Genomic DNA, 144179 nt, shown 5'->3' with positions numbered 1-144179 from the left:
AAGTTATATGTCTTGTACAGTAACTTTAGAAACAAATGTTTGATAGGTCACTGTGCTCAGTTTTTCACAATTCGGCAAAATGTAGCTACATATTAACAATTTTCATACTCTCACATGATCGTAATTTGGTGTGCTTTTCAGCAGGCACCATTGACCTGGCAAGAGTGGATTCATTCAAGGTGGCTTAGACTAATAAATCCAAAAAGTTCACCGATGTGATATATATATATATATATATATATATATATATATATATATATATATATATATATATATATATATATATACCCCAATACTTGTTTGTATCTTCTCAGAGGGGTAAAGTGCTCGATGCAGGGATGCAGAGCAATATTGCAATAAATATAAGAGCACATCAACTATGTTTGGTACCTATTACTCGAGTTTCACGCATACACGCGATCGTCAGTAGGTAGATTTTATTGTATGGAATTTGCTTCAGGTGCTTACATATAAGTATTAGGTTGGGTCAAACCATATTGGTGTGGTATGTTGGGTTGGATTGAAATTTGAGAAGTAAACTTTGTCTTCGTGTCAGCACTTTGAGATCAACTCCGGAACGCTTGTTTAAAAGGTTGGACTTATCTGCACTGATAATGAATAGCTTTTCTGTAAGACAAAGGTTGCAATTCTTAGACACATTCAAGTAACTACTTGCTTTTGGCAGGATTGACCATGATATATTAAATGGTTTGTCCTTAGATTTCAAGTGACAGACATACTTTGATAATTCTGTGCTGTTTGCCTTGCTTCGGAAAGATTGGACATAATTTGCAAAGCGTGTTTTAAATGTGTTGTCGGTTAGACCGATGTAGTAGATGTAGCTTCATTGGCATGCTTGTAACAGTAACTTTATAGATTATAGATTTAGACTGGCAAGCTCCCTGGAGTGGGCAATTGGTCTTGATACGACATTTACAGCCGTCAGTGAGATTTTTATCATTGCGCTGGGAAACCCGTTTGCTGTGTTATTTCATAATACTGTCCATGTTCTGCATGCACCTGTAGCTTAATTTGACTGTATTCCTGTATAGAACTTTGTGTAATTTAAAATCCTTCGGGAAATGTTTCTCAAGGAGACAGAGGAATTCCTCCGTCTTCTTGAGAAGCATTTCCTGAAGGATATGAAATCACACAGCAAATGGGTTACCTATATATATATATATATATATATATATATATATATATATATATATATATATATATATATATATATATATATATATATATATATAATATATATATATATATTAGATTTTCTGTGCATTACCAGATGTCAAGAACTGCTGTTCATGAATTGATTTCAATCACTAATATCAAAGAAAGAACAGCAGCGAATGAATGGAAATCTTCAGTAGTTAATAGGACCAACATGTTATTAAGTGTTAATGAACCCATGCTTTGCTCACTTAGAGTCCGTTTTGCTCATTTGTGGGTAAAGCTTAACTTATTAAAGGGCCAATTTTTCATTATTTGGATTCTGTATTTTAACGATAGAAAAGCCGAGACTTCAGTTTATCAACATAGCATACACATGTCTAACATAGACATCAAAACAGGTCAAATATCATTCAAGGTAAATAAAGTGTCAATATAAGAATCTTACTTTGGACTTATTTGCACATACATTATGATGAATATGGCATTGTGATGTACCTTTACCATCATGGTGGACCTTTCCAAAGGAAAATGGGATTGAAAAGGTTCAGAGATTACGAGACATTGTAGTTGATATTAGGGAGCCTTCAGTAATTACGGGGGTGGGGGGTTGGGCCGGGGGAATTTTGCGAACACCTGTACCGTAAATTGTAACCCTCCCCCCTATCCTCCTGTCTAAAATGTGACCCTCCCCCTTATCCGACATTCTAAAACTTGACCCTCCCCCAACCACTGCGGTATTCTCCCCGGGAATAACTAAAACAGTCTCAGCTAATTTACATAACAATTGGTTCAATAGTTATGTTAGTGACAAATTACAGAGGGGAGGGTGGGTGTTTTTGGAGGGACAGTCGCAATTTATCACGCAAGAATTGTTGAAGAGATATGGTATTTCATACAGTTTAGGGAGGGTCACCATATTTTGTGCAACTATAAGAAGGCAAGATGTAGCTGATTTAGTGCTTCATCCAAAAATATCAAATCATAATACATGGAGTCTATCAGGCAAATTATTGACAATTTACCCCCCAAAAACATGTTATATCTGTATTTTATGTATGTTTGATAATGTATTTAAATGTACTTTGCTTAAATAGGGAAGTAAAATAAACATTTGTGTATAAGAAATTGATTTCTGACTTTCATCTAAAAAGTTGGTTCAATATCCATGGTGTTTATGATGAAATTATGAATAGAGTTTTCCAATACAAAAATAGGTAAATCTTTGCATTTGTGTACTCTTGATTATTGATATTAATTTTCTTGATTAGACTAGAGTGGTTACAAGTCTATGGTTGTGTAAGACATTTGATTTTGGAATTTCACCAAAATGTCATTCAATGCACTATGCATTTGGGTCTATGATGAAACTATGAATAAATTTTTTTCAGTACAAAATTAGATAAATCTGTGCATTTATGTATGCTTGATTATTCACATTATTGTTCTTGATAAGACTAGAGTGGTTACAAGTTTATGGTTGTGCAAGAAATTTGATTTTGGAATTTCACCAAAATGTCGATTCACTTTGCATTGGGGTCTATGATGAAACTATGAATAATTTTTTTTCAGTACAAAATTAGATAAATCTGTGCATTTATGTATGCTTGATTATTCACATTATTGTTCTTGATAAGACTAGAGTGGTTACAAGTCTATGGTTGTGCAAGAAATTTGATTTTGGAATTTCACCAAAATGTCAATTTACTATGCATTGGGGTCTATAAGTGTGTGCGTATTTTGTTGGTAATTTCCTATTCAGGAAATATTACACGGACAATCAAAGTTTTGGCCATAATATCAGCTTCTGTCAAAAGTGACCCTCCCCCAAGCTAGGTTTATAAAATGTGACCCTCCCCCTTGAACTGTTTTCTAAAAAGTGACCCTCCCCCCATTTCCCCCGGCCCACCCCACGCTGTAATTACTGAAGGCTCCCTTACAGAACAAAATAAGGGAGAAGTTGTGTTGTCATAAATTACAGCCCCTCTCTTAAAAGAACTAAGTTTAACTCTGCGTTTGATGATAATTTAGGTATACATGTTTATTTTCAGCGACTTGTGTCACGTGGGAGATTTTACAGTCATAAATGAGGAATAAATGAGGAATATATCGGGGGAACCTCGCCCATTTGGTAAAGCTCTCTCGCTTGGCTCACACTCCAAACAGTGACGGCGCTCTCCCGCCGAGAGCGCCGCCACTGTTTTGAGTGAGCTCTTGGCGTGGGCTAAGACTGAGGAGTAGACTGGAAGATCCATCGCTTGAGGGCGCTAATCTACGCTCGAGGAGAAAGAAATCTGTAAAGAAATCTGGCAGAAATGTATTTCTTTCTTTGTCAGAAAACACAACTTTGATGATAATATCAATATCAAAAGATTAGCAATTGCAGGAATCGAAAATGATAATAATGCAACATCTGACATTATTTACTGTATTACTTCCTTTGTAAAATATACAGTTTGGAATATTCGAAATTCGGTTACTCTTGATGGGATTAAAGTTTCCCTTCAATCCTATGTCATGCAATTGAAATGTCATCTCTCCTCATGGATGAATACATTGTATTTCACTTATAAGATGATGAACAAAACTGAGGATTTTATCACAAAGTTTTCAAGCCTTGTAAGACTTGAAGGAGAAGAATGCATCCTGAATGCATTCATATGATGATCTTTTTAATTAAGCCTGCCAGCTAATTATTTGTTTGGTTTTTTTTTTCAAACAAGACGCATTGTAATTTTAATGCATTCACAGTTATGTAGATTTGTTTTATTTGTGACTATGTTGAAATAAATTTATCTTTTTCAAAAAAAAAAAAAAAAAAAAAAAAAAAAAAAAAAAAAAAAAAAGCGTAGAGAGCGTCCCTCCGCGACGGATCTTTCAGTCTAAGTGACAAGGAAACCACATGGATTGTGCTGGCGTCCGATAGATTGACACCAACATGGAATTTATGGTGTAAACTTAAAATGTTAGAATTTAATGAAATAAGCCAGCTCAAGCACTTACGTTTTAAGTATGTTAGCTACTGCCTAGATGAAAATAGGCTCGTTAACAAATAGCGCGTGGAGGAGGGGAGTCCCTTGCAATTGTCTGGTCTTGCATGGTCTTCAGGTCGTTAGGAGATTTCTTCCAACGTCGATTCCTTCCCTTTCTCCTCCTCTCAAACTTTTTATCCTCATTTTCTCCTATTGCTAATACCTACACGTTTGCGCCAGTCATGTTACAAATACTTAATTGGAGTGGGTCAGATTGGTTTATTACCTGCATGGGGAAATCTTATTTGTGTGAATTAGAGTTTCTGGCGTAAATTTTGATGTGCCAACGGCCCCTATCCAATATCAGATCGATGTCATAACATGGGCGTTCCTCAACTGATGGAGCGACCTCACTCCATGGAAGAAGTAAGTGCTCGAGTAACCAGTTAAAAATAATCAATAAAAGTATACATGTTGGGGCAAGAAGTCTAAATTTACGTCAAATACAGTCTAGGATGCAAAGATGCAGATGTCTTGGAATCGTCTTATGAATGGACTGATGCTAGCCTTTCAGGTCTTGCCTGTACTGAATTTATAAAAACAATAAAAATCGTCTTCCCTAGTTGTTTTTGTGAAGACAGTATGACATTAGTAGTTGTGCTTTAAAGAATACCTTATTAGTTGTTTGCAAAAAAAAAAATAAATAAATAAATAAAAAAATAAAAAAGATTAATGTCTTCAAAAGCGAACTCACAGAGAGTGTCGAATTTAAGCAAAAAGATACACAATTGAAGATTCAATAGTGTGATGAACGGAATCTCTATGAACGCTGACATGCTGATGATATGCCGAGAGCAATCTGCATTTTTGAAGGCAGTCGAATTGTAAAGATGGTGTCGTCTATGACTATTTGGGTGCACGCCATTCCAAGCGCACAAAGGATCGAAATAGACCAGAATCGACCTCTATAGAGTCGATTGGCTTCATAGCCATGTATTTCACTCTATTCGCGGCAATTGCAACATGTTATAAGTGTGAATTAGAATTTCGTGCTTGACTTTTTGATATGGAACTTCAGATTTATATCTTAACACATTCAATCCTCTGAAACCGTCATTAAATATTTGTACTAGCTTCCAAGGTATAGAATATAAGTTATTCTATTTTGATTTTCCTTGTTAAATTTTTAATGACAGGTTATTATTAAGGAAACTACACTTCCAGTAGTATTAACGAAGTAGATCACACACTTACACAACCCATGAACAGGAGCGAAGAAAAATGGGCTCGTTTTGTTTGGTTCTAATTACACCTCATGAGAAACCATCAAGAGCTAGTTTCATGAATTGTAACTTATAATCTGATATATACACGTTTTCTCTTATCATTGAAACCATAAAGCACAATAATGACAAAATCTGCATTTTGTTAATCGTTATTTTACCCATTAAACACCTTTATTTGAAAACCTGTCACAGAAGGAAAATATTGCATAGATAACAACGAAAATATCTTATTTTTCTCTTTCTAACATATGGATGACTGTATCAATGTATTATCAAAGATTAATGCATTTGCTTTTTTATACTGAGTTTTCATAGATGAAAAAAACAAAGGATCAGTTTTTGTCGTGCTTTGTATATAGACTGCAGACTTCATAATGATGAGTATGCTTTACAACACAGAGTAGTCTTTCGATTTGCAAAAATACAGATAACTCTACTATATCCCTGATATATTAAAGTTACGCGCCCAAAAGGCTCGCTGAAAAGTGTAACTGAATGATGCAGTTCGTGGATGGTAAGATGCTTTGCAAAAATAGATTTTCACTTTGCAAACATCAAGATATCCCTGATAAATATATCTGACTCATTAATCTAATATGCCCGAAGGGCGCACTGAAAAGTGTAACTGAATGATGCAATCTGTGGCTGATAAGATGGTTTAAAAAACAGGCTGTACATTTGCAAGCATCTAGATATTTCTGATATACATCTCTGATATAGTGAAGTTACGCGCCCAAAGGGCGCGCTCCAACCTACAACTGAATGATTCAATGCCTGGCTGGTATGATGCGTTTTGTGCAATTATTAGCTCGTGTCTTAATTAAAAAAACAAACACTGGACTCCCTCTTTAGTATTTCAAAAACATGCCGACCTCCCATCACCAAAGTGAAAAACAGGGTGACCCCCATGGATCCACCCCCAAGGCTGAAGAAACTGACCAGTCCCTTAATCATTAATGTTTCCGCTTGCTTCGCGATGTTTCTACTGCCGTTTTCACGTCTTGGGCAAGCAGATGATTGTATTCTGGCAATCACCGGCACGATGCAATAGATAATAACAGATTTCTTTGTCGTAAGAAGTAAAGTTCTGTGAACAAAACCAGTGGCAGATGTTTCCTAGATTATTGCTACATTCAGTATACCAATCATATCGACCGTCAATCGAGACTGTCTGACTTCTTAGTATTGTCAGTATAGCTGTGTGGCTTTAATCTTGACACGGACTGAATAACGAGTACTGATAGACTATACAGTAACAACTTCTGAGGGCTCTTTTCCATAAAGAACTCGTAAATGAAACCGTAGAATGATACTGACATTGACCTACTGGTGTGAGATGGTCTGATTAAGCATGATATCCACATGTCCAGGTGATGATATAATGACTTTACATTTTAAATGTCTGCAAATAACGACTGTAAATAAGTATATGTTGACGAATACAGGCTAACAAGAGACAATGTGAGGCAATATGTAACGTTTATATACAAGAGATAAACGGTACGACTTCTCGCTACCCATTCCCAGATAGTGAACTATAACAGTGTTTCATCATATTTCACGCCGACCTATTAGAAAAGAATTTACCTCTGTTTTCAAAGATGCCTGTGAATGTATTTGTACTCCAGGCCAGAAAACCTTTACGTGAACATTTTTATGAAAGAAATTTCACAATTAGAGGTCGGCATCAAATTAATTCCCCCATTGATAAAATTGAAGTCGTATTTGTTGTAATTGTCTCGAGATCTAGAACTTATGTACCATTTCTCAATTAATTTTAAAAATGTTAAATCATAGAGAGTGAAGAGAACAATACTTAACTACTCAAAATGGAAAAATAATATGTGTGTATACATAGAGAGAGTAATATTTTCAAAAGTCTATAACATTTAAAAATGTAATTCTAGATCGAAATTTCCCCTTTTTTGAAAACCTTTGCAGCTGCCAAAATCGTTCGCAAAATTTCAAGAGCATGTTTGTTTCTTTCAGGGTCATCTTGTTCCTCGGGTGCTCTGGTATCCACGTTTGCAATTGTGAAAATGTTAGCCTTGTCAATGCCGCTGTCATTTGCCAATATCTCCCGTTCTTTCTCGATGGCTACATGGCGATCCTGGTCTCCCTCTATCTCGTCGATATGTGTGATGATTGCGAACACAGGTATACCCGTTCCTATAGGGATCAAAAAGGGCAAGACATAAAACAGAATTCTTCTTCATTTTCTTCTAGGGAGCAGAATCGAACTTTTGCGACAATTTTTATCTATGAAACTGTAAATCATTCTCTTTTGAAATCATGAATAAAAGTATGTAAGCCCCCTCCCCCCCCAAAAAAAAATGTTTCTGGTCCTTGACATTCAGCAAAAGTGATGCGGCGATGCAGTTTTCTTTTTTTTCTTTTTCCCCCTTTCTTTCTTTTATTCCTGACAATGCTGGTTCGGCACCATTGATGCAACAGTTATTGTCTTTTATCACTGGCTGCATGATACTTCCGTTTTAGCATTTTTGGACATGCAAACATGGATATCAAGGATAGCTATACGTAATGAGTATGTAACCCCCCCCCCAAAAAAAAAAGCCATCACGCGCAGGTTCTGAAATAAAGCGCGCGATGACAAGAAACGATCTATTTTTTGGCCTAACCATGGTGCATGTTTTTCGTATTAGAGAAACAAATTACCTCAATTTTACAGACACTTAAAAGAATGACTTTAGCTTGAAAATTAGCCTAAGTAATAAGCAGACCAGCAAGACATTGTAAAGATTTGAGCTTTCTGTCGGGCGCATTCTACCTTAAGGTAAATTTGCACGGTGACCCCCGATTTCTATTCTTGAATTTGAAAGAGAATGGCTGAAAGATTCCCTAAGGAAAGTTTGAGAAAAAGTTTAAGTCTTTCTCTTTCGAGGTGCATACTACCTTAATAAGGTTTCATTCAGGAACTCGTGCGAGCCGAAACGTGTTATAATCATATGAATAATCATTGTTCGCAAGAAAACCAATGTTTTTCTGTGCTATATACTACCTGCAATCTTATCGACTATCTTCGTCCGTCTGTCGCAAGCTTTCGGGGATATCTGGTTCAATTAAACCGGTGAACAGTTCGGAACAACTTTGTACTGGGGAATTTGAAAAGTGCCATTAACGCATGCATTCATTCTGGAACGAATAAAAATGATGGCGGGGTGGTCTGCGACGGAGGTAGCTGATGATAACTCAGGACTTTCTCGATTTTTCGGCGAGAAAATAGGAAAAGGTTTGTCACAAAACCCACGTTGACCGACCACATTCGGGTTACCTGTGTCGACGTCGGCAAAAACAGTCTGTTTCTCTTTGCCATCGACCCCGTGAAACAGATTGTTTAGGGCGACTCTCGGGCCCCCGGGCAACAAACGCATGCTGTTATACTCTAATAGCCTTGTTGATATACTATTGACTGACCGTGTTTTTTTGCTGCTTCATGGAGAGAATTTGGGATTCTTCCAGTGGTTGTCGAATATTTTTGGATGTAAACAATGGCAGAGATTTTGTCACTCTTTTTTATGCCAGACAAGAAACTTGGCGTAAGTTTTTTCTTCCATGTCCTCTTGTAGTTGATAGGATGATTTTCTGGTATCTCCCCAGTCAGGATCCGTTCGAATATCCTCTCCATTCTATCCGAGCCGTTTCTATCCAGGATGTCCTCTAACCCCAGCCCAGGTACGTCATAAATGGTAAAACTGCAGTTACCAGCCTCACCACTCTTGAAGACGTAGGGAGAGTACACTCGCGATGCTGTGTGCCCACTCGGATGACTTTGAACTACTTGGTATCCGCCATGGAAGGCCTTTAACGAAGAGAATGGCGTTCAGGTAATTGACAAGTTTTCCGTAACGTTTTAGTGGATGCATGAATAGTGCATGGCGTTTCAAATTTGAACGATCAAATTTCTCAGGCCATACCTGGACAGCGTGGTACAAAGGTGATACTGTCGAGATATTGATTCATTTTTTTCATGTTCATTTTCATAAATGTAAAGTCTCCTTCTAAACATACGACCGGTTGGTCAATAAGTGAATAATGTGAGAGATTAATTAGATAGCATCGCCAGTGGCTAGCTCACCTTAACAAATGTGTTTATTGTAGATGATTTTCCGTGTCCAGGTGGACCAAACAAGGCAATACTTTGGCCAATTATTTCCTTAATTACGTCATCTGTGTATGGTAAAAGATCACATAAAAGTTTCAATGTTCTGTGTATTGTAACACTTAACAGATAGAGGTTTGTTCAGAGGTAACCGAGCAGAAGATACGGACATGATGTCGATGCAGAATTTGATATCTCAATGAACAATTTTTCATTGAGCATCAGCCCTGTTCATTTTACTCTTCAGAGAACCAACATTTTCCCCAATGCTATGTTCGTTGGATGCACACAATCATATTAATTGAGCATAACGTGATCATGGTTAGTTGTCAATATTGTGCATCAATAAAACATAAGCTTATTGCGAAAAGCATGCCATCTCTTTTGACAATGGCATTGCACATTGAAGTATGGATGTATGATGAATGGTACGCGCACTCTTGCTATCCGGGCAGAGTACATTTGTAATCTAAAATAATGTAAAACAGTGCTTACAACGCCTTGGTTCATATGGATTCCCGACTGTCCAAAACAGTAGCATTCGCTTCAGTGCGCGCATACTCTCCATTCTGTTCCATCTCAATTCCGTGACATGTAATTTTTGACATTTGACATCAAAATAGGCCGAATGTAACAAAACTTGTTGTTGACGCTTTGCTCTATATATCAATATCACAGAATATACTTTTACAGAAATAAATAGAAGAAAGCCTGTTTTGCATGATTGCCCGGCAAAACTTGTTCAATCGTTTAGCATTGCTACGAGAAGATACACGGGTCAGTCACAATCAGGGTGCTCTAGACAGATTTCGACATGTTACACTCTAATATAAAAAAATGTTGAGCAAAATTTAATGAAACATTGTTCTTAATATGAAACAATCAGTAGAACCAAACAGGCCCCATCGAAAAAATGGAGGTTTTGTGATGATTTTGAGCTGAGTAGTGAAAAAAGTACCTTAAAAATGGGTCAAAATGGGCGTTACGCTGTTTCATCTGAAAAAGCACATTTTGTAAACTCACTTTTTGAAACTGTTAGATTATTTTTTCGATTATTCATAATATTTAAAGTATCACGTAGCATTTCTTCTTTCTTTTACAAGTTATTTCATCTTAATACATGGATTTGAATAGAAATGGCGTGATAGCAAATGAAATTGGTGTGTCGTTACGCTTTTTATATTTTGACAACAGCATTGATTTATCCCTCTATTATCACTTGTAAAACATTACCCTACAATGTTTCCTACAAAATCTATTTGATTGGAAGACCAACTGTGATTAGTTGGTACTAAATGTTTATAGGGTCAACGTAATGACTATGAATGACAAATCATGAAAGTTGCCCACATTTTTTGTCCCAAAATTTTGTAGTGTCCGTGACACCCTCATAACTTTTAGCCATATTCAGATAATAGAGATCTGATGTCATTAGCCAAAGTGGCCCTGTTTGCCTTCCTTATGTGTTATAAAAATATAATCCATTTACCACTTGTATTGTTTCAGCGTATCAAAAAGGAGCCAAATGTAGTGTCCGTGACAGCCGTAGTGTCCGTGACACCAAATCCATACATTACTTGTTACAGTGATTTAAGCTGGTAATCCTATTGTTTACCAGCTGAAGTTACATTTTTATAAGACAGTAACTTAGTTTTTGAGTGAGACATCAAATGAAATATATTAAACCAGTGAAAGATGTTTTTTCTACCTTTTAAGATTTTAATGTTAAAAAAACTGTCCAATGAAATAACGGTATAGGGTTTCAAAAAGGAACAGAAATAGTGTTATCAGTTATTCCCCTATATTACTTTAAGATAGAAATGTTATTTATAGTGAAATTAAGACATAACACTGAACAAACTAATTTACTTTCACATTAAACCACTTTCCATTTGCAACTGGCTTCATGTCACGGACACTACACCTAAGAAGTGGTTAACCATTTTTTACTGCATTTACATTTAAGTTAAATTCACCTGACATCTGAAGTAAACTTCATAGACCAGAATAAATCCCTTTAAAAAACAAAAGACAAAATGTGTTTTTGAATTATATAAGGGGGGGAGTGGTTGCAAATCTGACTATTTATGATGATGCTGCAGTAGTGTTAGCCCCAGTACAGATCTCTGTCAACAGTGATGCATACGAGGGGAGGGTTTATGTCCCTTCAAATTATTTTTCTGTTTTAACCCTTTGTTTGCACTATAAGGCTGTATTATTAGTGTTTGATGAAATTTCAATCGTGTGTTGGTTGTTAAGGGAAAGCTATGGTTAGACATAGTCGGATCTATCATGTGGTTTCTATTGAATGCTGTGATCCTGAAATCTGTTTGGAAACCCAGGTGTGTAGTTTCTCCTCAGTCGCAAAGTTCTGTCTTTCCTAAGTTGTTGTGTCAGATATGTTGTTGCTTTTGTTATACTTGTTGATGTTAATGTTTTCACGTGTTATTGGCTTCAAATAACGTCAATGTTTCTATATTTGTATCTTGTGTTGAGATTATTGTTAACGTTTTGTCTCTTTTAGTGGACTTTGTTTCGACAAGTGTGTCTTTTATGCTCTTGTTTCTTTTTGTGGGTTATTATTCAGACTTGCTTTCAAGTCTTTGGGCTATTAAACAACGAATTCTACCGCCAAATATATGGCTGTTTAATGGGCTTCAATGCATTGCTGGGGATTGCCATGATTGCATTTCATAAATTGACCAGATATAAACTGCATATGCTCACGTGTTTTACAATAGGTTAATTAATAGTAGTACGCTTCACAGAACAATGAGATATGTGTTATCACTATATGTAGCAGGCTTTTTTTAAACTTCACGCAGTACTCTCAGAGTTTAATCACCAATTACAAAACTTTATTTAATATGCAAATGAGCTGTCAATTAACTTGACACTACTCAATGCTTTATGGGACAATTAGATATCCATCAGATCAATATTTGTAGCACGTTTTATTTTATTTAATGCTGTAATTTTAGAGTAATGTCACTTATTACAAAGTTCATTAAATATGCAAATAAACCCTACATTAACTTGACACTGTTCAATGATTCATAGCACAATTAAATATTTATCAAATCAATATCTGTAGCACGTTTCACCAAATTTTAGTGCCGAAATTTCAGAGTTATAAACCTAATAACAAAGTTTATTAAATATGCAAATGAACCCTTAATTAACTTTATACTACTAAATGCTTTACAACACAGTAAGATATCTGTCGTATCAGTATGTGCAGCAGTTTTCATCACATTTGATGCAGTTATTTCGCAGTTATATGACTAATTATAAGATTTCATGGAATATGCAAATGAGCTAATTATTAGCTTGACACTTCTCAATGCTTCTCAGTACAATTGGATATTTATCAGATCCACATCTGTAGCAAGTTTCATCAAATTTAACGCTGTAATTTTGGAGTAATATCACTAATTACAAAGTTCATTAAATATGCAAATGAACCCTTAATTAACTTCACACAACTAAATGCTCTACACCACAATTAGATATCTGTCGGATCAGTATCTGCAACAGATTTCATCACATTTGGTGCAGTTATTTTGCAGTTATATCACTAATTAAAAAACTTCATAAAATATGCAAATGACCTATTTGTTAACTTGGCACTGCCAAATGCTTCTCAGTACAATTAGATATTTATCAAAACAATATCTATACACAATTTCACTGACTTGGGTGCCGTAATTTCAGAGTTATATACCTAAATACAAAGTTCATTAAATATGCAAATGAACCCTTGATTAATTTCACACTACTTAATGCTTTACACTACAGTTAGATATCAGTCGGATCAGTATCTGCAGCAGATTGCATCTTATTTGGTGAAGTTATATCGGAGTTATATGACTAATTACAAACCTTCATAAAATATGCAAATGAGTTATTTATTAACTTGACACTGCCTAATGCTTCTAAGTATAATTAGATATATATCAGACCAATATTTGTTGCAAGTATCATCACGTTTGGTGCAGGAGTTTCAGAGTAATGTCACTCATAATAAAAGTTCATTAAATATGCAAATGAGAAGATAATTGACATGACACTCACAGTATCATCATAATGTTCTTAGATTGTCATCTGTGAAAAGTTTCATGAAATTTTGTGCAGTATTTCTTGATATATGTCTACACTGTCATTACCGTCTCCATAGGGAAACCATTGTATGGAAAAAAACGATATTGCATAACTTCATTAATATGCAAGCCACACTAACCAAAATCTAATCAGTTCTTGCAAGTAGCACATGGTACCTGTGTACCAAATCTGACTTGAATTCGTTCAGGCGTTTTTGAGTTATCGTGTAAACAGACAGACAGACAGACAGACACACACACACACACACTACACACACACACACACACACGGACAGACAGACAGACATCGCTATGACAATAGCCCACGTGTTTACACACGTGAGCTAAAAATGGAAATCATCTCTGAATACCAAAATGTGATTCACTTTCGGAAAAGATTCAGAAATGACATTTTCATAATTTTTACTGGAACAAAAAACCAACTGGCAGAGTTCAGCCATAGAATAAACAAAATGCACCCAACATTTCCATTTACAGTTAAGAAATCACTAGAAAAAGTAACATTTCTCGATGTCAAAATTTTGAAGGGCCCAAGGCACAACCAAGAAAATATTTTGGATATTAAAACCCACACAAAACTAATTGGAACATTCCAATACCTGCACAGAGAATCATGTTACTCAAATCAAATTTTGAAGGACTAATTGAATTGAAATTCTCAGATAGTTCTGTACATCCAATAACCCAAACCGTTTCAAGGAGATAGTTGATTCTTTACAAGCAAATTAATTTACAGAGAATACACGGAAAAAGAAATAACTAGAATTACAACACAAATCAAACACAGGAATTGAAATCAACAAAAAGTACAAGAAAATTAAAGAAGGAACAAACAAATAATCTAATCTTCACAACAACATATAGGCCATACATTAAAACAAAAGACTTGAAAGAAAGTCTTGCAAAATATTGGGAGCAACGTGAAAAGGACGAGCCATTAAAAACCCTTTTCCCTGAACCCCAATAACAGCCTACAAAAGAAACAAAACAATTAAAATAAACATTTGTCAAAAGCAAAATTCACAAAAAACTTCAACACAAAAAAACGACGACAAGAACAAGCATATAAAAATCAAAATATCTGACACAACAACTTAGGAAAGACAGGACTTTGCAACTAAGGAGAAACCACACTCTTGGGTTTTGAAACATTGATTTCAGGATCACAGCATTCAAAAGACACCACATGCTAGATCCGACTATGGCTCGCCATAGCTTTCCATAAACAAACAACACACGACTTAAATTTTACCAAACACAAATAATACAACCTTATAATGCAAAGAAGGGGATAAAATAGAAAAATAACATTGCGGGACATATATCCTCCCTTTTTATACATCACTATTGACAAAGATCCATAATGGAGCCCACACTACTGCAGTACCACCATAAATAGTCAGATTTGCAACCTCTTTCCCCCTTATATATACACAATATATGCTGACCAAATACATAAAATACTCCAGTCACCTACAAATATCACTATGAGTGGCAAGAGAGTATTATATTACACTCTTCATGACTTCTGATATAGAGAATTCGTGTTTAATATTGTCTGTTAAAACTGATAAAGAAGTTGCCCCTTTAAGTATTCAAATGTGTAGTGTCCGTGACGCTACTGAAATAAAGATCACAATAATATGTTGGAAACCAAAAGTTCAGTAAATCATTTATTGTTCACTTTATAGTGATACCAGGACAGTTTTGCATTGTGTAGCATTTTCTACATACCAGTTATCATTGTCTTAATACCAGTTATCTCAAGATTTTTTGTATTCAGTGTTGTATTTCTGATAACATTTTCTGGTTATTGAAAAATAAAAGAACTGCAAATGTGTCTACAAGATGAAATTTTGACAAAAGTGAAACACTCTAGAGCAACCTGATTGTGACTGAGCCGACAGGTTTATTTATAACACGTGTAGGCCTACTTGCCCTTTGTCACCGGAGGAATGGCGAGTTCTATTGCAAATTCAAGAGTGTCGCAGCTCAGATCAGAAATCTTCTCTGGCGGTCTCAGTCGTCGATTCTCTGCGCCAAAAGTATCAAACTTTGTGTATATTAGTATTTCGCTGTTTGGTTTCCCCATAATGTACCGATCATGATCCGGTACATTGTATTTCCCAATGTTATGTCTCACTTCTTTTATTAGGTCCTGGACTGTATCTGTCGGTCCATACTCTGTCGGAACAGCATTTCTTGCTCCCCTGTGTTTAATGTAAATTGTATCGAAAGCTGAAAAAAATCAAATCTCATGTTTTATAACAAGTGAACAATGAGATACAGTAAATAAAGTATTCTTGCAACTTTACCAACCATTTCCTTGTGAATAATAGCTTATAATATTTCACTATTGAGATATGTAATTCATGTACAACATGGAACTTTTGGATAGCAAATATTGTCACGGCACTTCTTTATGCATCTAGAAATGTGTTGAAATGCTTGCTTGGTTACCATATGCGACAACCTGATATTCTTGCAACGAATACTCAGAAGCTGACCTCTCCCCATGCTGAACGTAGAACGCACCTCGGGGACAGATATTCGGACTCTCAAACTTTTACAATGCTCTTCTGATATACCACATGTGGCGGTTCATTTTAAAGCTCTTGGTGTAAGAAAACTTTTCACCGCCTTAGTTGTTCGAATTTCAATTTTTTTCTATTTTTCTGAATTTAAAATTTATTTTGAATTTAAAATGGGTTATTTGTTTCTCTAGTACTAAAATTTGCACAGTGACCCCCTTTTTTATTCTTGATTATGAAAGAGAATGGTTGAAAAATTCCTCAAGGAAAGTTTGAGCGAAAGTTTAGGTCTTTCACCTTCGATGCACAAACTGCCTTAAACCGGCAACTCTCGGTAGGGCCCTACCGAGAAAAATCGATAAAAATTGGCGTAATATGGTATCTTTGTGAACAAAAAGTAGCAAATTAAAACAGCTGGTTGAACACCTCCAAAAATAGAACGTGCACGCCACATAATGTAAACATTGACTGCACGGTGACTTTACGTATACTATTTTCACCCAATTTTACGGTTTACTTTCCATACGATACATCCACTCATTTCCCCCATAGGTTTGTCTTGAACATAGACTTTTTCGAAGTCTTACTGGAGCAGAGGTTCGGCGCGGCGTCGCCTCGGATTTGTACAAACCGTGATGACGTTGCCAGGCGATCGATCGACACTCCTTAGATCTCATGCGTCATGGTATTTATATGTTTCTCGTCCGAAAACGAAGCGTTTGTCATTGTATTCTGCGCGTTTTTGAATGATTCAACATAATGCATATCATGGCAGTGGCAATAGCTATCCGCATCTTTGTATACGGGTAAACGATGCAGAAATCCAACCAGTAGTTTTTCTGCCACGGTATTATCGGAGTTTTCCTCGGCTCAGTCAGTCATAGTGTACATCACTCTTGCAGGGAGTCTTGATTGCAGAGTCGTATTTGCCTTGATATAAATGAAGCACCGTTTTGTCCAAACGCCGTCCTAGAAATGCCGCATTTCAGGAAAGAACGGGAAAAAATCAAAACAGTTCTGAAAGAACAGCAAATTCGCCTACTAGATGTCCAAATTTATCGAGTGTGGTTATTTCAATGGATGACGTTGGACATTTACCACAATGCTCAACGGCCGAGTCGTCTACCAAATTTTGTAGAGCTTTTGTCTTACAAACAATCCTTTCCTTATTCGACCTTAGTTTAGCGAGGCAGGGCTGTGTCTCCATTATAAAACGTAGTTTTCCACAGTTCTTGGATGGTAGTTGTAGTTTCCTTTTCAAAATTTCGTTGTCTCATGAACTCGGCGCTGTCGCGGATTGGAGGGTACCGACGACTATTCCCCCGGCTTCGATTACAAGTTTTATGGTGACTGAAATGAAATGTGGTGTCGATTTGTTGTCTTATGATTATTTCAAAAAGCTTCTGAAAAACACTTATTTTAGAAATCCAACCTGTTAATATTTAATCACCTAAAATAAAATCAGAATAAAGTGATCGCATGATCTCTCGGAGTATTCATTTCAATGTTCATCCCTCCTTATAAAATGGTGAGTTCTAGTATTTCACTACTTTGAACGATCCCGCCAAAATCGAGTGCACTTGCACTTCTACACTCTCCACGCAGTCGCGATACTAGTTCATTACAAACGCGTGGCAGTCAGAGTCAGACTGCTAATCACACTATGTCAACTGGCTTTATGAAGATAGCGGTCACTGATGAGCACTAGAGGTAGCCTCGGGAATTTTCTTTGCCAGGAATGAATTGGAGCTAGCTGTGATGGGGATCGAGCATGGACATTTGAGTGCAACTTATGGGACTGATTGGTACCGTGACCTCTGCTGCCGCCTGCGCGACGTTTGTCAACTCGACGTCTGATCAGCATAAGTGACCCAGCAGTGACGACCGAATATGCCGAAGGCGATAGCAGGCGTCAAAAAAAATCCCGGTTTTGTCAGCACATTGGATTCCGGAGGCTACTTGTTTTGTGTTACATAGGCATGCACGGCTTTAGATCGGGAAAGAAAATGTATATCACTTTTGGAAACAGCTAAGCGTAAGCGATAGTTACGCATATCGCATTGCGATGATTGCGCTTTCAACAGTACGTTGACTCGAGGGTAAAACTTGAAATTTGAAAAGAAGACAGAAGATATACAGACAGTGTAGACAAAGTGAGAGATCATGCCAGAATTTGTGCTGGTACTTTTCCGTGGTCTCAACCCGAACATACCAGACGTACTTTATGTCGGGCATAAATGACAGTATTCTTGACCGCGGAGTGACGTCACTTTCACCTCACGCACGCGAGTGAGGTGAAATGGGATTTGACTATACAGGACAGTGAACAATGCAGAAATTATGTGACAAAGTACAGAACTTAGGGACGGACCATTAGATCTTGGGAGGGGGGGTGGTCAAAAACAGAAAAAAAAAATTTTCAGAGCAGAAAGTTAAGAAAAAAAAAAATCTTCAAACTAGTTTGCAAAATAAAAAATAAATAAATAAGAAGACAAAGGCGTAAAAAAAAAATCTGCAAAAGTCTTTAAAATTTTGAATTTTTTTTAGATTTTACCGACAGTAAGCAACTTTCTGTATTTTTAATACATCCTCCCGCACATTTTTAATTTTAATTTATACATTTAGAGTGACTGTATCCCTTATACTGGAAGTTGTGATTATCTTATCTTTTCAGGACTTTTGTATTCTGATCACTTGAAAATTATGAAATTATAGACCCTGTTTTCTACTTGTTTCCTGCGTACAAACCAAGCAGGTACACTAGGTAAAACATTGAAACTATGGTATGGTTGTCAAGACAGAAAGTTGTATTTGCCTTTTAAGATCAAGGTAAACAGATGCAGGCCACATCAGTTTCATTTTTTTCACAGCATTTTATTACAATGATGAATGCAAGAATGGGTGAACAAATAGAAACACGTCAATAATGATAAAACAACATATCAAGTCATTATGTATTATTTTGCTTTTAAAAAGGCATTTTCAATTCTTTTTTCTCAAAAAACAGTCTCAAATAACAACAGCAACACATGTTATAACATTCAACAATACACTACGTAGAATGCCATCTATCCAACAAATCCCAACACAAAAACACATAAAAGGGTTGAACTTTGAAAGTTTCGATAGCAAATACTGAATAAATCTGCATGGTTAATCGTTTTTGTGTAGCAAATTTCAAAGAAATTGGACAAGCCCTTTCAGAGAATACAGATTTTTTGACCATGAATGGCATAAATTGCCCAAAAAGACAAATATTGAAATTTCAACACATCTATACACATCCAATCAATTTGGACATGCTGCTACAGAGAAATAGATGTTTTGATCAAAAAAGGGCAACAATTGCTCTAAAAACACAAATATGCAAATTTCACTATATTATTTAGCTTATTTTAGCTTCTCAGCTTGTCAAAATCAATTGTAAATCATGAGATATGCATGATGTTTGGTGGGGTGAATGTAGGCATTTCACCATGCAGTAGTAAGGGAAGCCAGGAAACCAAAATAGTCAATTTTCAAAAGTGTACGAAGCTACTGAGGAGCAAGAAGACCATGTTTCAGAGGAAGATGTGTAATCCGAAAAAAATGCTCCCAAAGTGCCACCAAATAACACCATTTTAATCTCTATTTTTCAAAAGCTCCAACAGCAGCAGGGGGGACACCCCCCTCCTGACCACCCCCCGCAAAAATACTCCCCAAGTGCCACCAAATAACACCATTTTAATCTCTATTTTTCAAAAGCTCCAACAGCAGCAGGGGGACACCCCTCTCCTGACCTCTTCCCAGTGACCGCTTGCGTGGCCGCTTGTGGTGCTTGGCACCACATGTTTGCCCTCTTTATCTTCAGACAGCGACGAACGAAAAAAAAATTATAAATCTGAAAATTTACTCTGAAAAAAAAAATTTGCACAGCTAATCTCAATTGGAAAAAAAAAATTTCAGAAATTTACAATAGTAAAAAAAAAATTTTCACAATTTCATTGTGACCACCCCCCCTCCCAAGGTCTAATGGTCCATCCCTTAGTGTTTATCATTGACATAATGTTGAAACTTTGAATACTGTTGTAAATGTTGAAAAATCCACACTTCATATTTTGTTCTCACGGCAGTGTGACGCAAAAATCACGTAAAAATCCGCAAGTTCCCGGATGTCCGCGGTCAAGAATAGGCCTTCCTGTTTGTAAAATGTACGGCTCAGGTAGGCCAACATAAATGAAAACGGACCTTTTCAGGACCAACAAATTTTCCAGAAAGAGAACTACCTTATCAAATGTGTTTGCATGTATTTATTATACACAGTGTGTGTGCGTTTGTATCTTTCGGTACGCTCCGAGTATTTGGTGTTTTTTCCCCGCGTTGAACAATCAACGCTACGTACGTAAAAAGTAAACAACGTATCGCTAATGACTCATTCGCAATTTGCATATCATGTCAACCATGCAGATTCAAACTGAACATCGAACGTTATACCGGCGATATTACCGGCAAATATTTTATCCTTTTCCTGGTTCCAGACGTCATTTCAAATTTAATTTCGTCAGAAACCAAGTATATTGTGCTCCAAGTACTTATACACATATCCCTCAATTTCCAAGAAAAAAAGTAATCGGTAGATTTCTAAATTAACGGTTTTTATTGACGACGTCCAGAGCGTACCGAGTACGTTTGAATATCCCACCATTATGACCACTCTCGTAGGTTCTCGCGCTTTTATACGGGAGTTGGGGCTTTAAGTCTCCCAGTGTTCGGAAAGAAGCTTAAAGCGCAGTGGTCGTCGCGCTGCGCGTGCGTGATTTTTTTGTTGATAAACATAAATTTTTGTAAACATAAGTCTTCTCAACTTCAATAGGAGTGAGATTGGAGCAGTCCCCCACTTTGTTAAGGCCTTTGTAAGACTCAACATCATGCAATAGTAAAATATTAAGATCGGAAACGAACTTCAGTGGTGTATTTCTATCTATAAACTCGTGTAGAGCTACGAACATTGGGACACTACACTCAGCACATTATGTCGCTGAGTTTACAGCACGCAGACAGTGAACAAATGGGTTTGATCGCGCGCGGTCACGCTTGTTGTACACAATGCTATGTACAGTACAGTAAAAATACATAACTAAAATGATCAACATTGCCTATATATGTAGACCAGCAACAAGCACAATGCCTAACACAAAAATTACACTCAAGACCATGATCGGCAAGCCAGAGCAGGACACGTGAGATGTTGTTGGGAGACGAAGTCACCGTGTTGACGTACACGGATATAGAGAATCCGGTCCCACAACGTACCGGCCCGCTACGACTTGGCCCACAACCAACTGTTGATCACCATGTCTTACTTCTCCTAGTATTACGTGGTAAGAAATAGTAAAATGACAGGAAACAATAAACAAAACGAGCGGGTTTTCGCGGCATTTGGCAGGGAAATTGCACGGCTACACCGTGCATAGACGTATCGAGAGATCCTGTGCCCCGGTCCTGTGCACGGTCATGGCAGTGATCCAACCGCTAGCTGGTGTAGGCCTACCGGTGCTGGGCAAACTTTGTTGTTGTACCTCCTGATTGCCGGGTAGGTCTGAATCCTCTTTCAAGTGAGATAACCCCCACATAACAAGAAGACCTCTGAAAGGTCCTTCGCTTGACTTGATACCTGTTCTCGGAATTCTCGTTTGCACCCCCAAACGGGGTAAACTTTGTAGTTGAGTTGGATTCTCCACAGCCGAGTGTAGCGCGTCATATACCCGGTTTGACACGGACGTTCATAGTATCATACAGACCACGGAACGGAACAGATGCAGAGATGCTTCTTGCTGCAGCGGGCATTGCTCTGCGAGCTGTAGATTTCTGTAGTTTGGGTTGTTGTCTTTGTACTCCTGTCGGGCCTCTTGAAATGAAAGCTCTCGTCCTTGCTAGCGATGTCGAAAACTAGAGCCCGGTCGTTGATAGTCTGTTGGCGTATACATGCGTACGTCTAGCTCTATGGCTCGAGCGATAACAGTAGTCGAGCCCCATTCAACTGATTCAAGAAAATCATGAGCAAATGTGATCTCAATCCAGCGTGCAATCATTGTTCAATATTCAGCAGATATTTAACTTAGAGTAATTGACCTTTTATTGCGTGTTACATTTGGATAGTTGGTATGCTTGTGACAGATCAGCCGCCATTTTAACAAACGGCAATATCGCAAACATTACAATCAACCCGTAACATGTGCGGCGTTCTTGGATTTGTTTACAACAGAGGGGGACCCCCTCAGGAGGATGCGCAGCGCGACGACCACTGCGCTTTAAGGTTTGGTGCGCCCTTTATAGTGCGCAAGGTATTCTGCGCACTATAGAGGTCAGTCAACAGTCCGCGTCCGCGACGGCAGGGAAATTTGTTTCCAGAAAATCAATAATAAGGCGAAGTCAAGCTCAAAAAAAATTTTAAGAATTGAACAAGGTACATAATGAACTTTATGCCGTTCATGTTACGAATTCAATGGCGTACAGGTACTTTGTTTCTTGTCAGTGGCAGCACAACATCGTTTGTTACAGTTTGAGATTTACGTAGCCTACGTATGTTATGTATAAACATGAACAAATTTGATGCCAAATCTAAACTCCCACGAATAATATCGATTCCCAAATAATGTAAGTGAATTTATGAAGTTCTATATGCCTCGCAGCTGACCTGTTTCGTGTATTCAAGAAACATTATCATATACCTATGCCCTGTATTGTGTCTGTACTGAGTTCAGTGATATGATTTATCATGTTGATTTGCATGTCAATGAAGTGATACGCCTTGTTGATTTGCATATGAAAGGAATGATCAGCGCGTCTTTCTTTCCTTTAATTGAATATTTGCATATGAAAAAGTGATACGACCTGTTGATTTACATAACAAAGCCTGATACGGCCTGTTGATTTGCATACCGGACTACTTACATGGTGGTGCGCTAATCAAAACAAACCATGGTGCCCGTCTATGATTTTCACATTGACTACGATTTCGTGTCCGATCTCCAAAAGTGGCAGGGTTTGGAAGCATAGGGAAATGCGGGGTAACTAAATAAAACACATGTGTCGATATCGGATTAACCTGCTAGTAGTGCTACCAATTTGAACAAATTAAAGAGCAGAGCATCACAACGTACGGGGACTGACAGATCGATGACCGATCAGCTGTTCCGTCCGTGCTAAGCGTAGACGCGCAGACGACAAGCAAAAAGTGCTATCGGACATGTCGGAGAACCGGCATATTCAAAAGCACAACTTTCAAAAATATCATGTATTCATGGTAAATGCGTTATGAAATATAATACCAAACACAACACTTGCATGTACCGTACCGATTTGGAAGTAAAATGAACTTCATTTTACACAATTTTCATCAACTGAAATATTTTGTGATTTTCATGAGACACCGGTATAAGACGGTCACTATAACAACAACCTTGCCATTCCACCATGTCTGTCAGCGAAAACCTGCAGGAGCTTTTCAGTCTGTCAGATTTGTTAGCTGCGGAAGAAGTTTTTGACAATTTACCACCTCAACCCGAACAACAACATCAACGGTATGTAGAGTTTACTGAGAGTGACTGGGAGGAGTTCGTCAGTTTACAAAAAAGAAAAATACCGTGCGAAACACCAACACGGCTACCAAACAGTTTCAGCTATGGTTGAATGCTATGAGGCCAAACGAAACCCGCCGAATATGTGACATCCCTCCTGCTGAGCTTGACGACTATCTGGCAGCGTTTTTTTAGGGACTCGCCAGAAGGACGGCAGCGACTATGAGCCAGATACACTTACCAACTATCAAAGAGGTATCGATCGGTTTTTACAAGACAGCGGCTACGGGTTTTCCATCATACGCGACAAGTTGTTCGAGAAGTCGCGAAAATGCCTCGCAGCCAAAAGAGTAGAACTTAAAAAGCACGGAATGGGAAACAAACCAAACGCAACCGACAGACTGACTGAGGAAGAAGAAAAAATTCTCGTTGACAAGGAAGTTATCGGCCGAGCAACCCCTGAAGCTCTCTTCAATGCAGTGTGGACTAACAACACCAAAATGCTCGGTTTCCGCGGCGGGCAAGAAAATCGTCAACTGAAATGGGGTGATATAATGCTGAAGATAACCGCCGGCGGCCTAGAATATCTCGAATTCAACGAGCGGGAAACAAAAACGCGATGGGGGCAAGCAGGAAGTTCAACACGACCGTTTAACCCCAAGATATTTGCGACACCCAACGCCATGAACAGCTGCCCGGTCGAGACTTATCGTAAATTCGCTAGCCGTCGTCCTCCAGAAATGAACACTCCGGACAGTCCGTTTTATCTCAGTATCAATTACACCCCACGACTCATATTTGGTACAAGAAAAATCCAATGGGTCAAAACAAGTTGGCTAATGTTGTCAAAACGATGTGTAATAAAGCGGGAATCTCCGGGAAGAAAACTAATCACAGCATGCGGAAAACGGCCATAACAAATTTGCTCCACGCCGGGATTCGAGTTATATATTTGGTCCAATCTACGTACTCTGCGCCAGGTTTGCGCCAGGCGCATAGTCAAGAAAAGGCACTCTGCGCCAGGGTTTGCACCAGGCAGCTGCGCCACCCTTTGCACCATGCAGTCTGCGCCATGTTGAACTCTCGGGGTTCATCGGTACGGTCCTTTTGCGGCAGGCAATCTGCGCCATTTTTGCATGAAACTTGTACTCAGAGTTGTACAGAGAGTGTGTTACGTGTTACGTGAACCATTAATGTTGCCACGTCCACGTTCAAGTCTCCACCATACAAACGTCGTAGCAAGCGTCGTCGTCGTGATATACGATTCTCCGAGTTCTGACAACTCCCACGACTGTTGATCTTCCGAAACCAGATATTTCCAATTTCGTTCGTGCACGTATTCATGAGATTTCACACGCTGGACTCAAACATGTGACTGTTGTGTTTCATTGAAGTTGAATTTGAAATTGCCGTGCTTGTTTTTTTCTCGCCAGTTTATTGACTCTTCCAGATCAAATATCAATTTAAAAACATTTTATTCGTGATTTTGTTAAAATTGTCCATCCGATTTTAATTGAAATTTTAACAAAAGTTTTCCAATTGCATGCGTATGTGTAGGATATATCATTGTCAACAATGTCGCTCCCGATGTAGTAATTAATTCGTGAGCTGTTCAGCCTGAGTTTCGTAGTAAAGAAATTTTGAACTTACATCGATACAGTGTCTGTGTAGTGAATAAACCATCTAAGATGCTTCATTTTCTCTGTGAAGGAAACTTCGGTAGATATCCTACATGTTTGGTGACAGAGTTCAAGCGTTTCTCTGCTCAACCGTAAAATAATTGTCAATGAGCCAGCTGATTGATTACGTCAGACGCTAGTATATCAATCCGCCCTAGCGAGATGACGCAAACAAATGTAGTCCATCAAGAAAAACCACAGTTAAACGTATCATATTTTAATATACGAGATTTATTCATTCAATAACGTGGGCATAGGTATATGATAAAGAGGTTATCCCTCGATATCACCTCTTGGTGGGGTCGTATTGCTGCGAGTGCGGTTGTGGGCCGCATCACACGAGTCGAAGACGAGTGTGATGCGGCCCACAACCGCACTCGCAGCAATACAACCCCAACAAGAGGTGATATCGAGAGATAACCTCATATTATCCAATTCTAATCCATTTGAAAAAATGTAAAGATGTACCGCGAATACAACTACGACGTCGCGTGCTAGCTACAGTCAGTGGCCATGGCCCAGCCAAAATAAAAAAAAATATTGATTCATTGTTTGATCACTTCAGCGGTACCTAATATGATAACAGTGTATTTTGAATAAAGAGAGCTTTTTCTTACACATTATAGACTTGTCCAGTAGTTTAGTTTTCAAAATGAATAAAATTCCATTAATTCACCAATACACTGTGACTGATGGTATATCAGTCTTACAATGTTGTCTAGGAGTTTTTGAGTTCAAGATAGGAAAACACCCTCACTAATGCCCTATTTTATTTAATCATGTTTCCATTCAACGTATTAAAGCAAAGTGATACCGACATTTCATCATTATTCAGTCCAAATAATTTTACAGCAATCTCACAGCACTGATACAAAAAAAACATTGTATGCATGATTGTCACGGTAGAGTCACATTCAAAAGCTGAAGTAAACTTGATTTAAAGGCTTTATTAATGCAATTACTTGTTATGTCACATATTTTATCATTGTAAGTTGTCAAGAATTTCACAATTTTAGAGTATATCATGGAAATATTGCCATAAATTATGAAACATAATTCTCATCTTTGCCTCCCGGGGGCGCACTTCAACATCAAAGTCTCCCGGTTTTAGAACTTTTGGCTATATCTAAAGAATTAAGGTGGTGACCCCCACTTTTTTTTTTGGATATACTTTTTGGTCACTTATCTCTCGATTGAGGAAGTTTCATCAAAATCTATTGGCGGGAAATACTAAATTCTACCATGTCATTTCTTAATTATTCAGTCCATTGTTATCCTATGCATAAATATGAAAATCATGAATTTAATGATTGGATATCTCAAAAATTTTCATGGTGACACCCTAATTTTTGTAGACAATATTAATCTATATGGGGTTCTTGGTCCTTCCAGAAATTTTTATTGAAATCTATTGGTGAGAAATAAAAGGCACACCAAACCTTAAGCTTACCTGTGTCAAACTCAACTTGGCAATCACTAAAATCCATTAACATCTCATAGTGTTGCACTTTTCTTCCCCTTTCCATGTCTTCCAACGCGTACACATCTATGTCTGTTGCATTGCACTTACTTTTATCCAATCGAAATTCTTGCCGTTCAAGGATCATAGCAGCGAGATCCGAAACTCTTTGCGATGGTTGATAGCCCAATGGAATGAAATTACGCCCGCCTTTCGCGTACCGTACGTAGACAACCTGTGACTTTGCCATGCTTCTGTATTAGTCCGTTGAAAATAAAAACAACCAAAAGACTTAAAACCAAAAAAAAAAAAAACAAGAAACATAGCTCAGTTTGCTTTTAAGAAAAACACGTAAATTTTTCACTGGCGGTTCTCAAAGCATCATTCAATCCAGAATCAACGCCTCATTGCTCTAATGCAATGTTGGACCAGATGTACAAGTAGAGCATAAACAGTGTTAGACTTACCTCACGAGTTTAAAATATTAATTGCGACTGAGTGACCATCACAACAGTCAGTGTTAACATTGATATCTTCCTGAAGCTGCGGAGTTTTTGCTTAAACTTAAAAGTTGCTGGCGGCCAGTGACACTAATGTCGTTGACAACCAGTTTCAAACGACAGTGTCATTCTGTGTCGATTATCCTAAAACTTTACAACGCTGTCACAATTGACAATGTGTGTTTTTAGGGCGTGAGTTTAATTGTATTTGAACTGCGCACGCAACACACCCACCATCCGTCACAAGAATACACAAAACATGATGAATGGGAGGGAGTAACGGTGATATCATTCAAAATCAGTATGATAAAGCCTAAAATATTAGTATCAAAGACTCAGGTGATTGTCACAACGTTGTTCCGAAGATTTAAAAATACATTTGTGAACAAACACTGTAGAATCCATAAATTATTTAAGTTGACGACGGCAGTGAAAAAAGAATTTTACTGCCAATCACAAAGTGTACCGAAAACTATGAAAGCCCATAAGGGACATTTTTTGTTAGAAATAATAATTGTTATCTTGTGTGCACGAGATACTTTTGTTAGAAATAATAATTATTATCTTGTGTGCACGAGATACTATCTTGTGCGCACGTAAAAGTATCTGGTGCGCACTAGAAAGTATCTCGTGCGCGCCAGATACTTCCTCGTGGCCACGAGATAGTTTCTCGTGCGCACGTGATATCATCTGGTGTGCATGTGATAGTATCTCGTGGCCACTAAATAATATCTGGTGCGCACGTGATAGGAAGTTTCTCGACTCGTGCGCACGTGCACGTGATAGTATCATGTGCGCACGAGATAGTTATTGAACGTTCTATATGCTAGCTAAGGTGTCCAAATTTTTGATTGGTCAATATTGGCAATATGCTTTTCTTCTATATTTCTTAAGCATTGACTGCAAATTTTGAAGCAAATATTGAACTTTATTCTACCTCTTGTTTATCATCAGATTGAGCGGTTTGCTCTGCCTTTATGCTAAACGAAATAAAGACGGTAGGTTATGGGAACTGTAGATTTTGTTAATTTTTGCCAGAACAAATTGAATGTTGATATTGCACTCATCAAGCTTGCATCTCATTGACAGTTCGATTTATTCACCAGTCCTGGTCACACTTTGCCGATTTGAAGGTTAAACCTCTTTCTTGTTCTCCTTTTGCAATTTGTTCAATGAGTAGCAATCACCCTTAGTGCTCAAGAATAATTGTACTGAAGGAATATCATCTCCTGAATCATTTTTCAAGAAAATTTAAACTCTTTTTTATCCCTGTATATAATTAAAAATAAAACTATTTCATTTACGTCTAGTTTCTGAAAAAATCATCGATGTGATACATGTTTTATTTCATGATGAAAGTATCATTTCTGACTCAGTTGACATTGTATTAGCAATCCCCCTTTAACGACACAGTTGCCGATGTCGGATTTTTAATGAAAGTGTACTTCCGTCCTTTATGGCAATGCATGTTATTCATATCGAATGTTTGACATTGAGAGAAATCACCGATGTCACTTTTAATCCCGAAAACGTACCTTTTGACCAATATTATACCATAGGAAGATTTGCAAGTTGCAATAAGTGTTTTAAGAGCTTTTGAATCTGTTGATAAGAAAATGTCAGTCTGAGGAATCATCAGTAGACTTGACTACCTCAAAGGCATAGTGTTCTGGCTCTAATAAATGTTTTCTCACTGGTTTCATCAAAATTGCCCAGCAACATGATCTCTAAGTTCACAATGCAAACTTTTGAAGATTAGTTCAAAAGCACATCTGTCAATCAAATTCACCTCGTAGATCGAAAGGAGAAAGTTGTGACAGCTACTGTGACAGTTTCTACACGTATTTCGGAAGCAACATGATGGCCGATACTGACTGTCACACATGAGATACTATTTGGTGCGCACAAGATATATCTGGTGCCCACCAGGAAGTATCAGGTGCTATCTGGTGAGCACCAGATACTATCACTTGCGCACCAGAAAGTATCAGGTGCGCTCCAGATAGTATCTTGTGCGCACGTGATAGTATCTGGTGCGCACCAGATACCATCTCGTGTGCACTAGATAGTTTATCGTGCGCACCAGATAATATCTCGTGCACACGTGATAGTATCGGGTGCGCACAAGATAGTATCTAGTGCGCATCAGATAGTTTCTCGTGCTAGCACCAGATGTAATCTTATGCACGAGAAATTAATAAATCCATGCGTGTTACTATCACACTTGTGTGAACATAATGTGATAATGATATCTTTTGCCTCCTGAATAGTTTAATCTTGTTCAGCTAATATCTTGCGCTTACAAGAAAGTTTGTTGTATACAAAATATACTATCTTGTGACGGCAAGGTACAACTAGAAGGTCAAAGTTACCACAGAATGTGTATCATTACATCCTTCATTCCTATGACACACTGGGAAAGCAACAGGCTTATAATATATTATCACTTTATAATGAGATAAACTAAGCATCACAGTAAAGTGCTTGAAACATTGTTTAACTATTTTAAACAGGTATTAGAATCGAAGGGAAAACTTTTTGTTTGTGCTCGGGTAATATGTGATAAGAAGCTGTTGTTCTTGAAAGGATGTACATATAATACCCTAATTCTGTAATGATTTTGACTGACAGGTGCAATGATCGTCAAGCAACGTCTTTGAACATCACGCGTACCAATATTCCATAGAAAGACTACAGTCGTGTACACAGCATTGATGGAAACAAAAGTTTTGAAGTTGGTCTATCAGCATACACAGAGGGTTTATTTTTACACTGTAATTATTACGTTTCCAAACGAATCCAACATCTCCGCGCACCGTTCAGTATTGACCGGTAGACATAAAGAAGAATGCGTTTGAAAACTATGCATACACCCGAGATGAAGAACAACTTCATTTGCTCTATTTAGATATCTAGTGCAACGATGCTGAGCTCAACCAGCAGAGTTGGCACATCGAAAATTAAATGTTAGAGTAGGTTTTACCTCATGATAATCAGAAACTGTAGATTTCTTTCAATTGTGTGTCATTCTGTCATAAGAAATTTAAAAATAAACAGAAGTTATACTTACGGTTGTCGGGACTCCTCTTTCGTTTCATTCTTATTCAACGAGTACAGGCATCGTGTTCCAGTAAATATGTTTGACATTTTACTGAGCGGAAAAGTTTGGTTTGGAGTACAAATATAGCTCATTAATCAAAATTTATTTTAATCATGAGGAAAAAAACGGACATGACAACGGCAAATTTGTCCGCTGTTTATACATTAGGAGTGGTACGCATGACAATTTACATCTTGTACACGGAGTAGGATGGTTTATTTTCGTCATAAAAATATAAAAAACCCTCACATCAGTAACTTATTGTCCCCTGAGGCTCGAACATATACTTAATAATGAGACAAAGTTCTATCAATAAAATACATTATACCGAATGTGGGGAGGTGTATTTTCATCACGAAAATGAAACGGGCCACGATATGGAAATATTAGGCCTGACATCGAACATAAAAGGGATTGATGAAAATACAATTATTTTTCAACCATCGTTAAAAATGAAGCGGCATGTGTTCCCTACACCAAGTATTAATAGTATAGCTTTATTACAGTGACCGTCGAGCATCAGCCTATCGGAATATGTAGTTTTCTTACACAAATGAAGATTACGCGATATCAGACCCGGCATCTCGCACAAGTATCACAGCCGTGTTATGAATATTATTCTCGTGCCAAACTAATCAGATAATATTAACATTAAAACCAACACGACAAAATAAGGAGTAGAAACATTTTATAAAAAGCTGATAGCTTTGCAGCACGACTAATAATGTAATGACAACCCATACGCAAGACATTTTCGTCGTTAAGAGGACAGGATATCGGCTTAATATAAAGTCTGGATATGCATAATATAAATCGAAAGGTATTAGCAAGACAGGACGTCAAAATTGTCAAATTTATTCGGGCATCGTACATTTACGCAAATATGATGGTTGTGTCAACCATGTCGGACTTGAGGTACAGTTTTTGGTTTGCAATTGATAATGCGATTTGTTCAAACAAAAAATTGAAACAATACAAATCTAAATTTTAACCATAAATTGCATGCCATCTTTAGCATATACATTATCAAGGCGTGTAGCACAACAAGTCAGTCAAATTATAAATGAGAGGTAGGATAAAGTTCAATGAAAGACTAATTAGAAATGTGGGAACCTTAGCAAGGCAATAAGATATTCGATAACTATCTTGTGCGCACGTGTTAGTATCTAGAGCGCACAAGATGGTATCACCTTAGCCTCGGCTACCCAGACTTCTCTGCGCAGGGCGCAGCGGAAGCGCAGGGAAGTCTGGGTAACCGAGATTTGTATCACCTGTGCACTAGATAGTTTCTCGCGCGCACTAGATACTATTCGTTGATCACTGCGTCTCACGTGACCAGACGAGCAGCTCGTAGTAAGACGCAGATACAGGCAAACCGCCATTTTGAAATGTGCTAGTTATTGGTCTCCCGGAAATTGTTAATTGCAAACGTCCGCACACAGTGCATCCTTTTTTGTCGCGTGCTTTTTTGTCTAGTTTGGTAGCTGCCAATATTTCAAAACTTGTAAGTATGGTTAGGCCTATTAAATCCTTGTTTAAATTCTAGTCACGTTCCCATCATGAAAGTGTGATAATTTTAGCTTTACTTCCAGGTAAAATCGAACAGCCAAGGATAGCGCCCCACGGTTCAACCAATCAGATTTCGTAATTACATATATGGCGGTTTCCTATTACCTGCCTCTTTCTGCTTGTCACTGAGGCGGGGACCAGCCAATAGATACTAACACGTGCGCACCAAATAGTACCTCGTGCGCACTGGAAACTTCCTATCTCGTGTACACCAGATAGTATCACGTGCGCACTGAATACTCTCTCGTGGCGACAAGAAACTATCTCGTGCCCACACGATGCTATCTGGTGGCCACGAGAAATTATCTCGTGCGCACGAAATACTATCTGGTGCGCACGAGATATTATCTCGTGCGCACGAGAAATGTTTTTTTTTCTTCTTTCAAAAATGTCCCTTATAGCCTTTCATAGAAAACTATTATGTGCAACTGAAATGTTCTAATAAAATCCTTTTAAAGAAGAACAGGAGTTGTAAGACTCTTACTTCTTACCGTGGATAGAGGGACTGTGTTTCTCACAAAACCCTTGCAATACGTAGCTCTGATATGACTGATAAGTCTGACTTGCCAAAGCAAGACCTATGAGCCCGCTTGCCCGTGTCCTTCTCCAATCTCTCCCGTTCAAGACGGACAATTGCAGGTGCTTTACTTTGTCGGACTTGTGCTTAATAACTTAAAATCACTTTGAACCTCAATTTCTTGTTGGAACTATCGGAAATGTGTAGGTATCTCCCCCGCTGACGTGCAGATTATCACTCCGTGATTTTTAGTTAATTATACATTTGACACTACGGTCTTCACATTAGATTATACCGTTACACAGTGTTTGCACCCCGCGTATACACTGTTTGTTTTAGGGGTGTTTGTAGTAGGTTTTTGTAAACTTCAATAATTGTTCTCCGTTCCTATTTCTTTGATAGGGAGTTATGGTGAAAATCGATCAAAGTCCGTGTGAGTCCATGTAATTTTAAACATAATTTTGAGTAATTTTGGACGAAAAAATCGTGTTTTCTTACTTGGTGATTAAAGTTTGTCGTACTTCCCCATGACATTTCAGTGACTGTTCAGTACACTTTATACTTGACACTAAGCCAAACTGTGTTTAGTGTTATCACCGACTTTGTTTAGTGTTATCAGTGACTTGAATGCTACATCATGCTTATAGTCGTATATCTTAGAGGCGTGTTTGTAGAATTTTTTTAAACATTCATAATTCTTGTTTACTACGATAGCTTCAAAAGGGGTTATAATCATTGACAATCGAAGTAAATCTGCGGTAGAATGCGCCTAGGGGACAGATGTTCGGAATCTCAAACTTTTATCATGCGAATTTGGTCTACCCTTTGTAGAGACTCATTTTGAAGCTCATGGACTGAATGAAGTTTTCACCGGCTTCATTGTTTTCGTGAAAATCGAAAATGTAATTTTCTCCGTAGAATTAACACAGGGTTGGCGGCCATTTTGCAACCGGTTCGGTCAATACTTGGTAACTTGTTCCTCTATAGTACTGCATACATTTATATATATATATATATATATATATATATATATATATATATATATATATATATATATATATATAGTACTGCATACATTTATATATATATATATACACATACAATATATTATTATATATATATATATATATATATATATATATATATATATATATATATATATATATATATATATATATATATATATATATATATATATATATATCAAGCTCTTTATACGTGTAGTCCAAAAGCTATCCAGAAGCGGGTCCGAGGCAGCGTTCCATACTTGCGCTATATAGGAAATCAATGCTTGACATTCTTAAACGAAAAGCACTCATACAGTTGTGTGTTTTAGATGTAAAGGAGTGTGTTTGTGGAGTTTTCTTTAACCCGTAATTATTTTGACTCTTTTACTTACTGTTACTTGGCTGAGAAGTAATTATATAAAATACGGTGTTGGTTTCTCACAGTCCATGGAAATTAAATCAAATCGCATTTTTGGATAGACTCTGAAGAAATACCATCGTTTCGCACTTTATGAGAGAAGTTTTTTCAAAAAAATTCCCCCGACAATTCAGTGATCAATTAAGTTTGATATCAAGTTCGTGAGTATACTTTGTTTAACTTAACAGTGTTATCACCTGTTTGAATTTCACGCCACGCATTAAGTTGTGTGTTTTAGGGGGTGTGTTCAGAAGGTTTTTGTAAACATTTTGATTTCTCCTCCATATATCATTGCTTCGCTGTTTATTCCTGACATTAATCATAAACTGCCCTTTAACACATGTACATAGTTTATTCAAAATTTGACAGGTACAGCGCGCGACCTTTTTTGTTAATAGGAGTTCACCGTAATTTCTCAGTGATCATTCGCTGCCAGGTAGGCTGAAAAATGCGATATCAAGGTTTTGTATAGGGAGGCTTATTTAAAAACCTCATGAACTGCAATTATGAAAATTCTCGATCGTATTCGAACTCAGGACGTATGGCATCAGGCCACCTAGCGAAGACATCACAGTCAAAACCGCTCGTCTAAATTCCTACCCTTAAAATAATGTTACGTGCAGAGAAAACGAACAAAAGGGTGAACTCAGCAGTTAACGTTTAAACAAAATTTATTACGAAAATAAAACTAATTGCTAAGTCAGGGATAGAGTACAAGCTTTAAAAGTGTACAGACTACTTATCTCAGCTGGGACGGCAAAGCTCCAGTCTCAGAGTTGTAACAGTCAGTTGGATGAATGAACAGTCCTTGCAGGCTTGAAGCTGCACAAAGTCCACAGTATAAATCCAGCGTTGGCAGTGAAGGTCTTGAAAAGTCTTGAGAATGACTACTGCTGGAGTTTAGTAACACACAAGAGACACGATCCCAAAAGTCTGACTGGAAGCTGTGCACGTCCCTTTTATAAAGGCATATAAGAACAATCTAGAACTTTTATTGACATGCTAATTACTGTTCTAAAATTATCTCCCTTACACAACTAATCAACTTTCCAGAACATTCCAAACATGACTAATTGAATTCAAGGTTGTGAGGTCATCAAGGGCAGTGACCTTGAGAATGTTCTAGACTAATTGAACTCAGGTCATGATGAGTGTGGGGGAAATGACCTACATAACACACCCCCTCTTCAAAAAAAGAAAATTTTTCAAAGAAAAATCTTTTTTTCAAATGTAATCTTGAAAAAGATTTAAGTACTCAAATTTTTTTTTTTTTTTTTTTTTTTTTTTTTTTTACTCTAAAGTAAAACTTCTTGAAAGTGAACAACAATAAACTCTAAATACGAGAGAGACAGTCTGCAATTAAATTGTCTCTGCCTTTGATATGTCGAATGTCAAGATTAAACTCCTGTAACATTAAACTCCATCTCAGCAATCTCTGATTTTTGCCTTTAAATTTCTGCAGAAAACAAGAGGGTTGTGATCAATATAAACCACTATTGGCTGATTTGAAGAAGTAACATAAACTTCAAAATGCTGTAAAGCTAATATCAAAGATAAACACTCTTTTTCAATTGTAGAGTAGTTTCTCTGGATTTGTTAAATTTGCGTGAAAAATAGCAAACAGGATGATCTATACCATGACTATCCTCTTGCAATAAAACAGCACCAGCAGCCGTATCACTAGCATCCACAGCTAATTTGAATGGCAAAGTGAAATCTGGTGCAGACAACACTGGAGCACTTTGCAGTATGGCTTTAAGTGTATCAAATGCCTGTTGGCATTGCTCTGACCAAACAAACTTTACTTTCTTTTTAAGTAAGTTAGTCAAAGGCTCAGTAATTGTGGAGAAATTTGGACAGAATTTTCTGTAGTAACCAGCCATACCGAGAAAGCGCATCAGTTGTCGTTTGCAGTTTGGTATGGGAAAACTTGAAATGGCACTGATTTTAGCATCAACAGGTTTTACCTCACCCTGTCCTACAGTATGTCCGAGGTAAGTTACCCTCGCCCAGCCAAACTCAGATTTGGCAAGGTTGACAGTCAACATTGCTTTGCTCAGTCTCTCAAAGAACTTCCGCATGAGCTTGATGTGTTCCTCCCAGGTGTCACTATACAGAACGACGTCGTCAACGTAGCTGCACACCCGTCTAGCCCGGATATGACGTCGTTGATCATCCGTTGGAACGTTGCCGGAGAGTTCTTCATTCCGAATGGCATCACCTTGTACTGGAACAATCCGTCTGGTGTAACAAAGGCGGATATTTCACGAGCACGATCCGTCAAAGGGACTTGCCAAAATCCCTTCAGTAGGTCAAATTTCGTCACATACTTGGCTTTTCCCACTCGGTCGATGCAGTCATCAATCCTCGGGATTGGGAAAGTGTCTGTCTTTGTTAAAGTGTTGACCTTCCTAAAGTCCGTGCACATACGATAACTGTGGTCTGATTTGGGAACAAGTATGCACGGCGAACTCCAGTTACTTTTACTGGGTTCAATAAAGTCATTGTCCAGCAGGTATTTGACTTCTTCCTGGAGATATTTCGCTTTTGTTGGATTCAGTCTGTATGGATGTTGTTTTACAGGCTTACTGTCCCCAACATCAACGTCGTGATAGATGACGTTTGTCCTCGTTGGAACATCTTGAAACAGGTGTTTATATTCGTGGAGCAGTTCTTTCACCTGTTGTTGTTGTTCTGGCTGGAGGTGTGCCAACTTTGTAGACTCCAGCTTCTCCAGGATTTCTGAGTTCTGAAGCTTGACCGAGCCCAGCTTTGAGTTTAGAGTATTTTCACTCAAGTCAGTTTCAGTATCACTATCTTCATAATGGTTTGAACTGACTGCACTGACAGGCTGAGTTATAGTAGGATTATCCCTATCCAAATATGGCTTAAGCATATTTATGTGACATAGCTGTTTTTGTTTTCGCCTGTCAGGTGTTATTATGATGTAATTTAAATCACTCAATTTCTTATCAATTAGGTATGGCCCAAAGTAACGAGCATGGAGTGGTTTGCCAGGAATTGGAAGTAGAACAAGAACTTTTTGACCTGGTTCAAACTTCCGTTTTGAGGTGCTTTTATCATATTTGGTTTTCATTGACTGCTGAGATGACTCAAGATTTTCTCTGGCTAATTCACATGCTTTAGAGAGTTTTGTACGAAAATCTGACACATATTGCAAAATATTCAGACAATCATCATCGTCTGATAGGAATTTCTCTTTAACGAGCTTGAGTGGGCCACGGACTGTATGTCCAAATACAAGCTCAAATGGGCTAAAACCAAGAGACTCTTGAATTGACTCTCTAACAGCAAAGAGCAGAAAATGAATTCCTTCATCCCACTGCTTCTCTGTGTCAAAACAGTAGGTCCTAATCATGTTTTTCAAAGTTTGATGAAATCGCTCAAGAGCACCCTGACTTTCTGGATGATAGGCGGATGACCTATACTGTTTAATGCCTAGCTGATCCATTACTTGTTGAAAAATACCAGACATAAAGTTGGAGCCTTGATCGGACTGGACACATTTAGGGAGGCCAAATAAAGTGAAAAATTTGACTAAAGCTCTCACTATAGTCTTTGTCTTTATATTTCTCAGTGGTATGGCTTCTGGGAACCGAGTTGATGTACACATTATTGTCAGCATGTACTCATTTCCTGATCTTGTTTTTGGTAGGGGCCCAACACAGTCTATTAGTATCCTACTAAATGGTTCTTGAAATGCAGGAATTGGCTGTAAAGGGCCTTTGGAATAGTCTGATTGGCTTTCCTACCATTTGACATGTGTGACAAGTTTTACAGAAATGTGCTACATCCTGCCTGAGATTAGGCCAATAAAAGTGACTGAGAATTTATGATAAGTTTTCCTTACTCCCAAATGACCAGCCCAGGGCGTTTCATGGGCCAGGCGCAATATTTCAGCACGATAGGGCTTTGGAACCACAATTTGATGTTTTATAGCCCAGTCGTCATCAACCAAGACATCTGGAGGTCTCCATTTACGCATGAGAATACCAGATTTTGTATAATAGGAAACAGAGCTATCTGAAGTTTTATCTTCATCATCTACCCTGTCAAACAAACAAAATATCTGGGTCTTTGTGTTGTTCTGCAATGAGATTTGATCTAGAAAATGTCTGACTTTGGTCAGCAGAAGTTTTACTGGAAGTTTCAAATCCACGAGGGATAACGGAATGCTCCGTGTCAAACACCTGACTGAGAAAGGTGTCATTTAAGTCAACATCTGTGACATTATTTTTGAGAGTATTTTGATTCTCAGAAGTTTTCTTTGACATGGCTCGAGTAATGGCACATGATGGGAAAAGGCCGGAATGTCTTCCTCTATTGGCTCTGGATCTTGATCTAAACTAGGATTATCAGTCACAAGTGGATTAGTAATGACCTTGTCCCCAGCAAGGTCGTTTCCAAGAAGAAGGTGAATCCCTTCAAAAGGCAAAAAAGGCCTAATACCTAAAGTCACAGGTCCAGAAACAAGTCCGAAGACAAATAGACATTATGGAGAGGAACAGGAATGTAGTCATTACAATCTACCCCCTTAATAAGAACTTTAGAACCTGAAAATGACTTTTCAGAAAACGGCAGGGTATCTGCCAACAAAAGAGACTGGGAAGCCCCGGTATCTCTTAAAATTTTGACAGGGGTAGCGGAAGAGAAATCACTAGAAAGTGATATAAAACCATCATGAATAAATGGTTCGAAAATACCCATAATGCTATCTTGAGAAGAATTGACCTTGACCTCATTAATTGGGGATAAGAGGGGTTTAACCTCAGAAAATGTGTTGCACACATTATTAGACTCTAATTGAGTTGATGAAGAAATAAAGCCGGTTGGCTTAGATCCACTTTGACCACTTTGACCTTCACGTTTTCTTTTCAATTTGAAACACTCTGACATTAAATGGCCGTCTTTCTTACAATAATTACAAGAAAGTGTACCGAACTGTTTGTCAGAAGGAGATTGAGACTTGGGATCTGATGATGTGGAAGTGTTACTTGAATTTTGTGAACTGTTGTCATTTGATTTTCTACTCTCCTTTGAAAAATTCTTGGACGAAAAGGAGGAGTTAAATTTACCTGCATTGTTTCTGTAGGAAAAGGACTGGGATGGTTTGCTGAGAAATGAAGATTTGTGGGTCAATGAATAATCATCGGCCAAACGTGCAGCAACCTCTAATGTATCTGCCTTTTGTTCATTGATAAACGTCTTGATGTCACTCCGGATGCACCTTTTAAATTCCTCAATCAAAACAAGCTGTCGTAATTTGTCATAATTCTGACTGACCTTTTCAGAAGAGCACCAACGGTCAAACAGTTGTTCTTTTGTTCGAGCAAATTCAACATAAGTTTGATCTTTCGCCTTCTCACAATCCCTAAATTTCTGACGGTAAGCTTCAGGCACCAACTCATAGCCCTTGAGAATTAATTCCTTCACAGAATCATAATTTGAAGCCTGCTCTACTGACAACTGAATGTAAATTTCTCTGGCTTTACCCACCAAAGCACTCTGCAAAAGCATAGACCAGGACTCCTTAGGCCAATTCAGACTCTGAGCAATTTTCTCAAAATGGAGAAAATATTTATCAACATCCTTTTCTTGGAAAGGGGGAACTAACCTGAAATGCTTAGTGATGTCAAAATTGTCTGAAGGGAAGAATTTTCCTGACTTTCCAAGCTCTAAACGTCTCATTTCTAACTGCAGTCGGTGTTCTGCTAATTCTCTTTCCTTTTCTTTTTCCTCTCTTTCTTTCTCCCTTTGTCTTTCTTCCATTTGCAATTCTTTTTCTTTCATTTCCAATTCCCTCTCTTTCTGTCTTTCTTCCATTTCTAATCTTCCTGCCTTTCTTTTTCTTTCTGTCTTTCTTCCATTTGCAATTCTTTTTCTTTCATTTGTAATTGCATTTGTATTTTTTCTTTTTCTAATGCCAATTTTTTAAGCTCCAAATCTGCCTGAATTTCTAATTCTAATTTTTTGAGTTCGAAGGAAGACTCAGGCTCATAATCTTTTAAGGCAGACTCTTCAAAATGGCCAGAATTAACTAAATGTTTTGCAATCTTGAATTGAATTTCTCGCTTGCGCATAGATCTTTTGACATCTACTTTAAGGAAATTGGCCAGTGCAATGAGGTTGTCCTTTTTGAGGGAATCAAATGCGTCCTGATCAAGGTCATCCATAAATTCGTCTGGCTTGAATTCCGCCATGATTGAATTTCGCTGAGTTCACAGTATACAGTAGTTTTGAAAAGGCAGGCAAATGTTGTCAAACGGCTCAAAATATTCGTATCCCGGACAAGCCCCCAATTTTGTTACGTGCAGAGAAAACGAACAAAGGGTGAACTCAGCAGTTAACGTTTAAACAAAATTTATTACGAAAATAAAACTAATTGCTAAGTCAGGGATAGAGTACAAGCTTTAAAAGTGTACAGACTACTTATCTCAGCTGGGACGGCAAAGCTCCAGTCTCAGAGTTGTAACAGTCAGTTGGATGAATGAACAGTCCTTGCAGGCTTGAAGCTGCACAAAGTCCACAGTATAAATCCAGCGTTGGCAGTGAAGGTCTTGAAAAGTCTTGAGAATGACTACTGCTGGAGTTTAGTAACACACAAGAGACACGATCCCAAAAGTCTGACTGGAAGCTGTGCACGTCCCTTTTATAAAGGCATATAAGAACAATCTAGAACTTTTATTGACATGCTAATTACTGTTCTAAAATTATCTCCCTTACACAACTAATCAACTTTCCAGAACATTCCAAACATGACTAATTGAATTCAAGGTTGTGAGGTCATCAAGGGCAGTGACCTTGAGAATGTTCTAGACTAATTGAACTCAGGTCATGATGAGTGTGGGGGAAATGACCTACACTTAACAATAATATCAACTCAATAATACAGTCGTTTGTTTTTAAGTAATGTGTTGAGGTTTTCCTTAAACCTTCATATAATTATTCTCTAGAAGTATCACTTTGTTGAAGAGCTATGATCATGTAAATTAAGTTATTTGGCCCCTCGAAATTGAAAGGCTAAAATTTTTGATCAAAATATTTCTCCTGGAAACTCTAAACCATGTCCTTTCGAAATCAAAAACAACAATCAAAGGTCACCATGCAAACTGGAATAAAAGAGAAAAACTCACCGATAAGCTTATTAACCGAGTTTTGAAATAAAAATGGTCGCCATCCCTGTATTGTAGGGTAAAAATAAAATTTTTGATTTTTACGAAAATAAGCCTGTTAAACTTTATTTGTAAGAACTCGCCTGTATCACCCCTATTTGTAACAATCAACCCTATTTGTAACAAAATTTAATTTAAAAAAAACTTTGCCGTATATGTTGAAATATTAATAAATATGCATATTTGTATATTTGAGGGCAATTTTCTTTTTTTTTTTTCCTTGTCAAAACTCATTTTTTCTTTCGAAACTGCTTTTGTTACAAATTGGGTTGATTGTTACAAATAGGGGTGACATATGTCAACCCTATTTGTAACAATCAACCCTATTTGTAACAAAACCTAAATTTCAAAGAAACTTGGTCGTATTTGATGAAATCTTGATGAAATATACATATTAGTATGTTCGGGGGCAATTTCTTTGTTTTCCTTGTTGAAACTCATTTTTTCCGAAAATGCTCGTGAGATTAAATTTCGTTGTGCAGGTTCCTAGGGATAAGAGCCCTACTCGTAAGATATAATCAAGTCGTTCAGATACATGCCAAAGGTTTGTTTTGGGCAATTTTCACCATTTTCGGTCAAAAATGTTAATAATCTTGTTTTCTTACCGAAATCATACTAAACCTATATGGGGTTAACTTTTGTTACAAATTGGGTTGATTGTTACAAATAGGGTTGACGTGTCAACCCTATTTGTAACAATCAACCCTATTTGTAACAAAATTAAACCAACTTGAAACTAAACCTAATTTTCTACAAAACTTGGCCGTATTTGATGAATCTTGATGAAATGTACATAATAGTATGTTTTGGGCAATTTTTTTTTTTCCTTGTCGAAACTCATTTTTTCCGAAAATGCTCCTAAGATTAGCTTTCGTTGTGCAGGTTGCCTAGTATAAGAGGCCTACTCGTAAGATATAATCGAGTTGTGCAGATAAGTTTGTTTCAGGGCAATTTTCCCAATTTCGGTCAAAAATGTTCAAAATCTTGTTTTCTGACCGAAATCATACTAAACCTATATGGGGTTAACTTTTGTTACAAATTGGGTTGATTGTTACAAATAGGGTTGACGTGTCAACCCTATTTGTAACAATCAACCTATTTGTAACAATCAACCCTATTTGTAACAAAATTTAACCAACTTGAAACAAAACCTAATTTTCTACAAAACTTGGCCGTATTTGATGAAATCTTGATGAAATGTACATATTAGTATGTTTTGGGGCAATTTTTATTTTTTCCTTGTCGAAACTCATTTTTTCCGAAAATGCTCGTTAGATTAACTTTCGTTGTGCAGGTTGCCTAGTATAAGAGGCCTACTCTTAGTATGATTTCGGTCAGAAAACAAGATTTATTTTTAACATTTTTGACCGAAATTGGGGAAAATTGCCCTGAAACAAACCTATCTGCACAACTCGATTATATCTTAAGAGTAGGCCTCTTATACTAGGCAACCTGCACAACGAAAGTTAATCTAACGAACATTTTCGGAAAAAATGAGTTTCGACAAGGAAAAAATAAAAATTGCCCCAAAACATACTAATATGTACATTTCATCAAGATTTCATCAAATACGGCCAAGTTTTGTAGAAAATTAGGTTTTGTTTCAAGTTGGTTAAATTTTGTTACAAATAGGGTTGATTGTTACAAATAGGGTTGACACGTCAACCCTATTTGTAACAATCAACCCAATTTGTAACAAAAGTTAACCCCATATAGGTTTAGTATGATTACGGTCAGAAAACAAGATTATTAACATTTTTTGACCGAAAATGGTGAAAATTGCCCCAAAACAAACCTTTGGCATGTATCTGAACGACTTGATTATATCTTACGAGTAGGACTCTTATCTCTAGGAACCTGCACAACGAAATTTAATCTCACGAGCATTTTCGGGAAAAATGAGTTTCAACAAGGAAAACAAAGAAAATGCCCCCGAACATACTAATATGTATATTTCATCAAGATTTCATCAAATACGACCAAGTTTCTTTGAAATTTAGGTTTTGTTACAAATAGGGTTGATTGTTACAAATAGGGTTGACATATGTCACCCCTATTTGTAACAATCAACCCAATTTGTAACAAAAGCAGTTTCGGAAAAATGAGTTTTGACAAGGAAAAAAAAGAAAATTGCCCTCAAATATACAATATGCATATTTTATTAATATTTCAACATATACGGCAAAATTTTTTTTAAATTAAATTTTGTTACAAATAGGGTTGATTGTTACAAATAGGGGTGATACACTCGCCAAGCTTTAAACTCTGGCCCTATACGTGCTAGATTAAACTTGTATATTGTGAAAATTTGGGATTCCAAATACAATGTCGCGCATTGTACCCGAATGTATCACGATTCAACATTTGTGTTTATCCTGTTAAAAGCTGTTTCCTCAGCAGTTTTAGCACCAAAAAAGAGAAAAGCACAATGAAATATTGAACGATCGTCGTCGAATGGAAATCCAGCATCCGCCGGGGGCCGAGCATTGTTTATAGGAAGGATAGAGCACGCATACTTGGGTATCGTAGTGGAAATGACGTAGACGACACCAGAGATGACGACGCTGATTTGGCGAAGGGCAAGTCAATTGATGTAATGAGGCAGCTCTAAAAGCAATTACTAAACGTTTACACTACTTGTGTAATGATCGCCATGTATTTAAAAGTCAATTTTTTCGCAAACTGATGACTGAATGTTTCATCTTAAAGCTTCTATGCCAGAAAAATTTTCACCGTCTTAGTTTTTTGAAAATCGAAAATTTTATTTTTCTCCAAAGAGTTAACACATAGAATTAATGGTGGTAATTTTGAATTTCAAATATCGGTAAATATTGGGTAATTTGTTTTTCTAGTACAAAATTTGCACCATGATCCCCGATTTTTACTCTTGATTTTGAAAGTGAATGGTTGAAAGATTTCTTGAGGAAAATTTTAGCGAAAGTTAAAGTCTTTTACTTTCGAAGCGCATACTACCTTAAAAAGTGTACTGTGATTATTTACGGGGATGCATTACTTTTGGACGATCTTTGTGGATGAGACGCCTGTATATCGTAAATTCAAGCGAGAAGATCATCACTTCCTGAAAATTGCGACGCACTAAATTCTTCAACGCAAAATCATGTATAGAACTGTTTTTATTAACTAAGGAATGCATTTGCTCATAATTATTCTCCATAACTATTCCTTCGCAGAGGAGTGATGGTGTAGTTTGTAAAGCCAATGTAAATTAAATCATAATTTTAGATTGTAACTTTGAGGAAACACTGTCTTTACATATTTGAGTATTGTAGTCAGCAAAACCTATTTTCCTTCAGACTGACATTTAAGTGAGTGATTAGTATACTTTAAGATTTGATATTAGATTCTCACGTATACAAAAGTAACATTATCACTTATTTGAATACCATATCACGCATAAAGTTGTGTGTTTTAGGGGGTGTGTTTGTCTGGTAGGTTTTCATAAATCTTAGATTCCCACTCCATATGTCATTGCTTTGCTAGGAAGCTATGGTGCACCGCTCAGCCACAGTCGATGTAAATAGTTTTGAATAAATAAGTAGAAACGCAATTTTCTTACTTCATAATTGAAGTTTGTACAAGTTTCTTGAAACTTTAGTGAAATCTTTACTTTCACTTTAGTGAAATCTGATGAAATGCTTTCCAATACATAGTCAAGTCTAAGTAAAGTGCGCTATCTTGATTTTTCAATCGGTTCACTGAAGCATCGTAGAACCCACTAATAGTTGTATGCAGCCCTACTTTTTTTGATGATCATTATGCTTGGGAGAGAAAAAAACCCCGACGTTTTGTATGAAAAGCACAAAAGCTGCATCTAAGAGTATCAGGAACTGTAATAAGTGCAGGGCTACGAAGAACACACAGCATTCACGGTAAAATATCAAAGGATGATTTCGCGTTCGTCTTTTATTCGTATCATTAAAGATCATTTAAAGCCATTGCATCTGTTATAACTCAAAGAAAGAAAGAAAGAAAGAAAGAAAGAAAGAAAGAGACAGAGAGTAGAGTTTATGCTGTTCTTCATGTTACAGTTGTCTGTGGTCTGTTACTGGTAAGAGTAACGCAGTCTTACACATAACTTATTTGACTTGAGCGTGAACAACCAATTTTAAATGATGTCAGAATAGACCGATACTTCGGACGCCGTTGAATTCTGGTAGCCATAAAAGGTTTATGCATTCACCTGTCTGACGTATGTTTAATATTCATGAGTTTCTATTGAAAATGTTCCTAATCTTGACAACCCTAGGAAAATATCCTGAACAAAGAAGTGATTAGAATAGACTTTGGAAGTCTAATTACGTAGTATTTGATGAAGACACGCAGTGCACAGCAGATTAATATAATAGCTGTTTCGTATACATCTTCTGAATACGTTTGTGTCTATTATTCAAAAATTAAAATGTATTTGTAAATTGCAGTTGGGAACAAATCAAATTCTTTAGTACATTTTCCGAATTTTTCTTGTTTAATAAAAAAGTTATTTTTTTGTCGTCCAAACTGTTGAATAATCAAAAGTGTAATCGACGAGAAAAGTTGGGTGATGACATTTGCTACGTTCTGGTGATATTTGTTATAGTCCATGTTGGACCGGTTCCTCTCTTCGTTGTAAATTGTGGTCGCACACTTGGAAAAAGATGACAGACAGCCTCCGTCTGTTTTCAGTCTAAACCACACTTCATCCTATGGGTGCTTTTGGCTAATAGCTGAAAATTAAATGATTGGTATACATGTCGTCAGTAATATTGATATTGAATTGACCAGGTATTCTGGAAATACAAAATTTGAAGCAACATGTTCCAAAAGGGTTTGGATTAGGTAGATTGACCCGGAAAATGACAATTTGTGTGCAGTGTACTGAGATAGTTTACAGGATACATTTATATGTATGCACGTATGCACTTAACTTCTGCATTATCAAAGGTCAGTTTCCACCTTTATGGAAATTTGCTTGTGTTAGTCCAATCTATAAACCAGATGTGAACTGAATGTGCTCACGTGTTTTACAACAGGTTCATTAATAGTAGAACGCTTCACAGAATGTTGGATATCCAGTAAACAGACCGGAAAATTTTAGCATTTATTCAACAGAACAACTGGACCTACTAATGTGACCCCTTAATGGAAGGAATGACGTGTTATATGCAAACGACTTTTACTGATTTTGAGTTTGACAAAATTACAAACTTAGTTATCAAGCATTGAAATCGACTGCTGATGACTCGACATATATTGACATTTATCAGACACTAATGGACGCATGAAATAGTACAGTTGACATGAATTACTGCATACTTTTTTACTGTTATGAAGTTGTGTAAAACAATTGTACCTTTGACCTGTCTCATTTTAAAGTGACAAAACAACGAGCAAGGAGATATTACGCAACATTTGCAGACCTCAGGATAATCACTTACCAAACATACCAAAACACAAGAACAAAGACAGACATTGTACATTCTGACAGCAGTTCAATTGAGCACACCACGCGGAGTGAAAGACAGACTACTAATAAGACTAGACGTGTATACGGTCTACTGCAAGAGTATCTATCTCTGACGAGGATTGATTGTATTATATTCTTCGATATTCCTGTCAATAAATCCTATTCATGCCACCAATATAATCGACACCCGTGTGAGGCGTGTAATAAGAACAATCTGTTATATCATTATCTGTAGCAGGTTCATAAACTTTTCACAGTACTCTCAGAGTTAAATCACTAATTACAAAACTTTATTTAATATGTAAATGAGCTAATCATTAACTTGACACGCCCAATTCTTCTCAGTACAATAAAATATTTATCAGATCAATATGTGTAACAAGTTTCATCAAATGTAATGCTGTAAATTTGGAGTAATATCACTAATTATAAAGTTCATTAAATATGCAAATGAACCCTTAATTAACTCCACACAACTAAATGCTTCAGACCACAATTAGATATCTGTCGGATCAGTATCTGCAGCAGGTATATGACTAATTAAAAAAAACTTGATAAAATATGCAAATGAGCTATTTGTTATCTTGACACTGCCAAATGCTTCTCAGTACAATTAGATATTTATCACATCAATATCTGTACCAGATTTCACTGACTTGGGTGCCACAATTTCAGAGTTATATACCTAATTACAAAGTTTATTTAATATGCAAATGAACCCTTAATTAACTTGACAGTTCTAAGTGCTTTACACCACAGTTAGATATTAGTCAGATCAGTATCTGCAGCAGAATTCATCAAATTTGGTGCAGCTATATAGGAGTTATACGACTAATTATAAAACTTCATAAAATATGCAAATGAGCTCTTTATTAACTTGAGACTGCTCAATTCTTCTAAGTATAATTAGATATATATAAGATCAATATTTGTTGCACGTATCATCAAGTTTGGTGCAGGAATTTCAGAGTTATGTCACTAATAACATAAGTTCAATAAATATTTAAATGAGTGGATAATTGATATGACACTCACAGTATCATCATAAAGGTATGAGATTGTCATCTGTGAAAAGATTCATGAAATCTTGTGCAGTATGTCTTGATATATGTCTACACTAGGGAAACCATTGTACGGAGAAAAATGATATATCATAACTTCATTAATATGCAAGCCACACTAACCAAAATCTAATCAGTTCCTGCAAGTAGCATATGATACCTGTGTACCAAATCTGACTTGAATCTGTTCAAGCGTTTTTGAGTTATCGTGTCAACAGACAGACAGACACACACACCTACACACACACACACACACACACACACACACACACACACGGGCAGACAGACAGACATCGCTATGACATTTAAGCCCACATGTGAACACGTGAGCTAAAAAGGTCCAATAGATGAACCTGGGAAATACAGGCCAATAAATGTACTTCCTGTACTTGGATTTCGCGCCAAACACTCTTGTGAAAGTACACTTGTTGGTCTTTTCAACTCATGGACTAAAGAAATCGATCGTGGAAACATCGTTGGCTCAGCAGTTTTAGCTCACTTGGGTCATTGCTCTTTATAATTTATGTAAAGTAAAGTAAAGTAAGCCTTTATTGAAATCGTATCCCAGTTGGGATCTTGATCATAAAGTACAATAAAGGTTTTGCAAAAACAATAATGAAAGAGTATATATAATATATATATATAAATAGAAATATCTATACATGAGGTCAACATATTAAAGGTTCATAAATAGTTTACTTTGTCTTTTTCATTTTTTCTTGTCTGAGTTTAAAACATGTATGTATGTATTTTCCCAATTCACATAGTGATGCTTTATCTGTCCTTGAAAAGATGCTTACAAGGTCTTGTGTGCCTCTGAATGCGTTTTTACAAATGTTTAGTTTACTGAAAAAATCATGTCTAATGTCTGTGTAGCCTTTGCAATGAAAAAGAAAATGTATCTCATCTTCTACTTGTTTGTTTTGGAAATTGGGCATGCTCTGTCTATGACATAAAGGTTTCTATATCTACCTGTTTCTATGTGTAGTATGTGTGCACTAATGCGTAACTTGAACAGGGCTGATCTGTGATCTGGGTTTTTTATAACATGAAGGTAGCTTTCGAGAGAGAAATCTCAACAAATGTGGGGTCCACACTTGGGGATAGGTTCTGTTTAGAGAGAGACAGAATAGGCCGGAGACAGCTTTGTATTGTGTCTTATTATGACCAAGTTCAAATCCTAACCTTTATTACTATCACAGGTCCATATATACAGTGTAGTATGAATAATCATTAGAATCAATGAATGACACGACTAACTAATGACACGCCCAATGCATAATCTACATAATTAGTAAGGCAGTTGGTGGGCGGAGCTACACCATACACGTGATTCCCAACATCCTCCCGCCAGCAAGATAAAGAGTTTGAAAATCTTACACAACTGAATTCACAAATGCAAAAACAACACGAACGAAATCTCAAGAGTAAAGTGTCAATGATAAGCGTAAGACTTGAAAAGAACAATCTGAAAGATCAATGGCGGTTGGTGTCTAATCATGCTTGATAAGAAAATACGCCTGGTACGGATTAAATCAGATTTAATTTATGTTAACGATTTGCCCCTTCACCTTTAAAATTTATCCTGTACTGCCTTTGCAGACGATACCACACTTCATGTGTCAAACAAATCCTTAAACACCATATCTACTTTACTGAACGCTGATCTAAAAATAGTTGACAATAGGTGTCTTACTAACAAACTTTGTATCAATCCCACTAAGACAAAATCAATCATCATCACAACTTTTCAGAAGAGACGGCACATTGACAGTGAAAACTTCAACCTCACTTTGGCTGGTAAAACTATTGACCGCGTCTTATCAGAGATGTTACTAGGGGTCACTATTTCTAATAACATAGACTGGTGTGAATACATTTCAAAACAAAATCAATTCCAAATTGTTTCTATTGGTACGCATCGAAAAAATTCTTCCTCTCCTCTCCCGCAAGCTAATTCTATTAGTTTCATCACACCACACATCCATTACTGTTCTAATTGTGCTTTACTACCAGCAATATCTATTCTTTGGAGCGTCTATAGAGACGTGCAATGAGACTTATTCTTGACACTGTTCCGCCTCTTTCCGCTTATCAAATGTATAATCAGCTTCATCGGCTGCCCATTAACTTGAAACTCCGTTTTAAGCGAATGGTCCAAATTTACAGAGCAACTCAAAATCAAACCCCTGACTGCATAACCAGTATGTTCAATAATTATATCCCTTCCAGATCACTTCGTTCTTCCAATCAGAACCTCCTTAAAGTTCCCAAAACACGTACAATTCTTTATCAAAACACCTTGTCTGTTGCGGATGTGAATCTCCCAAAAGCAATCAGGGAGTCCGAGTCACTGACCAGTTTTAAGAAATCTTGTAATAATTTTCCGTATTCTATTTACTTGTCTGATGCTTCTTCGTAGTTTTTCTTGCTATTTGTACTTCTGTGTTTTTGTGTTTTCAAGTTTTTTGTGTTGTTAAATAATTTTCTTTTATCTATTCGATCGCCATGAAGAAAACAGGTGTTTCACCTATGGAGTTATCGAGTTTAAAGAAAGATTAATAATAATAATAATCATGATAGTAATTACCTTTGGATGATCTTTGTGGATGGAACGCGTGTATATCGTACATTTGAGCCAGAAGATCCGGCTCTTTGCTACAGATGTCGAGGCGTTCTCTTTTCCTCTGTAATTCTTCTTCGCTGAGACCAGTTTCTCGGTCGATCAAGTCCTTCAAACATTCATACATAGCATGTGTGAGTGATGAGGATGGGGTTCTCTCTGTGCAATCCTTAGAAGGGGGTTTGCCGACCATCAAGGGTAGGATGTCTCCGTTGCATTTAATGTTCAACTTTCCTGAAAAAAGTACCAGGTTACTTTAGATTTGCTTTTGTCTTTTTTTCTGTCCTTTGTCCTTTTTATTTTCTTTAATTGTTGTCAAAGATATCATAATTCCCAACACGTATCTATCTATCACTCTCTCTCTCTCTCTCTCTCTCTCTCTCTCTCTCTCTCTCTCTCTCTCTCTCTCTCTCTCTCTCTCTCTCTCTCTCTCTATATGCTGCTAGAATGTTTTCCCACTAGTGACTGAAAACTCAGTGTTATGTGAATCATAATAAAATATTAAAGCCCCAGTAATGCTAACTTTGGAGGATTTTTTCATTATTTTTATTTCATATATCAATTGCAATTTCTTATTCTACTCCCGAAAGAATGTTGAAACACCCACGATTTAGCTTGTCAACTTAGCGTTCAAATGTGTAGAATGCATTTTTATTGTTTACATTGAATTATAGTCCGAACCAGAAGTCACTTTTCAACAATAACAATGCAGTTTACAACCACAGGGGCTGAGTTGACAAGCTGGATACTATGTATATCAACATTCTGAAGGAAGAAGAACAAGGAATTATGGTTCACATTCAAAATAAAAATAGTGAAATTATCTTCAAAAGCTAGCATTACTAGGGCTTTAACAAAACTTGTTCCGAAAACCCGTCGTACAAACTTACTTAATATCCGATGTAGGCGTCTTCCAAGGTCGTCAATGTCGTCTAGGGTCTCTACGAAGCATTTTTCGCAATTGAAAAAAAGAATAATTCTCTGAAATGTTGGAAAACGCTTCATCCAGGACATTAGAGGAAGGGAAAGGCACGAGAGGTCAAGCAAGTTGCTAAAGCCATTCTTCAAAAAGTTACCCTTACTGAGAGATCGGTAGTCACAACAAGTTTGCGAGTCCTTGTGAACTGATCCACGTCCCATCATTGACGTCGGTAGGTAGATGGAATATGTTTTCAAGGTGGCGTTTGCAAACCCGACTTCTTGGTCAGCGTGCGGCAGATGTAGGGAACCCTCGATGTTAAGTTTACCACTTTGCCGCAGTGTTTTGGTCATCATTAGGGGGTTGGTGTTGAACAGACGTGTTTCAGAGATACCTTTAGCGTTTTCGGGTCCAATGACGAGAACATTTGAAGCACGTCGAACGGGCATGATGGTCGCTGGAAAGACGATTAGTTTCTTAAAGTAGTCGACAATGGCAGTTTCCTGTTTCATATTGAATTTATCGACGATTGAGAAAATTCTTGCATCTGTAGCCATGGCGTATGCCTGTTCATCTGCGTGCTTCCAAACTCTTAGCCAGGGATCAGCAACCAGCTTATCTTCGTCCATTCCTCGGGACTTGTCATCGCCATACAGTACTATTAATATTGAGCCTGAAAAGAACGAATAATATTTATTTTAATGAAATAGTAGTTTTATTTGAAATCTTCACTATTAAACTCACAAGCTTCTAGATCAAGAAAGAGCATAAAAGCTCCTCGACATACGGGACGTACCACTCGTTTGTCAATTTTCAGCCGTAGCATTCACGATGACATATTCAATTTTTTATATTTGAGCGAGTGTTTTTAAGGGTTTACACGATATGGTTAAAATGGGTATTTGAATAGATGTATTTTAGTTGGGTGTAGAGAGCAGGACGCAGCTTCATCAAACGTGTTAAATTTGGCATTTGAAAGAACGGCAGATTACTGTAGTATGTCATTTAGCGTGGATACACGTATCCCAGAGACGTTATTCCACTTACCCCGTGGTCGTGTTACTTGATCAGTGAGCAGGCCTATTTCATCTCTCAGGTCACTCATGCTGTCTTGTCTAGAAGGCGTGATGCAGACTCGACTTTGCCAGGTATCGATCACAATCACCACAGTGTGCGTAACAGCTGTGCTATCACTGGCGGTAATCCCTGCGTAGTTCTCCACCCGGACATTTACGGTCTCGCTGTACTTTCGGGCAATGTCTTCCAGTAACAACTTCACCTTGTCTGCTGATGTCTGAAATGTCGAAAGTTTCACAAAGACACTAATCTTATGTGTCATATCCGCCATGATTGCGAGAGTTGATGTGTACGGCTTTGCTGACAAATTATATGAGACAGAAAAATACAAGTTGCGCCTTGATATGTTGTGGTTACACTCCACGGATGGAGGACGGGAGAGGGCGTGTTGACCATGCTCCTATTACCAATTTTGAGTCCATCACTTCCCTTCCGTGCTTAAAGGTGTTTAATGGATGAGACTTACAGACTTTAAAACTATGTGTTAGAAGAAAAACATTCTATCACAGCAATCTACCATATTTTCAAAAGTATCTTGGAGGAATTTCATTTTTACATCATTTTAAATTAAATTTACTGTCTTTCCCTTTATATACATATCATATACCAACTTCATAGTAATAAATCCTATGCAAGTGAACATTAGATTGGTCGCGCATTTTCGTTCTATTGATCACATGGTTAATGAGAATTACCACAGTTTGATAGTTCACTGGGTCATCTCACACGCCGAATATACTGTATCATTGATATATACACATGTAGACTTGCCCTTACTGTAACCCCGAGAGCATAATGGCATGTAGCCTGGGAAAGATACTGTTTTCGAGCAACTCGTGGACGAACACTGTTACGCGGATATGGCCGATCAACATTTACTTCATGACACACTTCATCTATCTTCCTGACCGACAGTAGAGAAATTGACTATGGCATATTATATACAAATTTACAGGGGCAAGTTCTTGCATATGACAGCATTGCACAGAGTGTTGTTATAGGTAGCCTGTAAAGTTTCTAATGCAAGCAACATTTCAACGTATCATGTGGGTTGAAGTTGTTAACATGTACCATGGACGTACCACAGTGGTATGTCCATGCATATACTGACTCCGCTCTGTCTATGCAGGTGTCTCTGTTACAACAATCGTTCATCCGGCATCATTGAAAATTCATTCTCATCGAATCTTCTCTTTCAAATGAGATGAACGGCCACAATTTGTGTCACCATATTCATTCTTCTGATATCAAATCACTGCCTCAGTAAAATTAATTCTCTACTCTACCAGCAGAATGTCTGAACAAACGGCATATCTCAAACCATGGAGGAGGAATAGCCTCACAAGCAACATTGTCTATCCTTTCTCTAAAAGTAGACACTTTAACCTCTTCTGATCCTTTTCCCCGCCTCCCCCTGCCTTGATTCCTCCTTGTGTCTCTGCATTTTCGTCGAATTTCCAAATTTCCCGACAAATGGGGCGTTGGTATAGCTTGGGTTTTGGCAGTCTTTAAGATCTACTATCTCCATATTAAATAAACTTTGGAAATTCCGATATTTTCATTTTAATAATGTCAATTAAGCTTGGGGTGGTCAGCTGTGGTTTACCAAATATTCAAAGATGCAGGGTGGAATGGGCACGTAGCAGTTTGATGACAGTGATATTAGACAGAGTATGCAAAGGCATAAAGTCATTTGTATGCAGTTCAAAGAGACAGGATCAAAGTTCCTCTTCCAAATGGATAGTGTTTCTTCGTAACAAGCTGAAGACATGAAAGTAAGTCCATGCGTAATTGGGCGTGCAGTTTAGAGCACTGCAGTGTTGCAACTGAATTGCCAATCAATGTCAGATACAAGGACTTTCTCAATGAATGGGCAATTTACAATGTCAATAAACCTTACTATTCGAGAATGCAAGAAAATACTTGTAGATTTGAAAGATTTGTCCACAGCTACCGTGTCTTACAGTCGTGCAGCTTTACACAGTTATAAATGCCGAACTGCTGGATAACAGACGTATCAGTGTATATAATTATACGTGTGCAACTGTGGGTTCGTGATACTATAGTATCAGAACAATAATGCAATTTAGGGGAATTGACTTTTGTAGCAGTCAGTATAGTTGGTAGATATATCAAGTGCCCAGTCATACATTTCATTAGTTTCGGATCATTTTCATCCATAACTCGCAGTTCTCTCCCTGATGCCCATGCAAATCCCAAATCTAAAATAGTCACGGACATCCAATTAGATAAAATCATATATGTGTTTCAATATTGTCTTTCCTCTCACCATTTCTTGAGTCGGCGTCTTAGAACACAAATCTGCACAAATCAAAAGACTACAGCTGTCGCAATACTATTCGTCTGGGATTTATTCCACTTAAAAAGGCAGCGAAAGGGCCTTTACTGTTACAAATTAGAATATCACAAACTCTTAAAGAAAATTTATGCGTCACTTAAAGTGGTGTCGAAATATCTGAAGCGATGTCTTTACGAAACGACACGAACTTGAATTGAATTCTGTGTTACTGCTAATTCAGCAGCGGAATACAGCCCATCAAAATAATCGTACATGTGCATGCCTATTGGATTTAGCAAGGCAAATAAATTTATTTAAGTATAGCCTATTCAGTCAGATTGCGCAAACTATACCAAGTGAATGATACTAAATTTAAGAATTTGAGAACTTTTAATTCCACCTTCCTTTCTTTTCAAAGCTTTTGTTTGTCTGAATGAAAGGCTCGGTCTGCGTCGGTAATGCACGCTGGTGGAACTGCAACTAAACTTAAATGCAGCGAAGGTAATTTTAAATAGGAGATGGGTGATTAAAATTCAAAGTCACATCATATTTATGATTCTGCATTTTATTGTTTGACGTTCTGGCTCGTCCTCTGCTGTTCATGGGGTGAATGACTGGACAGACTACTACATGATTGTGTCTTGAATTCAGTCGGATACTGACTGTCATTTGAGCCATACTCATCGTGATTCCAGAAACCCTGGACATGAAAGTGCGTACATTTGGATGAAAAAACCCAATTCATTCGAACCAAATGCATACTCCGGGGATCAAGTCCTTTAACAGCAACAACAAATATACATCAGAATAAATACAGCGATTTATTTAAATTTAAAGATTAATTTTCATCGATGGACCTGGCATGCGTATGTCCTTTTTCTGTCAGTAAACCTAAAGCGAGGCCAAGACCATACAGTTACTCCATCGTGGAGCTACAGTGCACATATGCAAGAGAAGAAGAACAATGACGAGAAAGTATATAGTTTTACAAGCACTTACAATCACTTCAAAAAATGCCTCATTAAGTTGCAATGCGCCTCCGGGACAGATATTCATACTCTCAGATTGTTACAATCCTTCGCTGGTGTGCTGGTTGTTTGCTCATTTTCAAGATCGTGGAGTAATTTAAGTTTTCGCCGCCTTGCTTCTGTGAAAGCCGGAAATCTATTTTTTCCCTGAGAGTTGACGTAGTGATGGACCATTTGAATTTCCTTCTTCGTTGAATGTTAGGGGAGTTCTCTAGTACCAAAATTGGCACTTGACCCTAATTTTTATTCCTGCTTTTGAAATAAAGAATTTCAAAAGCAATGGTTGAGCGACAGTTTAAATATTTCACTTCAAAGGGCCATACTGCCTTAACTCTCTGTTACAAAATCAACAACTTTTTAAGTTGAAAGCGACTAAATAGAAAGTTACGTATTTTTGTCAAGGAAGGAAGAATTACAATGTCGAGAAGCTGCGGTGTCCTATCGTTTAAGGGCAGTTGCTCATAATGCCCATGTTTACATAACATTAAATGCTACAGAGATTGTGTAGGTGTACAAATACATCACCTTTCTATATCATAATGTACAATTTCATTGATACAAATATAAATACATCGTGTAACTTCTATATCATAATGTACAATTTCATAAAATGAAACTTTGTAATACGGGGAAGAGCCCCGAAATGAAACTGGTTTTACCATAGATGTCGAAATAATATTGAAATCCAAGAAACATGCTTCGATTAATATTAAATACGGATAGAAAAATCTAAGTTTAAAGTAAGATCCTTGAGATTATCTGTATTGATCCTGCAAAATCAAAATATACATTACGTCGTATACTCCTTTTCTGACACCGAAAATATGTATTATTGCTCTGAAATTTCTGAAATGGTACAGCAATCTGTGCTTGATTCGGCAATAAAGGTAAGTACTACCAATTCTTACTCTAATTGTCCTTTTGAGAGAAAGTCTTTCAAAAACAGTGACTTCAAAGAGTAATAGTGGGAATAAGGTATCATCAATAATCCATGCTGTGACATTGACATATAAACCATAGGTAAATCATTCTCTAAAAAAGATTCGTCATAAAATAAGTTTGGTTTGTCAACGTCTTGTAACCACAAAAAAAAATTGGAAATAAGAAGATGTCTAAAAAATAAGGGTTACGTCATTAACTGCGACGACGGTAGATTAAAGAGAATACATGAACGGATTCCAAAGTGTAGAGCTGTGAAAACAAGTTGAGTTTTATTCTGAATTTCTTTTCAATTTTAAACAACTTGAAGTAAAATTAGGGTAATACCAAGTAAATTGTGTTTATAATGTTTTGCTGTGTTTTACAATTGTTGTGTTGTATTGTGTGATTGGTGTCAAAAACCACATGTAAATTTCTCTGTAGGAGATAATAAAGATTTCTGAATCCGAATCTGAATCTGCATCAGTTTGTGCTGTGATATTTGGCATATACAAACGCTTAAAAATTGAGTGTCGTAGCGTTTCTCATGACAGCTATCGTTTGTCGAATATTTAGCACTGCGATATTGGCAACTTTCCCTAACGAATCCCTAACTCCCTTACCCTTGGTCAGCAACCAAGTAGCTCGTTCAAAGTAAACTGAAAATACTGATTCCTGACAGTCACTACATGACACTACAGATTGTAGGTCGTCTCTAAGTCGGCCCCAGTTAGAAAAATACCAAAACAACAGAAAAACCACAAAAATGTGAACGACTTAGTTCAGCCCTTGGCCCAGTTGACGGTCTAACAGTTAGCCTACAGAGCATGATCGATGACTGACCGAGAGGAGGAGGATTCAAATGCATTGTAAGGGAGCCGTCAGTTATTACAGGGGGTGGGCCGGGGAAATCAGTGCACACCTGTACCGTGAAATGCGACCCTCCCCTATCCTCATGTCTAAAGTGTGACCCTCCCCTGTCCGACATTCTAAAACTTGACCCTCCCCAGACCACTGCAATATTCTTCTCAGGAATTTCTGAAAGGGTATCAGCTAATTTACATAACAATTTGTGTAATTGTTATGTAAATTGGGGACAGAAATTACATGGGGTAGGGCTGGCTTTTTTGGAGGAGGATCATAATTTATCATGCAAGCGTTTTTGAAGGGACATGGTATTTCATGCATTTGCGAGAGGGTCACCATGTTTTGGGCAACTATCAGTATAAGAAGGCAAGATGTGGCTGATATTATGCTTCACCCAAAAATTTCAAATCATAATACATGGGAGTTTTTCAGGCAAACTATTAACAATACCCCCCACAAAACAAGCTATATTTGTAGAATTATATATGTTTAATAATATATGTAAATGTACGTTGCTTGAAGTTGGAAGTAAAACGTGCATGCGTGTACAAGAAATTGGCTTTTTGGATTTCATCGAAAACGTTGATTCACCATACATGGTTGTCTATGAGATAACTATCAATACTTTTTTTCCAATACAAAACTAGCTAAATGTGTATTTATAGACATTTGATAATTCGTTTTAATATACTTGATTAGACTGGGGTGGTTACAAGTCAATGTGTGTGCAAGAAATTTGATTTTGGAATTTCACCGAAATGTTGATTCACTATGTAGTCTATGAGGAAACTATGAACAATTTTTTTCCAATATAAAACTAACAATATCTGTGCATTTATAGACGTTTGATAATTGCTATACACTTTGCCACCTGTCCCATTATGTTTTTGTCTCTTGTCTTTCATCAGTTTAACTGTTCAAGGTGATTAATGTAGGATACCACTGCATCTTCTTTGCTCGTGAAGCTTGTGGATAATGTGTATGCATTTAAAAGATTTGGCGTATTTCATCGGTTATTTCCTATTCAGGAAATATCACATGGACAATCAAAGGTTAGGCTGTAAAATCGGCCTCAGTCAAAAATGACCCTCCCCCAGGATAGGGTTATAAAAAGTGACCCTCCCCCATAAACAGTTTTCTAAAAAGTGACCCTCGCCCAATCCCCCGGCCCACCCCCATGTAATTACTGAAGGCTCCCTACACGCGGACCAAACTGTTTCTTCTCACAGTCTTGCGCCATTAGGGCGACCCTTGCCTGAATGTGAACCGAGCATGTATTTGATAAGCAAAAATGGAGTACAACGATTTTTAAATCGCACATCGCCAACGTAACAAAGGTAATCATATAATTGATCTACAGTATTCAATATATTATAGATAATACATTCGTGTAGACATCATCACAACAAAATAACAAGGCGTCCATCATGTCATGAATATAGATATTGTACTAATTTTCATAAAGAATTTTTGAAACTTCTGCGGGTATATCAAAATCAGTGCAGATATAATAGATGCTAGATAAAACGTATAAGGAAGTGTCTCCGAACGACTCAAAAGTAACCCCCTAGAATTTCTTTTGCGGTTACTCGATACGATATATCTTACAGTAAGTACATTGTCACCTGTGATAGTTTTAAAGGTAATTCTAAGGAAAGGTAAAAGAGCCCACTGCTGTCTAACCTTCGAACTGTTCGCCCTACGATATTTAACCGAATATCCTAGCGCGTTGTCTTAGTACGAACAAATTCGACCTTTCAAAAATTCACGACCTTGTGCATACAACGACAACCGCGTCTCCAAAGAAAGATTGATCGATAACACGCTTTGCTTTGTTAGGGTTTCTTCATCTTAAAGGTATACAGTCACATGTAATCTAAATATTCCCATATATGGTCAAAGGGGCGTTCCTTGGTATTCAAAATGCCCATGTGAGGGCGCTATTTTTAAAAAGCGGCCACCCGGTTAAAATCTGTGATTGGTTAGATATTCTCTTTCCATGGTAATTGTGGCAAAATTGGAACAGGTGACAGTATACCTTTAAAGAAAATTGAATAAAATCTTAGTTCTGAATAATTTTTGAGCTGAAGCTTATAATGATTAGCGTGCAAGGTACAATGTATAAAGCCGAGTGCAAGGACAAAAAAGCTAATCGCAAGCATTTCATGTATGTATTCAATACTCTAAATCACTATTTTTTTGTTTGTAAATGACATTATGCTAACTGAGTAACTGAGTTCCTTGTTAGCATTGCTCCAGTTCGCAGACTCTGGCCTCTGTCAGGCAGGATAGCACTCCACGAAAAGACCATGTTCAAGGTTCCCTGACACGGCTCAAAGATGATATGAGTGCTTTAATGTGTCACTGTTGGTACTATACATTATGATGCAATCCTCATTTGTATTGTTGACAAGGGCACGATTGCATTCATTTTCTCACAATCACAATATTTTTATGAGCACACGTGACCTCTAGTATTGTCCAATCAGTCGCTGCAATTTTTATTTTTGAGTGATGATATTATACTTCTTGATGCAGTTCAGTATGATGAAGTCAATAAATTCCATGACAGTTATCAGACTGGCTCCCAGAAAGAGTCCAAGAAATCCACCGATGTCACCTGTTCGAAGGGAAAGCATAAGTTAAGGCCATCAGCTTACTAGCCGGATTCTCTGCCCCATTTATCATTTACACACACATTTTCACAATTAACCGTCAAACCGTCGTTTTTTTTTAACAAGTTGTCCACACAGTTGTCCGAATATTAGTTAGCGAATCATACCTCCTGTAAAATCTTCAAAATTAGTTTACATTTACGTTATTAAAAATTGAGCGTTATCTTAATTTAGTGTCTTCTGAATTAAACTACTTTGCACGTGGATATAGTAAAGTGCAATTAGTATTTTAAGATTACTTACTCTGTAAGCTTGCAGACGTATAGGCCTGTACTTGTTGTATTTCTGTGAAACTCAGCTCTTCAAAATAAAACCACACATCAAGAAAATTTTTCCTACAAAAAACAGGAGTGAAATTTGAAACGGAAATTGTCAAGGAAATCCCCAGACATAACAAGATAATCATTGTGGCTTATGTTCCTTGCGTAACCGGCGTACATGCATCTTAATGAGTGCACGTTGATCTCCCTTGTTAAAATCGTCAGATCTGGATCTCACCTAAAATTTGCCGCACAGCTAATAAAAAACCCGACCCCCCAACTAAACCCCCGCAACACACACACACACACACACACACACACACACACACACACACACACACAGGCACTCCCACAGGTCCATTAGGCATTATTTGTAATGATTTTTCCTATTATTATCATAACAAATGATTATGAATATTAATAAATCATTAATATGAATGTTACAGAATATTAAAACTTCTTTTACATACAGTGTCATGTACTTTGTGTAAATACCGTCTGGAAACCCATTGTTGTGATAATTATGATGATGTATATACACTGTGTAGTAACTCTCGCCGTTGACTGAACCTGGGCAATGGTAACTCTCGCGTAGACTGAACCTAAGCAATGGTGACACTTGTATATTTTGGCATAGATTGTGAAACTATATAAGGGTTTCCAGAGGGTTGTTCACATAAGCAGATTACAATGTGTAAAATATGATTTTAAAATCGTAATCGTAATTTATTAATCATCGTAATTATCACAACAATGGGGTTTCCAGACACAATCATAATTTATTAATAATCATAATTATCACAACAATGGGGTTTATCACAACAATGGGGTTTCCAGACGGTATTTACAAAGGAGACGACATTGCTTGTAAAAAAATTTTGATATTCTGTAACATTCATATCAATAATTTATTAATATTCATAATCATTTGTTATGATAATTATAGGTAAATCATCACAAATAATGCCTAATCGACCTGTGGCACTCCATGACACCTTGGTACACATCCACGTCATTCAATTTTGTTCATTTTGCTAGTAACCATTAATTAATACCTGACATATGTCATAGCATCGGTAATGTTGTACTGCTCTTGAATCTGCTGCATGACGTATTCTGACGGCCAGTACGCTGCCGACACCTTTGTATCATAAACAGCTTGCTCACACGGAGTTGGGCAATCACAGTTCTGCCCAGTTGCTGTAATATTCTCTGAAAGTTTCAAGACACGAAAGAATAAATTGTTTCTCATTTCCCCGTAGTCCTAGTTTAGGTCATAGTGGAAACCACGCCGGTTAATGAAAGACAGTGTATTGGTTACGTGGAGGGACCGGGGTTATTCTTTGAGGCCATCGTCGGAATACATCTTATCTTTTGTATTAAACACTACTGTGACGTAGACATTATTGCATACTATGTAGAACCATGGCATGCAATAGATTCATCATAATATCCAATGTTGCTAGTTTTGATGGCGGGCATTTACTCAGTGAACAGTGAAATTAAGCGACGTTGAGGGCGTAGATACGGAGAATCTCGATTACCAACGGTTCTTTGCTTGGTTGCTTAATATTGCACCTGAGACCATTTCATCTCTGAAACTGAATCTTTAATACTTATATAACTAGTAATTGGTTAACCGATGAATAGAAATCTGTTGATTTTGATAATACTACATTTTTGCTATTTGCAATTTACAGAAAATGGTTATTAGGCCTATTATGAAAAGGATGTAATTTGTGTAAGTTGTGGCAATTTTAAACTCGGCAATAAGAGCATCAAAATTGTTGGCACAGTCAGTAACGTAGAGCTTAATCTTTATTCAGGCCTGTCGATGGAATATCATGTCAATCATACACATCAACAACGTCTTTCATTTCAATGTAATGTTACAACGGTTCACTAGGAAAATGGAAATTGCGTATCCCAGAGCTATAAATGTCATTAAGGTACATGCGCCTCGAAAGTGAAAGACTTAAACTTTTGCTCAAACTTTCCTTAAGGAATCTTTCAACCATTCTCTTTCAAAATCAAGAATAAAAATCGGGGGTCACCGTGCAAATTTTGGTACTATAAACAAATAGCCCAAGATTTACCGATATTTGATATTCAAAAAGGCCGCCATCCCTGTGTTAACTCTATGAAGAAAAATAAAAAATTTCGAATTTCGAAAACCTAAGCCTGTGAAAAGTTCTCTTACACCAAGAGCTTGAAAATGAACCCCAACAAGTGGCATATCAGAAGAGAGTTGTAAAAGTTTGAGAGTCCGAATGTCTGTCCCCGAGGTGCGTTCTACCAGAGTGCGCCTCTGCGAAAGATACTCCGGCTCTCAAATCTTTATGTTTTTCTGATCTATCACCCGTTTTAGCTCATTTTGAAGATCTTGGATGAAATCGAATATTTCGTTTTTTCCCGTGGAATTAACACAGGAATGGTGGCCATTTCGAAATATGGGTAAACTTATGGTAATTTGTTTCTACGGGACCAAAATTTGCACGGTGACCCCTAGCTGCAATAATTGTAGCCCTTGGTTGGTGTGGGGATTGGGCTTCTGTCGTGCGGCTCGCGCCTTGCCCCAACCAGGGCTCAATTTCTCCCTATACCTGCTAGTGTAAAAGCTGCAGTGCGGGTCTACACTGCATGGTCAAGGCACACACGGGGCCGCATTATTAGAGAATCTCGCCTTACCGTGTGCAAATTTCACTATAATCCTGCTTCCGGATAATGTTAGAGCCCTTGTAACTCCTATCGATGGTCAACTTTACTCCTAGCAGCTGAAAAATGACAGTTTAATGACTCAGGCGCGAAGTCAATTCGAACTGGACCGCCGTCGTTGAACTCTGTACCCAGCCGACTTGTACCATTACATTTTAGGGGTGGCCGACAGGTGTGAGGGACTAATGAAAACGGTGGCACCAGCAGTACAGTAGCGCGCTAGTGGCAGTATAGTTGTTGTTATTTTAACGCTATCTTTTCGGAGGATTGAAAAAGGTCATAGGACCGTTTGCTCCTTTCAATTACTGCTAGAATACCACTATCGCTGAGAAAGCAAAGAGAGACCAGTGACCATTGAAGAACTTGCCATCTTTATTTCCTAAGAAGTGAAAGAGATATTCACGCCATGCAAAGTCTGTCGTCTCGTCTTTGCCATTTTATACAGATGCTCTGACAACAAGAGGACACCGCAATATAATTATAAAATATCCAATCGATATTTACGGCTACTATACTATACGATATAGATCTCTAAGGCTATAAAATCTTCGATATATATCGGATACTTACCCGCCTAATTAACAAACTCTAGTATCATCTAGTAGCGAAGTTCGAGCCAGACTGGCGCTTGGCCAGAGCTGTTAAGTGGTGAAATGTCTGACAAATATTCGCGACTCTTTTTAATTTGAAGCTTATAATGGTACATTTTCCGACTGTTTCAAATGTGCTGAAATAGTTCCGATTCATAAGGGAGGCTCTAAGAGTGATGTTAACAACTATAGGCCTATCTCCCTTCTACCAGTTCTATCTAAAATACTAGAAAAACATGTTTATATTAGTTTTTACAGTTTTATGCATTTAATCTTTTTTGTCACAACTCACAATCATCAGACAACATCACTCTTGTCACATTGCTTTAGTCAAGTTAACTGACCAGGGTCTATACTTTTACAGAATATAGATGAAGATAATTGTTTTTAGATATACTTAAAGATTTTTTTCATCGTTGATCATAACATTTGCTGAGCGAACTTTCTGTGTACATGTTTTCTGATTTGTCACTGAAGTGGTTTCGATCAGACCTTACAGGAAGAAGTCAATGTTAGCTATTTAGGTGTACACGCTCATGTTTTGTCGATTGGTGCGGTGTATCTCAGGAGTCCATTTTTGGTCCACTTCTGTTTTTGATCATGTTATGTATGTCATTCCTCCCCACACTATTTCCCCCCCCCACACTCATCATGACATGAGTTTAATTAGTCTGGAACATTCTCAACTTTGTGTAAAAATGGGAAGCTTTAAATAGATACTACTACTACTGTGACTACTACTACTACTACTACTACTACTACGGTGCTTCAAATTTTATCAGATTTATTCAAAAACTGCTGAGGTCAATATCAAAGCATGTATGTAAAACATGCTGATTACAAGGAATTTGTTACAAAAAGAAAGATGTATCCATGAAAAAGCACAGATGTGAAAATGATTTAAAGAAATCCTCATACAACCCGGCCTACTTCATCATAAAGATGTATGTTGACAGACAAGAAAATGCCGAAATTTTAAATTGATAAACACTGCATTATTGAAGTAGTCATGAGCAAACGGATGGAGGAAGTCCATCTGATTAAAATCAGGTGTAGAGTACGGCGACGTCTTCTTATGCGTACGCGGTCACCTCTCGCTGTCGCCTCTCACTACGCGACAGCGAGAGAATACCGCGTACGCATAAGAAGACGTCGCCGTACTCTACATCTGATTTTAATCAGATTGGAGGAAGTCGTTGCTATATTAGGCTATTTCCATACTGAGTTCATCATGCACACTGTAAAGTTCACTATGATTCGAAGCGAGACTGCATAAATGTCATGTGAGAAAATTAACCTGGAATGTAATCCGCGTTTGTGTAATGAGTTAAGAAATGCTACGACCGTACAAAAACAGTAAAATACCTACGTGTTGTATACAAATAGCAAAGTATTTGGCAAAGCTGCACTATCGGCGATTTCCCAGACCCGGCGTGCCGTGGCACAAGGCTAGTCATTGTAGTATCGTCTAGAGTCCGGAAATCGCCGATAAATATTCTGTAAGTATAGGCGATTTCACAGACGCAGAGTGCTGAGTCCAGTGTCGATCGGCGATTTCACAGTAATCCCGAAATCGTCGATATGTCAAACTTTGATACTAGATGGAAAATATCCGATTTTAAAAAAAAATGTTCAAAGTCACGCCGTCATGTACAAGAATGCCGTTTTGGCATCCCACTTCACACATTGTGACCTTTTTAGTCGAACAGATTTTGCTTGGAACCACTCTTTCCACATTGAACAACAGCGGCATCTTGTTAATGTAGTTGTACCATGGAGGTGGATGGTTGAACTTAGTTGTGAAAGTTGAACTAGTTATGGAGTTTAACTTAGGCACACGCCTCTGAACAATGTGCATGGACACGAAGTTCTATTAAACTGCTTCAAATGACCCGCTCCCGTGTAGGATTTATTGAACTAGTACGAACTTATTTGAGAAAGTTGGGAAGATAGAGCACAGGATTTATTGAACTAATTAAAATGAGTAGTTGAACTTCGGCAAAAGTATCTCTCTTTATTCACCAAGAGTTATATATTGTCATGAAATTACCCACCCCTTTCAATCCCATAAGCTAGTCCTACGAGTATGGCAAGAGTGTCCGGCTTTGGCTCCGGAGGCATGCAGTGTAGGGCTCTTAGGGCTACCCGTAAGCATGCTCATTCAGCTCCCTCACACCTGTCGGCCACCCCTAAAATGTAATGGTACAAGTCGGCTGGGTACAGAGTTCAACGACGGCGGTCCAGTTCGAATTGACTTCGCGCCTGAGTCATTAAACTGTCATTTTTCAGCTGCAAGGAGTAAAGTTGACCATCGATAGGAGTTACAAGGGCTCTAACATTATCCGGAAGCAGGATTATAGTGAAATTTGCACACGGTAAGGCGAGATTCTCTAATAATGCGGCCCCGTGTGTGCCTTGACCATGCAGTGTAGACCCGCACTGCAGCTTTTACACTAGCAGGTATAGGGAGAAATTGTAGCCCTGGTTGGGGCAAGGCGCGAGCCGCACGACAGAAGCCCAATCCCCACACCAACCAAGGGCTACAATTATTGCAGCTAGGTGACCCTTGGCTTTGTTTTGAAATATATCGGTTAAATGACTTGTTTAGGAAAGTTTGAATCTTTTACTTTCGAGGCGTATACTACCTTAACATCAAAACTGCATAAACCTTAAATCTCGATTTGGTACGTCAAAGACAAAGTGTAACTCACTTAAAAGTGGTTCAACGCAAGTAAGCCACTCTTCTGGACCGCAAGATCTTGCTGTGCCTGTGGGAAGAAGGACCAAACATTTATATTCATCACTTAAAGCCACAAAAACCGATCTAAAATATCCTCAGTTTTCTAAGAGTTGTATTTGAATAAGACCCATTAACGACCGAGAAAGTGTATGACACCGTCATAAGTGTCAAAAGTGGTATGTAAAGTCAAAAGTTTTAAGATCATTTTAGATTTCCCTCCATTTTCAAAAGCTAATTACGTGACAGAAAAAATAAAGGTTACGACAACAAAATGTCGGCCATCTTGAGTTGTGCATTCAAGTAAATGACATCATGCTTGTTTCTTGAATGATCACGATGTGTATGTTCACGAAATACTGCATTTTCTGTACTTTTCCTTAGGGGCGCCATTTTACGAGTGCGGCACCCGTTTATCATTTAACCTGTTAAAACGTGTAGGCATGGTCCAAGCAAGCAGTGATACTTCTATACACGTCCTTCAGTTAGCACATTTCCACGAACCAACTTTGGTTTGAAAATAAAATCATGAAAATAATGCATAAAATTGGCAGCTATTGTGGCTTTAATCATTTGCCAATGATAGAGATTCAGGCGTATTCATATTGTACACAGCGGACCACCACAACCTGGTTTAATTTTTACGTTCGTTGTAAGTCGGGGGTGAGGTGTACCTTCGACATTTCGAACTACAAAGAAGAAACTTTACAACATTTGGTAAAATAGGGGGTCAAACGTCTACATAATGGTGCAAATAAGCTTATGGCTCCATAAATTTACATTTCTTACAAATTAAAATGATGGATGTAAGCTTAAATCGTCCGAGAGGTAAGTGTTAAAAAGTTTACATTGAGATTCCCTTGTCAAAAGTCAACATGAGGTGCATATGTACATAGCTTCTAATGGCTGTGCCGTCCTCTCCATCTGGGTGTTTTCCTCGCATTTCCCTTCAAACCATAGACCCTCGAGAAAAACGAGGGTCTGTTCAAACCAACGAAGTCTATTGTTCATAAATGGTAAAAGGACGCTGTGCTCATAAAGACATGCCGTTCAAAACAATCGATGTATAACATATATTGTGCCTAGGTAAAAACCGATAAATTACAGCCAATCCTTGGCAAGATTTGTAGAAGTCAATAAGGAGACGACTCACCCGGTAAAGTGTATTTCCGACATCCGCACCTCTCCACCACTTCATCTGTAATGCACTCCATCATACATAGAGGGCGGGTGTATTTCTGATAATATTTCAGTGGCCTCGATGAACAATTTGAAGGGTACGGGTACGGCTTACTTTCTGTCTACGAAATGAAAAGAAATTGATCGTGAGGTTTACATTCTACCGCTGTTTCACTTTGATATGCTAGAGGGTTACCGGGCACCTGTTGCTGTAACCTATGGGGTTCCAGTTATAATACGCAATGGTATTATTGACTATTGGACAATATGCACGTATACAAGGGCACAGTTTCCAATATGCATGCAAATTTAGATTTTCATCATTCTTTTATACCTACAGCCCCCTAGTGGATGAAAGGTACTCCCAATACTTTCATAAGGGCTGTGCGACCCAAGTTTAAAACAGCAACTTACGTATGCTATAATAATTGGCCTATCATTAGGAATTTCTTGTCAAAAACGTGGGGTACATTTGTTTTCATAGTTTTACTTGGGCCAAAAATTCAACTTAACTTAGAGTTCACAAAGTGATGCTTGCTATATTTAATTTCAAAAGCCGGCTAATTTTTGATATTTGTTCGACTATTTCTTAACTTTGCACGGTGACCCCTGATTTTTATTCCGAGCGTTGTTCAAAGCTTCAGGAAAAATACGTCTTCATATTTCGAGAGGCAAGCCATCTTCAATGATTTGTCGCGTTACCAGGAGCTCATACATTTGCATCATGTTCGATACGCGTGTGTCTATATATGGTACTTAACTTGTACCTAGTGGGAACATCGGAGGCAAGTTCTTATTAAAAAGTTAAAGTAAGATGGGCCTCGGGTATAGATATTCAGACTCTCAAACTTTTACAAATAGTTTGTGATCTACCACTTGCTCATTTTAAAGCTCTATGTGTAATAAAATTTGACATCGTTTTCGTTTTTTGAAAATCGGAGATTTTCGATATGGACGGCAACCATTTTGAATTTCAAATACCTGTTAATCTTGAATAATTTGTTTCTCTTATGCCAAAATTTGCACGGTGACCCCTGAATTTTATTCTTGGTTTTAAAAGAAAATGGCTGAAAGATTCCTTGGGGAAAGTTCGAGCAAAAGTTTAGGTCTTTTACTATCAAGACGCATACTACCTCAAGTGCATTGTACCTACCTTTGTGTGACTCATCGCAACAAGCGTCTCGTAGCCGGGCGAAATTGCAAAACCCAGCAACTTCACCAGCGGACTTTGACCCTGTGGATGAGCCATGACCTAAGGACACATAAGAAGAAAGTAAAAAAAATAGAAAACTGTTGAAGACGCTCCTTCTTTCTTGATATAAAAGCTAAGAATGTGCAATGTTCGCTGCATGCAGGTTATTTGATGTCTACACATCTCAGTTAATCGATAATGATCACATTTCAGGAGGCATCATGGGCCAGTGGCTAGAAGCAGTGGACGCACGATCACTGGACGGTGAGTTCGAGCCCCGGCATGGCCATGGTGTGTCCTTGAGCACGGTACTTTATTCCTCTTTACTTCTCCCCACCCAGGTACCTGGTAGGACAGTGGTTGTAATGTGTGCGTTTGGCTCTGTTGCGCTTATTGGCTGCACACGTGAGTTGTCGTTTGCTTTCCAGGAGTTGAGTGGTATCATATTAGGTCCAGTGACAAGGGGTAATTGTAAAGCGCCTTGAGCACATGTACGTGTGGATATGTCGCTATATAAGAACCCATTATTATTTGCTGGTAATCTTTTTCAAAATTATTTTTAAACATGGTATGGTTAGCTATTATCAGCGATATCACTATGCATCAACATCTGTGATCATGATGTTATTTGAGGTTGTTACTGAGGAGAAAGGATAAATAATTACTCAACAAAATATTTCAAACTAGACTTGGAATAATTGAACAGAAATTACTAAAAAAGAGCAACATTACACAAGAGAAATTGATATTTCAGGGGAAAATGGCTTGAACAATGACAACGGGGTTATCCATGTGAAATCGTAAATCTGCCTGATATTACAGAAACGTTGGAAACTTGTGTTGGCTACTTAGAATACCTTTCAAAAAGAGAAGAGAAGAGTCATTTTTGTATAGTGAGTCTAAAAAATGATACATGTAAGTCAATTTAAAACAGCAAAATGTTGTAGCACACGTATAGCGAGTAAAATCGATTGCTATCATACGATATATAGTTTCCGGTCGCTAGTGATTATCGGTTCAATTAAAATTTCTTGTCCGACATCTTCACGGTCATGTAGTATGCTATTAAACTTCTTTCACGCCTGTTGATTGAGATACACAGTATTCAGCTTGTTAACTCAGCCTCTACATGTGTAGACTGTATTGTTATCAGTGAATTATCATCCGGACAATGATTCAAACGTAAACGACAACATTGCATTTTACACGCATAGTTGACAAGAAGGTGTTTCAACATGTTTCGGGGAGTACAAAAAGAAGCTGTCGATAAATTAAACAAACAGAGGGAAATCATCAAACTTTCTAAAAGGGGTCGGTTGAAATCTGATTTAAAAATAAAACACCTGATGAAAAAGGAAAATTATGTTAGCGAGCCCATTTTTCTATACCACTTAAAGAGTTTTGATATTTCACTTGGCTTCCCAAATTAATGAACTTGAGGTAATTTTTTTATATAATAATGCTGTTGACATCATACTGTTATCTGCACCGCTATACAGACATTAAAGGGAAACCGTCGTCGGAACTGCGCCTGTGCGAGTTTCTTGTTTACAAACAATGTAGTTTGTGCACGATATCTTGATGCACCTCATCATCATAGCTGCAACATTAAAATTATACGATGTAGATTATGACAGACATGTTTTAACTTTCATCAATCACCACCGTACCTTGGGTACAGTGTTTACATTGGTCGTATGGGTCCCATACGACCTTTCAGCGCAGTTCCGACGGCTGTGTCCCTTAAGAGTGCCGCTCAAAGTTATAAATATCTTCGACGCTTAAGGCGATACACTGCGGATTATTGGAGGAAATATCTCCCCAGGTGTGTCCACTCACCCTGAAACCGGCACCTGTGTTTTCATTACTTGTATATTCCTCCTGTTCAACGTTGAGCCTCAGGAAGAGACCGCTCGATGTACCAGACTGCTGGACCTTCCTGGGAGGGACAATGTCATTGAAAGTGTAACAAACTCCGAAGTCCGTCATACTTTGAGTGAAGTCTTCGGGTCCACATATTTCTGACCCTTTCCAGTTACAATGTATAAGCATTTGTTCTAACTGATGCGCCGAATGGATGGCTGCTTCAGTCATATTGTAATTCCGGCTTTCGTTGAACTCCCCATCCCAATCGATGCCTGACACATTCACCGGGCCGTAAATGGGAAAGGCTAACTTCAAAAACTCCTCGCCGCTCTCGTTGACGACGGATTTTCTGAACTGGTTGTAGTTGCAAATTGTTACGGCGGGAAAGTCCAAGTCACTGACGTAGTTTATTTTTATCACGGTGGACACTTCGCGTTTTTGGAACTCCATGAACGCATTCACCATGGATGCAGTGAAAATCGCCACCATGACCGCCACCACCAAAGCCCATACAGTTCTAGATGGCAAAAAAGAGAGAATGTTTCATTGAGACGAAATGTTTGATGAGATGATAAGATGTTATTATCGACTACTATTTCAAAAAGGGAGAATGTTTGATGGGATGATAAGATCTTATTATCGACTACTATTTCAGGATCCAAGCTCTGTGTTGCACCTACTTGCGACTACAGATTGTCTAAAAATTAATGATTCTTAATGTGTATCAAAAAGTGGATCATGATACTTAAAGGTACACTGTCACCTGTTCCAATTTTGTCACAGTTACCATTGAAAGAGCAAATCTAACCAATCACAGATTTTAAGCGGGTGGCCGCTTTTTAAAAACAGCACCCTCACATGAGCATTTTGAATATCAAGGAACGCCCCTTGACCATATATGGGCATATTACAGGTGACTGTATACCTTTAAGCTACACTTAACGGCTTGTATGGCAACCTACTCGGTCACATCTTCGCCAGGCCAGTCTCCCTATATGTGTAATTTGCAGTGGTACATTCACGTGCAATTTGTCAAGACACTCTCAAGGCCAACAGGGCGCGTGAACGCCAACATCAACACAACGGAAAAGATTTGGCGGAGATATTCGTCGAGGGGAACTTTATGTTTTGAAATGTACGGTACTGTGACGCTGTATTTTGAAGGGAAATCTTTGCTCAAGCTACAACCAATCAAAGAGTGTTTGTAGGAAAGTTAGTGACTGAGATTAAAAAGATATGAACTGAATATGCTCACGTGTTTTACAACAGGTTCATTAATAGTAGTACGCTTCACAGAACAATAAGATTTATGTTATCACTAAATGAAGCAGGTTTTATCAACATCGCACAGTACTCTCAGATTTTAATCACTAATCACAAAACTTTATTTAATATGCAAATGAGCTGTTAATTAACTTGACACTGCTCAATGCTTCATGGGACAATTAGATATCCATCAGATCAACATTTGTAGCACGTTTTATTTAATTTAATGCAGTAATTTTAGAGTAAATCACAACCGGTAATTACAAAATTCATTAATATGCAAATAATCCCTATATTAACTTGACACTGTTCAATGATCAGAGCACAATTAAATATTTATCAAATCAATATCTGTAGCACGTTTCACAAAATTGGTGCCGTAATTTCAGAGTATATACCTAATTACCTAATAATTACAAAGTTTATTAAATATGCAAATGAACCCTTAATTAACTTTACACTACTAAATGCTTTACAACACATTAGATATCTGTCAGATCAGTATATGCAGCAGTTTTCATCACATTTGATGCAGTTATTTCGGAGTTATATGACTACTTATAAAACTTCATGAAATATGCAAATGAGCTAATTATTAACTTGACACTGTTCAATACTTCTCAGTACAATTGGATATTTATCAGATCAACATCTGTAGCAAGTTTCATCAAATTTAACGCTGTAATTTTGGAGTGATATCACTAATTACAAAGTTCATTAAATATGCAAATAAACCCTTAATTAACTTCACACAAGTAAATGCTCTACACCACAATTAGATATCTGTTGGATCAGTATCTGCAGCAGATTTCATCACATTTGGTGAAGTTATATCGAAGTTATATGACTAATTACAAAACTTCATAAAATATGCAAATGACCTATTTATTAACTTGACACTGTCCAATGCTTCTAAGTGTAATTAGATATATATCAGATCAATATTTGTTGCAAGTATCATCAAGTTTGGTGCAGGAATTTCAGAGTTATCTCACTAATTACAAAACTTCATAAAATATGCAAATGACCTATTTGTTAACTTGACACTGCCAAATGCTTCTCAGTACAATTAGATATTTATCAAAACAATATCTGTACCCAATTTTAAAGATTTGGGTGCCGTAATTTCAGAGTTATATACCTAATTACAAAGTTCATTAAATATGCAAATGAACCCTTAATTAATTTCACACTTCTGAATGCTTTACACTACAGTTAGATATCAGTCGGATCAGTATCTGCAGCAGATTTCATCACATTTGGTGAAGCTATATCGAAGTTATATGACTAATTACAAAACTTCATAAAATATGCAAATGACCTATTTATTAACTTGACACTGTCCAATGCTTCTAAATGTAATTAGATATATATCAGATCAATATTTGTTGCAAGTATCATCAAGTTTGGTGCAGGAATTTCAGAGTTATGTCACTAATAACAAAAGTTCATTAAATATGCAAATGAGAAGGCAATTGACATGACACTCACAGTATCATCATAATGTTCTGAGATTGTCATCTGTGAAAAGTTTCATGAAATTTTGTGCAGTATTTCTTGATATATGTCTACACTGTCATTACCGTCTCCATAGGAAACCATTGTACGGAAAAAAATGATATTGCATAACTTCATTAATATGCAAGCCACACTAACCAAAATCTAATCAGTTCTTGCAAGTAGCATATGGTACCTGTGTACCCAATCTGACTTGAATCCGTTCAGGCGTTTTTGAGTTATCGTGTAAACAGACAGACAGACAGACAGACACACACACACACACACACTAACACACACACACACACACACACACGGACAGACAGACAGACATCGCTATGACAATAGCCCACGTGTTTACACACGTGAGCTAAAAAGGAAAGGACACTAGAAAGGACTAGAGCATTGCAAATCATCTCCGACTCAACGTAGACCACATCAATCTTTGTGCTTAACGAATGACTGCATTCATTTGCCGCCCGCCGCGGTAGTATTCTGTCAGAACAATCAGTGACGTCATAATGATGTCATTTTCGTAAATTTTGCTGGCAAACTACAACCCTTCGTTTTCCCGTTATTACGGGACTTTTCAAAAACCTCCCACAAGAGTAATATTCTTTCAAACACATTTATTGACGTCAAGCGTACGTTAAATTTATGTACAGTGAAATCAATTTCTAAGAGTAATGGCGGGAGGAATGCCCCTATCTGCATGTTGATGGAAGCTGAGTTTATAAGAGAAATTAAAGCATCGATGAATAATTTATTACTTTCGGTTCTTATATGCAAGCTGTTCGACGTGCCATCTCATCTATAACGACAGCGCGCCGTGTTCATTCTCATAACGGGCTTTCACGATAGCTTCTACAGTGAAATGAAGTGCCATAAAGAATGTTTCGAAATAAAACGGGCTTCTCTGTGACGGGGACAATAAATTTACTACATATCAATATTCTCACTTCGATTCCGAATATGTTGCTCTTCACAACCGAGTCTCTGAACCTATATTTCTGATACCGCTATTTGGACGGGAAAGAGTTCTCTTGACATGTAGGGACTTGACCGTGATCAATTTGCTTGAAAATGGCCTCACATTTTTAGTTTTCCAGTTGTAATTGGTCGTGAAAAGGACATCTCTTTGATGTCACCCCAGGCGGCAATAGCAATCGGCTCTCGCTGTCGTTAGCAAAAGATTTACGTCATCGCGTTTAGTGTTTCAACAATAATTGTTCCTACATTTCCTAGGTAAGTTGATATGCATATACTGTACGACAGCAAAAATCGTGATATTTTCTTATCAATGTAAACTCTACATTTATGCCGAATGAAACTACTCTTTTACTGTATTTTGTACTTTTTTACAGAAAAAAAGAAAAAAAGAATAGCTATACTTTGCCCACATTTATTAATGTTCAGACGTGACTAGAACGTAATGATGACGCGATCTGTGGTGCATACATCGCCGTCAACAATTTTATTTGAAAGCAAATTTAAGGAAGCTTAGTGTACGCCAACAGTGGCATGTTTTAGCTTACTGCATGCAGATGACACATGCAAATTTAAAGCTTACTTGCATATTTTAATGCTATTCCAAATGGGAATTTCAACAATTATGTAACTATTCCATATATGCCGCAAAATACCAATCTTTTAATCAAGTACGCTGTATTGTCACAGTTAAGGTGATGCGGATAGACACTCACTGTGATAGTAGGTGTCTACAATGCTTTTTATTACAGCTTAAGACAGAAAAAAGTAACAAAAGTGTTCAGAATAGTCATTATTCGGCATTAATATTTTGCCTTATTTTTATTTCACTCGAGAAGTTGTTCATTGTATTCTGCCGTCTTGTTTATCATGGATTGTCTTGTTTTGAAATGCTATCTAAAACCGGGTCTGTCATGGAGGTGACTCAATTCTCTACTGAAGTGAAGACTTTCATAATATCTTACATAAAGGTTTCATACATCTATAGCGATCGCTGACACCATATTGACAAAGCATTAAATGTTGCATTATTAATGACAACATCAGTATTCGAACTAGAAGTCAATTTGCATATAATCCAGACATGTATCTACAGAGACACCAGTTGTTCTTTATATGCTGCGAACGTTTTTTGATAGGTAACATAACGAACGATAATGACAATAGCGTTCGCCAGTCAGATCACCTGAAGAGATGTAATGGTATTTATCTTCATAAATCCCCTAATCTCTTGTTCATATTCATTTCTATGATTGTGATCACGCCTATGGGTTTAAAAACCGTGTGCTTCAACAATACCGTTTTCTCTTTCTCTGCCTATCACTGGCTTTCTATCCATTCCTTCGCTCTGAGCTTGTAACAAGATACAACCAGTCACAGGATAAGCTATGTGGTGTATGCGGTGTATGCTCACACATGAGCTCTATGTAGTTGCGGTGGACTTATTTTTGTATTGCGGATCTCCCACGGCATGCACCTTAGCCATTGTCCGGGGACTTTTCCGTAGCGCAAATCTGGGCGCGTTAGGAAAAAAAGTTTGTTTCTCATCCTCGCGCGCGTCAATTCAGACCCGTCGCGTCAACCCTTTTTCTGCTCATGAAGAAATAAAAACAGAACTGTAAACAAAATAACTGACACTAACATTTCATTCAGAACTGTACACATTCCATTCAGAACTGTACACATTCCATTCAGAACTAACTGTACACATATGTTACTGTATATAAACTGTCAAAACTGTGCACTGCTGAACTAAAAGTCAAACCACAGAACTGTTGCTGTACAAAAACACCAAAGCAACACTGCTGTGCATTTATCTCTGCGTGCATTGTTGTTTTCATGTTTTTTTACGCGTTCTTGCTGATTGAAGAATAAAAAAGTGAGAAGAAAAAAAACCGCGTTACCGGATCATTTTCGCAATATGTCTAGGATGAGAAACAAACTTTTTATTTTTCTTGGCCTTGGAGAGTATCCATGAGATGAAGCGAGAAGAAACGCGATTAGAAGACAAGAACGTGACTTTATGCAGACTAAATACATCATAACATATACCAGGTTTACGGAGGAAGGCAAAATATGCTATACAATGGAAATCGCGTCAAGACAAACTCTGACACCTCAGTTTCATCAAGGATAGATATTATTTTTACCGATGAGCGAGAACATTCTTGTTTAGTAATGAAAAATATAAACTGCTCAAGGAACACAAACAACTGAAAGATTACGTATTCGTTTATCAAAAAAAATAAAGGACAGCGAACGTTCTACACATTTAGGCTATGAATGACGGGTAACTTTACTAGAAGGTAAGCATGATCCCCTGATCCATTACTCCGGACCCTGTCTGACTTTCCTTGAACGCGTAAAAAACGTTAAAATTGTTGATATTAATAATTTGGATCTGACGATTTCAATGACCATTATTGACTCCGAATCTCGCTCTAGTTCGGTACCGAAATTGCCATCATCACGTTCGAAGATTCGCATCTGATATTTTACATCAACGCTAGCAACTGAGAGAAATATTGTAATTTGAAAATATATGAGGATATGTATTAGAAAAACAAGCATCAAACACGGTTTAGATTGTATGGATTATGCTTGTACAGTATACCTGTCAATGTCAACCCAGTCGTATTTATTCTGAGCTACGCAATTTCAAGATAAAAATAGTTGCACTCACTTTGTCATGTGTTAACGAAGCACAGCTTTGTACGAGGTTAACCTTGGACGAAAAATTACCACTTGCAGTATATTGAATTTCCAGGGTGGTCGAGCTAGTGCCATTTTGTCTGACTAGCAGCTCATTCAGTAATTTTGCAATAACTTACCTTCTGAAAGCTCCGTACTTCGAATTGACAGCGTATTTCAAACCGTGGAGGGTTGTGTCGTTCGCATATTCGTCGATTCTCGCCCTCAACATCGAAAGAGTAAGGTCTCTCTTAACTTTCAGATCTTTTTTAAACTTTTCGCACTTTCGCTCCACAACGTGAGTTTCTGCACCGGCTCGTTTACCATGATTTCCCGAAACTGTGAAAACATCTCTCTTTGGATGAAGACCATTTTCCTGAACATAGCCAGGAAGAGAGGACCATGGGTCTGTGTTGAATTCCCCCATTTCCTCAACTCGGCGAAGGAGTCGCGATCGGTATCTGTGACCGTGAACGAGATAATCGAAATTGAACAGACTATGGGGACTGAAAAAGAAACGCGGTAAACAGGCGAGGTTGCTTTAATTTGCCATTCGGAAAACGAAACCGCTGTTTTCTGATTGGCCGTTGTCAAGGTTTTAGGCAATGATGTTCTGGTAATGCGCATGCGTAATTACTCACGGAGAAAGGTGATTTGGAGCACGGATGTCAGAGTTACAAAAGCAAAAACAACATAATTTACAGTATTCTACCCTAATTCGCGCAAACATTAATAATGTACTTTCTTCGTTGCTTTGAAGTGTAACAGACTATTGCGAACGGCCTATTTCATTGTTAATGGAGACAGATAACAGGAATGTTTGCTACCCGCACCGCCTGATACATTCCTAATCGTGATAGGGTAGTCGCCGTCAAATACAAATTTCTAAGCTTGAACACAACTACCTTGACTGTATTTTTGTCAACTCGATTATAAATGTTTGAGATAGGTACCTACACGTATGCTTATTTACTCGTCACAACACGATGAAAATGAAAATTTGAAACAGAAGATGTTTTTGGATATCATCATGATATGCGAGTCTCAGTTTAACTTTCCTTCCATCGTCCTTGTTCCAAAAAGGTGATGACAGAAAGGGTCGAGCGAGGCAGGTGACCATGTTACCGTCTATTGCTCTCCACAAATGATGACAAGTAATGTGGGTAAATCGGATCAATACGGTTGTCGGTCAAATGTAACGTAACATTCATTATGGCAATTCCTCTTGATCAGTGACTTAATGAAAAAAAGATTAACGGACGTTCTGAAATCATGATTCGCATTAGCCATCGCCACAGCAAAGTTAACAAATCGAATTAGTCATGGAGAGATGCATGGCCCAAGAAATCGATACAGCGCCATTCGGTGTTATTGTGATATCAAATTATGGATATGTTCAATAGATCAGCTTAGTCAGGCAGTTTACTCAGTGCAGAAAAGTCGATTAACAGCGATGCCTGTTGAATAGCGGTCGGCACTCTGTGGGCAGATGTGATAGACAAACCTTCGAAGGGAAAAATTGACTCCTGATATTCAGTCAAAACCTTTGACACACTGCCGATGGCAAAGTCGGTGTATTTGACAAGGAAACGGAATCTTGGTTAGATTTCTTAAAGGAATGACGTCACTAGCCATCGAAGAAACCACTATGGTATGTTGGTCGCTTGATAAAAGTAGCGAATAAACAAACAAACAAACAAACAAATCAACAAATCAATAAAAAAATTACATTTTGACATAATATCGCTCAGCATGACTGCCATGATGCTGAAATTAATCTCATGCAGACAGAGGAAGCGAGCTCTCGTCTTCTGATCTTGGACTCTCCCGTTGCGTTCGTTGAAAATTCATTTAAGTACGGCAGCCGTTCTAGTTGAATAACATTTGCCAACCAACATCTTTATATCGGAAGTAACAAAACTGGAGTACCAACTACTATACACTACTAATGGTTTTTAATATTAGGCATTTGGTCAAGAAGTTTTGGTATTGGTAAGGCGAAATAAAAAATGTGTGAATTGTCGGTAACCCGAACTACCCTAGAAAACCTGCCGACCCTTGACATTTTTTCGCATTTTCAAAAAAAATTCAAGTAAATTCTCTAAATTATATGGTATGGCTATGCCGACAAAAAATGTTCTCCAACCTATCTACCCTAATTTTCACAGGCATGTTAAAGAAACAATATATTTTAGTATTTGACCTAATCCAGAAGGCAAGCGACAGAAAAAACCCAAACAACCAAAACGAAAAAATCTGAAATGGACGTAATACAGAGAAATTCATCATCACGGCCATTTGTTGTTTGTCACATGGTGTTGTGTCATGATTTTGGAATGAAAAATGATCTAAAATGTCGCTGTGTTGTGCAGTGCGGTTGTTCGTTGACGATTTTCTGCAATTAACTTAAAAAAGTCTTTGACAACAATAAATTCCAATTACGAATACATGGAAACAATCTACATTTCAATTTGCTGGCCAAAGTCGTCACCCTACTCCAGCTGTTTATAACATTGGCAAAATAGCGTGCCCGACTAAGATAAATACGATTGAAAATATTCTCGCCCTTTTTTCATTGTAGCTTAAATTTTATTATAAGCGACGCGTGTAAACTACAGAGGACCCTTTTCTTTGTAGGTTTGCAAAAACAAACTGAGTATGATTTACTTTAACTAGGCGGAAAATTAAAGCCCCTCGATTTGGTTTTCCCTTGGATTGTATAGGATTAGATTTTGTAAAAAGAAATAGATCATTGAGACGTTTTAAAGCTTTCGTCATGTTAACAACCAGTATAACATCGAAAGCCAAATAGTTAATGTAGAATCCTATTCCAAATTGGAAAAGGTCATTTTGAAAATATTCAAAATGGCTGCAGAGACTGGCTTCCAAAGACGGTATATTTGCCCATTTAATCTTTTATTGTCACAAGAGAGGATGTGTCCCAGCTCCAGTGACAATGGCCAATAATGAAATCTATCACTTTACCGAGTGAAAACGACAGACCGGTGTGTTTCAAAGGATCCCATTATGCCCGTAAACGGTAATGCAATCAGTTTGTTTTGATGGTTGGCGATGCTTAATGGGATAAGACTAAGCTGTACCAGAACATTGTATCATGGACAGTAGAGAAACTGTCTATGGTTGTATGTTGTCCCCATCAGTTACGATGAAACTGTGACGCTTTGCCAGAATTCTTCATGAATTGCTGATACTACTGGAGGGGAGAATAAAATTATATGCACGTCATGTAATTGATTACTTTAGAGCATATGGTTCACCTGTCACTATGACGGATATTATGTTATAGCTTTGTCAATACCAGTGATTTTTTGTGACGTCATGCCCGTCAAGCTTTGTTAATACCAGTGATTTTTTTGTGACGTCATACCCTCAGATGATTATGCCTACTGATAATGTATCCGATTATCCAGCATTGTGGCCCGGATGTTCTCTACATTTACAAATTCACCGGCATCGCCAAAACCCCTCCCGGTCTATAATGAACTCAAGGAAACCTCATATCGTGCTAAGTTTGCTTTGGTCCATTATGGAACGGGAGGGGGTAAATTATTTCTTAACTATTGTTGTGAACAGAGTCGAGCTGTGCACACGTGGTGTCATCGTCTCCCGAAAACTCTCTGGATTTTTCCTTCTTCAATATACCTCTGGTCACTAAATCCTTATCAAGATGATATGCAATGACTGCGAAACATCAAGCAATGTAAGATTATGTCAGGGAGATTTGATTCTCTGCAAAAAATGTGAAAGTAAGCTATTTCCTCGGAACACTCACATAGCAGAATGACACTGCGGGCGGATCCAAGATGGACTGAATAAACTGTATAAAACTAGAAAGTCGGACTTGGGCATATAGCTGGCTTGAAAATAGCTAATCAAAGCATCTGTATAAACGAGCAGCTGACAGAACAGTCTCGGCAACTCTTTCATGACACTAACGCCAAAAGGAAAGCAGCAAAATAGAAATACATACGGACTATAAACGGTAAGATTTACACCGGGAAAGAAGCAGACTCGACACCCATTGCAGTCAATTCCATACAAGACATTCAATGCATCATGCAAAGGATTCACCGTCAATCTACGCTTCAGGATACTGTGGCATCATCTGTGGACACTGATCATACGACCGATTTATTTCCTCATCATAAGTCGCATTCTTTAGACTCACTCAGAAATGACGATTAATCCGCTTAACTGCGACAATTTTTTTCAGTTTTCTATTTATGAATATTATTAGGTCCATCAAGAACAAATTCGATGACGTGTCCACTTCCTTCAGCAATTGGAATGCAAATTTTCAGTTGTAGGTGTAAGTAAGATATGGTTACATAACAATTCCGAAACCTCTGTTTATAACTTGCCATCGCACAACTTCATAACTAAAAATCGTGAAGGTGCAAACGGTGGCGGGGGTGTGGGTTTATATTTGTATGAATCACTTTCCTATTCCATCTCTGAACCACCTGCTCTCAGCTACTACGAACATTTGTCTATTGAAAGTCCGCTGGAAAACGACAAATTTAGCTCTCGGTACCATTTGCCGTAAGCCCAACATACCTTATGTTCAAGATTTCTTAGAAAGCCTTGGCACATGCTTTAGTGACATTGCAAAAAAGAGGTGTATTATTATTGGTTTAATACATGAACATTAACACCGTTGTTTCCAACAGTGTTAATACTGAATATATAACAGTTCTAAATAGCAGGAACTACAGACAAATCATAGATACTCCAACTCGAATCACAGATAGTTCTTCTACCATTATCGACACGGATCACTGTCTTGTTAACTTTCAAAGATTTCTTCATTGAAGCTGGTACACTTCAGACAGATTTGAGTGATCACCTTCTCACATTTGCATTATAAAAAAATTGCGTCACTTTTTCAGTAGTAAGGCTCCCACTCACGTAGTACGATTTGTTGTCTTAAAGCTCGGCTTCTTTTAACGCTAACTTAGCTGACATTTCCTGGCAACCAGTTTTTAATTCTTCTGACGCAAAATGAGGCTTATGAATATTTCTATCAAATTCTTGATGACATAACAATGAAACACGTCCCTGTTAAACGGGCATGCTCAAAATCTAAGTCCTTAAATAAACCCTAGCTAAGTGAGGGCTAAATTATTTCCATTAGAAAGAAACACAGACTTTAAAAAAAAATCCATACGGGTAGGCCTAACTCACAAGTGCACTCCAAGTACAAATAATATCGTAATATGTTAATCGAAGACATTGACACATGCTAAAAGGTCCCACTTCATAGGAGAATTAACTGCTTCTGTCCACAATATGAACAGAACTTGGAAAACCATTAGTTAAATTTTTAACCCGTCATTCAACACTATGAGCGGTTGTTCCTAAGATTTCACGTGGTGAATTCCTCGTGGCTCTCTACTGGGGCTACTTCTTTTTCTAATCTACATTAATGATATCCACAAATATTCCACGGTGTTCTGGTTTAGATAATTTGCAGATGACACGGGTCTTTTTTGTTCAGTTAAATCTACACGTCTTATTAAATTCTTTTACCAACGAAATTGATAAAGTTTCTGATTGTGTAAAGCCAATAAACTTACCATAAATATTATCAAAAGAAACATATTTCCATTGAAGTTGACTTGTCTATTAGCTCTATACCGATTGAACCATAGACCCTCGAGAACTTTTCTCGAGGGTCTATGCTTGAACATGCACCTTATGATGAATATCTTAGTGTCAGCCCTCGGTCCTTTTCTTGAAATGCCATATCAATGAGATTATTAACAAAATAAGTCCAAAAGTTGATATATTTTCACATTTGAAGACATTTTTTACCGTCATGACTTTATTGTACAACACTTTATTATAACGTCATGTGGTAATCAAAGCTTTGATTGACTCAATTCTAAAACTGCAAAAGAAGATTGTACGTTTACTTACATTTTCAAAGTTCTGTGAACCTAATGCACCTTTATTTAATCGACTAGGTATTCTCGATATCCAAAAATTAAGCAAATATCAGACATGTACATTTATTTTTGATTTGTATAATATGCAAATTCAATTGATCGGTACGCCTCTTCTGCTTCTAATTCACATTTTACTAGGTCTGTAAATAATAGAATTTTTTATATCCAACTAGTACAGAACAAAATACAGCATTACACATTCGATTACGAAAGACTGGAATGATATTCCTGTTGTCATAGAGTCCAGCAGATCAAGAAAATATTTCAAAGCAGGCCCTAAAGACTTTCTTACTTAGCAGAGTCTGAGTTGTTTTTACTGAGCGACTGTGACTTTTATTACATGACCTTTATTTTATTTTAAATTTATATATATTAATTTACCATGTTCTTCTTTTCAGCTTTATCTATCTTTAGTACGTATACATTTTAACCGTTTCACTTTTTTTTGGGATTCAAATGTGTTGTCCAGGCCAAGGACTAGAATAGTTCTTGCAGAACTACTTCTTGGTCCTCATCAGACTGATTGTGTGTGATTTTATGATTATTTTCATTTTTCTGATGTTAATATTGGATTTGTATCATATTTGCATCAATTTTATCATTAATTTTTTTCTGGTGAAATAAATAAATAACTAATACTGACAAGAATCGGGCCAAAGTAACTAAACTTTCACCCAGTAACTAAGTAACTACACCCAGTAACTACACCCAGGCTCGAAACCCTGCAAGCTTCCGAGCCTGGGTGACAACCTATGCCGATGAGAACTTTACGACTTCCTTGTATTTACCTATACATCAAGAATCAAAGCCATTGTCCCAGTGTGACTATTGTAATGTCAAAGGAAATTAAGTTCAGGTATTAGAGGGAAGGCTATGGTGGGCGGTTTCTTTAAAAACTATGTCAGATATTCAGCAGGGTCAAGAAAAATTACTCCTCTTGAAACGAAAAGCTACATCTACTTATAAAACTGTGTATGACTCTGTACTTCAAATTTCAATATCAAAGACTGCAGTATGAGTTTGATTTTCAAATTTGGAAATTTACTTCCTGATGTAACAGTGCCCCCAGTGCTGATATATAGTATCATTTCAATTTCATGAAATGTGAAAGTAAGCTGATAATCAGTTTGCAGAACCAATGGATGGTATGATGATGCACCTCATTCAGTTTTGGTATATGACAAAAATTAATTAATTATGCAAATGAGTCAATTATCATGTGTCACATGCTTTGAACTTTCAGATTAATTAAACCAAGACATAACCAATGATCCTAATGATTCCAATCAAATTCAGAGCATCAAGCTTTGGTAATTGATCTAATTACAGAAATTCGTTCAAGATGCAAATGAGGTAATAATCAGCTTATGACGCTTAGATGATGAAACTTTGTAAGGACTAAATTTAAGTATGACCAATGTACCTCTGAATTCAGATCAAAATCAGTGTGTTCAGTTTTATGTATGGCCTAATTACAGAAAGCCATAAATATGCAAGGCAGCCTAAGGACAGTATTCATTCACATCAAACTGTTAGCATAACTAAACTACGCAAGGCCAATGTGCCTCAAAAGTCTCATCAGTGCATTCAGTTTTGGTCTGGGGCCTAATCATAGTTCATAAAATATGCAAATGTGCACAGTAGTAATGGCATATTCATCAAACTTCCCACACAACTATATCTTAAGTATGCCAAATGTGCATTATAAGTCATGTCAAATTACACATATACCATCAAATATATATCAAATATAGTCATTTTAAATATATATGCCCTATTACAGAATTTCATGAACATGCAAATTAACTAATAATCAGTATATCATGCTCATCAAACTTTTGGAACAGCTAAGTCAAATATGTCCAATTTGATGTACTTAACAAGTGTGATTACAGTCACTCAGATTCCATATATTTCCTATTCATGATAATTCATTGAATATGCAAATGAGCTTATAATCAGTAACCCTAAACCACAAAAGTTAACCAATAATATTACTATGAAGGTATGAACATAATTACAGCAAAATTTGTTCGCTAATTCTCCAGGTATTGCATGGGAGCCTAAATTATTCATTATGTAAATTTGTCTTTATTAGACAAGCGACACAATCTAGTTTCACTTCTGCTCCAGATAATCACCCAATCATCCTACATCCTTAGACTCATCACATTTGATCCAAGAACTTTAAGTTACCGGTCAAAAAATTTGTTGACAGATGGACGGACTGACGCAAACACAGATATCACCCTGAGTGTCTTAAAGGCCCAATAGCTGTATCTTTTAACATTATTTTTGTGATTTTACTTCCAAACTAAAACAAGTTCGTGGGAATGTACTCATTAAGGGATGTTTATACAAGTATAATAAACTGTCCACTGTGACTGCATATGCAATTTTGAGCAAGATAAATAGTAAACGTTTGCCCAAACATAAAATGGCGCCCTCATGCAAATAAAGCAAAAAAACACTGTACGATGTACATATATGCATCTGAATCAAGTTCACAGAAACAACAGAGTAGTCCAATATAATGCATAGTGCTGAATGTTTTCCACTGGGACATCATATGCTTTGTTTTCTTTGCAATATTACCTGTTTTTACAAATGGTGGGAAATCAAAATAACGGTTAAATTTAAATTTACATGTTCAATTTTTCAGTAGTAAAAGACTTTATCTTTTAAATTTGTAGAATTTTAAGAAAACAAGAGAAAATAGAAAGCCTTTTTCAGGTCAACAAATTTCAAGAGTTACAGCTACATGACAAAATTTGCTGAGATAATGCACTACCAAATAACAAGGACACAGTGACAGATGGTGAGGTGTGTAAAAGTATCACACTGTATCATTTTCTTGCAAAAAAATTTATTTACCTGACTGGAGAAAGTACAAGAATTTATTCAAACATCTGTCCTTGTCAGTCACAAAACTGGCACTCTGGATAAACAGCAGTATGAGACAATCATAACGTTGGACTTTAGTGAGAACCTTCCTTGGAATGTAAGTCACTGGTGAAATCAAGCTCTTCTGACAGACGGTAGACATGGACAGTCTGTTGTTGAGGATGAAGTGTGTCGGCTATGTTATATCTTTAAATTCTGTGAATAGCTTTTGGCAAAAAGGGATGGCAAATACTGAATTGCTTGAAGAAGAAGTCTGTTTAGCCAGGTAATGTCTCTAAATTATGTGAATATCTTTAGCAAAATAGGGATTGTAAACACTGAACTGCTGAGAACCGAAAGGCTGTTTTTAATGGAATAGCAAATATTACAACTCTTTGCTGACAAGATTACAATGGCAACCTTTGACAGTCGGCATGAAAATTACATTTGGGAAAAGTGAGCTCTACGTCAGTCATGAAAAGTGAAATAATTTGTTTTGCACGTGTAGAGAAAGCAATATACTCATTCCTAGAACCGATAAGGTGCAGTTAAAATGTTTTTAAACAAAAAAAACCAAAAACAAACAAACAAAAAAGAAAACAAAACAATTTTGTGCAAAGAAACATGCACGACAGCTCCTATCTAAAATGGTATCTTTAACTGTCTTTGTTGGTTTAAAATACATGTAGTTGAGAGATTTATTCTCTGGTCTTGCAATAATTCTTTATACTTTTTAATACTTTTTCCTCTTCAGAATTTCTGGTTTCCAATTAATTGGGTGAGTCTCTTCAGTCTGAAATAAAAAAGACAGAAAATGAGGGATTGTTTGTTAAAAAACAGCTCAGGTTCATACATAAAGAAAACGGCAAAAATTCACACAAATGTGACTGAAATAGGCCATGGCACAATTTTGCATATTTGATGTTTCGGAAAGCAAATGAGGGAAATGTAATGGAGCTTAATTGACAAAAAATTACTTCCTGCCTGATTTCTCAGAGACATTATTACAAATTTTAAGTGAACTGACGCAAATTTCTCAATAACCAACAACTGGTCCTTAATTAATTATTTCACTCACATTCCGATCAAAATATGAATGCAATAATTCAATTCAGAAATCGATTAATAGCACTAAAATACAGTTTCAATAAAATGCACTTTCCATTATGAATGTCAAGCAATTACGATCAAAGATATGTACACGAAACGGTCCTACTTCCCAAATCAAAGGAAACATTACAACAATATACACTACTCTGTTGATTAAAATAATGTTATTTCAAATTCTAAATTTAATTTGAGGTAAAATGTTAAAATTCTAATTAAAACCTCACAGGCTGTAAATTTTTTGTGTATTTTCTAGAATATTTTATTCCCTATTAAAAATTAGAGTCTTGTTCTACTACTTGAATGACGTTGAGATGCCCAAGTGTTCAAGTCATAGACAAAGTGAGTGTGCATCTGTGAGCAAAGTCCAATGTTATTGTTGACTAGAGAATTTTAGATCAAATGAACATAAAGTCATCTCTTGGAATCTACAAGCCAGATTTTCAAACAAGAGGCAGTTTAATAGAAAACCAACCTTTAACCAAAGTTGTGTAAAATCTCCCACAAATTGACAAAAGGGAGAAAATTGGCAAAAATATTATTTCAGTTTGATGTGACCAAACCTAAATGAGGCTATGCTTGGGAACCTAAATTTGACGTCTATTGGGCTGGCAGTGTAAGAGAAAAACATTTTCAAAACAATATACATGCAAAAAAATTCCCAAAAATTTACATGGGCATACCTTATGCTAAAAGCCAATAGTAGAGCCGGTAAGTTGAACATGAGACTTTTCAGTGTCATTTACGAGGTAATGTGATACCAAAGTTTACAGACAACTAAAATGACTGAGGATAAGATATCAATTATAACAGCTACTCTAATAATGAAACTTTCACAGTACTGCAATCCCACAAACACCATTGTTTGGCAAGAATACATGTATATGAGTATAAATTTGACTTATTCATACTGCGGAGCTATGAGTAATTGGCTTTTTATTTTTTCGCAAAATGTGGAAAAAATGTCTATTGAAGTCTTTTGTATGATGACCTTAAGCATTCCAGCCCGATCACATATAAATCTCATAAGGTGACTACATTAGAATATTGATGATCTTCAATACAATTATCCATTTCTTTCAAAATGCCCTCTTCCTTTTTCGGTAAAAAAATAATTGCTATATCAAATTTCACAAACAATGGAGTATTAACCATTAATATGTTGCTGAAAGTACAGCTTAAAGGGACGAAGTCGGTAATTTTTCATGAATTTTGTTTGATGCAAGATACTACTTATATTGTTTGACATGTTGAAAGATACTGAATAAATGGGTGACCATGCATATATTCGACCTTGGTTTTACGCAAATGAAATGAAACCATCGCGATAATGAATTAGTGGTCATGACCATTAATTCATTTTCGCGATGGTTTCATGTATCATGTCTAAAACCGGAGTCGAATATATGCATGGTCATCCATTCATTTAGTATCTTTCAACATGTCAAACAATATAAGTAGTATCTCATATCAAACAAAAATCATGAAAAATGGCAGACTGTCCCTTTAAGATTAAAAAAATGTGTGGAAGAGAAAATAATGTTACAGTCCTAGCCATTATTGTCTTGTCACCTAATCATATAGAAACTGTGACTGTGTCAATTGAAGGAGATGTGACTTTACATTATTAAATTATTGCCATGGTAATGTCAAAATAAACGATGATTAGAGAGCATTTTCAATTATTCCGATAAAGGTAACAAAGGAAAGTAATAACTGTTTGGTGATAGCATGTCTGTAGCCAATTAAACAAAAGGTTAAATGTCACTTTTGCCTATTGAGAGTTGTCAGTCAATACCAATGCACCACCATGAGTTTATATGAAAATGGGTACGTGTACGAGGGGGACAAAAGTCAAGAAAAATTTGTCAGCTCCCTTTCCGAAACAACGAGTTAATAAAATAACAGCTGGAATTTCTCGACTCCAAGAATGAAGCACTGAATACAGGATCAGAATAAGTAATCTGGAAGCTATGTACATACATATAGCTGAGATACACTATTTAAACTGTCATGCGACAAAGAATTTAAGGATTCCTTATAGTGGGTTTGAACACATAACATAAAATTTCATGGCAAGCTCTCTTGAGATCTGACCAACTTTGACAATAACAGACAATGAGAAGACGAAGAAACACCATGAGGTAGCCTGCACAGCAACCAAGCTTATGACCTTATCTCTGATGAACTGTATTTACCAGGTACCTGCTCAGTAAAATCATACTTTGGTCTGACGAAACAGAAAGAAGAGAAATGGATCGACGACAGACACCTCAGTGCGATTACTGTGGATTAACTTATACCTTACTGCTTACAACTCTTATTAAAAACATTGCGGAAGCCGTATATTGAGGTTGTAAAACCAAAGAAATGAATCACACATCATTCAATGTTGCCTTGATTTCACTTTGTACATCAAGACATGCAGGCATAAGAATGGAAATTTCATTGGCTTGTACCCCAATACACTGTGATGCCCCACTGACCTTCAGACAGATGTAATTAATGTGAGTATGGGACTGGACACTGTACTCTTCAAAGTACACATGTCAATTAAACAGAGACAATTAATTTGTTGTCACAATAATGCACACTGCTAGATTCAATTTTAATTACTTGGTTGTAAATCAGAAGAAAATTGAACAAACCCTGCAATGGTAGTCTTAGTTTCTGTTAGAATAACTACAATAAGGTAAAATTGATTATACATCCATTATTCTAATTAATTTTTTTCATTCTATGAAATGATTAATGATTTGAGGTGATAGCATTAAGTGATGTCTTTTTGATTTGTGTGGAAAATCACATCCATTTGTTGATGGACCATTGAGTCGTAAAATCTCCAACAGTTTATATTGACATGACAGTACCAAATAGGCACCTCTGAAAGCTTTTATTCAAAGGACAGAGCATACAGGTTTGACAGTCTCAATGAGCACGGGATGGGGAATTTAACAATCAACATTGAATGATGATAACAGCGCTGTATGCCTGCTTATTTGTCAGGTGACCTAATTATTTGGCTTTGTCAAGGTTAAAGTCAATTAAATTCAATAGAAGACAGTCACAAATGCAGGCACAATCATAGACCCTACAGAAGTTTTCTCTACAGTCTATGGTACAATTAATACTGTTTATTTTAACATGTCACTGAAAAAGAAACACCATTCTTTATATTTACTTGGACTTTTACGGCAGAATTCTGTCCTCTACAACAAATAAGAAATCAAATATTTGCTATCTCTTTCATAAACAAATATATATGTCAGCGCTAACACCCATGTTCATTAAGTTGTTCTCTCTTTCCATCATTCCTTCCTCCATAAAAACTCTTCTGAAACTTACAGAACTGTCTGTCTCTCTGTGCATGTCTTGCTCTCTCTCCCTTTCTCTCTCACACAAACAAACAACTACATCCTCCTCCCCTCTCTCTCTCTCTATCAGTTTACAGTTTTGTTAGAGAAATGACACCATTTAAGCCAAGGAATAAAGATTTTCCTTTGAATGTACAAGTTCACAAAGGTGAGTGCAGTTTCCACTCTCCCATCAAAATATTCAATTAACAAGCATTCATACATGTCTACAGTAAATGCTTGCAAATTACATTGTATACCCTAGATACCGTAAATGGAATGCTGCTAAAATGTGATATATTACTTCATTGAGGCATCGTAACAGCATGACAAAAACTCTGGCAGTGTTAGCACTAGTAGAATCTATACACATGCATTTTGTTTTTCTGTACTGTGGGACTTGACTAAAAGGTTTTGACAGATTGATGGTCCATGTCAACAGACAGTTTTAATTCAACGCAACATGACAAATGTTGTTCACATTCATGGCACGAGACAAAAAGCTGTACACATGCATTACATGTACACATGCAAGACTATGATGATGATAAGTGATGGACTTCTGTGACCTAGTTTTTACTGTAAGGAAAATCAACGTTTTCCTACAACAGCAATTCACCTGTGACCTTGGTGGGAAAAAACTGTACAAAAGGTGAAACTGTATGTTTTTTAGTTTCAAATTCTCCAGACCTACCGTTAGGATTTTCAAACCTGCATAAAGCTATATGCAAATGGTTTTTTATTTGTGTAAAATGTATCAAAAACGCGTACAACTACATGTGTGAGTACCTATAAAATAGCTGTATACGCGATATCGAAATCCGGTTCAAAAGTCAATCAATAAAGTGTTCAATAAACATCAGCAGTGACAATGTTTTTTCTTTGGTTAGTTATATAATCTTTAACTCAGTTCTGTTCTGTTCTCTGTCAACGGTATTCATTTCCTTTCTTTCTCTATCTACTATTTCCGATGATGTCTTAATTTCCTGCCTCAACTCTATTATTGGTGCTCTGAAATCAAATTCACAAAGTTTTGGGCCTTCGATGGTTATCACCATCAGATCATTTATGACATCTTCACTCAGACACTATGTTTCGATGTTTAAATCCTGTTTTGTGTACTGAACCCACATTCACATGGGACAGATGAGACTGGAATCACGGCTGCAATTATGGCAGGCTTTGTCACTGTGGAAACATGGAAATATCATTGCTGCTCGATAGCTGGTTACAGTCGCTGGTTTGCTTGCTTGATGTCTGTTTGTACTTCAACTTTTTTCGATGGTGCACAGAAACTGTTGATGGTCTTATGTTTTGACATATTTTAGAAGTACTGGCTAAATCCGTAAACAGTAATTGGAAAAACTAACGGACCACCCTGATCAAAAGTGTACATGTGTATGCATCAGGTGCAATGGAAAGAAGAACAATTTTTTTACATAACCACAAACTCTATCGAACATGTTACATTTTATTGGAACAGCCTTGAAGGAAACAATTGGCGCAACATGATTTACAGGATGTTGCAAAATCATTAACAATTTTTTATCAGCACACATTTTTTTTAGTCCTGGATAAACTACGCATTGGAGAGAAACCCTGTGTGCGCATGTCTTTGTAACGGAGACTGTTTTTTTTTTAAATGCTTATCGGATTATGCAGACGTCATTTTACTTTGCGTACTTCGGAGTAATTATGCGTGAAATACGCAGGATTTTGCGTTAAGGGAAGCTCTCATACTCTATCAATGACTTTCCATGAATTGCAAAATTAACAGCACTGTTTTAGTACTGCAAATATTGTGCTATGATCATCATCATGGAGTCAACACTGCAGCTTTATAAAACTCTTATCCAAAGCCCTGCCATTCCTAATCCAACTAGCTACTGCCATGCTGTAATGTGGGAAAATACAATGGCATGGTAGGATTCAATGTACATGAACAGTGTTTCATCTAGACAGGGGGATTGAGAGACTCCCCCTCTGTTGACATGTTTGCACCCCAAGTAATTTGTCAAGGGGGACCAGCCCCCATGAAATGATACCAGACACACACAAGTAGAACACATGAACTGGTGAAATCCCGCTTAAATTTTCTGGTAAAGGGGGAAAATCCCCCGTGTTGATGATATCCTGGATGAAACACAGCATAAATTTTGAGATGATTTTCACCACAAGGTATACAGCAAAACAAACAAGCAGGGACCCCCTCTAGTTTTCATGAAACAATTTACAAAATGACTACATACTGAAACAGTATTACTTCAGCTCAGAATGACCTAAGCTTTGCATGACAGTGAACTGCAGATCCTAATTAGTCGTTAATTAGCGCAAAATGATTGCATTAATGCATACTGATACAAGCTGTTACGTATGACTTATGATTATTCCCGCAAGCTGAGTGTTTTGAACGCAAATTTTAATCCTGGAAATTGAAAAGTCATTTTTAGCTCATATTTTGTATATGTATAGATACCAAAGAGAGCTTATATGGTAGGTTAGCGGCGAACATCACAAAGCAATGCAGGCTGAGCTATCAACATCATTCCTTCCTTCCAAGGTTATCCACAAAATGCTGATTTTCATATCTGAGCACACTGTACAGCAGTGGCACCAGTATTGTCCCAGACACAGGGCATTGAGGACAATACCAAAGTGTCCAATATTGGATTGTGGTCATGTCATGTGTTGTCAACATGTTTGGAAGAAGGAAAAAACTGTTTCATTGTGAAAAGAACTTTTTTGTTTACTCATAAGTTCCTAATAAACCTGATTAAAAATATGTGGTATTGTGTCAGACTTGTTGTATACGTATGCAGGAAATGATGAAATGACTGTCGTGATTGAAGACAGCACGCAGGAAACATTTGTTGTTAGCTGATACCCATGATTACTATTGATTCAACTGTTGACTTTTTTAATGATGAGGAAAAAAAGTCGACTTGTTGGTTTCTGCAAAGCAAATATGGATACTTAATTAAATGCTAAAGTAATTACTCTGACATTATGAACTGTACTTTGTAAAATGATGAATAATTATCAAAGTGGAATGCAGTACATTTACAACAAGGACAATTCATTTTTTAATTCATATCTTATTAAGTTTTACATTCTAGTAATTCATTTCGAATGATCACTTTCAGTATATATGTATTATGTTATAATTAAGTGTTTAAATTTTTACATTTTTTGACCCAACAAAATGATGGCTCCGTGTGTTATCAAATCAATGCATGAAACCTGACACCAATAACCTGGGCTGTATAGGGTAGATACATATACATGTACTTTGTATCAAGACACACATAGGTATAGGGTAGATAATATAGAGATTTCTATCACTAAAGGAATTTTTCCCTTTAAATGTGTGATATTTAAAGTTTTATATCTTTAAGGTTTTCAAGACCTACAATGGTTGACATAAACAATGGATATTTTTTCATGAATTTTTTGTCAGCTACATATACCTTGCTTGAATTTGACCATTTATTGATCATCATATGTGGAGTAATTTTGTTACTTTATCAGTTCAATGTCAAATACATTTTATGACAACGTCTTGAAAGTCTTTCTGTCTCATTCATTCTTCGCAAAAAAAAATTCACAGCAATGAATGCTGTCCAATACGTCAGATGTAACTTACTCTATGACAGTATGTACACTCATCAATTCATTTGAAGCAGACTTTGTTTAGCACAACGGCAAATTTCCTTGAATGTTTTTCATAAAGAGAGATGAGCGACATGAATAGTCCATTAAAGGTTATTTGTAAAGGGAGTGCCAGTGAATGAAGCTATGTCATCAATTTTTATTTCTCTCTATAAAAGCCTGATGAGGGGCGAAGGTGAACTTAAATTTCAGAAATTCATTATTGCATTGAAGATCAGGAAATTGAAAAATAAATGTTATGATGTCATCTGTATCATATGGGTCTTTTACTGACTGATGGAATCGTTGTGTTGTCATTGGCTGTTTTAATCCAACCTGTAGAGGGCAGTATAACAGATTACCAACAAATGGAAATTGACATTGAAAATAGGAATTGTGTCGCTTTTTATCAGTCTATTGGACTCTCCTTGTAGAAATTTTCAAGATATTTGTGTACCACTACCTGACAAACCTGTGACTTTGAACTGAACCAGTCTCCTTCATTTTACAAGAATGCACCACGGGGAGATAAAATTAGACTTTTCAATATTTTCAATAGTATGCTGGTCTGCGGTTTGTGTGGACTCATCTTGAAGCCTTTGGAGTAAATAAGGTCTTCACTGTACAAATGTGTGTTTGTGAAAACTGAACATTTTATTTTCCCCCGTAGACTTGACACAGGGTACAGAGCATTATCACTTTAAAATGACAGTAGCTTCAAGGTAATTTCTAATGTCGAACTCTACATGGAGACATCTGATGTTCATTCTTGGTTACGAGAGAGAGTGGTTTCAAGTTTCTTTTTAAAAGTTTGGCGGAAAGTTGAAGAACTACTGTTTCACAACACAGATAACAATAAAAGAAACATTACCTTTTGGTAATTGTATTTGTGTGTTGGAATAACATCTTTGTTTATCATTGCAAAAAGCTTGAGGCAGAATACAACAGCTTGATATTATGTGAGAAACAGGGCACCTTATATCAGAAATCTATATGCTAGCCCTGTAGGGCTATTGCATTATTCATTTGAACTTAGTGAAGGAACAAGCAGGTGTTCATGTTCTTTAATGATTTCAAGAATATGTTGTAATATGTTGTGAGAGTTTCAATGTATCTGTTAATTGGCCAATGCCTACCAAACAATAAGTCTGTGCTAATGGTTAAAACCCCACACATCTCACCTTTACTGTTTCGATGAAATGCAGTGAGAAAACTTTCAGGTGGGAAAACCTACAATACATACACGTACACTTGTATATATCCTACCTTTCTCGCAAGTTGATTACAGTACTGATTTTCAATTTTCAATATGGTGACATGATCAGAGCTGAAACAGGCAGTTGAATTAATATCAAGGGGTTACTTACAGCATTTTCATCTTCTTTGTATATCTTGACAGTTTTGTCGGCCTCCGCTGTGATGAGACGACTGCTACTCTGGTCAAATGCACATGCAAATATTCCCGCCTCGCTGTCCAGTGAGCCGGGCTGTGTCATGGTCTGAATACGTTGGAAGTTGTAACCGGTCTTCCAGTCCCAGAAGAACATGCTACCATTGTCACCTATGGAAGACAAAAAGGACGTTCATGAAACTGCAAGTTCTCTGTCTTGTATGCTGTGACAAAGATAGATAATATGCAAGTGGGACTTTGATTAAGAGGAGACAGTTCTCTGACTATAGTTTCAGGGTAACATAATAGGTTTTTCCTAGCCATTTGGGACAAGTCCTATCTAGTGTACTCAAGCAATTGTACATGGAGAGAGAAAAATATGTACAGCGTATGCTTCCTGATCAACTGACCCACACTTCATTTCTTGTCAAAGACTGTCAGACAATATGAAATCAAGAAGTTTGCATAGGAAGGCCTGCTGGCAATTTTTCAGATCAAGTGTTTCTTTATTAAGGTATTGTATAGCTATCACACTATGGCATAAGTTGTAGCTCAGCTCTGGTTTAGTTGGTCATTTGTTACTTTAAGATTTTGCTGAGGTCAAAATTTTATACAATGATGTTAATTAATTGAAGCTGTGGCTTGCATCAGGAAAATTTTTGTCTTTGAACTACATGTAGTTTCTTTTGCATACATTTTCCGTTGTGTAATTGGAAAACCCCTAAAGGTTGCCAGAAATAATCAAAGACAGAGTTGCAAAGTCAGGGTGTGGCTTTATTGAGGAAGCCAGCTTCAATTTGGAATTTACGAATTTACTGTACACACCTCCCGACACCATAACACTGTCAGAATTCACAGCAAGGCAGTTGACGATTGCATTGTGGCCTGTTAAATTCTGCATGAAGTTGCCGTCTGGACACTTCCATTGTTTGATGTTGTCTGGTGATGCTGTGGCAAACATGTATCTACAAGACATGAAAAGGAAAAAAGATGTTGAGTAAAAGGAAAAAATATTGCAAACAACCCAAAAATTTCACTCAATCTGCTCCCAATCAACTGTAGTTTTAGTTCCTTATTTCAGTCACCTGAAATTCTCTGGCCATGGTGAAGTGAAAACATGAGAAAAGTGATGAAATGCTTGTGATGTCACTTGTGTACACATATGAGTATTTGTGAATAGCTTATTTTTTCATCAACATCTGATGATTGGAATATGCTTACAAGGATGACTCTTTAGTGAGGTAAGACAGACATGTTGCACGACATTAAATGCACCATACTAAATTGTAGCTGATTGAAGCATCATGGTTTTTAAGCTATAAGACATAATTTAATAGCCGCTATTGGCAAACTAACTCACAGTCTTGGATGAATGACTAATGATCTGATACTCTTCTTGTGATTGGTGAGAGTACATCTGGACTTTCCAGCTGCCAAGTCCCAAAGTCTTACTGTACAGTCATGACTTCCACTGATAATCTGAAGAGGAAAAGGGGTACCGTCATTGTCATGGTCACTGTCATTGGTACATTCATGTACTTACACAACTCTGTTTGCAAATGTGCAACTAAGAGGGTCTATTTGTATTATTCAATTATAACAGTAAGATTCAGCCAACCAATTGGATAACAGCTTCCGAGACGCTGCATTTTAGCCCAACTCTGTTGATCACCATTCGCTTATATGAATATGGAGCAGTGCACTATCTATCCCTTGGCGGGAGGAATGTTTGTACAATCACTGATACATTCTTTGGTCCAGACTGGTTGTAGTGGTAAACTATATGTGCATGTGGTACTTATAAAAGAAAACATATTTTTATGAGTATTACACTGTGATCTACCTGAGGTTCAGCACTTTGACATTTCACATCAGCTACTGTATTTGTATGTCCTGCTAGGGTGTGGATAGCCGCCTTGGTCCTCATGTCCCACACACGTATTGTGGAGTCTCGACCGCATGTCACCAGAACGTCAATTGTCGGATGGATGTCCAGGGCATAGCATGCACTGAGATGTCCATGATAATGGCGTATCACCTGGGTGGGATAGAAGGTGAAAAGACAGTGCTTGTCAAGTAAAACATGTACCTATACCTGGTGCCTGGAATGAACTAATATATTTACTATCAAGCACTAAATAAACTGAAGATGAATTTTGACTTCAACTATGGGAAATTAAGCTGAAAGGGATAAAGTATCAATCACCAACTGAAGTTTCCCAATCTTGGTAACTATGGTAACTTCACACCATACTGGTTAATTTGCATACAGTCCTGTATCATACAGAAAAGCTATTCCTTATCATAGTACAGTATAAACAGAGTCATCATACAGAAAGGTTGTTCCTTATTATATAGTAAAGTATGAAAATTCACAAAATCATTTAAGAAGGCATGAAAGACGAATACTTAATACCTTTGCATACAGAAGAAAGATTTTGAAAGTAGCTACAAAATACTAACACACTGTGTGGTGCATTTTGTAGTCATACTGTTAGTTACAAACTTACTATGCTGGGTGCTTTATCTGGCAATACATGACAAGTACTTTGGTGTAGCTCCTCTCACCTTATTTTGTTCCAAGTCCCAACATTTCACTTGTTTATCCTCACCACATGAGAATAAATATGGCTGTCTTGGACTGACAGCTAAACCTCTGACAGTACTGACGTGACCGGTGAGCGACAGTTTTAACTTCCCGCTTGCCAAGTCCCAGATCTTGATTGTTCTGTCTGCCGACCCGGTACAGAACCACTCATTGCCGGGTTCAACAGCTATGCAACGGACCCATCCAATGTGGCCGCTGATGACTCGGTACAACTGCCACGGTGGGTGCCACTGGGGTTTGGGCAGTGTGGGGGCTCTCTGCTGGACAAGGGCGTTGGATTGCTTTGTACCAGACACTGAGACTAATGCCTGCAAAAAGACAGAGAAAAGATTTGGTCACGAGAGACTATGATTAAAATATAGCATGATATGCAGTGTGAAAGAAGTGGATGTACATGCACCATCACAGAGACCTTTCTGAGTTGAGTATAGGCTGTGTCACACCACAATATTTACATAATCAGTGAACATAAACCCAGGAGACATCTGTACATACTGTGATTTACTGTGAAATACAATGACTTTACCGTAAGATACACAAATGAAGAGTTTATAATTCTTGATTTTTCAATATTCAAATATTCCTTTGTCATGTGGAACAAGACCATTAATTCACTTCCGGGTTCGTTACCCACAAAGATAGTTCGGGTGAAAAATAGATACCTGCATTGGTGCTTGTTTGGTTTGAGCTTGGATTTGAAATATCTTTGTAAAGATAATTAGCTGTTTGAATCAAAATGCAGACTGTAGCAATGAGCTATAATTTTGGCAAAACACACCACTGGGGGCGCTATTTTCATCACTACATAAACTCAATTTCCATGGAGTTGAACACATGAAAAATTCATCAGTGGTCAAGCTGACATTGATCTAACACCTGTCAAGATGATTTGTGCCGCTAAATGTTTTAAAATAGGAAAATTGAGCTCAACTCTACTGTGGTGGCCTACTAATTAGTGGTCTTGTACAATATAATATTCATAGAAGAACTAGTTCACTAAATCAGTGCTTCCTACCATTTCAATGCTGCACTCATCAAGGACTCATAAATTAAATTATGGTTAAAAGACAAAACTACACTGGTGAGAAATGCCACCTCAGTTGAGCAAGAGCACAAATTTTAGCGAGTTGAACAGACTGTTTGTATGTGCAACAGCACATCTACACTGTGCAGTGTATTTGTTTGTAGCATTTAAACCAGTAATCCCTTTTACGTGTACAACACTACAGTAATGTTCACTTTAGAAGTTCAACCAGCAGTAAGAATAGGTCTCAAGAAGATGGTCCAGTTCAGAAAACAGAAAACAGATGCTGATGAAATAAACAGAATGTGAAATAACTGCCTGTCCTTCAGTTACATGTTTGATAGGCTGGGGGGGGGGGGGGGGGGGGGGGGGAGATATCATTTTTAAAGTTACCAGCTCAGATGTCTAGTTGACATATTTCATGAATTTTCAGTACAGGGATAAGTTTCAAGCCACGAGAGAGTACCTACCCTATTAGTTTGTGATGTGACTGCTGTATGCCTAACATCTTCGACACCTGGTCCAGATATTCCTAGTCTGTAGTGACAATAAAAAAAAGAATTTGATGTTGGTACATGTAAAGAACTATATACCATTATATTCATGCAATATTTAATCGTTAGACCGACAGATTCCATGCGGAAAGTAAGTGTAGCCTACAGTAAGTATCGCCTCTTCTTTGATCATTGAGTGTGTGCATCCAATTTATGACACTATGTCAGTATGGATCCTTGTCATTTCAAAAGGGATCCTGAGAAATCTATATGTCTGCATTTCTGTTTAGAGTAAGGCAATATCACTCTTTTTGAAAGGAATTCTCATGATAGGAAGATTATATGTACCGTACTTGTCCTAGTGTAACCCCTTCTCATGTATGAGCCTCTCCACTACTTTCAGAGGATTTTTGAAAATGCTGTACATGTATGCCTGTGTATAAGCCCCTACTCTAGTTTTACTCAAATATGGATAGGTTAAGAGAGTATAATGGGTCATTACAGTTGGTAAAATTACTTTACAAATCAAAGAGACTATTAAAAGATGTTAAAACCATGGGAGATTGAAGTTCCTGCACGCCTGAGAATTGGTACGTTTTCCCGGTACCTGTATGATTCTGTGACCTTCCGTCCCGGATGAGTACACCACACATTATTGTAAAAGCTTATGTCTGATGGATTACAAAAAGTTTGTGTCAAATGCTTACTCTGATTGTGATGTAGCTCCCGATCTCACGTCATTTTGAATTCCTGTATCGTGTAACCGTCCTAGGCCTGTTTCTGTTTTGAGGAAGAAAATAGTAGCAAAATTACAAGGTTTTGAATTTGGAAACAGAAAGACAGCTCTACTTTTTGTAAAACTTGAAACACTGGTTTGAGGAAAGTGAACTACAGTAGTCTGAGTTGAATGTACACAGATGTGCAGTCCAATAGCATTCTATCATCGATACATAAAAACACACTGCCCTGTTCCCACCTACGATACACCATCTCACCCAATAGAGTTCTGTATTACATATTTGAGAATGTAAAAATCATCCAAAAGATATAATCATCCAAAAGATGAGTATACGTATCTGTAAAATTACCCTTTCTGTCTGGGAAAATTTCTTTTTCAATCACTGCTGATCAGACCTTTTTGCTTAGTTCACTCTAATATAAGTACAGGGCTCGAAATTAACTTTTTACCCCGGTAGTCCCAGTGGGCTACCATTTTCTGAAGTTGGTAGCCCAGCGACAAGGTCTGGTAGCCCATGCATGAATGAAGAGGTTTTTTTTTGTAAAGAATATTGTATTTATATCTAGACAATGAACGATTTATTTTTCATGATTCTATCAAGTGAGTGAATTTTCTAGTCATTTGACATCAATACCTGCTGATCATGGCCTTAGGAGAACGGTATAGCATGTGTAGTGGACGACGGTGACGCCTCAAAGTTTGACGACCTATTCACACATACGCAGAGCTCTGATGTTCGCAATGACAACGACTTTTCACTCACACGTGTAAACATAACATGGCTAAAAATAGATTGGCTATGAATTTCAGGATGACAACTTGGTACAGTCATGTTCCTAATACTTTCGTGGCAATTTTGACTATATTTCCCCCGGAAAGCTAAATGTGTGGATGGCCCGACAGCTTTTTCTTTGCAGTTTGAATAATTTTGTGTCCAATTGTGATTGATAAATTGTGACTAAATAAATATGAAAATGAATTTTCATTGGCCATCATTTATCGAGCCTGTTATCCAAGTACATCAGTTCAGATATAAATGATATTTTATTGAAAGTTTGTCGCAACAAATTCGACATGTCCTTTCTGTGTCCAGCTGGGTTGACTGTATGATCGTCGGTATAGCATGTGTAGTGGCGTCAGCGATCAACATCATGTCGCCCACTAAGTAATTTCCTGTCCAGGCTTTGGTAGTCCGTGTGGGCTACCATTTCATGGACTTTGGTAGCCCCAGGGAAAAGTTGGTAGTCTGTGGACGCGGGACTACCGCTAATTTCGAGCCCTGAAGTACACACAGTAATTTTGAAGACAAATAAAAGTCAGTGTAAGTTACAAACAGTACAAAACAGAAATTGAACTTCATAATTGGGATCTTTGAAACTTACCACCTGTTTGTCTGTTGTGTGAATGGGTTGATTTTGATGTTTCTTTTGGAGTTGGTAAATGCATTACTGGTCCATACTCATCACGAGCTTTGCATGCCATCTTTACTTTTTCACTACAGAGGCAGAAATTGAAATAAAATGTTGTGAAGGGCATTAGACACTTAGCTACAAGGCTGCATTCCAGTCATATATATTTTTTATACTTGAAATAAGTGACTGATTTACTGAGTCATGAAAAAGTAATCGGGGCTCACATAATACACACAGTAATACAGAGCCAAGATTCTTTTAAAGTGGAACATTTGCTCTAAATCTGATGTACTGAGTCTTTCAATAGAATTTTTAACCTTTTTAAGAAAGCAGCACATTTAATGTAACTGGCAGGGAATTCCCATATTTTTGCTGTCGCAAGATAGCTAAAACTTTTTTTGACCACATTCAAGTTACATTTGGGAAATTAACAATTCATATGAGAGTCAGTGTGTCATGACGCTGAATAAATCACAAAAATAACTGCTACTAGGGGCATCGTATGACAAACAATTATAAACCATAATACATGTAGTTAAAAAGTAAATGTCTGTCACGACAGACATTACATCACACATAACACAGAGCTTTGTAGACGGAAAGTTATTTTTCATTATTCAATACATGTAAAATAATATGTATGTACAGAACATCAGGCGTTGAAAATAATTGTGAGAGATTTATACAATTTATGGTATTCAGTATAATCGCATGATTGCAAATGCATGCATATATATATATATATATATATATATATATATATATATATATATATATATATATATATATATATATATACACACACACACACACACATGTATGTGCAAATGTGTGCAGGGAGTATGATATGAGAATGAGATATGGTATGCTGCGCCTGCACGTAGTATTTGTGATGTGTTACCTACCAGGATGGGTCTTGCGGTGGTGGGTCCACGTTATCTGATACAAACATATCATGCGACCGCTTGAGAGAACGGAACACTAGCGTATGCACCGAATGTTTCTGTACCTCCTGTAAACGAGAAACGAAGTCAGGGCTCGACGCAAGGTCAAATCATCCACTAGCCCGAAGGACTAGTAGCCGTTCATTTTTAGTAGTCCTAAATGAAATCTACTAGTCCTGCTCAAGCAAAGCCAAATGTTGCTCTCATGTTGTAAAGAGGTGTATATGACCATTCTCATATTTTTGTCGCAAAGGTTTTTAAACCCAATAACTAACTTTCATGCAAGACTAGCACATTTGCTTACTGCAAAATGTTTAACTTTGAATCATATATAAACCACAAAAATAACCTGAATGAAATGTCCTGTGTAGGAGGAGAGGTCATGAAAGTAGCCTATTGCCGTCAAGAATAAAATCAGACGTAGGAATGAATTTGTTGGAAAATTCTTCATAGCTCAGGTAGTGCGCCATTAATTTGCAAAGAACATGTTTGTTCATAATGGGGACAGATTTGTTTCTCCAGAACTGAAATTCATACAGCCATTCACAAATGTTCCTGTGAAGTGCCATCATATTTTTGACATATATCACATTTTAAAATTGACCAGCTTGTGGGGAGGACCTCTCATTTTTAATAATGGTTTGTGAAAAATTTTGTTTTTAATAGTAAAAATGTTGCATTTTACCATTTCATGTGCTTGTGTCTTTATGAGTTTTTGCCAGTTACTGGTAACAAATGTGATTAGCACAAAAATAACCAATGACTCCCAGAAGTGATTGGATACAACAGTCTGATACACCCATTTCATACGTTGTTTTTTTCACTACTGTCTTAAGGTTCACTTCACTATTATTGCCCCAATAATTTACACTTTTCCACTAAAATGGCAAAACAATAAGGTGCTAGCACCAAGTTATTATCGGTGAGGAATTCCCTCACCTGTACAAGCAGTAGCAACTTGCCATAGCACTGTTTTGGCAAGCTAGATGGCTCTTTTTAAGATCAGCTTCAATCAAGCTAGGGGGTCTTGACTATATATGGAGGTCAGCATGTGGAGGCATTCTAAAGCAGGGTCAAGCTGGCTACGAAGGAGGTGTTGTTTGGGAATGCCCCTGAAGAAATCTTGAGAAAAATCTTCTTTGAAAGGCAAGGATACAGTGTTTGAACGAAATTGTGGGGTTGCTCATGTTTTTAGGCGAAGTGATGAGCTTCAAGCAAAGCAAAATACACGACGTGCAGACAATTCCGTTTGATGCTCAGCATTGAGCCATGTTTCCCGGGACCATGTTACTATGGCGTGTACAGTACAATTTGATTCTCCGTAGCAGGTAAACTGTTTCATTTTAAGTTGGTGATCAATAAAGTTTGCTTCACTGTTTCACTGTCCAATTTGTTTGGGTAAAAGTTAGTTTATTTTTATATAAAATGATCGAGGCTTGGTTCATCCATGGAGGTAGTAGAGAAGGAGTCACAACTAGGCGGAGATCAAAGGGACCATGTGTTTTGCCGCTGTTTGCCTTACTAACTACTTCATTAGCACCAACGGGACTTGCGAACGCGTTTTCTCGGATTTAGGAAACAAGATTAAGTTCGTTCGGGGTCGTTCGGGTGTTTCGGCCGTCCCTCGGCAGTTGACAGATCTTCAAACATGGCGTCACGTGTCCAAACGTCGCGTCGGGAAGTTCGAGTCGTTCCACTGATTTTGATGTACACGATGTTAAAGAGGTCGAGGAACAGATAATTGAGGAAGGGAGCTTTTGTATCTGCAAAGGCGCGGAGACTGAGTTGATGATAGCTTGCGATTACAAAAAAATGCCATACATCGTAGAGCAGCAATGCAGCATTGTTAACACGCGAACTTTTTCCAAATCCAGTTCTTGGTTCTTGCCGTGTTTTATCATGTTGTACTGGCATTAATGATAAGGTTAAACAAGAAAGCATAGCTTTTAACTGCTGCGTCCATGACTTTAATGAATGGTCGCGATATAAAAACAACACGTACGATGCATTGAAACAAAGCGTCGAAGCGTTGCCTATGGCGTCGCGTCATTAAAACACCCGGGAAACGCTACAAGTTTAACCCACGCTCACGGCAGTGCTGCAGTCCGCTGCACCATACTCAGTACATGATTGAAAAGTTCGTGATCAGAACTTTCATTCTAACAAGGAAAGGTTCCTGCGATCGAATGTAAAGTATGTAAAAAACGGCGTTAAAATTACCAGATTTTGAGAATGAAAAACTTAAATTCCGTGTAACTTCACTTTTCGTGGACGGAACGTGTCGGTTCTTACACTCTAATAACGCACTTGACCCAAGCTACGCAAATACAGTCTTTGCGCATGTGTTATGACACTGTGGAGAAACTGAGTCGCATTAGCAAATTCAGGTTAATTTCACTCGGTTCGGTTGCGAAGGTAGCGTCGGCAACGCAGATGGCGGGAAAGGGGTGTTAAACAATGGACATAAAGGGATTAAACCAATGGTGCACAATAGTAATAAACGTAATTATCTCAGTTGTGACTCCTTCTCTACTACCTCCATGGTTCATTCTTATCGAATGAGTGGCCCGGCGTCCCATTAGTTTTGTAGCGATAAACTTTCCTGGACAACTACGGAACTTGAAAATTGCACTAGTCCGCAGGACTACCTCCGAAGACATTTTTACTAGTCCTCTTGAAAATTTACTAGCCTCGGGCTAGTGGGCTAGCGCTTATGTCGAGCCCTGGAAGTATCAACGTCACTGCAACGTTTACGTGGAATAAATGTCACTCATGCATTCCGTCATTTCCACGTTGAGAAAATCAAACATGGCTTTGTTGTTTTCGAAATGTTTGCTGTTGAATTGAGTGCCCCACGCACTTACCTCCATTTTACTTGGTTGATTCTGACGGTATTGGAACGATAAGAGTTACAAGGATGCCAACATAAGCATGAGCGGTTGACGTTTCATTCAGCTAAGTTTTCGCTGCGTAAACAAATCCGTACAGTCTTCATACTCTCATGGACAGCGCCATTTTTAATATATCCCAGGTATCGCTACGATATTTCCGGTTCGTTTATCAGAGCCATTGAAATTCACTTGTTTTTTAGATTTTGTCAAAAAAATTCATCATATGACTGATAATCATGGTATGTTATCTTCGTTTAAAAGTAAAATAATTGATAGAAGATATATATGAAATCAAGGCTGAAAAAACATGGAAGTGGAAATATTTTAAGTATTGTACGAGGATGAATCTTGGCCCCCTTACGTCACTATGACACTGACGTCAAAGTTGTCAAGAGTGGAATGTCCACCTGTAGATCCTAGTTCAGGCGAACGTATAGTTTGTACAGTTGTATATTTTAACGTTCTGTAAACAATCAATTGGAAATTAATAAGATGGTAAGTAATTCCTGATACTATATGTACTTTGTAACCGGGACCGACTGTACCGTTGTGAAGATCATTCATTACTCTGCTGCTTGCCAAGCCAAATCGTATTGTTTACAGCAGTGTCAATGTAAATACTCCTGTTCACAAGTGGCTTCTTCACGCAACAGTCCGTATTGAAACATTCTAAACAATCGCTACCTGTGAAACACATCCCTTCCAACCTCCCTATTGTCACGACGAAGTTATCATGAAAATAAGAGATTGCCAAGCTGAAACAGCTAAAATGTTGCCCTGGCTTGTCATATGAATTTCCGTGTCCGGGATTATGATTTGTTTTGGTAGAGTTGCAGTGGTGAATGCAATGCAACTTTGCTGCTGCGGGTTTTTGAAACAAAATTTTCACAAGGAATGAAATTTTTCTGCCCCCCCCACCAATTTATTCTTAGGTAGGATATGCAACTAACCCTAAAACTAACCCTAATTCTAAACCCCTCCAAAAGTTTATTTGATGTGGTTCTTCCAAGAGCAGTCTGCGATTAAGGGGGGGGGGGGGGGGGGGGGGGCCTAAAGGAAATCTTGGCAAATTGCCCTTCTACTACAATTTGATTTTCTACCTTAATACTCACCAGCTTCCCCGTTCCCCAGCTCCAAACAAATACACTAACAAACAAGAAGCCTGAGTTCCCTATGTAGATGATGATGACAACCCATATTTTGGATTGTCTATGGACAACCACAGGCACTCGACTCAATGCAAGCAAAACCGTCACTGATGCAACCAGTACTGAGTGACGGTTTTGCTTGCATTGATGACAACGGCCAATTTATTTGTGGTATGGAGTGGACCACTGCGCTGTCTCTGAATGTTACCCAACAACAAAATAAAACCCAAATTTCTGACTAGATGAGTAGAAGCATATGCTGATAAAGGATTTTATATTTAATTAGAAAGTGAACATAATCATATCGCTGCTAACCTCCCCTACTTGCCGCTGAGATCTCTGACACAGGCACTGGCTTAGCCCTGCGTATGATGCTGTGAGTTCCCGCCATTGTATGGCCTCCCACCACGGTGGGAGGCTGTACAACTCCGGAAACATACAGCTTCGTATGCAGGGCAAGCACTGGCCGATGTCACAACTGGCTGACATCTCTAGATACTGCTGTCACCATGAGATCTGTATTACTGACACAAATATAAGTATTTTGAGTGTGGATGAAAGGCCTATAGCCCACATGCCAGATGTAGGTAGTGAATACTACCTGTCTTTTCTCCTATAATACTGGCAACTCTGAGCCTTTTCCACGCTATTGTTTGGGTTTTCAATGGTATATTGAGCATTGAATATGCTGTAAATCAAAGTGAATGATAGCATTCTAACTTTTATTTTCCTACACAAACCTCATCACTGGTGAATATTGAGAACAGTGCCCTTGTTAAACAACCTCATGTAAAAGACACCTACGTCTCACGTTCAGTATATTTTCTCACAAAAAATAACAGATGTCCATATCAAGATTTTTTTGCAAGAACATCATTCTTTGTGACTGGTTAACCATTCTTTGCAGTCTAGTTTGTCCATTTCTTGAAATTTTCCTTCAGTCAAATCTGTATCAATACATACACATATACATACCGTATGTAATATGTAAAATATTCTTGAGTCAAAGAAGGTGCTCTTGATACACTAGTGTGACAGTTGTTACTTGTGTCATTGTGGTCATTTTACATTCAAAACTTTTAATAAGGTATTGCAAGCCTCAGAACTGAAAGACTTAAACTTTTGCTCAAACTTGTCAAATTGTCACTTTGACTCATTCCCTTTCGAAACCAAGAAAATCAGGGGTCACTGTGCAAAATTTGGTAGTCGAGAAACAATTTGCCCAACATTTACCAAGGCTAGAAATTCAAAATGGCTGCCATCTCTTTGTTTACTCTGTGGAGAAAATTGAATGTTCGATTTTCACAAAGGTAAAACCAGTAAACAAGCCTGTTTAAAGTTGTGGAGCAAAAGGTAGTTGTGAAATACATTGTTAAAATAGCTGTCCTCGAGGCGCACTCTTCCTCGACTGAAGTAATGTTCTGTCAATATCAAAATATGTTGTTTTTGCAGACGGGAGAAAAAGTTGGTATTCAGGTAGTGGCAAGATGTCGACCGTTCACAGACACAGAGAAGAGCAAGAGTGCTGCTCGCATCATGAAGATGAGTGGAGATAAAACAACATTACAGAATCCACAAGGTGGAGGTACAGCCAAGGTATAGATGAAAATGTCAATGTTACTGTTATTTGATATCAATATCATACAGAACCTGTGAAATTTCTTACTCAATGAATACGCTAATATTGCAAACATTTTGTGTAATAACAATACTAGTTATAGTGAAAACAGCGGACAACATAGTGTTCTCCATGGCGTGAAAAAACAGAGCATTATCAATTTACATAACATTGCATTATTTGCATATCATTATGTTGTGGAAATGTATTCTTTTTATGGTTATTAACATATCTGTAGATTGCCTGAAAACAGAGTAGCCCACCCTCAAAATCCTCTTGCAGAAAACACTGTAACCTAAATGTGACAGTACGGTACAAAGGAATTCATCGAAGCCTCTGCAACATTTCCAGCAGTGTCTTCTTTCTGACTTCATGTTCTATCTTTTTTTTCCCTCTTCTTAGGAGGCAGTGTATGCTTTCAATGCAAGTTATTTCTTGGATGTTAGAACAGTAAGTTTATATTTTTCAGTGACCAAAATGTTTGTATTTGTCAGTAATCAAATGGAAAAGTAAACTAAATTGTTATTCCTTGTGTCAAAGAAAACAAACAAGCAAACAAAAATCATAGCTGTTTCGTGTTATTTATTGTGATTTTTTGTTTTGGGAAAACAAATCAGAATTTTGATCTAGTTTGTAGAAGCAGTGTAGTAGCTTGCCACATTTGACTTAACTGTAGATAAATGGAACAGCCAGTGTCAAATGTCAACTGCCACGCACAGTACACAGTACAACTCTATAAAGTCTGAGAATAATTAACAGCTGATGTGATTTCAGTAATATTTGCATTTGTCGCGTGATCCCCAACTTGTTGAGGTAAAATGTAATATTATGACAACAACGTTAGACTCAATCACAGCTGCTAAGTACAACATGTACTGTTTCATTCTGGGGGTCAGAGCAATTTTTTGCTGTTCTTGAACTCGTCATTTCATCTTTTCTTGTTGAATGCAGAATCTTGATTATTTAAGCTCCATACATTTTTTCCAGTGACATTGAAGAAACAGTTAGTAGAAGAGAACCACAAATTACTGCATGCGAACATTTTCCTCAATAAGTCAATGACAGATATAATTATATACTTGCTTGCCATCGCTGAGCAGTACCAGTCTGCATTTAAATTTGTAAAGATATCAAAGCATGAAAGAAATGTAAATTTTACAATCACCAGATTGAAAATGTAGACAGTGATCAATAACTTTGCCAAAAAATCTTTGCATTTAATTGTATGAAAGTTTTCCAAAAGTAGAGGTTCTCCACTTTGGCTGAGAAAGTTTCTCTTCAAATTCTAAGCAGTGTACTTTCCCTCACTGTGTAGATATTGAAGAGAATTCGCACTTTATTCATGGTCTTCCTGTTCCTTCTCTCCATCCAGAATCAAATTTACAGAGAGCAGTGTGAGCCCCTGCTCCTGAAAGCCTTGGCCGGTTACAATGTGACCATCATGGCATTCGGAGAGACGGGCAGTGGCAAGTCTTACTTGATATCCGGAACAGAGGATGATCCAGGAATCGCACCCATGGTAAAATTTTGTGTACTCTTTGAAATAGAGAAATCCCAATTCTTGTACTAGAAGCTTGATATGGCAACAACATTGCTTTAATGTATGGTTTTCCTTCTGTGTGTGGGATCAGAAGTGTAAAATACAAATGAGTACATGTGTTGATATATATCATTATTATAGTGAAAAGTGTGCAACTAAAATGATTGAAGAGAAGTACATGTCAGAATGTGATGTAAAAATGTTATGGCTATGCAAATTATGAACAATCTCCCTTACTAAATGCTGCTTAACAGACTCTGTAATGGAATTGAGGATGGTCATATGAGTCACCGTATCATTGAAATGTAGACACGTATGTACTAGAACTTGTACAGCTATATATGACAGAACAAAATATAAATGTGTAATCATAACACTCTATTTTCCAGTTGAACAGAAGTCTTTTCAAACACATTGATGATTCACCAGCAAGTAAACAGTTCCTTGTCACTGTGTCCTACCTGGAGGTATGTACTGGTGTACTCTCACAGACTTCAAAAACCACAAACATTTAAACCTCTCTTTTCTTTAACTGGAATGTCATGGGCTTCTTTCTGTTTTCTGTATCTCTTTTGTGATGTGTCTATCATGTCAACTCTGGTCACCTCTGGTCTGTTCACCTATCTGTTTTCTATTTCTTTTTTTCTCGGTGTGTTCTGTAACTCTTCCAATAGCTCCAATTAATGATTGCAGTAATTCCGGAGCTGCACTGTGTGTGCTTCCATCTTGCATTTGTTTGTTCAGGTGGGTATGCTTCTGAAAGTTTGCCTCGACAAACTTGCAGCCATGTTGTCATAATATGGCATATCTTTTTAATGCTGTTTGACTTTTGATTGATTTCCACTTTCTGATTACCTGGCTGACTTTCACAGCAATAACATCTTTAAATTTGTCAAATTCAATAATAGATTATGGATGAGAAGATGACAGACATGTTGAATCCTCACAACAATGTGATGAAAATTAAACAGCACCCACAGATTGGAATGTAAGTACTTCTTATATTAACCGCCTAGAATACCTTGAATACTGGAAATTTCCAGCACTTCATAAATACCTTATACTTTGATTGCCAGAAAATTCTGGTGAGACACTGTATGTATTGATGGTATTTTGGATAGCAGTTTACTCCAATTTGGTTGTCAAAGCTTTAACTGGCTTACATTACATGTACATTGTTTCAAAATTTAACTTTCATGCATTTCACAACAGCTATTTTCTGGAGGAAATAATACTATTAAGCTTGCATCCTAATGTGGGACGTGCATACATGTATGCTATGAGTGAAACAGAAATTTAATCATCTCATTCACATCTGTGCTAATCACAGCATACCGGTATATCAATATTTAACCATTGGTAGTGTTGATGACCAATTGTAGATTCTCAATAATGTTGACTTCTAGCTGTACAGACTCTGCCATATTGAAATTGTACCCATAAGAGACATAGTTGAAGTAGATATAACTAACCTAGCTGGGACTGTACAGAAATGATATTTTTCTCTCTAAAAATTAACTCTTTGTGTCTCATCTCTTCATAACGTTAACAAATAATTGTTATCTATTTTTCTCAGTTTTGTGGATGGATTGTCTGAAATGGTTGTGCGCAGTGCTGACGACATCAACCGATTGTATGAGCAAGGTACCAGGGCCCGTAAGATGGGGACTCCTGATATCAGAGCACACCGGGCAAGGTACCATATCTCTTATCTGTGGCTTCTCGGCCAAGAATTGAAGGAGGCGTAGGCGTTCCTGAGTTGATAATTTATATTAGAGTAGCTTTTCAAAACAAAAGGTCTTGAAGTGAGGAAAATACAGAAATGACCTGTATGACTTGTTGACAAGATTTACCATCGATCCTCGTAAGTCTGTTGACCTCTGTGAGCGTGCCTCCTAGAAAAAAATCTGAAGTCTTTGGTTCAGTACAAATTTCAAGAAATTCTTTGTTTGAATCTCGTATCGAAGCATGTAAAGACATGTGCTGTAGCATTGTTTGCCGGGAGTTGAGAAAGCATGGTTGATGCAAATTGAAAATTTTGTTAAAGAAAAAACAAAAACATTGAAAGGGGGCATACTTTTCTTTATATTGTAGAACATTTGAAATGCAAATTACAATGGCTCTAGTAGAGAAGTTAGCAAGAGAAGATGTTGGTTTTTTCGTAATGTATACAATTAATTTTCCATGAGCATCAGGCTTCAAAGCAGTTCCGTACTTAACACCAGGCTGTACATCTCCAGTGCTATCGTCATTTCCTGCAAGGGACAATAGCTGTAACTTTATGCCAAGCATTTCATTGTTTTTTTGTTCAGATAATCAAATGCATTTTTATATTGTCCTCGCTCAAGTATGTTGAACCACAGAGTATTAGCCGTCCCAACAGAGTGTACCGGTATTGTATAGAGTATACAATTTTATTACTGACAGATGAATTCTAGTCTGGAAAGGAATTCAATTTTCAGTAATAACACTAGGTATTACACACATACAGGCTGTGTTCACAAGTTGAACTCTAGACATTTCAAAGAGATTTGTGGAGTAGAACAAGGAACTGTATTTCACATACAGAACACAACACTGAGAAATACTTCAAAAGTTACAGCTAGTGGAGACATATAGAGTTATAGCTAGGAGAAGTGGTATATGCATGTATCAGTGATGTGCTGTACACACTGAATGTTCACTTCACTGTTCTGTGCACGGATCTGACCACAACAGTGAAAACTGTCGTGAGCACAGTTAGTCTTTCATCAATGATTTATTTGCATTTACTAGTCATGAAACTTTTGTCTCAGTGAAATACGTTTATAGTCATTACTTTGGAGAGGAGGAGGATAAATTGAGATATTAAGCCATGTCTTCAGTCTCTGCTTAACCCTTTGAGCGTCAAAGTCAATCTTTGTCACCTTTACAAAGTATACCCCAGTCAATTTTTTCAGATTTTTGCCAATTGCCAAAATTTTGATAAAACCTGTAGCCAATGAAATATGATATCCATTTTGTTCAAAATTATTCAAAAAATGAAATATGATATCAATTTTGTTCAAAATTATCCAAAAACTTACAGGAAAATTGAAAAAAATCGTAAAATGTTGCACTAAATTTTTGGTGGGAAAAATTATGGCACTGAAAGGGTTAAGGTAGAATGTGCCCTGGAACCGGTATTGGGACTCAAACATTTACTCTACTGCTTTGCTCTACCACTTGTGGGGGCTCATTTTGAAGCATATGGATGGAATAATAAAGTTTTCACTGGCTTGCTATTAAAAATCAACATTTCAATTTTTCCCTGTAGAATTGCCACAGGGATCAGTGCAGCCACTTTTATTTTGAGTGTCAGTAAATTTTGGGTAAATTATTTCTCTTGTACCAAATTTTGCACGGTGACCCCTGATTTATATTCTTTATTTCAAAAGGGAATGGTTTAAGGTTTCCTTACGGAAAGTTTGAGTAAAAGTTTAAGTCTTTCAATTTCAAGGTGCAAACTGCCTTAAGATCATGTTTATGTTCATGACCCTGTCATCCATGGCAATTTACCATAACCCTTTGAGTGCCAAAGACGATTTTTGTTGCCTCTTATACAACAAAACGCCAACAATTTCTTTCAGATCTAAACAATTTTTTTCTGATTTTTACCCAAATTTTGGTCAAAAAGTGTAGCCCATGAAAATTTATGTCCATTTGGTTCAAAATCTTGGTAAAATTTACAGAAAAATTCATAAAAATTGGTAAAATAATGCCCTGATAATTTTTTGGGAAAAAAATTTCAATGCTCAAAGGGTTAACAGGAAATTGATCCTACATTTCTTTTTCAATCTTACTGCAATCAGAATAATCGCAATCAAACTTAATATCAAATGTGTCTGCATGTTTATGTGTTTAACCACAGTGACCTGACGGCAAACATTGTGTATTCAGAAAGATGCGAGGTGATTAGTTTGGCCATAGGTTAAGATTGTCAGAGGGATTTATTGGTGTCGCATTGTGAAAAAAATCTTCCCAGAACTTTGAAGGAACTCAAACACTTAAGCCGTAATTAAAATTCACAAAAGGAGCGTCGCTTGGGAATGTGAAACTTCATTAATTAAGCTTCGGCAGCTAGATTAACAAAAAGAACACTTTTTATTTGTTGTCGTATTTCTTATATGATGTAAAAATCTTAAATCTTTTTGTTGCATTAATCTAGATCTCATGGCGTATTCAGCATTACTATTGAACAGAAGAATGCTGGTTCAGAAAGTGGCTTGAGGTCAAAGATCGTGATAGCTGACTTGGCTGGTGAGTTATGCATAGCTGGCTTCTTTACCTCGGCGTTTGAAACTTTTTTTATTGAAGCGTGGGCGGCTCCCTTACATTGTTTGCCAACACCCACGCGATAAATTCCAAACACCTACGTAGTATTTTGTTTATATGTTTGTGACCATACAGTCAGGACGGTGCCAGTAGTAGTCACCGATCATCCGAAAAATTGATTGGTCAGTCACTGGTTTTGAGACATCAGATCTGGACTGAAGGCATATAGAAAAGTTTATTTGTAGTAGCAGATCTTGGTACAAGTTGAATCAAGTGTATTTTTGGACAAAATCTGCAGGAATATGTATTGTAACTCTAAAGGATATATTGTTTCTCACACTGTGCATGTGTATCCTTTGCTTGTGTAGGTTCTGAAAAAATCGAAGGCAATGTGGCTGGGTAAGTACACGTCAATATTTGAAAATTTGATTGGTGCAATAGCCTTTCATTACCATTTCTCGCAGTGATTTTTTGTGCAGATCACTTCATTAGGATGTATGTAAGAGAGAAATAAACAGTCGTGATCTGACTTTGACATCAACACAACTTAATGCTGACACAGCATTCTGTATCTAACACGACATAAGTTACAAGTCCATCTGGTATATATTTGTGAGGAAGGCCGGGTGATCAGGAAATAAAGTCGAAAACGTTTCAATATAGTAAAGGATAATACGAGTAGAAATATTGAAATGTGAAAAAAAAATTGGAACTTTGCTACCAACTGTACTAGGACATTAATAGACACTGATGTTACATGTCTTATAGAGAATTTTATCAAGATTGGCTTAATTCTGTGAAATCCAGAACACTAACGATTCTCATCACATTATTTTAACATTTTTGAACGGGTACTGTGTTGAAAAAGCTGAATGAATATCTGATTTTAACCTTATACATGTAAAAGTTACCTCCCCATCTTGTAAACTTCAGAATACATGCATATATATGCTTCGGGTGGTTATAATGACAGAGTTTTTCTCCTTGTCTGTGGTATAATATATAACCATGTGTGGTGAGGGTCCATAGAATATGAATATTAGGAAAACAATGTAAGCAATGAAAATACGATTTTTCATCATTGCAGACTATCTATTCATTCTCTAACTCAAAATATATCATTTGAATCAAGGGTCATTCTCATTCATTAGCACACTCAGTTATGTATTTAACGGGGACTTATCCTTTTACAGAATGTTCATGGTGTTATACTTTTTATATTTTCCAAGTTACAGTGTTCTTTTTAACTTAGTTTGCTCTCTTTCTCATGTGTTCTGTCTGCTAGTGTGTCAGCTTTAGGAAGTGTGATCCAGGCTCTCGGTGATCCAGGCAAGAAGGGTGGCCATGTACCGTACAGAGCTTCAAGTGTCACCAGGCTTCTTCAGGTGAGAGACTTGCAGATACAACCCTGTGCAGCAAAAATTCTCAACTCTTAATTTTAAGGACAGTAAACGAGTCTGACTTATTTTGTTAAATTTTCATCAAGACAGCCTATGTGGCCATCTTGGTCGTAATTCATGAAATTCGTATGTGTGTTGCACAGAAGCATACACCTCCTGCAAGTCTGTTTCATGTGTTGCTGTGACCAGTTGGCGGCAAAAAGTTGTCGTTACTCAGGTAATTCATGTAGGATAGCGGCAAAGTTTTGGCGGTAGTGTAGGATGTTTGGTCACGTGAGTCTGTCCGCGTCTTTTTTTCCCCGCTGAAACGCTGTCCGCTCTTGGTGGAATAGCGTAATCATATGGCATTGTGTCTTGATCAGTTATTTTCATTATGTAAAACTGCAGAATGCTGTACACAGTTTTGAGTTAACTTTTTCATCAGGGTACATATAGATTATTGTATGTGAGAAGATTTTGTTAAAAAGAGTATCGATACAGTGGCAGGGTGCTGACAAATAAAAGTAACAGCCTGAACAGATCAGCTCACCATTGAAAGAACAGAGCTTGTCACCACGGCAACATTTTCGTTTTCATTGTATTCTACTATCAATCAAGGCTAAAATATGCAGCTCCATTTTCATGGAATATGCGTGGGCGGGCATGGTGCTATACATACCGTAATGTTTGTGAAGTTTCCAGTAAATTCTTGCCGAGCTCAGAAGCTACATTTGTGGGTTGTTTGACCTGGCCGAGATGTTGGTTTCCGGATGTTTTTTTTACAAGTTGACCATTGGTCTCTATACCCATCAACTTTTCAGGACGGCCTTGGAGGGAACAGCTATACATGCTTTCTGGCAGTGGTATCTCCAGCTGACAGTGCATATGATGCCAGTCTCAAGACCCTGTCTTACGCCCAAAATGTCAAGAACATACAGAATTTGGTGAAAAAGAACTCAGTAAGTGATCAAATTGTACTGGTAAAATTTGCCATTTTCAGTCAGTTTTTAAAGAAAACATAGTCTTCCAGTGTTGCAGCCAGGATTTTTAAAACTGGGGACGCTGTATCCCTCCACTGTTTATTTTTGGGGACATGTTGCCCATTTTGGGGACAACATGCATCAGTTGTCAATCAAATTATGTATCACTTTGTAACAAATGAGTTTTACCAAACAAAATTCAAGCTACCGGGACCGCGTCGCTCTGCTTGAATTTCAGTAATTGTATCAGTATTCCGTATCTGCCGTCAATAAGAGCTATGTCGAATACAAGCAAGTTATGATATCAAGTGCAGCGTACTAATTAATTTTAATCATAGCTCCGAAAGTACAAAAACATATGCTTATGCTTCAAAATAATCATGCAAAACAAAGGCCACTGTCAATATCCGATGTTACTTGCAGACTACACCCTACACAGAAGACACTTGAGTGTTCCCGAGGTGACCCACAAAACACGAGAATGTGGGACAACGGGTTCCACTTTGGGGACATCGTGGCAAGGGCGTATCCTTGCTGCAACACTGGTCTTCTGTCAACATGATACTTCTTTCAATAACAGGGCAACTCTATTTTGAACAAAAAATTTGAGGAATTTAGAAAATTGTCTTCGACTCTCTTTCAGAATGACACTTCCCGAGTGATCAGTGAATTCAGAGAGGAGATTAGCAAGCTGAGAGACAAACTAGCAAATGTTGGTCCTGGTCAGGAAACCAACAGAGATGATGTCACAAAAATGCAGGTATGATTTCTAAGTGTTTGAAAAATAAATGGCATCAGGAGGAAATAGAAGTAGTCATTTACAATATCCTCATTAAATTACGCCTAGTGGAAAAAATCATTTTTTGTGCCATTATTTAACAAGGGTTGTTGTAACCTCTACTTTGTCAATTTTTTACGTCTGTAACATCTGAATTTTTACGCATCAGCCTGACTTTTCTTCTTTGTGTACTTACAATCTATGGCAGCAAAGACTACCAGTATGAGCAACTTCACGTCAAATTATCATTTTTAGTGATTTGGCTATCTCACATATTAATGTGCCATACCTTTTTCAGGATCTGGTGCATGACTTACAGATTGCAAAACGTCAGACTTGGGAAGAGAAAGAGAGATTGTCCCAACAGTATGAAGATGAACGGAAAGTCAATTTGGCCAACCGTGTAAGTCAATTTAGCCATCACTGGCAGTCAATGTTATCGATTGTGTAAGTCAATTCAGTCAAGATCGGTTGTCAGTTTAGTTTATTGTACAAGTCAATTGGTGCAGTTGAGCAAAATAATGGAGAAACTGTTAAAGTCAGTTACGCCAGCGATGTAAGTCACTTCATCCAACTGTTTCTAGGTCAATTTTGCCAACAATGTGAGTCACAGTAGAGAACCAGAGAAATAGCCAACTTTGTGAGTCATAGTAGACAACCAGAGACGTCAATTTAGCCAATGGGAAAGTCAATGTAGCCAGCAGGGAATTGAGTCAGTTTGAGATGAGCACTTCATGAGAAGATGCAGAGAATTGGAGTGCCAACAAAACAGAATATACGTGTACATGAATGTACTTGATCAATACAAACTTACACACTGATGCAGGCTGTACAGACCATAGCAAACTGGTCAAACGCCAAATAGTGTCAAACAAAAGGGAGGTTAGGAACTCTGTGACCCGCAGTGTCATATGTTGACAATGATTTATCTGTGTCTTTGAATTGACAGGGCATCATTGAATGGGTGATGAGTGACAGTGCCAGGAAAGGGAACAAAGAAATGCAGGAGAAATTTCTGCTAATGCAGAAAGAGAAAGACCAGGTAAGAAAGTGTGTTGTCTATGACAAATGCCTCTGTAAGTTCTCTCATCAAGAATGAAGCTGTTCTGCTTTTAAGTCAGACCAGTGCAATTAAAAGTTGACGTCACAACCCGAACTTACCTCCCTGAAGCATATTCACCCACTTTTGAAAATGTTCAGTTACAAATTTACATTGTTTAACAAGCCTTGAAATTAACTACCAGGAGTTGATGATCCCGAAAGTATGCTTGAAATCAGAGCAGCAGTTTAGCTGGTTATCGTTTCTGTCAGCTGTGTGTGTCATGTTGTACCTTAAGTGCAAAGCAATGACCTAATTGTTCACATTCATGATTCTCGTGAAACCAGTAGTGAGGAGCCGTCTTTCAGTGTAAAATTTTATGCCTCTCTGATAAAGAATTTAAATTCAGTCATTCCGAGAAATTGACCACTCTGTAGATTTCATGATTTATGTATATGCGTACCTATATAACAATAAAAAAGTAAAAATTTTCATCGCAGCTGTTGGCAGAGTACAAGGACAAACGTAAATTGGTGGATGACATGAAAGAAAATCTCCAGGCAAGAATTGCTGATTACTCTAAATTAGCAGAAAGTGGTAAGTGCCTCTCTCTTGTATGTTTCCATGCCGCAATTATTGAATAAAGATCTCTCGGTGATTTAGAAAATTAGGAAAATGCAGATGAAATGATACTTGAGTTACCACACTATTTGTTGTTATCAAGCTTGCTTTATATCAAGGAAAAAGTCTCTTGAAACTGTTTTGTATCCTTGCATAGGACCTGAGATTTTGTATTTAATTAATGATGAAACAAGCAGAAGTCAAATAGCAGGACTTGGGCCAAATACCCTTCACCTGTACCCAATGAAGCAATGACAGGTAAAGTGCCTTGCTCATGGTCACAGCACCATATGTGAGTCTGTGAGCTTACATCATCTGATAGTGAGTCTAGACTTATCCAGGTCTCGGACTCACCATCCTCCTTTTTTGAGTCTGATACTCAACCAAGTGTGCCAAAATGTCTCCTTTGAGATGGTTGACCCCTAGATGTCCGTATCTCTCCATGAGAATATAGTTAGATTCATGTGCATGTTTTTGCTGGTCAATAACGATGCTAATGACCAGAGTTTTCAGAAAGTTTTCCATATCTTTATTATCATGTCCTGTGTTGGCAGGCAAGGCATCAGAGTCGGAGACCAAGTCAAGGGTGACAGCCATCCACGAACTGAAGGAGAAATTGAAACGTGAAAGCGAGAATGTGAAAGACGTCAAGAGAAGACTGAAAGAGCTGCAGGAAAAACAGAGACGAGAGAAGGAGGTGAGAGAAGATAACAAGTTGCTACATCGTATTTTGCATACAAGTCTTAAGAAAACAGCAGTCATCAAGGGTCTTTTGTTGATGTGCACGACTTTTGGCCTTTTAGTGAACCACATTGTCATGCTATCAACGACATTGTCATGCTATCAATCAGGCTGCATACAGATTTGTCCACACATGTCTATGAGAATCATTTTCCTCGGGCTGGCCTATTCATTTAAGTTCAGCATAAAAAACATAATACTGAAGTGAGGCTTTAAAAAAACTTAACAGAAAGTTGAAAAAAAATAAAGCATCAGAATTTTTAGTTTTTCTATACAGAGCACTACAGTTTGTAAATTAATATTCTTTCTACCAGACTCCATAGACAAACCATAGAAGTAAATACAATTTGGGAGAAACCAGATTAAATTTGCAGCGTATGCTGAAAGTAACCAGCATACCTCCAAACTGAAAGATATAAACTTCTGCTAAAACCTTCCTCAGGGAAACTTAAAACCATGCTTTTACGAAATAAAGAATGTAAATCAAGGGTTACCTCCCATTGATTTAGCACCAGAGAAACAAATTAGCTGTAATCTACCAGCAATTGAAATTCAAAATGGCGACTATCCCTATGTTAACTCTGTGGGGAAAAATAAATTTTTTCATTTTCACATAACAAGATGGTAAGAACCTACTACACAAGCTTCAAAATTATTCTCAAAATTATAAAGTACGGTAAAAATTCAAGATTAGAATATCTGTCTAGTATTTCTTGACTATTACAATGTCACCCTCCGCTGGATTCACGTGAGTTCAATCCACATTCATCTCTTCAGGATGTGCGTTCAGAAAACGCCGACTTGAGGAACAACGCTGAGCTGAGGAGGATGATTGAGGAAGAGGAGAGGAAGAAATTAGAGAGAGAAAACGCTGCCATGTTGGCTGAAGAGTTGGACAGAATGAAAATGGAAATTGAACATGAGAAAGCTGAACTACAGGTATCAACAAATTTTCTTTGGTGCTGGCTTCCCTTGGGTAATTCTGCACTGCAAGTGACTTTCTTTGCAATCTCCCTTGATATTGTCAAAAACTAGTTTTATGAAAGTGTCAGAGCTAGAGAAGAGCTTACAAACCATTCCATAACACTATCATCTGACAAAAGCTGCTTAGCTGGGTTAGTTTCTCATTCACGGTGCTGACTTAATCATGTCTGTGCAGACCGCTACAACTAAACACGGTGATTGCATACATTTCTCGTGCTCATAGTTCTGGTGCAAGATTTTTAATCAGCTGCTCAAAACAAAAATCACTAAATCACCAAGAATGCAATCTTGCTACGTTTAATAGTGCCGAGTTTTTGATTCACACGACGATCAGATTAGGTAATTATCATCTTTGCTGACTGCGCATTTTTGTATATGTAAGCGTCGTCAGCAGATGGTATTCACCTCGTCTGTATATATGTCAGCATTTGAACGAAACAGTTCAATTGATTGAGAAGCTTTAACAGCAATAAAAGCTGCTTTTGTCAGTCACCAGATGTGCAGCAAAGCTAATATGCAAAAACTATTGAATGCAAATGAGGTGTAAACGGGTTGCAATTGACTTTGCCATCCAGACTTTGGAGTAAATCTATTACGGTATGTAGGTCTGAGTGGTGTTCATCTTCACTGACTGCGCAGATCTATGTAAGTTGTACTGCGTGGTCAGTCTTGATGAAAACCACTTGGGTCAAATGTGGCAGCTGTCAGCCCTTTGTGATGTGAGTGTATGGTCTGGACAAGAAACACAAGAGAGTTGCTAATCAATGATACTAGACTAAATATAACTTTTGCTGTGGCATAGACATGCGAAATGGGTGCTTGGTGGATGAGCTAGGTGTAGGGAGGGAGATTAACATTGTCATGGCCCTGAACTCATGTATAGACTTCCTGCAACATTAACAACACAAATTTGAAATAAAGTCATGTACCGTACATGTACTGGCAGTGTAATCTCTTTATCATCATGTCTTGAGTCTATAATTTCAGTGATACACTACATTTTTGTCAGCCTCTTCACATTGAATTGTCTAAATTTTACTGACATCTAAGTTTGCCTCAACAGCTGAGAAACCACTTTCAAATCTCTGCATACAATTGACAATTTTGCACGCGGATGGGTGCCATACTTCAAGTCATTGATCAAAATATTCTCTTTTCCTGTGATTGGTGTGAGTTCAGAAAAGTGAATTTGTGATCTGTTTATATGATGAATATTCTGCTCTGACTTTGTAAATTTTCTGGGTAAGACAATAAAATGATGTGATTATTGGATATTCCTAGAGGTTTTAAATGGGAAATTTGTGGTCACGATCATGGCAACTGTACAATACATGTTGCAGTCAGGGCTAGAGTGAAAAATTACTGGACGCAGACAGCAACTTAGGGTATATGGTTTTTAGTTAAGACTAGAATTAGGGATAGAATTTACACATGATGTAGTTACATGTAGCGAGACACTCCGAAGATAACCTTGTACTGCATTTCCAAAGGTGTTTGTCCATTGATCTCCTCTCTGCCACAGATACATAGAGGGCGCTGTCACATTGGCGACTTCCGTGTTCAAATGGTTAATATCTTGTGAAGTATTTCGGGCATTCATCTTTAGGTTTGATTGAGCAAAGCAGGCTCTGAGAAGAATACCCCAGAATATCTCAGCAGTTGTTTTCGAGAGATAAAGTCAAGTCAATGTACAATTTGTTTTTCATACATGTTAAAATAATGCAATAATGATAGCTGCACCCAATGCATCCTATTGCTATTGAGTCAGTGGGTGTAAAATTTGAATTTTTAGAAGGTTAGAAGTGCTCTTTTCAAGCAAATTTGCCATTTCCAATCAGGCCTTGGAACTTCTCATAAAATCCAGATAAAACACAATTTATTTTCGTTTAAGTAAAATGTGATTATGATGACAATTGTCAGATCAACTGTCAGTGTAGAAGGCATAATGCCCCATTGGGTCGTGTGAGCTCAAGACCTAGGTATAACTGGAGTATGTTAGCATACCTGTAGTTTCAGAGCATGGGCACATCCTGTAAACTGGCTTTTGCCATTGGATGGTGGAGTTAATAAAACATATTACCATTGGGTCTTAAAGTGGTTTTGAAATATTTTGTAATTAATTTATCAGTTTTGGTACCAAAGTCAGTGTTGTTGATGATTAGGAAGATGGTGATAACATTAACCCTTGAAAAACAAAAGTAGGGTTTTGGTATGTCGGTTTTTTTTACAGTTCCTGTAGGCTAGTTGTAAGACATTTGAAATAATTTGCCAGCCATCTGTGTGCAGTTACAGGAAACCATGGACATTTTGTGTACCATACAGCATTTTTTGAAATGCACTCTGAATAACTGTGTGTAAGATATGGAAAAAAAAACATTTGGCATTGTAGTATACAAGGTAAGAGAGTTTTTTTATTTTTATTTATAAACCCAGCTGAAGATGGCTCAAGGATTCAACTACAGCAACCAGCAGATAATGCAGCTTGAAACAGAACTTATTGAATTGAGGGCAGAGAGGGCGGTTGTCACCATGCAGTTACAGACACTTGACCAAGAAAAGCAGCTGCTCACCAGAGATATGGAAGAAAGCTACAAACGCCATAAAGAAGAACTCGAAGTACAACAATTGCAAAATTTCCAGGTGAGTACTCTGATCATGTAACTGCATGAACAAACAATGAATAAACTGATTACAGAGACGATTTCATCATTCAACCAAAGGACTATATTTAATCCAATGTACCCTGTAACTTTTAGGTTACACAAACTCTTTGAGTGATTTCAAGCATTTCTTTGAATAATGTATCGAAGTACAGTGGTTTGCTTTGATGCATTGGCATTATGCGAACTAGACATATTGTCTAAATTGAGGTGTTGCCAACACTCCCAGGTGTAATTATCAGATGAGCAGTAATTCCAGTCGATCACAGTGAAATCAACTCTGCCAAAGTTGAAACATTGTCTTGCAGAAGGTCAGACGCAGTCAAAACAACTACACCTGAACGAAAGTGATATGACTTGGGCAGAGCATGGACATACAATGTGATGGTGTTGTTGTGACTATGTCAGACCTCCTGCTGGACAATGTTTCAACTTTTGTAGAGTTGATTCCTTTATAATTGACTCATATTACCACTTAGCTGATAATTGCACCTGACGTCGTTGGCAACACCTCGATTTAGACGATCTGTCTAGTTCATCTAATGCCAATGGGTCAATGCAAACCACTGTAATATTTCCATGGGTCAAAGAAAGGATTTCAGTCAATGGTTCATCGAATTGATTTAGATGGCACACTGACTTTCTCACCATCTGTTCCCCCTTTGCAGACTTTCAGAAATTACCGCCAAGTGTTTGAGGAGCAGAAGGCAGCCTTAGAACAGAGATACCGCACACTGCTTGAGGAGTCCATACAAGATGCCGTCTTCCTGTCCACAAGGAATTCTGAGTTGATGCAGGAGAACCAGGCTCTCAAGCAAGGTCAGTGACTTTCTCTGCATCTTCCATATGCCATGCTGTAATATACTGATAATACAAAGACGATCTGATACTGGTCTCTGGTGTCAGAAACAAATGTTATAGCTTATTGTTTGGGCTACTAAAATGGCCCATCAAGACCCTAGCATGGACATATACACATACTTGCGCAACAAAGACTTAGAATTTTCAAGACTTTTGAAGATTGATATCGTATTGTACATGAACAATAACAGTTTGCAAAGTGGCATATATTTTTTCAAATTTTACACAGATTTCTTCAAAAGTAAGTGACTGTAAGATATTATATTTACTCTTGAATGTTCTCAACCGTGGTAATCAACCAGTACAAAATTATTATGATGGTTTAAGTCTATGATCAGCCATTTCTTGCAAATGATAAGCCAAAAATTACATAGATTTGTTAACTTTTGTGTATTTTCTATTTATTATTTCAGAAATTGCTGAAATGAAAGATCAGATTTCCATGACTGGCAAGAAGCCCAGTCGACCAACATCAGCAACTTCATCCAGATCCTAAAGATGAGAAGGCAATCAGTTCTGAAGACCGTCCAGACATTGATCACAGAAATTCCTCATCATCAGTATTCAAGGAATTCTGTTTTCAGCAACTCTTATGATTTAAGAAATAATTTTACATTTATGAGAGACATAATTTTGATTCCTGCCTAGTCATGATATTCTATGTACTTCATTTCAACATAGCCATCAGTGTAAGTAAATACCGTCCACACCATTGTAGATATTCACAATATCTGTGTCCAGTTTACCAGCAAAATATGAAAAACATCTTCAGTATGTATTAATTTTCCTTTTTATACTATTTGATATACCATTGTACATTCCTTTTGTAACATAATAAATATATTAATGACTGTAATTGCTATTTACAGTGTTGTTTATATATATATATATATATATATATATATATATATATAATATTGAACCAAGATTTTAGCTACAAAATTTATCATGTTGTACATAAGACATTAGCTTACATAATCATACCTTTTCAAAGACGTGCAAAGTTTTGTCTTTCCATTTTGGAGTCATAGGATTGCTTTCCATGTGTAACTGCTGAAGATCTTTGAGGAGTGCATGTACTAAGGGCTTAATTATGTTCAAAAGTACTTTGAATTAAATACTTGGGTGTTTTGATCTGGAAATGGATTTCAGGACATGTAAAACAGAGTGAAGTAGGCAGTTCAGTAAAAACAATCATGCCTTGATTTAGCAGAGAGACAATTGAAAGAATTGTATATGCCAGATTTGTTTTCCCCATGTATTATTTCCATTTCCAGTGAAATACTCCACATCTAAACAGTTCAAGATAAATGTTCTAAGGTTTTGTCACATTTAAAGCATCAGAACAACCTTCTACCTTTCCATTTCACGGTCCACCTTTGCAATAATTGAGTATTATTCCAACAGTTGTATAACAGGTTATACAGAAATTAATACAAAGTGAAAAATAAAAATCTTTTGCTATTCTTGACAAGCAAAGTACAGAGAGTACCAAAAATGCAATGTATCATTTGTTTCACAGAAAGTTGTTCACATATTAAGTTTGAAACTAGATCTGACTTCAAGCAATCAATAGGTTTTGTGTTCTTTGCATTAAAATTGCACATAACCTTACATTCAAAGACTGTCATTTACCAAATGTTGCATTCTTATATATGGCACATGAAATTTTGCTAGAATGGAGTGACTTAATAAAGACCCTTCCTCAAAATCTTTACATGGATTTGTTGTATCATATCAGGGATCATCTATCAATGAGTGGGTAGGTGTGCACACATGCAAACACAGTTGTAATCAAAATAGACCAAAAAACTTGCATATTTTGACATATGTTTGGTTTTCTTTAACAGCAATATGAGCAACAGAGCATATGAGATGTCCAGTTTTCCTCAGTATATCTATTCTGCTTTCACACTTCACACCGCTGACAGGCTTTTTTTTGCTCTAGCGGTAAATTCTATCTCAAAATGCAGAAAGGTGAGTGGCATTACAACCAATGTTTTAGAATGCAGTTATTTTAAGATTTTTGCCAAAATTTTGATAAAAAACTAGCAGATTAAATTTGATGTCCATCTGGTTCAAAATTATAAAAAATTACAGAAAAATTTATAAAAATTGGTAAAATGTTGCAATAAAATTTTAGCGGGAAAAATATGGCACTCAAAGGGTTAATCAAAATGAAAACTAGTATCTGTACAAAAATGAAAGTTGGAGGCACCGTGGCCCAGTGGTTAGGGTAACGGACTCACTGTCAGAGGGTGGTGAGTTCGAGACTCCAGCACGGTGTTGTGCCCCTGAGCAAGGCACTTTACTCCTCAGTGCTCCATTGGGGGAGTTAGTGGGTTATTACCGCATCCTGTAATTGGGCTAACGCCTGTTGGATGATGGACTGAATAAAAAATAAATAAATTAAATAACGTGCAGTTTTTCCACCATTGTTGAAAAATTGAGAATGCAATGTGATCGGGGGGGGGGGGGGGGGGGGGGGGGGGGGGGGAGGTCTGAACATTTTGTGTTTTCCTGTATGAGTAAACATGATCTTGTATGAAAAAAGATTGAAATACCAATGCATCTGTAACAAGTTACAGCATGTAACCACTTCTGAACTGCAACTTTGAATTGTCGAATGTCACAACCCCCTTTTATAACCGTTGCCATATATATATATATATATATATATATATATATATATATATATATATATATATATATATATATATATATATATATATATATATATATATATATATATATATATACACAAGGAAATGTGTAGGGAGGACTGCTTTTAAACTAGGCTTGACTCCAATTACTAGCTGGTCGTTTTACGTCCCTGCGTCAAACTTTTTAAGCCAGCAAATGATTAACGGCAAAGATTCTAGACTGTTACCATGCAACTACGGTATTTATTTGCATAGTAACAGTCTAGGAACGATCTAACCTGGTACAACTACCATATTACTTATACTATGGTATGTACAGTAGTTTACAGTAGTTATATTTTTATTACGGCCTATACTTACTCTTGTAAATTGTAAATTAATAATTTATCAGGTCCAACAAACAAATAAAAACTGACAATATCTATAGGATCATCTTGAACCAGTGTAATGAATAACCATTTTGAATTCTCTTTAGATGGCAAAGTTCACCTCGTGTAAAGAATTTAGGGGAGAGTATCAACACCCGCTTGTAGTCAAACCTTCACAAAAGTTGACTGTTCATGCAGTGTTCTGCAAAATTAACCTTTGGACTGACTGGTATGTGCCTCTCATAACACAGTCACCATTTTGAATTGACTGTACGTGACAGAGCTTCGTCTCAAGTCAGTTGGCGACAGTTTAGCCGGGTTTCCGAACACTTTAATAGCTACTAGTGTTCTTACACAATCGTAGCGTATTTACACTCAGTACAAGGTGAGTATCTACAGCAAGAAACAGGATGGCGGAACAGTCTCACATGTATCTAAACAGTTTGCTGTCGGTCTATATGTCAACATTCTGGATAGACGATGATACAATGAATGCAGACAGATGCTGAATGATTTAATATACCTGTAGTTTCGATTTCAAGGTTTATGTAGTGTAAAACTTGAAGGGCATGCATTTTCTAAGAAGTAAACCTTGGCATTGAGAGAGACAGAGGTCTGAGTGACATTCCACTCCACTGTTTATCCTTGCGTGTCTGTGAAAACAGATTGGCATCAATACGTATATGGCTGTTGTATTATGGTTTATTTAGTCCCTATAATTTCGCCCTACGATCAACTTGATAAATAATTTAGCACTTCCCTTGTGTGTTCTATCCAGACGCAAATTGAGCCGCGGTTCTTTTTATCTAGAATGTTATCTACAAAACCTGTGTGCGACGTACAAAAAAGTAAACGTAATGTATATGAGTAAGAGACTGTCCAGCCATCCTGTTTCTTGCTGTAAAATCCATTCAAGTTTGTTACACTGACAGTGGCCCCTTACATGTAATTTACATATTTAAGCAATAAACCACACCTAGCGACTGGAATACTGAGAAGTTTGACTAGCTCCACATGATCATTATATATGCACAAGCAATATAGCGAGTGAATATATGAAGTACACCGGTGATAATCGGGTTGTGTACCCGTTGCTGAGATATAATTACTCGTTCATGGCTGGAACAGTATGAATTGTTACGTGAGTCGTGTTTTTAAAGTGAGAGCCCACGCGTTGTACAACTTTGATATATGGCAAACAATTGCTGCGAATCCGTAGCCTCTGCCACTCGGGTAGCTTGGGTCATTGGACTGGTAGGACTCCCAGCAGAAAACGTCAAGGAGTGGCAGGGCTCATTTTCGCAGCAAGGCAAACGATGCACGGTGACTGTTTATTAGTGAATACTGTACTTCGTTGACTTCTCGACCGATCATCAGATAGTTGTATCAATGTACATGTACCGGTATGATAGGGTTTGTGTTTTAGGCGTAGAATCCAAACAAATCGAGAGGCAGCTGCCAGTGATTCACTAAACAATTCATGAACATAACCTGGACTATTACTCTCAGCTTTGCTAACCAAGTTAATTTGTAACATTTGGCAATTTTTAAAAAAAGAAAGGAAAGTCAAACTTACAAGTCGCATAAAGTCGAAGAGTTAAGAGAATATGGAGTGAGCACATGGTATAAGTCAAAGACTCTATTGATGCATGCATAAAAACTAGTGACTGTAAAAAAACTCACTTTTACGAAAACAAGAATTCGGATAATCTTTTTAAACCTACATACCTTAGACAAAATATTATATGTTATTATCAAACAAAGGATTTCCCTTTTAGCTTTGTCTTATTCTCTCCACAGGAGCTGAAATGCATTCCTCACAATCATCAGCATCGTCTCTACCTTTTCAAAGTTCTCACGAAAACGATGAAAGAAACCAGGAGGCTGAAGGTGAGAAGATAAATGAAATCGATTCATGACGCATGCTATCGTTATAGCTGTAAAATGAATTCTACCGTGTGTTTCCTTGCAAGAAAATAATGATTCTTTTGTTTTTTAAAGGCTACCCTTCCTGTTTGTCTACCGGTGCAATAGGCTTTCATTGAGAGATTATAGGTTATTGCAGATGTTTTAGTTTAATAATTTCAGTTTAGAGGAGAAAGTTCGTTATACAATGCACAAACCAGTATACTGTGCATCTGGCATTTAATGTGAACACAATTTCGTTAAAACTATTCTTACTGCATAAGAATTCTGATGGTCATTTAAATCAAGCAAATCTCTTATCAACTGAATTGTTAAAAAGTAATCTCTTTGAGTGGCGAGTCGATCAAATACGGATTATCGCCGTGATAAAGATTCACATCTGTATCATATTTATGAAAGAAACCAGTTCGTTGCTTCTTGTAGTAGGATGATTTGGAGTTCTGAAAAAGGAATCCCCGCACCGATGAGCGGGAAAAGTATCGTTTGCTGCAGTTATCAGACTCTAAAGTCATGTGTTCAGTTATTGAACACATATTAGAACGCTTAACTGTAACACTTTTTGAACGCAGTTTAAGTGTTCAGTAAGAAAACTAGAATGCATGTGTTCAGATTTAGAACATATAGTGTTTTTATTTTTGAACGCATTTCATATGTTCAAAATTACATGAAATAGAACACTGTTTACGCATCAGAACACTGTAACACTTTTTGAACACAATGTAAGTGTGCAGAGTAAGTAAATAGAATGCATGTGTTCTGGAAAGCAGACCACCATGTGTTCACCTAATAATGTACACATAGAAAATTACAGACACAAGTTAATAATGCAATATTTATAAACAGTCCAACTTGAAAAGGAACAATTAAACATAAAAGCAGCTATAACAGCTTTTCATCTGATTTTTCAATTTGAATTAAATGGATATAACAAGGAGTTTTCACTTGCAATCAATCAAAAATTACATTAAAATGCATTTAAAAAAGAGTCATCTAGAATTTTATACTCACAATGGAACAGTTAAACATTCAAATTGTCATTACAGCCGGTCATTTTAGGACTTTCAACTTGTGACAAAAAAAACCAAATATTTCTGTTTGCATCACATATGGCTTCTACAGATTTGCAAACTTGCAATGAAACTGAACGTGAAACTGCTATGATTGCTTGCCATTTCAAACTTATCAACTTGCAATCAAAACCTGGATATTAGAACAACTATCAAATATGGTACTCTAAAGAGAATTTCTAACTTGCAATTGAACGAAAACTTCTTTATAAGCTAAAATGCTTTGTAAAACAGTACAATAGCAATAGTTAATTGTCACTTATAAACCAACTGATATATACAACAACAAATAATAAATATCAAATTAGATAGAAATTCTTCAAAAGGGATGAACACAGATTGTACAGAAATGTTTACATTACATTACATTACATTGGAGTTGACTTAAAGTTAATACACCATGTGAATAATAGTCATTTACCTTTGCTGGATCACTGTTGTTTTTGTTTTGCATTGCGCAATCTCTTACTCTGACAAACAGCAATAGAATATCTCGTTCAAATCTCACGCATCGGCCAGAACAGCCGACCAATCAGAAATTGTCTTCATAAAACGCACTGACCACTGAGTGTACATATCGTCCGCGTATCCGCCTGCAAGCAGATTTGTTCCATTACGATACATATAATAAGTTCTGATTTGCTGTGCCGACGCGCGAAATTTGAACAAGGTTTTTCTATTGCTGTTTGTCAGATGTAAGAGATCGCGCAACACAGAACAAGAACAACAGCAACCCAGCAAAGGTAAATACGGACTGATCAGATTGGTTCTAGGCGGTGTTGACAATGTTGATAATGGGCGTGTCAACATGCTTTAGGGAGGAAAACAAGATATTCTCATTAACCTATGGAACAAAAATATTGAGAAACTCATCAAACTTTCAAGTTACAGCTGATGTCCCTTTAAAGTCCTATGGAAAGGTGACCGTGAGGATACCAGGTCTTCATCTTATTGAGGAGCGTCAGCAATTAAGACATTCCATTTCTCCCTTACCTCTTTAAAGAGCACCCTGTAGGCCTATCCCTGTGAATTTTTTTTGCTTAAAAGCCTCCTCCACCACTAATGATTGCAGAAGTCCAAGAATCATAGCATGTGATTTTGGATATGACAAGTCAAATACGTAATATGAAGTCATTAGTTTCAACACTGCAGACATAATTCCCTCCTTTCTGTCTACAGTTATATGAACAGTGTCACCTACGATGTACAGTCCTGAGAGTTCTCCAGCTGCTGTAAAGACCATATATGAGGAGCCTCACATTCTTTGGTTTTCAGTGCACTGTTGATGTCTTCATCTGCTACATCCTAGTGGAATAAAGACAAATTTTATGTACTTTAATTGCATGCAGTACAAAGTGAATTACTTGATCACTGGAAATTTTTTGAGTAAACCCCCCTCTTGTTCATCATGTGTGAGTTCAACATACCCCACATGACGGGATGCTCGCATCTAAAAACAAGTACACTTTTTGGGCTCTTTCTGCACTGATAATATGCAATCTAACGTAGTTATATCAGATATAATCAGACATTACATAACGCTTAGTCAACAACTTCAGATACCAATAGCTTGGCCGGTACTACTTTATGCCAAGGTATTGTACAGTGAAGCGGCACAAACTCAATCTCGTGTAAACCTTGACAACAGTATTATCATTTCAGGACATCGGAATTTGTTCCTACTTTTATTAATTTGAACTAACATATGGCTTGTAGTATATTTATAGGTCCTAATCTGTGAAAATTAGGTACAATGTTCAAAGAAGTTCAAGGCGAACGATATCTGTATGAGTGAAGTGTGTAAGGCAAAATCTCTTCCCCGCACACTGGCTTTAATCGCTATCTCTAATCACATTTTGCAAACAGCTTACGAGATGGCAAATAACTTTAATTAGAAGCTCCATACCGTTGAAAAGCCCATTTGCCGGGGTGAATATGCCTTGAAAGTGCACTGTTATTTAGATGGGAACGTCCCGTCATGATCTTTTTTTGAGTGACCCCCAAATTCCTCCAATCCTCAGGCCATAAATAATGACGGCTGCCTTACTGACTGAGAATTTTGTCATGTTTATACAAATTTTGTAAAACTTGCATGATATCATGTCCCTGTTTGGGTCATCACGTCCTTGTTTGTGCTAATTATGCACATGCATCAATGGGAATACTACACTAAAACAGCACTTGAACAAAATACTAGACAGTACATATAGTCAATTGTTACAATGTCTTTATAATTACCTCAACAAGTGTGATGATTGATGCAGCCTTTGAAAGTGCTGATGCAGATGCCTTTCCACCACGCTTCATCTTTATCCTCTTCTCCATGTACAGTATTACTGCTAACATGCGGAGTGGATCCTACAAGTATAATATTTCATTGTATTGATGGATGATTTATTTCAATTTCCAAACCCCTGTTCAACCACTATGGTAGCTGACTTGTCAGTTGACACAGTTAGGACATAATCATGGCTATGTCATAATGTTAAGTTTGCCGAAAAAAACGTAGATACATAGATCAAACTTCTGTAAAATCACTATTTCTAAGCTTAATAGGATAGAATGGTAGTATTCACAACATGAACACTAGGATTCAGCTATGGATCACGTGACCTTCATCAACAGACTAGAGCATTAGGAATACGGAACACTAGTATTCAGCATTCAGAATACTAGCATTCTATTTGTGATTTACAAAATTTGTGTTTGGACTCACGAATATGGCCCGAAAATTTGCAAACTGTCTAGTCTAAACACAAAACGTGATAATTATTAAAATTAGAACGTAAGTGACTCACAATATTGCGAGAGAGGGTACTCTACGGCAAAAAATACACTTCTGACCTGAGTGTCATGTGCTCGCCGGGCTACGGTTCAAACTTGGTGCCTATTCAATGCCATTTTGCCACGATATACAATACTTACCGTAGCAGTCAAACTCTCTGTGTAAACAGCTATCACACCGTCACGAAATACTGGCAGAACTCAATCGCTGAAATCATAGAATGTGAAAATACCACCAGCAACAAAATGTGTCGTCTGCAGCAGCGGCGCGGCTTGCATCTAATGTGCGCATGTTCAGAGGGGGCCCTCGTTTGACCCGAGGAAGCCCGATTATCCGTGACGTCATACTCGGGACACCTTTGAACACAAGTGTTCATTTAGTTGGTAACACTAGTGTTCTTTGTCAGGCGCCCTGTTTGAATACGAATATTCACAAATTGAACACTAGTGTTCCGGAAGATATTTGTCTTCACGATTTTATCGAAGTAAATAGTTTAAAGACATTTACGTCCTTTTATTATAAGCAATTAATAAACTTGAACACTTTCCAAAACTACCAACATGTGCCTTTGATCTCAATAGGTGTTCACTGACTCGAATTCACATATATACGAGTCAAACAAAATATTTTGTTCGTTTTATTGTTTCAGAGGAGTTTACTGGAGCAGAAAACAAACTAAAGACATCGTGATGTGTGTTCTAACGAAAAATTATGTTGTCTGGATAAAAATGCGCGACAAAAACTGTTGTCAGTATGTGTTAGAATGGCAGCGGTCAATGGCTGACCACATCCGTTCTATTTCTGAACACAAAAGTTCAATACTTGAACACACATGACACTTCCCATGTGATCAAACTGAACGCATCCGACGCGTCATAAGCGTCCAAACGTTTAGAGTGCAGGAAGATGACTTAAACATGGCCATAGGTTACTCAAAATCTTCGCCTTGGGTATCTTCACAGTTTGGTCGCAGCGTTAAAGTAGGCTTCACAAGGCTTTACCCAATAAATGTCAAATATGCAGCAGTAAGTACACTGCATACATACAGCCACAGTCGCTCGAGAGCTATTCAGCTCTGGGACTATTCGCCCATAGACGCTCGCTTCTATATACTCGTCTATGGGGCGAATAGTCCAGAGCTGAATAGCTCTCGAGCGACTGTGATACAGCCAATCAATTATTCTCTGTGGGTGGTCGTGATCAACGACCACGGGGTTTTGGCGTCCCAGCCGCCACTTCCAAACTGAGTTGCACACTATCACCGGTAATACTCGGCTGCTGTCTGACTGAGTAGATATAAATGTGTTTCTTAGTGGACCAGTCATGAAGCTGTTGATGATGTTCTTGATGTCTTTGATGTACTCTTACTATATATTTCCTCAAACTTATCCAATTCTTGCCTTGGTCATAGTTCCAAGTGAAGAATATAGCTGGATAAAGACATCAAATCAGGTCCAATATACGTTATCATTCAAGGTAACTAAGAAAGTTACCAGGTCCAAGGAACATATTGAAAATGACAAAGGCAATGCCAATGGGGTCATCTTGAACCACAAAATAGTGGTGGTACCAGGTGTCCGGAATGGGTAAGCGTACGCTGCCAGCTAGCCGCACCCGTCAAGATTGACCCAAAGCGACAAATCCATTGTTATTTGGTGAATTCACCAAATTACTTTTGTGAGTCAAAACTTGGTATGCTGTCACTCATCATTTGAGTAACAGACAGGTCATATTTTGATACAACATCTCCGTATCTACCGTAGTACTTCTTAAATGATTTCACTAATCTACTTTCTGACAACCCTTGCCACACTACTTTTGAGCTAATAGGCTGTGTCTAACTCGAAAGTCTTCATATGAATTGCATGCTCTACTGTATCTAAGGAGTTGTGAAATATACACACCATAAGCTGGAGATGATGGTATATTGCTCGACAAAAAGAGAAAGTTTAGTAAGCCGACAGATAAGCCTGTATTTTGATTAGATAAAAGAATAGTTTGCCTGTAACTATATATAGCCAGTTTCTTTAGGTCTGACATTAATTTTTACGCTATATAGAAAGGAACAATAAATGATGCAAATATAAGTTCATATAGCCGCATGATATACTTATGAATTAGTTTTCCTCGTTGTCAAGGAACAGCACTAGTCAATCAGTATTTTCGTATAAATGAGTGTTAAATCTATTTCAGATTGTTTGGAAGATGTGGCAAGCAAATGCAAGGATATCCTCCTTAACATTTACAGGAAGGTCCTGTCTCATGTTCAACCGTTATCGTGGTGGAAAAACTCCTTACAGCTTGATGACATCTATACTGAACTCGAGCTTGAGACCCAAAAGGGAAGTCGTCACTTTGAAAGAAATGAACTTTTCGTCGAAAACACTGATTGTCACAACCCAAGACGTGTACTTCTAGAAGGGGATCCGGGGTATGGAAAATCTACGTTTTGTATGAAGCTTGCCTATGATTGGGCAAGAGAAACAGTTGAAAATTTCAGAGACTACAAATTGTTATTTCTTTTGAATCTGCGGCAGTGTCAGGGTAATTTAGAAGATTTTATATTTGAGACACTGCTGCCGAAAGACTGCCAAATAGCCAAGGGTAGGTTGATGGAATTTATAAGGAGAAACCAAGATAAAGTTGTGTTGTTGTTAGATGGATGGGACGAGATGGTTGGATCAGCAAACGAAGAGATTGGAAAGCTACTTGAGGGTAGAATGTTGCGATACTGTAAAATACTTTTGACATCGAGAAAAGTTCATGATAATGACCAAAACGAAAGAGCCAACAATTTGCGCAAAAGGCGCGTCCACTTTGATAGGCTTTTATCCATCCGTGGCTTCTCACTGCACTCGCTTGCAGAATTCATTCACCGTCATTTTCTTGCAACTAATCAGACTCTCCGAGATGCTGGCAAGCTCATTCGAGAAATTGATATGTCTCAAAGTAAACAAACTATCAGGTCATTGATGGTATGTCCAATGAACGCCCTACTCATGTGCGATGTATGGAGAGAGTTTGGTAGTCTGCTGACTAAAACTACGCCCCTTTATGGCAAAATATTGCAACTGATTGTCAAAAGGTACCACGAAAAAAGTGACCAAGAACGTGAAATCACAAACGAGGATATTGATAGGCAATTTGTCTTTCTTGGTAAACTTGCTGTCGGTTTCTTTCTTGGTGAAAAGATTAAATTTGATAAATCGGAGCTTCAGTTAGAGGAGAATAAAGACATCCTAAGGATGGGATTCCTAACCAGATATTTTGATAGTAGACTTCTGTCCTCAGACCCAACAGCTTCATTCGTAATCCACCATAAGACCTTCCAGGAATTTTTTGCCGCGAAATACATAGCATCACTGAGCGAGACAGAGCCCGATAAAGTAATGGATATTGCAAAGGCACTTTCCGTGAAAATGATAAAAAACGACTGTTTGTCTCTTTTTAAATTTCTCGCAGGAAATTTGAATCAAAAGTCCAATTTAATATTTAATCGCTTCCATGATAATGACCTGGCCTTTATTTCGGAGTGTTTAATGGAAACAGATGTTACTGAAAACCTGATAACTTCTGCTGTCAATTCGATTAACCAGAAATTGCCTATTTCTGCTTCACTTAATGCAGAACACAGACACATGAAGGACATATGCCAAAGGTTAGTTTCAGTCTTGCATGTCAATCCAGATTGGTTGTCGCTATCGCTGCTAATTGAGAAGAGTGAATGTTTAGCAAAGTTCAAACCTCTGTTGCAACTTGCATCATCAAAAGAAATACCGCTTGACCTCTGTATTGAATTCAAAAAGACCAACTTTAGCGTCGAAAAGGACAATACACATAAACCAACTTGGTTCCCCCATAACAAGGAAAGTGCTGATAAACCTCTTTTGGCAGTGAATAAGGACGATCGCAGTCTAGAAATTGACTGTATCTTAGGACTGAAAGATATTGACTGTATGTTTAAAGTGATTAATGAATGCGGTGTTGACAAACTGATGAGAACTGTAACTATTCGGCGATGTTTTATTGAAGCGCCTGCACTTCAGAGTTACGTCGATAACTGCAAAAAGTTGAAATCGCTCATCGAAACAACTATTCACGCATATGATACATGTCTGCCAGAATTTGTGAAAGTGTTTGTACAGTACAAGATTGAAAGAAAGATCGGCGTCACCGTTGCTTTTGACTTTTCAAAGAATTACGGAGTTCGTTTAAGTGTCTCTTATGATCCTAGTCCTTATTTGGATAGCACATACCAGCTCACATTTTCGGGTGATGATATTACACCTTACAAAATCTCTCTTGCTCAGTTGATCAACCACTCAGACCTACTGATGCATGTCAAACTTTACAAATGCAATATGGCTCAATGTGAATATATTGAATTCTGTAAAAATGTCAAGAATAGTAAGTTACTAAACCTACGCATTGCATATCCGATCGGTGATAAAGATGATTGTTTGACTTTGTGCCAGTTTGAAGAATTTGTCAACATTATTTGTGACATGAAACATCTACTACGGCTTGGTATACAGGGTTGGAGATTCCCAGATATAGATGGTCATTTTAAGAGGTGGGAAGCCGCCTGGAAAAAGCTGTACACAAAACTCGAAAGTCTCTTTTTAAGCACTTGCCTACCCTCAGACCGCAGCACCCTCGATGTTGAGCCCCATCCAATGATCAGAGGTTTATGTTTGGCAAAGTCAGAATCTAATAGACTTAAAAAAGTGGTGTTAAGTGGTAATTTTTTAAACAATGGTGATGTCTCAGAACTAGGTAAAGTAGGTTTGATATATGACAATATTGACAATGACCTTGTTGTAGATTTTCTCCATTGTAAAGTCAGTACAGTGAGTAGCCGCCTTTTAAAGGGTCATTTTAGCAAACCATTCATTGAAATCATCGATTAACTGAGTATCTGAAAGTCAATAGAATATATCAGTTAAATAGGGGATATCTTTACAAAACAATCATGCCATGAAAGACAGTAAAACTGTATCTTGAATATTGATGTCAAAAAAGGACAGGTAAACTGACACTACTTGTACTACTTGTACAGCTACACTTGTTCATTTTTAGACAGAGAGTCATACTGTTATTTTAAACCTGTTGAAATGTGTTTTGGTCTGTTTCTTGGTGTTGAAATGAATGAAAAACACCGAATGTCAAATTAAAACTTACAAGCAGGTATACATACTGGCTCAGTTAAGTGATTATATAATTAAGGTAGCAAAGGGAATACCCTCAGATTGCAGCTTGAAAGTTGCCCAAACATCGATCGTAGATATACCTCACAGTTGACTTATGACGAGTCCTCTGTTTTCAGCATCATTTATGATTAAGGAAATAATGTTACGTTATGAGAGAAATTGTTATGATTCTTGCCTTGTACTTCATATCTATATGGTCATCAGCTTGATATTTTAAAATTTGTAGTGAGTGAGCTTGCAAGATGTGGCATGTCAAGTGTACTTGAAAATACATCTTCAATATTAATTGTTTACTTTTTTATACTACTTGATGTGCTGTTGTACATTTCTTTTACAGAATAACGAATTCATTAGTGACTTATGCAGCTGTTATAATATTCTGAGTTTTGTTATAGTCTTAGTGCCATTTGTAGGTGAATGTTCATCAATGATGTAAGAAGATGTGCACAATGATATTACATTGGACTACATGCATTACATTGGACTACTCTGTTGTTTCTGTGAAGATTCCAATGCATAGATACACGACCTACAGTGTTTTGCTTTATTTGCACGAGGCGCCATTTTACGTTCACGCAAACATTTATTATTTATCTTGCTCAAAATTGCACATGCAGTCCCAGTGGACAGTTTATTATACTTGTATAAACACCTCTCAATGAGTACATTTCCATGAACTCGTTTAGTTTGGAAGTAAAATCACAAAAAAAAGCTAAACGATACAGCTATTGGGCTTTTAAATTAATTTTCATCATTAATACCAAATTAAGGTTTTTTTTTCCCAAATATCATCCTTTTAGTAAACTACTGCTACCATACTAAACTTTAGAGTCTCTGCTTTTGAAAATATATAGCGTGAGGGGTTTCCCTTGTCATCTTTGATGAGAAATATTGCTTTGAAAAAAAACTGTTGGCAACATGCAGCTCTACCTTAAGTGTTCTGCACTTTGAATGATTGCTTCTGTGAAACGGTCATCAGGATTCAGGTGCATTGAATCACCATAAAGACCTTGAGAGCGGCATATGCTGTTAAAGGTCGTGTTTAAGTTGACAATTATTGTTAAGTACACGTTCTTTGCAGCTCTGTAGATCTGAAAATGGATTTAGGGAAATGTGGGGAACTCCTTATAGCTTGAGACATCTACACTGAACTTGAGCCTGAGACCCGGAAGGAAAAGTCGTCGTTTTTGGGAGAAAGTAACTTTTCAATGCAAACACATATTCTCGTAACCAAAGACGTATACACCTAGAAGGGGACCCGGCGTATGGAAAACCAACGCTTTATTGAAGCTTGCCTATGATTGGGACAGAGACTTTTCAAAATTTTCGAGACAGCAAATTGATGTTTTTTGAATCTGCGGCAAATGTCAGGGTAATTAAGAATATTTTATCTCTGAAACACTCCTGCCGATAGACTCATTCTACCTTAAGTCCGTATTTTGTTCCCTAGGCTTCTCAATTTTTTGAGAGACCTCACTTTGTTTTACACGTGTGAGTCTCATCTCTCACTCCAATGGCTCTTCGGTCACTGAATGACTCATAAGGGCCAATAATTATTTGCATATACAAACTTCAACTGTATCCAGGGGTTTATGTGATCTTTGATCGGGGACATGAGGAGTTCACATAAATCTAATGGCCCAGTCAGGTTAATATCTTTATATGCGCCGAGAATTATTCTTCTGCAAGGTCTTCAGTTTATCCCAGTGAACAAGACGACGGGTGTCTCCAGTGCTGATCCTCTGGCTTGCAGCTTCATCAGAAAACCGACCTTTGGCTGAGCGTCCGAAAATTTTAAATCACTCTAAAAGCATGGCGTCTAGCAGCTCACACAGACGTTGTGTAGACTGCCTACTAATTTGTGTGTTTTTTTCTATCTCTTGTGGACAGCTGTCACTAACAAGTAATATATTGATTCTACCGGGCTTTCCAGCTGGAAGTCACTATATGGTCATGTCCAAGATCGGCAACTTGCTGGTCGAGAGGGGGCACAACGTCACGATGGTGATCAATGAAGGTTTCCGTATTTTGCAGGGTATGAAGATAGATAAGGATAGGTCGGTATTCTCCTTTGAGGAATACGAAAGTGTCTTCGAAGCCGACTTTATGCAAGTATACTTGCACAATTTGAAAGGAATGCTAGACGGTAGTGCAGATGTGTGGAGCACCCTCGCCGTTCTTGAGGCCCTGTCAAAAGACTGTGAATCTTTGCTCGGAGACGGTGACCTTTTCCAGCGATTACACAGATCAAACTATGACCTTATCTTGGCGAATTCCTTACACCTATGCCATGCGTTGGTTGTGCACAAACTCAAAATACCCTTTATCTCAGTCGCAACCCAAAGGATTTCCCCAATGATGGACGCGTCTGTTCATGGTATTCCATCCTACCCGTCTTATGTTCCAGGGCTACTATCGGGGTTGACTGACAAAATGACCTTTGTCCAGCGTTTGAAAAACTTGGGCTATTATGCACTGTCATACTTTGTATTTAACCTTGTTTTGCTGAGACCATACCATCCTATTCAGGCCGAGCACGGCATACGGCCAGATGCCAGTTTGTATGAACTGCTGAGAAGTTCTGAGATGGCGTTTTTCAGTTTTGACTTTTCATACGAGTTTCCACGTCCGATAATGCCTAATGTTGTACACATCGGTGGAATGCTTGCGGGCCCAGCGTCACCTTTAACCCAGGTATGATAACAAAGGCAAGCCATAAAGTTGTAAATTTTGTAATAATTAGATCGCTGTGTTGACGCACTTTTTACGCTTTGTTTATTATTTTGTATTCGTCTTTTTGCTCACTTGTTCTCAGAAATATAACAACCCGTGTTCTCTAACACCCCTTTACAATTCGTCCACAAACATGGCATTGCCAGTGAAACTTTTATAGTATGGCGTTTGCAAAGAAGGTTACAGTAAATAGGCATGGTCAATGATAAACAATTTATCACTGAAAAGACATAGCTAAAGTGATATTACATCGTTACATCGATGAAAAAAATATAGAGATTTAATATCGTATTATAACAATTAGTAAATACAGTGTTTTACGGTGCTTGTTTAGGAATTCGAGGAGTTCGTTGAGTCTACTGAGAATGGCATTGTGGTATTCTCATTTGGATCACACGACATTTTGACGTTAAACTTGGAAAAAACAAAGCTTTTTATCCGAGCTTGTGCGAGACTACCCCAGAAAGTTGTCATGCGGTACGATGGTCCGCCACTGCCGGGACTGGGGGATAACACCAAACTTGCCAAATGGATTCCACAGAATGATCTCCTGGGTAGGCATTTATGTCGATATCTAAATGATATTATACCCTTCGTGTCCTTACTGCATTGCGGAAGAAAATAAGAACAGAGGTCGATTCAAGTTGAACTTTTCCGTATTGCTAATATACTGTTGAAAATCCCGATAAAACATGGATGATGTTCTCTGTACAATGCATGGAGAAAATCGTGCTAATGGGAATCGATGTCCATCCTTTGTAAAACATATGATATAAACGTCGATGCGTGTAGCAGCAGCACATACTAATATGTGCGATCATTTCATTTCCAGGTCACCCCAAAACGAGAGCCTTCATAGCTCACGGTGGTATCAACGGCGTATACGAGGCAATTTATCACGGTGTACCCGTTGTCGGAGTGCCATTGTTTGCCGACAACTACGACAATATCGCCAGGCTCGTTGGTAAGGGCATGGCAGTTACAATCGATATCGTTACCCTTTCGGAAGAACAGATTTATCAGGCAGTCACAAAAGTGATACAGGACAAAAGGTAATCATTTCCACTACATTCGAATACCGGTTTCAGTGTTATCTGTAATTATATATTGTTTGTGGAGTGATGGTTATTTGTCCAGCAGTAAGGTGTATTTCATGATGGTTTGAAGGTCTAAGCATGAGTGTTAAAATTACTTCTCTATTCCTCTTGGAATTATAAATGAAATAATTTTCATGGATATCGGATTTGCTTTCGTCTTGAAACACTTCCGCACTTTTTCTATTATCCATCGTTCTGTTTATCTACATGTTTCAGTTTTAAGGAGAATGCTATGAGATTATCACGAATACACCGAGACCAACCGATGACGGCCGGTGAGAGCGCTGTCTATTGGACTGAGTATGTGCTCAGACATGGTGGTCAACATCTCCGACCGGCGTCATTTGATTTGAACGTTTTCCAGTACTTCCTCGTAGATGTTGTTGCATTTCTGCTAATTATTTGTCTTACAGCGATCTTCTCGATGATGAAGTTATTTTTCCGTTGTCGTCGCCTCTGCTCTTTGAAAAAGAAGAAGGAGTAAAAGATACAGTGGATGTACTTTGATAATGCACTTTCTGCGTTGAGGCATTAGTTCAGCGAAATATAAATTTCGAATTCAATTAAAATTTAAAGATTGCTTATTATATCGGAGGTTTAATTGCTTTTAACCATCTGCTTTGAAGCCGTTGATGAGTAAATTTACTGAATTAAGTAGAACGAGACAAACCTATTGAGGGCCTATAAGCGTATTTGAGAAAGTGAAAATACGATGTTCGTCCAAATCATCTTAATGTAGACAAAAAGCTAAATCGCCGTAGTATCATTTCCAATTCATTGATGCTATCATGGACAATGGTCGGTACATGGAGTACCCGAAGTCTCCACCAATTTCTTGCGCTCGTAGTTATAGTTAGGGGAATATGAGTTGAGGTACCAGTCTAGATAGTAAAACTTTCAGTAACTGTAGCTGACACACCAAAATGTTGACTGTAGCACCACTTTAGATCTTTATTTCGAGATAGCAAACGTGACACTCCACGTCTAAAGTCTAAGTCTGGATGTCATCACACGGCTCGAAATTTTCTGAAGTTGGTGGCCCAGTGACAATGGTTGGTAGGCCATGCATATTTTAGTTTAGGGTTATTGTTTTCATTAACCAGACAAGAAAAAGCAATTTTTCAAGATTCTGCCCATGAAGGGAATTTTCTAATCCTTTGATGGGAATACTTGCACATCTAATACCCAAAGGAAACAGGTATAGAGCCCCAAAATGTGTTTCTGGTCCTTTATATTCAGCAAAAGTGATGCGGCGACACGGTTTTCTTTTTTTCTTTTTTTATTCTTAACTATGCTGGTTTGGCACTATTGATGCAACAGTTATTGTCTTTTATTACTGGCTGCATAATGCTTCCGCTTCCTTCTTAGCATTTTTGGACATAAAACAGTGATATCAAGGATAGCTCTACTGATGAGAATGTAACCCAAAAAAAGCCATGACGCGCAAGTTCTGAAATGACGCACGCGGTGACCAGAAACGATCTTTTTTTGGCCTGATGGACAATAGTGATACGTTTGATAACCTATTGACAGCTCGTTTCACTCAGAGTTGTACGCAGATTTTGACAGTCGTCATGACAACGACCACGACCTTCTCAGCACGACTAACGCACTGTAGCAGGGCTTAACTAGACCATGGGCTTTAGAGGAGGCATATTGTCTGTGATTGATAGATTATGATCAAAATGCAATGAAAATGCGTTTCATTGGTCATCATTCCTGTGCCTGTAATCCAAGTACATCAGTTCAGATATTGAAACTTCGTTGCAAAGTTTCACTACACGGTCGTCTTTGTAATTTGCAAAACAAAGTCATAGTCAGGCCTTACTCATGTTAATGTGTCCGACTGGATTTGACTAAAATTTTGCTCGTTCCAAAGTGACGGACCGACATGGTACGCCAAGTACTGACTGAATTTCATGTCCCGGTCTTTGGTAGTCCGTGTGGGCTACCATTTCATGGATTTTGGTAACCCCAGGGAAAAGTCGGTAGTCTTTGGACGCGGGACTACCGCTAATTTCGAGCCCTGCATCAGTGTACATTGTCTACAAGGTTACATACTATTCTAAAGTTACTTAACTACAAATTATTATCATTATACAATGGAA

General features: G+C 37.5%; 7 protein-coding genes and 1 long non-coding RNA gene across 8 annotated transcripts; 3 read left to right on the top strand and 5 right to left on the bottom strand.

Annotated features, from left to right (window-relative positions):
- Positions 1-5602: 5602 nt before the first annotated feature.
- On the bottom strand, positions 5603-27127 carry LOC139131470 (uncharacterized). Its single transcript, XM_070697523.1, has 5 exons — positions 26895-27127; positions 15614-15913; positions 9531-9622; positions 8870-9254; positions 5603-7603 (listed from the first exon to the last, which is right to left on the bottom strand). The coding sequence occupies exons 1-5, from the start codon at positions 27049-27051 to the stop codon at positions 7338-7340; spliced, it is 1200 nt and encodes a 399-aa protein (XP_070553624.1). The 5' UTR covers positions 27052-27127; the 3' UTR covers positions 5603-7337.
- A 17964-nt stretch (positions 27128-45091) lies between these two features.
- Positions 45092-52646, bottom strand: LOC139130494 (uncharacterized). Its single transcript, XM_070696272.1, has 4 exons — positions 52322-52646; positions 51246-51947; positions 50323-50589; positions 45092-45931 (listed from the first exon to the last, which is right to left on the bottom strand). The coding sequence occupies exons 1-4, from the start codon at positions 52620-52622 to the stop codon at positions 45909-45911; spliced, it is 1293 nt and encodes a 430-aa protein (XP_070552373.1). The 5' UTR covers positions 52623-52646; the 3' UTR covers positions 45092-45908.
- Positions 52647-54804: 2158 nt separating this feature from the next.
- Positions 54805-77615, bottom strand: LOC139131469 (acid-sensing ion channel 4-B-like). Its single transcript, XM_070697522.1, has 8 exons — positions 77259-77615; positions 70651-71194; positions 68773-68871; positions 67594-67741; positions 66415-66471; positions 61454-61610; positions 60382-60473; positions 54805-60083 (listed from the first exon to the last, which is right to left on the bottom strand). Exons 1-8 carry the CDS (start codon positions 77543-77545, stop codon positions 59965-59967), a joined length of 1503 nt encoding a protein of 500 aa, XP_070553623.1. The 5' UTR covers positions 77546-77615; the 3' UTR covers positions 54805-59964.
- An 8321-nt stretch (positions 77616-85936) lies between these two features.
- On the bottom strand, positions 85937-105724 carry LOC139131468 (pleiotropic regulator 1-like). The gene is made up of 11 exons (XM_070697521.1): positions 105554-105724; positions 102651-102757; positions 101716-101828; positions 100302-100374; positions 99571-99637; positions 98037-98384; positions 97312-97506; positions 96829-96947; positions 96294-96433; positions 95446-95639; positions 85937-86763 (listed from the first exon to the last, which is right to left on the bottom strand). The coding sequence occupies exons 1-11, from the start codon at positions 105557-105559 to the stop codon at positions 86704-86706; spliced, it is 1422 nt and encodes a 473-aa protein (XP_070553622.1). The 5' UTR covers positions 105560-105724; the 3' UTR covers positions 85937-86703.
- A 193-nt stretch (positions 105725-105917) lies between these two features.
- LOC139131467 (kinesin-like protein klp-20) lies at positions 105918-125109 on the top strand. Its single transcript, XM_070697520.1, has 20 exons — positions 105918-106075; positions 108181-108324; positions 108749-108796; positions 109719-109865; positions 110276-110353; positions 110795-110874; positions 111463-111582; positions 114073-114164; positions 114548-114578; positions 115465-115564; positions 116380-116517; positions 117182-117298; positions 117615-117719; positions 118266-118358; positions 118856-118952; positions 119531-119673; positions 120495-120656; positions 123135-123341; positions 124030-124180; positions 124636-125109. The coding sequence occupies exons 1-20, from the start codon at positions 106073-106075 to the stop codon at positions 124716-124718; spliced, it is 2139 nt and encodes a 712-aa protein (XP_070553621.1). The 5' UTR covers positions 105918-106072; the 3' UTR covers positions 124719-125109.
- Positions 125110-127477: 2368 nt separating this feature from the next.
- Positions 127478-138612, top strand: LOC139131466 (NLR family CARD domain-containing protein 4-like). The gene is made up of 3 exons (XM_070697518.1): positions 127478-127638; positions 129054-129143; positions 135225-138612. Exons 2-3 carry the CDS (start codon positions 129062-129064, stop codon positions 137939-137941), a joined length of 2799 nt encoding a protein of 932 aa, XP_070553619.1. The 5' UTR covers positions 127478-127638; positions 129054-129061; the 3' UTR covers positions 137942-138612.
- On the bottom strand, positions 129784-133610 carry LOC139131465 (uncharacterized). Its single transcript, XR_011552130.1, has 3 exons — positions 133172-133610; positions 132485-132604; positions 129784-131551 (listed from the first exon to the last, which is right to left on the bottom strand). It is a non-coding gene; the product is annotated as an uncharacterized lncRNA (long non-coding RNA).
- A 1498-nt stretch (positions 138613-140110) lies between the features above and the next one.
- LOC139132232 (2-hydroxyacylsphingosine 1-beta-galactosyltransferase-like) lies at positions 140111-142578 on the top strand. The gene is made up of 4 exons (XM_070698622.1): positions 140111-140935; positions 141309-141528; positions 141807-142026; positions 142485-142578. Exons 1-4 carry the CDS (start codon positions 140189-140191, stop codon positions 142576-142578), a joined length of 1281 nt encoding a protein of 426 aa, XP_070554723.1. The 5' UTR covers positions 140111-140188.
- Positions 142579-144179: the final 1601 nt, after the last annotated feature.

Source organism: Ptychodera flava, chromosome 4 (genome assembly GCF_041260155.1).
Source record: "Ptychodera flava strain L36383 chromosome 4, AS_Pfla_20210202, whole genome shotgun sequence".
NCBI lineage: Eukaryota > Metazoa > Hemichordata > Enteropneusta > Ptychoderidae > Ptychodera > Ptychodera flava.
The sequence above is the reverse complement of the archived record's forward strand: the minus strand, read 5'-3'. Positions and strand labels throughout refer to the sequence as shown.

Excerpts from the sequence above, each read along its gene's own strand:
- LOC139131466 (XM_070697518.1), top strand. The coding sequence starts at position 129,062 with ATGCATTCCTCACAATCATCAGCATCGTCTCTACCTTTTCAAAGTTCT. Across the intron at positions 129,144-135,224 it reads AAGAAACCAGGAGGCTGAAG|ATTGTTTGGAAGATGTGGCA; the intron begins GTGAGAAGATAA and ends AATCTATTTCAG.
- LOC139132232 (XM_070698622.1), top strand. The coding sequence starts at position 140,189 with ATGGTCATGTCCAAGATCGGCAACTTGCTGGTCGAGAGGGGGCACAAC. Across the intron at positions 140,936-141,308 it reads CAGCGTCACCTTTAACCCAG|GAATTCGAGGAGTTCGTTGA; the intron begins GTATGATAACAA and ends GTGCTTGTTTAG. Across the intron at positions 142,027-142,484 it reads AAAGTGATACAGGACAAAAG|CGATCTTCTCGATGATGAAG; the intron begins GTAATCATTTCC and ends TTTGTCTTACAG.
- LOC139131469 (XM_070697522.1), bottom strand. The coding sequence starts at position 77,545 with ATGGGGGAATTCAACACAGACCCATGGTCCTCTCTTCCTGGCTATGTT. Across the intron at positions 67,742-68,772 it reads TTGCGATGAGTCACACAAAG|ACAGAAAGTAAGCCGTACCC; the intron begins GTAGGTACAATG and ends TTCATTTCGTAG. Across the intron at positions 60,474-61,453 it reads GATGCTATGACATATGTCAG|GAAAAATTTTCTTGATGTGT; the intron begins GTATTAATTAAT and ends TGTTTTTTGTAG.
- LOC139130494 (XM_070696272.1), bottom strand. The coding sequence starts at position 52,622 with ATGGCGGATATGACACATAAGATTAGTGTCTTTGTGAAACTTTCGACA. Across the intron at positions 50,590-51,245 it reads ACGCCTACATCGGATATTAA|GAAAGTTGAACATTAAATGC; the intron begins GTAAGTTTGTAC and ends TACTTTTTTCAG. Across the intron at positions 45,932-50,322 it reads TCCACAAAGATCATCCAAAG|CTATTAGCCAAAAGCACCCA; the intron begins GTAATTACTATC and ends TTTAATTTTCAG.
- LOC139131470 (XM_070697523.1), bottom strand. The coding sequence starts at position 27,051 with ATGATCCTTGAACGGCAAGAATTTCGATTGGATAAAAGTAAGTGCAAT. Across the intron at positions 15,914-26,894 it reads CCAAGTTGAGTTTGACACAG|CTTTCGATACAATTTACATT; the intron begins GTAAGCTTAAGG and ends GATTTTTTTCAG. Across the intron at positions 7,604-8,869 it reads TGAAGCAGCAAAAAAACACG|GAACGGGTATACCTGTGTTC; the intron begins GTCAGTCAATAG and ends TGATCCCTATAG.
- LOC139131468 (XM_070697521.1), bottom strand. Across the intron at positions 100,375-101,715 it reads ACACAACAGACAAACAGGTG|AAACAGGCCTAGGACGGTTA; the intron begins GTAAGTTTCAAA and ends TCCTCAAAACAG. Across the intron at positions 86,764-95,445 it reads ACAAAGAAGATGAAAATGCT|ACTGAAGAGACTCACCCAAT; the intron begins GTAAGTAACCCC and ends TTTTTATTTCAG.
- LOC139131467 (XM_070697520.1), top strand. Across the intron at positions 109,866-110,275 it reads ATCCAGGAATCGCACCCATG|TTGAACAGAAGTCTTTTCAA; the intron begins GTAAAATTTTGT and ends TCTATTTTCCAG. Across the intron at positions 123,342-124,029 it reads AACAATTGCAAAATTTCCAG|ACTTTCAGAAATTACCGCCA; the intron begins GTGAGTACTCTG and ends CCCCCTTTGCAG.